Raw genomic sequence first — 144179 nt, 5'->3', positions numbered from 1 at the left:
TATTTCATTCAAAATGATCTGCTACCAGAAATTTTAGCCAAATATCCCCAGTTTGCTAACTGTAGATAACAACTAAGTGATTGTAACCTATCCACCGCTGCCCACTGGATGGGGGACGGTGTGCAGGACAAACATATAAATTTTGATACTAGCTCTCCACATATGTCAGTTGCTTAATTTAGAACCTGTACTTGAGGTCGATCTCGAACCCATTGTTGATGTGATGACTTATATTGAATTTTGTAACTAGCTCATCAAGATTGTAACTTGCTTAGCTAAATGAATTGTGGGGTTCAGTCCCTGAGCCCATTATGTGCCTCTGTAACCCTTTCCACAACCGCCCACAAGATGGGTATGGGGTGCATAATGGGGTGGGGTGTCTTGGCCAAACGTGCCACATCAAAACCACAAGTTGACATTGAATGTGAATTAACAATGAGACAAGTAAGATTTATACTAATACATTTATACTAACTCTGTTGAGCGTTGACCATTTATACATCAAATCTGTTGATGTGAGCACTTTAGTTTAGTCTGCCGTTTAAAGAAAAAAAGAGCATATCAATGGTATATCACAGAAAACGAATTTATCATAAACTCATGTATTTGTCTTATCATATTGAACTGCATTCATATTTTTAATATATAACAATATGAATATACAAATTTCTGTAAATCCCCTACCTTGTTGGAATCTGTGGAAATAAATGAGCAAATGTGCTGGCTGAAGGCGCTGAAGGAAACCACATTGGTTTCATTTTGGATACAAATGTCCATGGAAATTCAAAATGGAAACTAATTATATAGTTGAACCTGCAGAGACGAGTTTAAGAATCTGTGTTGAGAGTGATGGACACAGCCTTCACAATTATACTTCAGAGAATGTAAACATCTAAGAGTCATTAGAAATATGTGTAGAATAATAAACCCTACATTGTTTGAGTTAGGGAAAACACCATTTGTGATATATAGATACTATAGCTGTTCCTAAAGATTCACCCTTTTTTGCACCAGCAAGATAACATATAAGATTTTAAGAGTTGACGAATGTTAATATTCTTGTTTGATAAACTGTGAACTTGAGACATAGTTAATAAGAACATATTAACACAACAAAATGTTTTCAAAATCCTTAACACCACTTTCCAGCAACTTATATAATTTATATAAATTATTTTAGAGAATAATACATAAATTATATATTTAAACATGATATAGTGTTTAGTGGAATGTATAAGGAGTCAAATTGTGTTAAAAAGAGCAATTTTTAGAAAATTTGGAAAAATACTTTTTTCTGTTCAAATTATAACTAAATGGATTATAAAGGTTTCACTCAGCCAATATATATCATTCACAATTTATTAATGAATTTTACAAAAAAACACCATAAATTTTATATTTAAACATGTAAAAACTATTTGTTTTACATTTGGAAGAAAATAATTGTAGAAAAACAATTTATAATTAAACCTTTGTGTTTGGATTTTTTGAGTAAAAGTTTCTCAAAGGCTCTCCTGCACCATTCTCAATGCAAATCATTCCCACACCTATGGCAAGAGATAGGCGAACGTTGTGTAGATGATTTGTGTTTGCTGGGATGGTTGGTTCTGAGTGTGATGACTGGGTTCTGAATATGATGGCTGGGTTTTGAGTGTGATGGCTGGGTTTTGAGTGTGATTGCTGGGTTCTGAGTGTGGTGGTTGGGTTCTGAATGTGATTGCTTGGTTCTGAGTGTGATGGCTGGGTTCTGAATGTGAGAGCTGGGTTCTGAGTGTGATGGTTGCGTTCTGAGTGTGATAGCTGGGTTCTGAGTGCGATGGCTGGGTTCTGAATGTGATGGTTGGGTTCTGAGTGTGATGGCTGGGTTCTGAGTGTGATGGTTGGTTCTGAGTGTGATGGCTGGATCTGAGTGTGATGGCTGGGTTCTGAATGTGAGAGCTGGGTTCTGAGTGTGATGGCTGGGTTCTGAGTGTGATGGTTGGGTTCTGAGTGTGATGGCTGGGTTCTGAGTGTGATTGCTGGGTTCTGAGTGTGATAGCCGGATTCTGAGTGTAATGACTGGGTTCTGAATGTGATGGTTGGGTTCTGAGTGTGATGGCTGGGTTCTGAGTGTGATGGCTGGGTTCTGAGTGTGATGGCTGGGTTCTGAATGTGAAGGCTGGGTTCAGAGTTTGATGGCTGGGTTCTGAATGTGATAACTGGGTTCTGAGTATGATAGTTAGGTTCTGAGTGTGATGGTTGGGTTCTGAATGTGATGGCTGGGTTCTGAGTGTGATGGCTGGGTTCTGAATGTGAAGGCTGGGTTCAGAGTTTGATGACTGGGTTCTGAATGTGATAACTGGGTTCTGAGTATGATAGTTGGATTCTGAGTGTGATGACTGGGTTCTGAATGTGATGGCTGGGTTTTGAGAGTGATGGCTGGGTTTTGAGTGTGATTGAAGGGTTCTGAGTGTGATGGTTGGGTTCTGAATGTGATGGCTTGGTTCTGAAGTGATGGCTGGGTTCTGAGTGTGATTGCTAGGTTCTGAATGTAATGGCGGGTTCTGAGTGTGATGGTGGGGTCTGAGTGTGATGGCTGGGTTCTGAGTGTGATTGCTGGGTTCTGAGTGTGATAGCTGGGTTCTGAGTGCGATGGCTGGGTTCTGAATGTGATGGTTGGGTTCTGAGTGTGATGGCTGGGTTCTGAGTGTGATGGTTGGTTCTGAGTGTGATGGCTGGATCTGAGTGTGATGACTGGGTTCTGAATATGATGGCTGGGTTTTGAGTGTGATGGCTGGGTTTTGAGTGTGATTGCTGGGTTCTGAGTGTGGTGGTTGGGTTCTGAATGTGATGGCTTGGTTCTGAGTGTGATGGCTGGGTTCTGAATGTGAGAGCTGGGTTTTGAGTGTGTTGGCTGGGTTCTGAGTGTGATGGTTGGGTTCTGAGTGTGATGGCTGGGTTCTGAGTGTGATTGCTGGGTTCTGAGTGTGATAGCTGGATTCTGAGTGTAATGACTGGGTTCTGAATGTGATGGTTGGGTTCTGAGTGTGATGGCTGGTTTCTGAGTGTGATGGCTGGGTTCTGAGTGTGATGGCTGGGTTCTGAATGTGAAGGCTGGGTTCAGAGTTTGATGGCTGGGTTCTGAATGTGATAACTGGGTTCTGAGTATGATAGTTGGGTTCTGAGTGTGATGGTTGGGTTCTGAATGTGATGGCTGGGTTCTGAGTGTGATGGCTGGGTTCTGAATGTGAAGGCTGGGTTCAGAGTTTGATGGCTGGGTTCTGAATGTGATAACTGGGTTCTGAGTATGATAGTTGGGTTCTGAGTGTGATGACTGGGTTCTGAATGTGATGGCTGGGTTTTGAGAGTGATGGCTGGGTTTTGAGTGTGATTGCTGGGTTCTGAGTGTGATGGTTGGGTTCTGAATGTGATGGCTTGGTTCTGAAGTGATGGCTGGGTTCTGAGTGTGATGGCTGGGTTCCAAGTGTGATGGCTGGGTTCCGAGTGTGATGGCTGGGTTCTGAGTGTGATGGCTGGGTTCCGAGTGTGATGGCTGGGTTCTGAGTGTGATTGCTGGGTTCTGAGTGTGATGGCTGGGTTCCGAGTGTGATGTCCGGGTTCCGAATGTGATGGCTGGGTTCCGAGTGTGATGGCTGGGTTCTGAGTGTGATGGCTGGGTTCCGAGTGTGATGGCTGGGTTCTGAGTGTGATGGCTGGGTTCCGAGTGTGATGGCTGGGTTCTGAGTGTGATTGCTGGGTTCTGAGTGTGATGGCTGGGTTCCGAGTGTGATGGCTGGGTTCTGAGTGTGATGGCTGGGTTCTGAATGTAATGGCGGGTTCTGAGTGTGATGGTGGGGTCTGAGTGTGATGGCTGGGTTCTGAGTGTGATTGCTGGGTTCTGAGTGTGATAGCTGGGTTCTGAGTGCGATGGCTGGGTTCTGAATGTGATGGTTGGGTTCTGAGTGTGATGGCTGGGTTCTGAGTGTGATGGTTGGTTCTGAGTGTGATGGCTGAATCTGAGTGTGATGACTGGGTTCTGAATATGATGGCTGGGTTTTGAGTGTGATGGCTGGGTTTTGAGTGTGATTGCTGGGTTCTGAGTGTGGTGGTTGGGTTCTGAATGTGATGGCTTGGTTCTGAGTGTGATAGCTGGGTTCTGAATGTGAGAGCTGGGTTCTGAGTGTGATGGTTGCGTTCTGAGTGTGATAGCCGGGTTCTGAGTGCGATGGCTGGGTTCTGAATGTGATGGTTGGGTTCTGAGTGTGATGGCTGGGTTCTGAGTGTGATGGTTGGTTCTGAGTGTGATGGCTGGATCTGAGTGTGATGGCTGGGTTCTGAATGTGAGAGCTGGGTTCTGAGTGTGATGGCTGGGTTCTGAGTGTGATGGTTGGGTTCTGAGTGTGATGGCTGGGTTCTGAGTGTGATTGCTGGGTTCTGAGTGTGATAGCTGGATTCTGAGTGTAATGACTGGGTTCTGAATGTAATGGTTGGGTTCTGAGTGTGATGGCTGGGTTCTGAGTGTGATGGCTGGGTTCTGAGTGTGATAACTGGGTTCTGAGTATGATAGTTAGGTTCTGAGTGTGATGGTTGGGTTCTGAATGTGATGGCTGGGTTCTGAGTGTGATGGCTGGGTTCTGAATGTGAAGGCTGGGTTCAGAGTTTGATGGCTGGGTTCTGAATGTGATAACTGGGTTCTGAGTATGATAGTTGGGTTCTGAGTGTGATGACTGGGTTCTGAATGTGATGGCTGGGTTTTGAGAGTGATGGCTGGGTTTTGAGTGTGATTGCTGGGTTCTGAGTGTGATGGCTGGGTTCTGAATGTGATGGCTTGGTTCTGAAGAGATGGCTGGGTTCTGAGTGTGATGGCTGGGTTCCGAGTGTGATGGCTGGGTTCTGAGTGTGATAGCTGGGTTCCGAGTGTGATGGCTGGGTTCCGAGTGTGATGGCTGGGTTCTGAGTGTGATGGCTGGGTTCCGAGTGTGATGTCTGGGTTCCGAATGTGATGGCTGGGTTCCGAGTGTGATGGCTGGGTTCTGAGTGTGATGGCTGGGTTCCGAGTGTGATGGCTGGGTTCTGAGTGTGATGGCTGGGTTCCGAGTGTGATTGCTGGGTTCTGAGTGTGATTGCTGGGTTCTGAGTGTGATGGCTGGGTTCCGAGTGTGATGTCCGGGTTCCGAATGTGATGGCTGGGTTCCGAGTGTGATGGCTGGGTTCTGAGTGTGATGGCTGGGTTCCGAGTGTGATGGCTGGGTTCTGAGTGTGATGGCTGGGTTCCGAGTGTGATGGCTGGGTTCTGAGTGTGATTGCTGGGTTCTGAGTGTGATGGCTGGGTTCCGAGTGTGATGGCTGGGTTCTGAGTGTGATGGCTGGGTTCCGAGTGTGATGGCTGGGTTCTGAGTGTGATGGCTGGGTTCCGAGTGTGATGGCTGGGTTCCGAGTGTGATGGCTGGGTTCCGAGTGTGATGGCTGGGTTCTGAGTGTGATGGCTGGGTTCCGAGTGTGATGGCTGGGTTCTGAGTGTGATGGCTGGGTTCCGAGTGTGATGGCTGGGTTCTGAGTGTGATGGCTGGGTTCCGAGTGTGATGACTGGGTTCTGAGTGTGATAACTGGGTTTTGAGTGTGATAGCGGGGTTCCGAATGTGATGGCTGGGATCTGAAAGCGATGGAGTGAAGGCTGGGTTCCCTGTGTGACTGGGTTCTTAAAGTGATGGCTGGGTTCTGAAAGTGATGGCTGGGTTCTGAGTGTGATGGCTGGGTTCTGAATTGATGGTTGGGTTCTGAAAGTGATGGCTGGATTCTGAGTGTAATGGCTGGGTTCTGAGTGTGATGGTTAGGTTCTGTATGTGATGGTTGGGTTCTGAGTGTGATGGCTGGGTTCTAAGTTTGATGGCTGGGTTCTGGGTGTGATGGCTGGGTTCTGAGTGTGATGGCTGGGTTTAGAGTGCGATGCCTGAATTCTGAATGTGATTCTGGGTTCTGAGTGTGATTTCTAGTTTCTGAGTGTCATTGCTGGGTTTTGAGTGTGAAAGCGGGGTTCCAAGTGTGATGGCTGGGTTCTGAGTGGGTTTTGATTGTGTTGACTGGGTTCTCAGTGTGATGGCTTGGTTCTGAGTGTGATGGCTGGATTCTGAGTGTGATGGCTGGGTTCTGAGTGTGATGCCTGGATTCTGAGTGTGATGGCTGGGTTCTGAGTGTGATGGTTGGGTTCTGAATATGATGGCTGGGTTCTGAGTTTGATGGCTTGGTACTGAGTGTGATGGCTGAGTTCTGAATGTGATGGCTGGGTTCTGAATGTGATAACTTGGTTCTGAGTATAATGGCTGGGTTCTGAGTGTGATGGGTGGGGTTTGAGTGCGATGACTGAGTTCTGAATGTGATGGTTGGGTTCTGAAAGTGATGGCTGGGTTCTGAGTGTCATGGCTGATTTCTGAGTGTCATTGCTGGGTTTTGAGATTGATGGCTGGGTTCTGAGTGTGATGGCTGGGTTCTGAGTGTGATGGCTGGGTTCTGAGTGTGATGGCTGGGTTCTGAGTGTGATGACTGGGTTCTGAGTGTGATGGCTGGGTTCTGAGTGTGATGGCTGGGTTCTGAGTGTGATGGCTGGGTTCTGAGTGTGATGGCTGGGTTCTGAGTGTGATGGCTGGGTTCTGAGTGTGATGGCTGGCTTCTGAGGGTGATGGCTGGGTTCTGAGTGGCCAGCTGGGGTCTCCCCGTGGTCACCCTGGGAGGAGATACGAGGAGGAGGAGCCGTGTTTCCTGGTTTATGTCTTCCATGACGCCATTAATCTCAGAAGCCGCAGGATAGAGGTTAAAATATGTGTACTCACCTAGTTGTGCTTGTGGAAGTTGAGATCTGGCTCGTTGGTCGCGCCTCTCAACTGTCAATGTACTGATATACAGATGCCTGAGCCTACTGGGCTCTATCATCTCTACATTTGAAACTGTGTATGGAGTCAGCCTCCACCACATCACTTTCTAGTGCATACCATTTATTAACTACTCTGACACTGAAAAAATTCTTTCTATCGTCTCTGTGGCTCATCTGGGTACTAAGTTTCCACCTGTTTCCCCTTGTTCGTGTCCCAGCCGTGCTGAAGAGTTTGTCTTTGTCCACCCTGTCATTTCCCCTGAGAATTTTGTAGGTGGTTATCATGTCTCCCCTTACTCTTCTGTTTTCCAGGAACGTGAGGTTCAGCTCCTTTATCTCATACCTCTCAGGTCCGGGACGAGCCTGGTGGCATACCGCTGAATCTTCTCTAACTTTGTCTTGTGTTTAACTAGATGTGGACTCCAGGACTCTGAATCCTGAAATAAAGGTTGGAACTGCGTATTCCAGGATTGGTGGTGACATAAGTGGTGTACAGGGTCCTGAACGATTCCTTGCACAAGTTTCAAGAGTTATAGGGGACATGATCACCACATTCAAGATTCTCAGAGGCATTGATATGGTAAATAAAGACAGCCTATTTAACACAAGGGGCACACGCACCTGAGAACACAGGTGGAAATTGAGTGCCCAAATAAGCCATACAGACTTTAGAATGATTTCACCGGCAAGTTTTGGTGTTGCACATAAATCACATACACATTTGTGTATGTGATTGTGAGTGTACTCACCTATTTGTGCTTGCGGGGGTTGAGCTTTGGCTCTTTGGTCCCGCCTCTCAACTGCCAATCAACTGGTGTACAGATTCCTGAGCCTACTGGGCTCTATCATATCTACATTTGAAACTGTGTATGGAGTCAGCCTCCACCACATCACTGCCATCCGTTAACTACTCTGACACTGAAAAAGTTCCTTTTAACGTCCCTGTGACTCATGTGGGTGCTCAGTTTCCACCGTGTCCCCTTGTTCGAGTCCCGCCAGTGTTGAATAGTTTATCCCTGTGTGTGTGTGTGTGTACTCACCTATTTGTACTCACCTATTTGTGCTTGCGGGGGTTGAGCTTTGGCTCTTTGGTCCCGCCTCTCAACTGTCAATCAACTGGTGTACAGATTCCTGAGCCTACTGGGCTCTATCATATCTACATTTAAAACTGTGTATGGAGTCAGCCTCCACCACATCACTGCCTAATGCATTCCATCCGTTAACTACTCTGACACTAAAAAAGTTCCTTCTAACGTCTCTGTGGCTCATGTGAGTACTCAGTTTCCACCTGTGTCCCCTTGTTCGCTTCCCACCAGTGTTGAATAGTTTATCCTTGTTTACCCGGTCGATTCCTCTGAGGATTTTGTAGGTTGTGATCATGTCTCCCCTTACTCTTCTGTCTTCCAGTGTCGTAAGGTGCATTTCCCGCAGCCTTTCCTCGTAACTCATGCCTCTTAGTTCTGGGACTAGTCTAGTGGCATACCTTTGGACTTTTTCCAGCTTCGTCTTGTGCTTGACAAGGTACGGGCTCCATGCTGGGGCCGCATACTCCAGGATTGGTCTTACATATGTGGTGTACAAGATTCTGAATGATTCCTTACACAGGTTCCTGAACGCTGTTCTGATGTTTGCCAGCCTCGCATATGCCGCAGACGTTATTCTTTTTATGTGGGCTTCAGGAGACAGGTTTGGTGTGATATCAACTCCTAGATCTTTCTCTCTGTTCGTTTCATTAAGTACTTCATCTCCTATTCTGTATCCTGTGTTTGGCCTCCTATTTCCACCACCTAGTTTCATTACTTTGCATTTACTCGGGTTGAACTTCAACAGCCATTTGTTGGACCATTCACTCAGTCTGTCTAGGTCATCTTGTAGCCTCCTACTATCGTCCTCAGTTTCAATTCTCCTCATAATTTTTGCATCATCGGCAAACATTGAGAGAAACGAGTGTGTGTGTGTGTGTGTGTGTGTGTGTGTGTGTGTGTGTGTGTGTGTGTGTGTGTGTGTGTGTGTGTGTGTGTGTGTGTGTGTACTCACCTTTTTGTGCTTGCAGGGGTTGAGCTTTGGCTCTTTGGTTCCGCCTCTCAACTGTCAATCAACTGGTGTACAGATTCCTGAGCCTACTGGGCTCTATCATATCTACATTTAAAACTGTGTATGGAGTCAGCCTCCACTACATCACTGCCTAATGCATTCCATCCGTTAACTACTCTGACACTGAAAAAGTTCCTTCTAACGTCTCTGTGGCTCATGTGGGTACTCAGTTTCCACCTGTGTCCCATTGTTCGAGTCCCGCCAGTGTTGAATAGTTCATCCTTGTTTACCCGTTAGATTCCTCTGAGAATTTTGTAGCTTGTGATCATGTCTCCCCTTACTCCTCTGTCTTCCAGTGTCGTAAGGTGCATTTCCCGCAGCCTTTCCTCGTAACTCATGCCTCTTAGTTCTGGGACTAGTGTAGTGGCATACCTTTGGACTTTTTCCAGCATCGTCTTGTGCTTCACAAGGTATGGGCTCCATGCTGGGGCCGCATACTCCAGGATTGGTCTTACATATGTGGTGTACAAGATTCTGAATGATTCCTTACACAGGTTCCTGAAGGCTGTTCTGATGTTAGCCAGCCTCGCATATGCCGCAGACGTTATTCTTTTTATGTGGGCTTCAGGAGACAGGTTTGGTGTGATATCAACTCCTAGATCTTTCTCTCTGTTCGTTTCATTAAGTACTTCATCTCCTATTCTGTATTCTGTGTCTGGCCTCGTATTTCCACTGCCTTGTTTCATTACTTTGCATTTACTCGGGTTGAACTTCAACAGCCATTTGTTGGACCATTCACTCAGTCTGCCTAGGTCATCTTGTAGCCTCCTACTATCGTCCTCAGTTTCAATCCTCCTCATAATTTTTGTATCATCGGCAAACATTGAGAGAAACGATTCTATACCCTCTGGGAGATCATTTACTTATATCAGAAACAGTATAGGTCCAAGGACTGACCCCTGTGGGACTCCACTCGTAACGTCTCTCCAATCTGAGACCTCACCCCTCACACTGACTCGTTGTCTCCTGTTGCTTAGGTACTCCTGTATCCAACGGAGTACCTTCCCTTTAACTCCAGCCTGCATCTCCAGCTTTTTCACTAGCCTCTTGTGTGGCAATGTATCAAAGGCTTTCTGACAATCCAAAAATATGCAGTCTGCCCACCCTTCTCTTTCTTGCGTTATTTTTGTTGCCTGGTCGTAGAATTCAAGTAACCCTGTGAGGCAGAACCTGCCATCCCTGAATCCATGTTGATGCTGTGTTACAAAGTCCTTTCGCTCCAGGTGCTCCACTAGCTTTCTTCGCACAATCTTCTCCATCAGCTTGCATGGTATGCAGGTTAGGGACACTGGCCTGTAATTCAGTGCCTCCTGTCTATCCCCTTTCTTGTATATCGGGACAACGTTAGCTGCTTTCCAAATTTCTGGCAGTTCCCCTGTTGCCAGTGATTTGTTATACACAATGGAGAGTGGGAGGCACAGTTCTTCTGCTCCTTCCTTTAGTATCCAAGGGGAGATTCCATCTGGGCCTATAGCCTTTGTCACATCCAACTGTAGTAAACACTTCCCTACTTCCCCGCTGGTAATCTCAAACTCTTCCAGTGGTTCCTGGTTAGCTATTCCCTCTCTTATCTCTGGGATTTCTCCTTGCTCTAAGGTGAAGACCTCTTGGAACTTCTTATTCAGTTCCTCACACACTTCCTTGTCGTTTGTAGTGAATCCTTCTGCCCCTATCCTTAATTTCATAACCTGTTCCTTTACTGTTGTTTTTCTCCTGATGTGGCTATGTAGCAATTTAGGCTGAGTCTTTGCCTTGCTTGCGATGTCATTTTCGCATTGTCTTTCTGACTCTCTTCTCATCCTGACATATTCATTCCTGGCATTCTGGTATCTTTCTCTGCTCTCCAGTGTCCTGTTATTCCTATAGTTTCTTCATGCCCTTTTACTTTGCTGCTTAGCTAGCCTACATCTCTGATTAAACCATGGGTTTCTCATCTTCATTTCACTCTTTTCCTTTTGGGCTGGGACAAACTTGTTTGCTATGTCCTTGCATTTTTGCGTGATGTAGTCCATCATATCTTGGGCCGTCTTTTCCCTGAGCTCTGTTTCCCATGCTATATCTGTTAGGAATGTTCTTATCTCCTCATAGTTTCCCTTTCGGTATGCTAACCTTTTGGTTTCGGTATCCCTCCTCGAGTTCAATAACCCTTCTTCAATCAGGTACTCAAACACCAATATACTGTGGTCGCTCATTCCTACTGGGGCCTGAAAACCGATTTCTCTTATGTCAGAGTCTTTCAGGGTGAAGACCAGGTCGAGTCTCGCTGGTTCGTCATTTCCTCTCATCCTTGCGGGTTCTCTGACATGCTGGGTTAAGAAGTTTATAATCACCACCTCCAGTAGTTTGGCTCTCCACGTATCCTGGCCTCCATGCGGTTCCTTGTTCTCCTAATCAATCCTTCCGTGATTGAAGTCCCTCATGATGAGCAGGTGGGATCTATTTCTACAGGCAGCAGAGGCTGCCCTCTCAATTATAATGTTAACTGCCATGTTGTTGTTTTCATACTCTTGACTGGGTCTTCTGTCATTTGGTGGAGGGTTATATATTACTGCTACTACTATCCTTGGTCCTCCCATTGTCATGGTGCCTGCTATGTAGTCTCTAAACTCCTCACAGCCCGGGATGGCCATCTCCTTAAAATTCCATTCCTTTCTCATGAGTAGGGCCACTCCGCCTCCTCCCCTACCTTCCCTCTCTTTCCTTATTACTGTGTACTCCTGGGGAAACACGGCATTCGTTATGATTCCAGAAAGTTTTGTTTCAGTGAGTCCGATTACATCTGGGTTCACTTCTTGTGCTCTTTCCCTTAGTTCACTTGCCTTGCTTGTGATCCCATCTATGTTCGAGTACATTGCCCTGAAACTGACTCTCTTCTGCTTCTCCTCTGGGGGGGACCTGTGGGGTCTGGGGTGAGCGGGAGTTGGAAGGATCTGGTACGGGGAGACTGGTGGAAGAGGAAGGGCTTGGGGGGGGGGGGGTGGCGGAAGGGGAAGGGTAAGGGGAGTGGGTGAGAGGGGGAGGGTTGGGGAGGTGGGTGAGAGGGGGAGGCTTGGAGGGGGTGAAAGGTGGATTGTTGAGGGGGGTGAGAGGAGGAGGTTTGGGGGGATGGGGAGAAGAGGGGTTTGGGGGGGCAGTAGAGGGGGGTGGGCTTGGGGGGCATGGGGGGAACGGGAAGGCTGAGGTGGGTGAGGAAGAGGGGAGGGTTTTGGGGTGTGGTGGAGAGGGTAGTAGTAGGGATGACGTGCCACAGAAATTTTTTTTTTCAGGCCAGAGATTCCCTGTGAGTCGTACGACTCACAGACGAATTTTTGTTCGAGGTCCAATATCCCGCGTGAGAGTGAGGGTTTTCAGGTAAATTTTGTGTCGCAGATTTTAGAAGTTGTTAAAAGTTCTTTTGATGAAAATTATTTCCAAGACTTAGAAGTTTGTTAAAGTTCTTATGGGAGAAATTCAAATTCGTGTTTATGAGCCAGGGTTTTTTTGTCAGTCACAGATTTTAGAATTTTGTTAAAGTTCTTATAATGAAAAATAATGTCATACGAGTTTGTTAAAGTTCTTATGATAAAAATAATTTCCGAGACTTTAGAAGTTTGTTAAAGTTCTTATCATGAAATAAGGTCATACAAGTTTTGTTAAAAGTTCTTATTTGTTTCTTACTTAGAAACTAGTATATTGCTATATATCTGAATCATTTCACTACATCCCCGCTCGTACCTCACAATCTCTCGCGTCACCTGTGTTTACTTTTAGACCGTCAGCCAGACACCTCATGCAGGTCACCTCGGTAATCTTATCTTATCTTCTCCATAATAATATCTGGACCGTCCTTCTCCTTCATATTGTTCATTCATAGTTCCTTTTCATTAAACTATTCAGTTTTACATATATAAACAAAGTCAGGGACTAGCTCACGTTCCCACCTTAGTTTTACTAATACATCTTCTTTAGTATCCAATCATTTTCTTCGAGATTTAAAACACAGCTATTTCAAACGTATTAAAATACAATAATTTGGTATCGAGCTCCAGCTCCTATCCCCGCCTTAGTCCCCTGTCGTATAATGAATACTAACAGTCCAATCCCTCTAAAATTTTAAAATAATCATATTTCAAACGTAGTTCAATACAGTAATTTAGTTATCGAGCTCCAGCTCTTGTCCTCTACCTTAGTTCCCTCTTGGGTCTTCGGTATTATCCTATCAAATTCCCTGAAATTTCTACCCTCTGTATTTCAGACGTAGTTTAGTAAATCCAAACAATTATCAAACTCTAGCTCTTGTCCCCCAGCTTAGTTCATTTGTACAAGATCGTTAGTAACAGATCAATTTCCCCCGAAATTTAAAGCAGACATACTTCAAAGTTAGTAAATAAGATCAAGTCAGTTACTGAGCTCCAGCTCTCATCCCCCGCCTTACTTCCCTCTCTTGTCTTCGATATTATCCTATCAATTTCCCTGAAATTTCTACCCTCTGTATTTCAGACGTAGTTTAGTAAATCCACACAATTATAAAACTCTAGCTCTTGTCCTCTGTCCAAGTTCACTCCTGTAAATTCATTACTATCAGTCCAAATCCCCTGAGATTTAAACACCCAACTGCATTTTCAGACATAGTAAATAATAACCAGTTCAGTTATCAAGTTTCAACTCTTGTGCCCCCAGCTTAGTTCATTTTGTACAAGTTCTTTATTGTCCAACTAAATCACCCTGAGATTTAAGATCACCTTATTTCTAACGTAGTAAAATTAATCTGGACATTAGCCAAGCTCCATTTCCTCAGTCTTAGATCATCGAACATAATTATATCCGATCAAGTCCCTCTCCAGCCTATCTGTTTATCAGAGTAATTACCTTACCCTTCTCATCCCCAACGTATCCAAACCTTCAATAATCATACTGTATTTGCATATTTTCTCTATATTCAGCTGTATTCTTCACATTTTTTTCCATGTTTTCTGTGTTCATTCCATGTTCTACAAATGTTCACAGCATGCTCAGTTCAATTCTTTTCACCTGTTTTTCTCATTTTTTCTGTTTTCTACCATTTTCCCCGTATGTTCACTATGTTCTTTGTCATGTTTTCATGTACATCATATGTTCTCTGTATAACTTTTATACTCAATATTCATGTTCTCAATGTTCTTAGCTTGTTCTTCACATGTTCAGTGTTCATTCTTTGTATTCCCTATGTTCCTTATCATGTCTTCATATTCTCTATAAGTTCATATTCCCTGCATGTTCACTCAATTCATCAACTTTTTCTTACATGTTTTCTGTGTTCACCGTATGTTCACTGTGTTCATTCCCCTACTTAACCTCAATTTTTTTTTATGTTCTTTGTTTCTTTAAACCAATTTGTTTTCTTCCATTCACTAACTAGTTCTTTGCCAAATATTATACAGCAATACAGTTCCCTCAACAATTTTAGTCACCCAGTTTTATTTGCAAAACTATGTCAAAGTAATTCTCGTTGTCAACTTAATAGTTCTACCAACCCCGTTCTTAAACAAATCTACGCTTTATTCAGTTCCAAATTTACAAAGACAAACCTTTCTTGTAACTTCTTAACTAAAAATCTTTCGCCAATCAACTAAAACATAGTCACTTTCGTCATTTCTCAACTAAACTTATTATCCAATCAACCAAAAAATAGTCAGGAATAATCTCATTCAACACCGTTCTTAACTAAAACAGCCTTTCTCTTAGCTAAAAATTGTCAAAGGAATCTTTCCAGCACTGTTCATAACTAAACTTATTCCCTAGTCATCAGAAAATAACCGTGTTCTTCATGTTTCATTGTCATTTCATAACTAAAATTATCCATCAATCAACAGAAAAAGTCATATTCATCATTGTTCCTAACTAAAATTATGTTTTCGTCAAGTAAGAAAATATAGTCAAAGATATCTATCATCGTCGTTCTTAACTGACATTTATACTTTGTGGAGCACTAAAATAGTCACTGTCGTCATATTTTTTTCTTGTCTTTCCTCAACTAAAATAGTCAAATGTAACTTTTTCAACATTTTCTTAACTAAAATTATATGTCGCTAAGTAAGAAAAATAGTCAAATGTAACTTTTTCAGCACTTTCGTAAAAATTATATGTCGTTAAGTAAGAAAAATAGTCAAAGGTGCTCTCCGTAACACCAAAGTTACTCTTCGAGATAACAAAAGACACTCTCAAACACTCAAAAATTTACTCGCATCCTCAAAGTTATTCTCAGAGTCATGACAAAGTTAGTCTCAGTCATCAAAATGCTATTCTCTAAGTAGCCTTTCATTCATCAGAGAAACTTTCTAAGACATCTTCGTTCATTAAAGTTAATCTCAGAGGCATAAAAGTTATTCTCAGAGTCATCAAAAAGTTAATCTCAGTCATCAAAATGCTATTCTCTAAGTAACCTTTCGTTCATCAGAGAATCTTTCTAAGACATCTTCGTTCATTATAGTTAATCTCAGAGGCATAAAAGTTATTCTCAGAGCTATCAAAATTATTCTCGATGCCATCAAAAAGTATTTTCTCGTTCATCAAAGTTAATCTCAGAGTTAACAAAGGTAATCTCACTTTCGTACATCAAAGTTGTTTCAAAGACATCAAAGTTATTCTCAGAGTTATCCAAAGATATTCTCATGTCCACAAAAGTTATTCTGAGCTATGAAAGTTAATCTCAGACATCTTCGTTCATAAAAGTTATTCTCAGTCATGAAATGTTATTCTCTAAGTAACTTTCCGTTCATCAAAGATATTCTCTCTAAGCAATCAATGTTCTTCTCTAAGACATAAAAAGTTATTCTCTATGTCATCAAAAAGTTGATCTAACAAAATACTACTCATGTTCTCAAAAGACATTCTCAAAGTCATCGAAGTTATTCAAAGAGCTAACAAAGTTATTCTCAGAGTCACCTTCGTTCTTCAGAGAAACTTTCCAAAACATCTTTGTTCATCAAAGTTATTCTCGGAGTCATCAAAAGGTATTCTCTAACTCACTTTTGGTCATTAAAGTTAATTTCTATGTTATAAAAGTTTGTCTCAGAGACATCTAAAGTTAATCTTAGAGTTATCAAATGTAATCTCTAACTCACTTTTGTTCATCAAAGTTGATCTCAGACTTAACAAAGGTAATCTCTAACTCACTCTCGTTCATCAAAGTTGTTTCAAAGACATCAAAGTTAATCTCAGAGTTATCCAAAGATATTCTCATGTCCACAAAAGTTATTCTAAGAGCTATCAAACTTGTTCTCAAAGTCATCAAAGTTATTCACAGAGTCATCAAAGTTATTTTGTAACTCACTTTTGCTCATTAAAGTTAATTTCTATGTTATAAAAGTTATTCTCAGAGACATCTAAAGTTAATCTTGCTCTTCAAAGTTGTTCTCTAAGACATAAAAGTTATTCTCTAAGACATCAATGTTGTTCTCTAAAACATCAATGTTGTTCTCTAGGACATCAAAGATGTTCTCTAAATCATAAAAGTTAATCGTTAAGTCACCTTCGTTCATTAGAGAAACTTTCCAATCCATATTCGTTGACCAGAGTTATTCTCAGAGTCATCAAAGCGATCTCTAATTCACCTTCGTTCTCCAAAAGTTGTTCTTTAAGACACCTTCGTTCATCAAAGAAACTCTCCTTCTTCCATCATGTTATTCTTTAAGACATCTTCAGTCATAAAATTTCTCTCCAAATGTAACTAGTTCAGCTTTTCATACCAAACCTGCACTTCTGTTAAAACATATTTTCTTAGTTGCTTTACCCTAAAACTGTTCTCTGAACTACACTGTTCAAACCTATGTAACCTATCCTCTCCACCCAATGTTACTTAGTTAACGTAACGTTCCTAAACCTAACTTTACCTATCCTAACATAACTTACCTTACCTTACCTATCTTACCTAACTTTACCTATCTTACCTAACTTAACCTTCATAACCTAACTTTACCTATCCTAACATAACTTACCTTACCTTACCTATCTTACCTAACTTTACCTATCCTAACATAACTTACCTTACCAATCATACCTAACTTACCTAACCCAACTTACTTACATTTACCTAACTTAACCTGCTTAACCTAACTTTACCTATCCTAACTTAACTTACCTAACTTATCCTGCTTAACCTAAATTACCTACATTACCTAACTTAACCTGCTTAACCTAACTTTACCTATCCTAACTTAACTTACCTTACCTGTCTTACGTAACTTAACCTGCATAACCTAACCTGCTTAACTTAACTTACCTTACCTTTACCTATCTTACCTAACTTAACCTGCATAACCTAACTTTACCTATCCTAACTTAACTTACCTTACCTATCTTACCTAACTTACCTAACTTAACCTGCATAACCTAACCTGCTTAACCTAACTTACCTTACCTAACTTACATAACTTAACTTACCTTATCTTTACCTACCTTACCTAACTTAACATAACCTAACTTACCTACCCTACCTAACTTAACCTGCTTAACCTAACTTACCTTACCTTACCTATCTTACCTAACTTACCTAACTTATCCTGCTTAACCTACCTTACCTAACTTAACCTGCTTAACCTAACTTACATAACTTATCTTACCTATCCTAACCTAACCTAACTTGCTTTACCTAACTTAATCTTACATTCCCAAACTGATGTATCCTAACTTATCTAGTCCAACCAGACATGATCTAACTTACATAATTATTCCTGCTTGTCTTTTTGTGTTTCGTCAATCATTGTCTCATATTCATTTACTCATTTCAAGGGTTAATTTCTCAAATGGACATTTTTGCATTTCAAGTGTTATTTGTTTAAGATTGGGTGTTTAACCATTTCAAAGGATTTTTGTTATATATGGGACTTTACTCGTTTCAAGGGCTAATTTCTCAAATGGTCATTTTTGCAGATCAAGGGTTATTTGTTAAAGTTCATCAAGTTGCTCATAAGTTGTATTTATTATGTTTGTTATCATTTATTCTTATTCCCCAACCCCTTAACCTAACCTCTTGTAATCTTAGTGTATTTAGTAGGTTCTATCATATGTTCTTATTCCCCAACCCTTTAACCTAACCTTTCAGATGTAGTTTATTGTGTTTTTGACGTATTTGTTGAATATATTATCCTGTTCCTAACCTTTCAGATGTAGTTTTGTTTCTTCTTTTTGTATATTTTTACCCAAACCCATCATCCCACATAACCTTCTTTCCTTCTTTTACTTTGTTTCTCCTACTCCTTCTAACCCTCCTTTTCTATCTCTCTCCCTTATTCTCTCTCTTCCTCCCCCTCTCTCTAACTCATTTGCTCAAATGCTCTCTTCTTTCTCAAATTCAAGTCTTAATGCTCCCATTCTCTCACCCTCACTCTCATTCACTTAGTTTTTCTTTTTTCTCAAATTCAAGTCTTAGTGCTCCCATGCTCTTCCTCTCCCCTCTCTCTAACTCTTTTCATGCTCTCAGTCCCTTGCTCTCTTGTTTTTCTCAATTTCAAGTCTTAGTAGATCTGATTCTTTACTATTGTAATTTTATTATTACTAAGATAAAGAATGAACTTATATGTGAAAATAAAGTAAAAGAAGGAAAGAAGGTTAAGTGGGATGGTGGGTTTGGGTAAAAATATACAAAGGAGAAACAAAACTACATCTGAAAGGTTAGGAACAGGATAATATATTCAACAAATACGTCAAAAACACAATAAACTACATCTGAAAGGTTAGGTTAAAGGGTTGGGGAATAAGAACATATGATAGAACCTACTAAATACACTAAGATTACAAGAGGTTAGGTTAAGGGGTTGGGGAATAAGAATAAATGATAACAAACATAATAAATACAACTTATGAGCAACTTGATGAACTTTAACAAATAACCCTTGATCTGCAAAAATGACCATTTGAGAAATTAGCCCTTGAAACGAGTAAAATCCCATATACAACAAAAAATCCTTTGAAATGGTTAAACACCCAATCTTAAACAAATAACACTTGAAATGCAAAAATGTCCATTTGAGAAATTAACCCTTGAAATGAGTAAATGAATATGAGACAATGATTGACGAAACACAAAAAGACAAGCAGGAATAATTATGTAAGTTAGATCATGTCTGGTTGGACTAGATAAGTTAGGATACATCAGTTTGGGAATGTAAGATTAAGTTAGGTAAAGCAAGTTAGGTTAGGTTAGGATAGGTAAGATAAGTTATGTAAGTTAGGTTAAGCAGGTTAAGTTAGGTAAGGTAGGTTAAGCAGGATAAGTTAGGTAAGTTAGGTAAGATAGGTAAGGTAAGGTAAGTTAGGTTAAGCAGGTTAAGTTAGGTAGGGTAGGTAAGTTAGGTTATGTTAAGTTAGGTAAGGTAGGTAAAGATAAGGTAAGTTAAGTTATGTAAGTTAGGTAAGGTAAGGTAAGTTAGGTTAAGCAGGTTAGGTTATGCAGGTTAAGTTAGGTAAGTTAGGTAAGATAGGTAAGGTAAGTTAAGTTAGGATAGGTAAAGTTAGGTTATGCATTTTAAGTTAGGTAAGATAGGTAAAGGTAAGGTAAGTTAAGTTAAGCAGGTTAGGTTATGCAGGTTAAGTTAGGTAAGAAAGGTAAGGTAAGTTAAGTTAGGATAGGTAAAGTTAGGTTAAGCAGGTTAAGTTAGGTAATGTAGGTAAGTTAGGTTAAGCAGGATAAGTTAGGTAAGTTAAGTTAGGATAGGTAAAGTTAGGTTAAGCAGGTTAAGTTAGGTAAATGTAGGTAAGTTAGGTTACGTAAGTTAGGTATGATAGGTAAGGTAAGTTATGTTAGGATAGGTAAAGTTAGGTAAGATAGGTAAGGTAAGGTAAGTTATGTTAGGATAGGTAAAGTTAGGTTATGAAGGTTAAGTTAGGTAAGATAGGTAAAGTTAGGTAAGATAGGTAAGGTAAGGTAAGTTATGTTAGGATAGGTAAAGTTAGGTTTAGGAACGTTACGTTAACTAAGTAACATTGGGTGGAGAGGATAGGTTACATAGGTTTGAACAGTGTAGTTCAGAGAACAGTTTTAGGGTAAAGCAACTAAGAAAATATGTTTTAACAGAAGTGCAGGTTTGGTATGAAAAGCTGAACTAGTTACATTTGGAGAGAAATTTTATGACTGAAGATGTCTTAAAGAATAACATGATGGAAGAAGGAGAGTTTCTTTGATGAACGAAGGTGTCTTAAAGAACAACTTTTGGAGAACGAAGGTGAATTAGAGATCGCTATGATGACTCTGAGAATAACTCTGGTCAACGAATATGGATTGGAAAGTTTCTCTAATGAACGAAGGTGACTTAACGATTAACTTTTATGATTTAGAGAACATCTTTGATGTCTTAGAGAACAACATTGATGTTTTAGAAAACAACATTGATGTCTTAGAGAATAACTTTTATGTCTTAGAGAACAACTTTGAAGAGCAAGATTAACTTTAGATGTCTCTGAGAATAACTTTTATAACATAGAAATTAACTTTAATGAACAAAAGTGAGTTACAGAATAACTTTGATGATTCTGTGAATAACTTTGATGACTTTGAGAACAAGTTTGATAGCTCTTAGAATAACTTTGATGAGCAAGATTTACTTTAGATGTCTCTGAGAATAACTTTTATAACATAGAAATTAACTTTAATGAACAAAAGTGAGTTACAAAATAACTTTGATGACTCTGTGAATAACTTTGATGACTTTGAGAACAAGTTTGATAGCTCTTAGAATAACTTTTGTGGACATGAGAATATCTTTGGATAACTCTGAGATTAACTTTGATGTCTTTGAAACAACTTTGATGAACGAGAGTGAGTTAGAGATTACCTCTGTTAACTCTGAGATCAACTTTGATGAACAAAAGTGAGTTAGAGATTACATTTGATAACTCTAAGATTAACTTTAGATGTCTCTGAGACAAACTTTTATAACATAGAAATTAACTTTAATGACCAAAAGTGAGTTAGAGAATACCTTTTGATGACTCCGAGATTAACTTTGATGAACAAAGATGTTTTGGAAAGTTTCTCTGAAGAACGAAGGTGACTCTGAGAATAACTTTGTAAGCTCTTTGAATAACTTCGATGACTTTGAGAATGTCTTTTGAGAACATGAGTAGTATTTTGTTAGATCAGAGAATAACTTTTTGATGACATAGAGAATAACTTTTTATGTCTTAGAGAAGAACATTGATGGCTTAGAGAGAATATCTTTGATGAACGGAAAGTTACTTAGAGAATAACATTTCATGACTGAGAATAACTTTTATGAACGAAGATGTCTGAGATTATCTTTCATAGCTCAGAATAACTTTTGTGGACATGAGAATATCTTTGGATAACTCTGAGAATAACTTTGATGTCTTTGAAACAACTTTGATGTACGAAAGTGAGTTAGAGATTACCTTTGTTAACTCTGAGATTAACTTTGATGAACGAGAAAATACTTTTTGATGGCATCGAGAATAATTTTGATAGCTCTGAGAATAACTTTTATGCCTCTGAGATTAACTATAATGAACGAAGATGTCTTAGAAAGATTCTCTGATGAACGAAAGGTTACTTAGAGAATAGCATTTTGATGACTGAGATTAACTTTTTTATGACTCTGAGAATAACTTTTATGCCTCTGAGATTAACTTTAATGAACGAAGATGTCTTAGAAAGTTTCTCTGATGAATGAAAGGCTACTTAGAGAATAGCATTTTGATGACTGAGATTAACTTTTTGATGACTCTGAGAATAACTTTGAGGATGCGAGTAAATTTTTGAGTGTTTGAGAGTGTCTTTTGTTATCTCGAAGAGTAACTTTGGTGTTACGGAGAGCACCTTTGACTATTTTTCTTACTTAACGACATATAATTTTTACGAAAGTGCTGAAAAAGTTACATTTGACTATTTTTCTTACTTAGCGACATATAATTTTAGTTACGAAAATGTTGAAAAAGTTACATTTGACTATTTTAGTTGAGGAAAGACAAGAAAAAAATATGACGACAGTGACTATTTTAGTGCTCCACAAAGTATAAATGTCAGTTAAGAACGACGATGATAGATATCTTTGACTATATTTTCTTACTTGACGAAAACATAATTTTAGTTAGGAACAATGATGAATATGACTTTTTCTGTTGATTGATGGATAATTTTAGTTATGAAATGACAATGAAACATGAAGAACACGGTTATTTTCTGATGACTAGGGAATAAGTTTAGTTATGAACAGTGCTGGAAAGATTCCTTTGACAATTTTTAGCTAAGAGAAAGGCTGTTTTAGTTAAGAACGGTGTTGAATGAGATTATTCCTGACTATTTTTTGGTTGATTGGATAATAAGTTTAGTTGAGAAATGACGAAAGTGACTATGTTTTAGTTGATTGGCGAAAGATTTTTAGTTAAGAAGTTACAAGAAAGGTTTGTCTTTGTAAATTTGGAACTGAATAAAGCGTAGATTTGTTTAAGAACGGGGTTGGTAGAACTATTAAGTTGACAACGAGAATTACTTTGACATAGTTTTGCAAATAAAACTGGGTGACTAAAATTGTTGAGGGAACTGTATTGCTGTATAATATTTGGCAAAGAACTAGTTAGTGAATGGAAGAAAACAAATTGGTTTAAAGAAACAAAGAACATAAAAAAAATTGAGGTTAAGTAGGGGAATGAACACAGTGAACATACGGTGAACACAGAAAACATGTAAGAAAAAGTTGATGAATTGAGTGAACATGCAGGGAATATGAACTTATAGAGAATATGAAGACATGATAAGGAACATAGGGAATACAAAGAATGAACACTGAACATGTGAAGAACAAGCTAAGAACATTGAGAACATGAATATTGAGTATAAAAGTTATACAGAGAACATATGATGTACATGAAAACATGACAAAGAACATAGTGAACATACGGGGAAAATGGTAGAAAACAGAAAAAATGAGAAAAACAGGTGAAAAGAATTGAACTGAGCATGCTGTGAACATTTGTAGAACATGGAATGAACACAGAAAACATGGAAAAAAATGTGAAGAATACAGCTGAATATAGAGAAAATATGCAAATACAGTATGATTATTGAAGGTTTGGATACGTTGGGGATGAGAAGGGTAAGGTAATTACTCTGATAAACAGATAGGCTGGAGAGGGACTTGATCGGATATAATTATGTTCGATGATCTAAGACTGAGGAAATGGAGCTTGGCTAATGTCCAGATTAATTTTACTACGTTAGAAATAAGGTGATCTTAAATCTCAGGGTGATTTAGTTGGATAATAAAGAACTTGTACAAAATGAACTAAGCTGGGGGCACAAGAGTTGAAACTTGATAACTGAACTGGTTATTATTTACTATGTCTGAAAATGCAGTTGGGTGTTTAAATCTCAGGGGATTTGGACTGATAGTAATGAATTTACAGGAGTGAACTTGGACAGAGGACATGAGCTAGAGTTTTATAATTGTTTGGATTTACTAAACTATGTCTTAAATACAGAGGGTAGAAATTTCAGGGAAATTGATAGGATAATATCGAAGACACGAGAGGGAAGTAAGGCGGGGGATGAGAGCTGGAGCTCAGTAACTGACTTGATCTTATTTACTAACTTTGAAGTATGTCTGCTTTAAATTTCGGGGGAAATTGATCTGTTACTAACGATCTTGTACAAATGAACTAGGCTGGGGGACAAGAGCTAGAGTTTGATAATTGTTTGGATTTACTAAACTACGTCTGAAATACAGAGGGTAGAAATTTCAGGGAATTTGATAGGATAATACCGAAGACCCAAGAGGGAACTAAGGTAGAGGACAAGAGCTGGAGCTCGATAACTAAATTACTGTATTGAACTACGTTTGAAATATGATTATTTTAAAATTTTAGAGGGATTGGACTGTTAGTATTCATTATACGACAGGGGACTAAGGCGGGGATAGGAGCTGGAGCTCGATACCAAATTATTGTATTTTAATACGTTTGAAATAGCTGTGTTTTAAATCTCGAAGAAAATGATTGGATACTAAAGAAGATGTATTAGTAAAACTAAGGTGGGAACGTGAGCTAGTCCCTGACTTTGTTTATATATGTAAAACTGAATAGTTTAATGAAAAGGAACTATGAATGAACAATATGAAGGAGAAGGACGGTCCAGATATTATTATGGAGAAGATAAGATAAGATTACCGAGGTGACCTGCATGAGGTGTCTGGCTGACGGTCTAAAAGTAAACACAGGTGACGCGAGAGATTGTGAGGTACGAGCGGGGATGTAGTGAAATGATTCAGATATATAGCAATATACTAGTTTCTAAGTAAGAAACAAATAAGAACTTTTAACAAAACTTGTATGACCTTATTTCATGATAAGAACTTTAACAAACTTCTAAAGTCTCGGAAATTATTTTTATCATAAGAACTTTAACAAACTCGTATGACATTATTTTTCATTATAAGAACTTTAACAAAATTCTAAAATCTGTGACTGACAAAAAAAAACCCTGGCTCATAAACACGAATTTGAGTTTCTCCCATAAGAACTTTAACAAACTTCTAAGTCTCGGAAATTATTTTCATCATAAGAACTTTTAACAACTTCTAAAATCTGTGACACAAAATTTACCTGAAAACCCTCACTCTCACGCGGGATATTGGACCTCGAACAAAAATTCGTCTGTGAGTGTGTACGACTCACAGGGGATCTCTGGCCTGAAAAAAAAAAATCCTCTGTGGCACGTCATCCCTACTACTGAGGGTAAGGCTTAGGTGGGGTGGGGGAGAGTGGTGGGCTTAGGGGGGCGGGGAAGAACGGAGGGCTTGTGGGTGGGAGAGACGGGAAGGCATGTGGGAGAAGGGAGGGCTTGGGGGATGGGGGAGAAGGGAGGTCCTGGGGGGAGGGGGCAGTTGGAGGAGGGGGGTGAGTGGGAGGAGAGGGGTGGGTGGGGGGAGGGTGCCTTAGGTGGGTACTTAGTGGGGGGCTGACAGGGGTTGGGGCAGGTAGGTTGTCTGCTGGGTAGAATATTGGGGTGGTGCTGCACTCCCTGTGGCTAGTGCTCTGTTTGAGGAGGGTTCCCCATTCCCCTCTGAGATTGCAAGGATCAGGGTTGTGGCTCCCTGATTCCTTTCTCTCTCCCTGCACTCCTTCCTCGCGCCTGCTGCCTGCTTTCTCTCTTCCCTTGTCATATCCCTCTGCAGGAATATTCTTTTGAACTTCTCTATATTTGCTAGACAGCACTTCCTTTCTAACAGTTCCTCTTTCGCGATTTCGCTCATGAATACCATTTTTATCATTCGGTCTCTGTCCTTGTTGTACTTTCCAAGCCTGAAAAACCTTCTCAACCTTTTGTTCAGTTCCCTCCATCCTGACCTCTTTAAGGATCTCTTTAACCATGTTTTTGTCCTTGTCTCTCCGCTCCCTTGGTGTGGTCCCTGTTTGCTCTTTAATGCCTGCTACTACTACTGCTCTTTTTCTCTCTATCAGCCGGCTAGTACATCTAGCTGCTTCCTGAGAGCAGGCCACTTCCATGGCAACTTCCTTAACTGCAGACCTAGCTTTAGGGCTCGTTTTAAGTATTTCAGCAAATGAGAGCTGAGGTGTGGAGGTCCCCTCCACAGTAACAATCCTGTCTCCCTGAGACATGGTTTGTGTCTGGTATTGTGAAGAAGTCTCCTTCAGGCATCTTATCTCCTCCTTTGCTCCCCTTAGTTCTTCCTGCAGGTTGGCAACTGTCTCCCTCATTACCCTTTGTCCTTCACTGAATTCATCCCACATTTGCTGGAATACTCCCTTCATCCAAGCTTCCTGTTCCACCCCATCCTCTGAGTTTGTTTCAGCCGCGATTGTCATTCTGCGTTTGTCCCCCCGAGTTCGAGCTTCCATGTCTTCCCTATGATTATATATATATATATATATATATATATATATATATATATATATATATATATATATATATATGAAAATGAAAACTCACACCCCAGAAGTGACTCGAACCCATACTCCCAGAAGCAACGCAACTGGTAACTACAGGGCGCCTTAATCCGCTTGACCATCACGGCCGTCAAAAGGAAGTGATAGCCGAGGCTATTTGAGCCACTTCCCCGACGGCAACTCGGATGGTAATCTTGGGCATAGCATTTCACCAAATCACCTCATTCTTTGGGGCACACGTGAGGAACACAAATGCGAACAAGCCTGAATGGTCCCCAGGACTATATGCGAATGAAAACTCACACCCCAGAAGTGACTCGAACCCATACTCCCAGAAGCAACGCAACTGGTAACTACAGGGCGCCTTAATCCGCTTGACCATCACGGCCGTCAAAAGGAAGTGATAGCCGAGGCTATTTGAGCCACTTCCCCGACGGCAACTCGGATGGTAATCTTGGGCATAGCATTTCACCAAATCACCTCATTCTTTGGGGCACACGTGAGGAACACAAATGCGAACAAGCCTGAATGGTCCCCAGGACTATATGCGAATGAAAACTCACACCCCAGAAGTGACTCGAACCCATACTCCCAGAAGCAACGCAACTGGTAACTACAGGGCGCCTTAATCCGCTTGACCATCACGGCCGTCAAATATATTGACGGCCGATATTGAAATATATATATTGACCATATATATATTTATTTATTTATATTATCCTGGAGTTTTGGTTGTCAACCCAAACGACCAAAATTAATGTGGTATTTACCCTCGATATAAAAAAAATAAAAAAATACAAAAATTACAAAATAACAATTAATGTTTCCTTCCTTCCCTCAGTCTTTATGTCATCCTGCCCGGTATGCTTTTGTTATTTTTATGTTCATAAATATATTTTCCAGTTTTTATCTGTCTTTTCTTTACAATAGATGTCGTATATATTACGATATCTATTTTGTTAGTGCCATTTAGCTATTTAGTTTCATCAATGTATTTTTTATAATGAATACCATTGTTTAATATTGGTTTTACAATAAAGGTCCACTAATCTTTGTTTTATTATCACGACGTAAAGTTTTCATCCACGATGAAAAGTTTTTCATTCACGTTATACAGGTTTTCATTCACGTTGTAAAGCTTTTCATTCACCGTGTTTTCTTTATTTCGTGAAACATAAATCTTTTCTGCTTATCAAATCTTATGATTCTTTACGACCATCTCGTTCTTTGACGACAGATAGCCTTTCCTTAACGACATATAGCCTATCCTTGACGACCGACAACTCCCTCCTACACGGTATACGATCCTGTTCAGTAGATAACTCATCAATCACTTCGTCGCCAGAAACATCTTGGCAACTGAGGTGGCGAAAACTTTAAGGTTTCTCGGAGGAAAACATCTTGGCATTAGGGAAGATGACAACATTAAGGGTTAAGGGGCAGAGAGGAAAATATTAAGTTTGATTATAGAAGTCATAAGACTTTAATGGAGTAAGATGAAACAAAACATAAATAATTTGCAACGCAGGGTTCTGAAAGCTTGCTGTCTTGCAGCTGAACATGTTGCTGAGGTACTAGTCTTAGGTATAAGACGAAAGTGATTCACCACGATCCAAGGCACGGCACTGCACAGAGAAGATCATTCTGCTATGTCGATGTATATATTTGTGTTAAATATAACAAAAAAAACTTTAGAGGGCGGCGGAGGCAGGAGCCTCTAACCCTGAACCATAAGAGTGTTAATAAGGACAGAAGTACAGAATAGGAACAAATATAACCCGTCCACACCCTAAAAAAAAGAAAACAGAGACCAGACTTTCCTCTAGTCCTCATATATAAGAAGGAATCTAATTACAAGGATCTAATCTTGAGATCAAAGAGCTCACAATACAGGAATATTTGTGTGAGAAAACCTTAGGGACAGAGTGTGGATTTGAACCCGAGTCGACTCCACGCACAACTCCAAAGATATAATCTTACGTATTGACAGTTGTGGCACCCGAGAGACCGTGAGAGGGGAGCCACCATCCTGTGGTGGCAAGCTATACACACCAATAATACTCTGTATATCAGTATTAATGCGTAGAAAACACGGCAAAAGAACAGTTACTCCGACTCATCCTTAATACGGAACGTACATTCTCAAATCTGCAAAGAGAAACAGTGTGGTCAAGAGTTATGAAGACAGCCCAGGAGATGGGAGAGTAACAGATGAAGCTGCCTTGCTGGATGCTGATGACGGAAATGAGGTCAAGCTAGGGAGTCAGGTTAGGTCAGGTCATGGGCACACTATGGGTTGTTATGCCAGGTGTGAACGTGTTATGGGTGCAGGCTGGACGGTGAGGTTAGGTCAGGTTGTGTTGTCGGGCAAAACAACGAGAACTTGAACGACATTCTTCTTACGAATAAAATAAGATATATATTGAAAACCATATAATGATTTAATGACGGGACTTACATAGACTAAACAAAACATAAATTTATTATAATTTACAAAACCTTTGAGTTACAGGGAACAATTGACCTAAAAAAATTACAAATGCTAAGAAATTATTAAAAACAACAAATATTTCAACTTACGTAGATAATATCCTTGCATCAGATTTTATGAACACATTTCAAAACAATCACAATCGTAGAGAAAAAGACTGTTTTTTAAGAAAATTATTCACAATGTCAACAGCTCTAGAGATTAATTTTCACCTGTATCTCCTGACTTAGACATAACTACATGTATCCTTGGTTATAAGGCATAACAGTGGTGGTGAAGAGCGGACACGTGTGTCAAGGATTGTTTAGCATATTGACTATCTTTCTCGTAACAATCTAGAAAGGTCGCAAGGAAAGGTAAAATCATTACCAGGAGAAAGGCAGGGGTGTACATATGGTCACCATGACAGAGGTGTCGAGGATTGAACGCCGACCTGCATGATGCGAGACCGTCGCTCTAGAGAGAGAGAGAGAGAGAGAGAGAGAGAGAGAGAGAGAGAGAGAGAGAGAGAGAGAGAGAGAGAGAGAGAGAGAGAGAGAGAGAGAGAGAGAGCGGGAGAGAGAGAGACAGAGAGACAGAGAGAGAGAGAGAGAGAGAGAGAGAGAGAGAGAGAGAGAGAGAGAGAGAGAGAGAGAGAGAGAGAGAGAGAGAGAGAGAGAGAGAGAGAGAGCGAGAGAGAGAGAGAGCGGGAGAGAGAGAGAGCGGGAGAGAGAGAGAGCGGGAGAGAGAGAGAGACAGAGAGAGAGACAGAGAGAGAGAGAGAGAGAGAGAGAGAGAGAGAGAGAGAGAGAGAGAGAGAGAGAGAGAGAGAGAGAGAGAGAGAGAGAGAGAGAGAGAGAGAGAGAGAGAGAGAGACAGAGAGTGAGAGAGAGAGAGAGAGAGAGAGAAGAGAGAGAGAGAGAGAGAGCGGGAGAGAGAGAGAGCGGGAGAGAGACAGAGAGACAGAGAGAGAGAGAGAGAGAGAGAGAGAGAGAGAGAGAGAGAGAGAGAGAGAGAGAGAGAGAGAGAGAGAGAGTGTTACGGACCCGAGCCCAACGTCCGAGCACGGAGCAGTGACGACCGCGCCATCTGTGGGTCAGCATCCCGAAACCCCCTCCAAATGGACGACGGACACCTGGTGAGGACGAGGTGTACTGGCCACAAGGGCTAGTTTCCACTCCTGATTAGCTCATAACACAGCCGCTGCTGACCTCTGGTGAGGTGGAGCTTAGACAGCAACGCCATCTATGGAGTAGATACGTCGGGCGTTTGTGTCTAAGCCGGTAAGTGACATGCCCTAGTGTGTCTCTATTATTGATGACGTGTCTGCTTACAGAGTCGACCTGGGACTGCTGTAATGAAAGTTGAGTCAGTCTACCCAAGGCAGCCGTCTCGTCACCAAGTGTTTGCTGCAGCAGCTGTGAGTTGCCCCCCGGATGAACACTGTGGTGTTACCCTGCCTGTGAAGCGGCAGTTGAAGGATTGTCATACCCGGGACTGACTGGTGGAGACGCTTGACCACTGGGGTGTTGTGGAAAGGAGAGTGATCTGTGGTATCACACGAGGCTCCTAACTAGGGTTCGCTACCTTAGTATCGATCGTGGACTGGCCTAACCAGCGTCGCTGATTTGGAACCTGCCAGCTATCTGCTGGACTTGTGGTTGACGGCCTCCACGACGGTGCCCCCAGTGGAACTGTGTTTTGGCTGGCCTGTGGCCGGGGTAGACTCAAGATTCTCGAAGGATTCGTCGTGAGGCCACAAGGGCTTGGCATCGTGAGCACCGTGAAGATCCAGAGTCTTCAGAAGAAGACAACAGTGTATATAATAGTGTTTATACCCCCCCCCCCCCTGTGTAATCTTTTATAGAGTATTTATGGTGATGGTAATAATTATATTATTAAGTTTTTGACTTTATTTCCCTTCCCCTTTAATTTACCTGCGTTACGGATCTCATCCCTTGAAAGCCACTACTGGCTTGGGGCCGGATACCCTTCCTCTAATAACATCAGAGTAAGAACCCAGGTTGCGACCCGAGAGGGCCGTAACAGAGAGAGAGAGAGAGAGAGAGAGAGAGAGAGAGCAGTTTGAGAAAGAGAGTGCAAGTTAAAGTGATGTTGACCAGACCACACACTAGAAGTTGAAGGGACGACGACGTTTCGGTCCGTCCTGGACCATTCTCAAGTCGATTGTGATGAGGAGGTAGGGACAGGCAATAAATAGGCAAGAGAGAGCTGAGGAGAAAAGTAAGGTGTAGGGGATAGTAGTAATAATGAGAACTGCAGAAGGCCTATTAGCCCATACGAGGCAGCTCCTATTATAACCATCTAAGGAGATAGTAATAGGAATAAGAGGATAGCAAGGGAGCGTAGAAGACAATGAACAGAAAAAGGGAGAAGAGAGAAAGAAAATTAAAGGGAAAGAAAGATAAATGGAAGGGGTAAGCTTATGTTAAGTCACGTTTGTTAGAAAGATTAGAGCATTTGAGTATATACTGTGAAAGGGAAGAGTCCACAGCAACAAAGCCAGGACTCAAGTTCATGTTGGGTACATTGTGTATAAGAGCCGATTCTACAAGACGGCGTCTGTGTAGAGTAGAGGCAGGAAAGATTATTTTGGAGGAAGACCAATCAATGACATGATTTGAATCCCTCACATGGCAGAAGAGAGCATTGTTAGTGTCTGCAGACTTAACACTTCTCTTGTGTTCTTTAAGTCTGTCATTCAGTGTACGGCCAGTTTCGCCAAAGTATTGGAGAGGACAAGATGAACAGGAAATAGAGTAGACACCAGCAGCATTAGAAGCAGGAGGAGCAGTGTGAACTAGATTGCTACGAAGTGTGTTAGTTTGTCGAAAGGCGAGTTTAATGTCAAGAGGACGAAAGGTATTGGTAAAAGTTTTGAGTTCAGATATGAAGGGAAGGCATAGTACAGTGCTACTAGTGATGGAAGCAGGTTTAGGATGAAAGAAATTTCGTTTAGCTTGAGAGTAGGCACAGTTGATGAAATGCAAAGGATAACCAAGGCGAGAGAATGATTTGTAGATAAAGGCAATTTCAGAATCAAGAAACTGAGGGTCGCTGATGCGTAGAGCGCGGAGGATGAGAGAGACGAGGACACTGTTCTTAACAGAAGGAGGACGGTAGGAAAAGAAGTGAATGTACATGCCACTATGCATGGGTTTACGGTAGACAGAGAAAGAGAACCCAGACACAGAGTTCTTTCCCTGAACATGCCATGCCTTCTTCTTCAAGAACTTATTCATGCCACCTCCTTGCAAGTTGACGAGGCTTTTCTTGCTGTTCGTCAACAGCAACGCTTTCTGTCCTCTACTCTTCCCAGTGATCTATGCAATATCATTTTTCCAATTGCATTTGACACTGCTCACGTCTCCTCTTCCCACCACTCCTCCACACTACACAACAAACTTCAACGCCTGATCTCCAACAGTCCTTGGGCCAAATACTCTCTCTCTGACTGTGTTACCAACCTTTCGTCCTACTCTCTTTCTAAGCACCAGCAAGAACTTCTGGGTCTTGGTCTGTCTTTTGCTACTTCCCCTGTCCCACGCTGTGGCATTGATCTCATTAGTTCCTTTGACAGGTTTGTCAATTCTAACTCTAGTACTCTTTCGGACCTGTCTGCCTTTAGAGGGGTCCTTATCCCCGTTCTTGACAGCTTGTTTTCTAAAAATAACCACCTTCCTCGTCGCTTCCAGCTTGCCCTTGCCTCCCTGAAATCTAACAACTCTATTCTTATCCTTCCTTCCGACAAAGGCAATTCGGTGGTTGTCCTTGACCGTGAGGACTACCTCCGAAAAGCAGATGTCTTGCTCTCTGACTCTCGCACTTATGATGCTCTGACTTCTAACCCTTTGGATCGCCTCAAAACTTCCTTTAACCGCAAACTAAGACAGCTCTCTAGTCTTTGCCCTCCTGACTTTGATCTCATTAAACGTTTCCGTATCATCTGCCCTTCTCTTCCTTATTTCTATGGTCTTCCTAAGACTCATAAACCTGGTGTTCCTCTTCGTCCTATCATTTCTTCACTGGGCTCTGTCAGCTCTCCTCTTGCCTCCTGGCTCGCTAAAACCCTAACACCTTACCTTGGCACTTTTTCCCCTGCCCACCTTCGTCACTCTCAGGACTTCATAGAAAGACTGCGCCTGCAACCCTCTTGTAAGATGCTTAGTCTTGATGTCGACTCTCTGTTCACTAATGTTCCGCTCGATGACGTTCTCTCTTTCCTCAGACAGAAGGCGTCAGAGGGCCTCCTTCCTCTCCCACTTCCCACTGACGTTTTCCTCGATCTCATTAGACTCTGTGTTGAATCTAACTCTTTTTCTTTCAACGGTAAATATTACACTCAAACTTTCGGTGTCGCTATGGGTTCCCCTCTCTCCCCTGTTCTTGCTAATTTCTACATGGAATACTTCGAAGCTGTTCTTCTTCCTTCTATTGATACTCGTCCCTCTCTCTGGCTTCGCTATGTTGACATTTTTGCTTTATGGCCTCATGACCTCAATCTTTTCCAGCCTTTCCTCGCCTCTCTTAACAATCTGGCTCCTTCTATCCATTTCAAAGTTGAGTGTGAATCTAATTCCCTCCTTCCTTTTCTTGATGTTCATGTTCACAGCTCTGTGTCTGGGTTCTCTTTCTCTGTCTACCGTAAACCCATGCATAGTGGCATGTACATTCACTTCTTTTCCTACCATCCTCCTTCTGTTAAGAAAAGTGTCCTCGTCTCTCTCTTCCTCCGCGCTCTACGCATCAGCGACCCTCAGTTTCTTGATTCTGAAATTGCCTTTATCTACAAATCATTCTCTCGCCTTGGTTATCCTTTGCATTTCATCAACTGTGCCCACTCTCAAGCTAAACGAAATTTCTTTCATCCTAAACCTGCTTCCAACACTAGTAGCACTGTACTATGCCTTCCCTTCATATCTGAACTCAAAACTTTTACCAATACCTTTCGTCCTCTTGACATTAAACTCGCCTTTCGACAAACTAACACACTTCGTAGCAATCTAGTTCACACTGCTCCTCCTGCTTCTAATGCTGCTGGTGTCTACTCTATTTCCTGTTCATCTTGTCCTCTCCAATACTTTGGCGAAACTGGCCGTACACTGAATGACAGACTTAAAGAACACAAGAGAAGTGTTAAGTCTGCAGACACTAACAATGCTCTCTTCTGCCATGTGAGGGATTCTAATCATCCCATTGATTGGTCTTCCTCCAAAATAATCTTTCCTGCCTCTACTCTACACAGACGCCGTCTTGAACAATCGGCTCTTATACACAATGTACCCAACATGAACTTGAGTCCTGGCTTTGTTGCTGTGGACTCTTCCCTTTCACAGTATATACTCAAATGCTCTAATCTTTCTAACAAACGTGACTTAACATAAGCTTACCCCTTCCATTTATCTTTCTTTCCCTTTCCTTTTCTTTCTCTCTTCTCCCTTTTTCTGTTCATTGTCTTCTCCTACGCTCCCTTGCTATCCTCTTCTTATTCCTATTACTATCTCCTTAGATGGTTATAATAGGAGCTGCCTCGTATGGGCTAATAGGCCTTCTGCAGTTCTCATTACTACTACTATCCCCTACACCTTACTTTCCTCCTCAGCTCTCTCTTGCCTATTTATTGCCTGTCCCTACCTCCTCATCACAATCGACTTGAGAATGGTCCAGGACGGACCGAAACGTCGTCGTCCCTTCAACTTCTAGTGTGTGGTGTGGTCAACATACTTCAGCCACGTTATTGTGACTCATCGCCTGCAAGTTAAAGTGAGATTGAAAGGAACAGTGAAAGAAGAAAGAGATGGAGGGTGCAGAGAGAGAGAGAGAGAGAGAGAGAGGGAAGGATCAGTGAGAGAGGAGAGTTCTGTGTGAGAGAGAAGAGTTCTGTGTGAGAGAGAAGAGTTCTGTGTGAGATAGGAGAGTTCAGAGTTAGAGAGGAGAGTTCTATGTGAGAGAGAAGAGTTCTGTGTGAGAGAGGAGAGTTCAGAGTGAGAGAGGAGGGTTCTGTGTGAGAGAGGAGAGTTCTGTGTGAGAGAGGAGAGTTCAGATGTGAGAGAGGAGAGTTCAGAGTGAGAGAGGAGAGTTCTGTGTGAGAGAGGAGAGTTCAGAGTGAGAGAGGAGAGTTCTATGTGAGAGAGGAGAGTTCTGTGTGAGAGAGGAGAGTTCTGTGTGAGAGAGGAGAGTTCTGTGTGAGAGAGGAGAGTTCTGTGTGAGAGAGGAGAGTTCTGTGTGAGAGAGGAAGAGTTCTGTGTGAGAGAGGAGAGTTCTGTGTGAGAGAGGAGAGTTCTGTAGTGAGAGAGAGAGTTCTGTGTGAGAGAGGAGAGTTCTGTGTGAGAGAGGAGAGTTCAGAGTGAGAGAGGAGAGTTCTGTGTGAGAGAGGAGAGTTCTGTGTGAGAGAGGAGAGTTCTGTGTGAGAGAGAAGAGTTCTGTGTGAGAGAGGAGAGTTCTGTGTGAGAGAGGAGAGTTCTGTGTGAGAGAGGAGAGTTCAGAGTGAGAGAGGAGAGTTCTAGTGTGAGAGAGGAGAGTTCTGTGTGAGAGAGAAGAGTTCTGTGTGAGAGAGGAGAGTTCAGAGTGAGAGAGGAGAGTTCTGTGTGAGAGAGGAGAGTTCTGTGTGAGAGAGGAGAGTTCAGAGTGAGAGAGGAGAGTTCTGTGTGAGAGAGGAGAGTTCTGTGTGAGTGAGGAAAGTTCTGTGTGAGAGAGGAGAGTTCAGAGTGAGAGAGAAGAAACAACTCAGATGTATAAAAGACGCTGAGTAAATTTTTCTTCCCCCAAACACGGTAGATATTTTGTCATTAAAAACTTTAATTAATAGTCCAAAATTTTAAAAGTAAATTGTGAATAAGACTCAGACATTATGACTGTCTTCGATTTAGTTGCCTCAATCTGACAGTCTTTCTCCTATACTTTTTCTACCACTGTCTACCCGTCTCCTCACCTGGATGTGTACATCATACCGTTGTTCAAAATCCGGTGAGCAATGTCGAGGTATTGTGTCATTCACTTGAAATCAGCATTGCTGTTCCAGAGCAAATCTGAGAACCCCTCACCGCCCTCTCTCAATATTTTCATTCCAGCAGCGTCGTCTTGTCTCCTCCTGAGTGCAGGTCCTTCCCTGTCCCAATATTACCATCCCAGCGGTTGCGTCATGTCCCTGGCTGAGTACAGGTCCTTCCCTGACTTAACATTACCCAGCCAATACATCAGCCTCACCCATTTTGTTTTCCTCCCAGTGTTGCATTACGGTTCTATTGAATATTCTTAACTATCTACACCTGACACACAGGAACAAAATCTATCCGGCCGCATCCGATATTGTGTTCTCCCTCACTGCTCTGCCACATTTGTCTCGGCTATGACCGTATCGAACTATATATTGTGTTATTAATTTACTTGCGGGGGTTTTCAAACTTTTTAAGCCATTGATTTATTTTTAGCTGTAGCTTGGGCCCGCGTTCGAGTCTCGGGAATCAATACTTTCACTTTAAGTTTTGGAGAATGTGGAGGGAGTAGGTATTTAAGTAAGGTGTCGGTTCATTGTGTTTTATTTCGAGGCGTTCTCGAAAAATTTGGTCAAGGTTTTGAATTGAATTGAAATAAGTTTATTGAGGTAAAAATTGTTTTCTCGCAATCTGCCAAATTTGTTTGAAAGTTTTTCAATTGGTCATTCGTGTTTCATAACATATCTGCCTGCTCCTGGTTGGTCAGAGAGTTTTAGAGGGAGTCTTGTGAGTTCTAGAGGATGAGAGCATGGAGAGGTTTGGAGAGGTGATGGCTGTAGAATTTAGAGGAGGAGTTTACATAATCTTTTAAAGGCGGGTTAAGTCTGGATAAATCTAGAAGGCTGAATGCTGTAGAGTGTAATAGATTCTATGGTATTACTTAAACATTTGTCTCTGGAATTACATAAACATTGTTCCATGGAATTACATAAACATTGGTCTATTGTATTACATGAACATTAGCCGTTCTTATTACACAAACATTAATCCATTGTATTACATAAACATTCGTCCATGGTGTTACATAAACTTTTGTCCATGGTGTTATATAAACATTTGCCCATGGTGTTACATATACATTTATCCATAGTGTTACATATACATTTTGAAACGATGCAGAAACGAAAATTTTCTGGTAAACTGACTGACATGACTGACAGTCTGTTAGACTGACTGATAAGCTGGTAGTTTGATTGACAAGGTTGGTGCATTAACTGATTAACTTAGTAATAATTTTGTTGGCATTCGATATGGCTATTTTCATAATGCTGAATCACAACAACTCGATGAAACATTATTTAATGATTTATATTAAAATAATTTTAAAATCATTTGCCTATTTAACTCTAAATCATCGATCTATGCAAATGTCTGATATAATTAAGTTTGATAAATGTTGAGTAAAATTTAGCAAAATTTTATGATATCGAAAACGTTGTGAAATAACCTAAATTATAAAAGAAAATGGCTGCAATAAATCTTTCTGGATCTGCAATTTGAAGTGAGAAATTTTAGTTGAAGTTTTATTTTCTTTGCTCTCACGACATAATACCAAGACACAGACACCTTGAAGAGAGAGAGATGCAGATGTTGGGAGGGGAAGGGAGAAGAGAGAGAACCGAAGGTCCCATGATAAGAAAAAGATGCAGACAAACTAGAGAAAAAGGAATAGTCTCCCTGAAGAGTAAAAGAGACGGAGACCTTCCGAAGGGAAAAGGAAACGGAGAAAGAGGTGTAACTCTCCCTGAAGCAGAAGGGATCAGCTCTCACCCTCCTTTATCTATCCACTTCACAGGGACAAAGCGTTGCCAGGTACCGATAAGAAGCTTAGTTTGAGGACAAAACATAAACGATTAAGGTTCTCAGTAAATACACAGTAGCATTCTGAAACCTTCGTTCTGGACAAGAAAAAAAAGCAGGGAGCGGAAGCAGGTAATAACCACAGAAATATTGTAATATCTCAAATCCTTCTCTATATCACAATTACCACATAACAATAATAATCAAAATCATTTTAATTTCAGAGACAGAAAATATCATTGAATTGTTGTAAAATGATTTTCCGTGAGTCCCGGGGACCTGGAAATGTTCTATAAGGCACTATGGGAGAGAAATGGTTAATAGGATGTCGTTACATCAGGACGCTTTTAAGGTAAATGACGCAAGGAATAATGGTCATGGGTGCGGAGGAACCATTAGAGCTCGTGATCGCTGAAAGTTTTTACATATTCGTAATGAAGATGTTTTGAGTCTTATGTTGAAGTGTGATTGGTTGGGGGAAAAGATACCCGAGATAAAGAGAGGATTTGGATTGGCTGAATAGAGCTTTCTGTGGAAAGCTGATCATGGGTTGTGACTGGCAGATTGGAGGTGTCTATAGATGATTCTGAGTCAGGATTATGATTGGCTGAAGGAGATTAATATATACAAAGGTAGTGTATATATTAATTATATACAGCTCCTTACTAAACGGAGTTACTGCCAGTTATCTGAATCGATTCATTAATGTTTAAAACATTTAAAACATGAGATTTACAAATAACTGACTGATAAATCTAATGAGGTTTGTGAGATTTTTTTTCTTTGACGTAATAAAAATAATTGATTCCTATTGATGTTAAGTTAATCGTAACATTAATCGTAATTACCTCGCAAGAGAGGCAGACCTCAAACAGCAAGAGCTGCCAGTGGCAGATGTTTTACTTAAAGCCTAAGATCATAGAAAAGCTGGAGCAAACTACCAGGCGCCACCAAACGGGTGGAACCTGTCACTTAGGTAGTTGGCTCCTCCTAGTAAAACTAATTAAGAGTAGCCGACGGATTCTCACACCAAAAATTTAATTTGATGTGTGGTGGTGTTCAATGGACTCTAGCTTTAGATACAGACTTAATATACACATATGAAGGTAAACCGTTGCAGAACATGAAATGTGGGACAATAATTTTGGAAGGTTTTACTTAATAGACCATTTTCTAGAAACAACAATTTATTCAACAAAACTAGAAGTACTACAACATCGACTTTATGTTACTTTACTGTCACTCCAGTGGCACATTCAAGAACAGCTATTCAACAGCCTGATGGACGCACGGGATCCTTCCCGTCGTCGCTGACTGAATAATGACACTAACTGAACAGAGTGAGAAGAGAGGATTTGCCTCGTTGGCCGCCAGGGGGCTAGGACGTGCTCGCCTGACCTGCCAGTTGCTGCCTGGTGTTGCAGGGGGGGGGGGCAGGTGCAGTTTGAGGTGCGGTGCGCCCGCTGGCCGGGGCTCCGGCTGGCGGTATGGCTGTTACTGGTGATACCCGTGTTCGGCGGGTAGATACTGTGAGACTAGATTTTTCTGGTGCTGTGGACTGGCCCATTGTGGAGGTTGCGCTCTGGGACATGCTTCATGTCGACGTCTCTGGTCTGCTGGGGCAGGGAAAGCTCTCGCCTACCCGTGTGGCGGTGTCGTTTGCCACGTCGCTGCTTTACCAGGAGTTTGTGGCACGCTCGCTTCCTATTCCAGCTATGGCTGTGACTGTGAAGATCTCGGATCCCTGGGAGCCTTTGACATTTGTGAGTGTTCACGGTGTGCCAGTGACCTTCCCCGAGGCAGAGCTTATGTCGGTGTTTACGTGGTATGGTGTGGTGGTGAAGGTTCACCACTTTGAGTGCGGGCCAGTTGAAAGAGGTCTGGCTGGGCGCTCGTATGCTCGCCATGCGGGTCACGCGCCCCATTCCTTCCAGGGTTTCGTTTCGTGGGCTCTCTCTGCGGATATTTTATCAGGGTCAGACACGAACCTGCTTCCGGTGTGGCGGGCAGCTGCGACGCTCCTCGTGCTGAGGCCCCTTCAGTTTTCCTGGAGGATGACTTTCCCCTGCTTGTCTGTGAGTGGAGGGTCCCCGGCGGATCCTCGCCCTGTCCTGGTGCCAGGTGTGGTTCCTGCCACGGTTCCGGCAGGCGTTCCGTCTGGCCCTGATCTGTCTGGCCCAGGTGTGTATGCCCCACCAGTGAACTCTGAGGACCTGGGGGCACCTGCTTCGGATCTTCGACGTTCAGTGGTTGCGGAGGTGCATCCGCAGCCTGTTGCTTCCGTGGAGGCATTGGATGGTACTGTTGGGGTGGTGCCTGCTTCTCCTGCAGACGGACATGTGCTTCCCGGGGCTGTCGGGGTGGTGGTGTGTGACTTCCCCCCCGCGCTCTGCATCGTCACCTCTGGTAGTTTCTTCGTTCCCACGTGCCTCATCTCCTGCGCCGGTTCCGTCGTCCCCGCTGGTTACCTCACGTGTGCTGGAGTCTACCCTCCTGCCTGCTGTGTCTCTTCCTTCTCCGATTCCGGTCTCCTTGGATGGTAGTGGCTTTTTGTTCCCTGTTGTTGAGGCTGCTGTTCTGCGTGATCGTGTTGCCCTGGCTTTGGGGCCGCCTGCAGTTGGTTCTTCTGGGGCACCACTTGCTGGGGGTAACAGCTCCGACGATCAGCGGCCTCTTTTTAAGCGCCGTCGTTCGGCTCGGGTTGTGTCACCTCGCCGGACGTGAGCAGAGGAGCGTGATGCGATGGATGATGCTGCTGTGGACGACGCTGTGTCGCCTCCTGTGGTTCCTTCTGTGTTGGACACTGTGCCCCCTGCTGGTGGCTCTCCTCAGTGAGCGATTGCCCCTTGGCCGCGACCTCGTTGTGGTATTGTCGAAAGATGTGCGACGGGGGGCCCCTGCTCCTATTTCGGTTAGTGGGGACTCTGGGGTGCCTGCGGTGCCGCCCTCCGCGGGACTCGGTGTAGACCGTAGTGCGCACCCTAGTGGACGGCCAGATGTGCGGCGGCCCGCTGTGCAGCCTGGTGTGCTTCCTGGGGTGCGGCCCTGTGACCGGCTTCCTCGGAAGAAACCCTTTCCTATCAGTCCCGTCCGGTGAGATGGTCGACGATTCTAGTTCCAATATGTGTGTTGAATCGGATGACCGTGTGCGTCCTGAACCCTGGTGCCATTCTACCATCTGGGTTCCACGGGTGCGGTGTTTTATCAGTGTCGTGCCGGATTTGATGCCTCGGCCTACTGCGACTCCTGGACGTGCGATTCCTGAGACGGACCAATTTGTTTGGGATGCTTACTGCCTACGATTTCCGGCTCGGGAGTACCCGAAGAAGTATGAGTGATCCGGGTGGTTGGTTTCTGTCTGTGTTGTGCGTGTTGTTTCCCCAGTGCCTGCGTGCACTGTTGGGCATATATGTTTGTGCGTGTGTGTGGTGTGGGTGTTTGTTTTTGGCTTCTGCGTGGCCTGTTTTATTGTATTTGCTGTTTGTTTTATGCTTTCCCTTGTTCTGTATAGGTGTTTGTGCTGTGGTGGTGTGCTGTTGGGGGTGTTTGGTGTTCTTTCTTACCTGTCTTTGCGCACGCCCCGTGTGCTGGGGTGGCGGGCGTATGATGTGAGGTGGTGTATGTGTATTTCTATGTACTTCTCATTGTTTTCTTCTTTGTATATGTTTTATGTTATTTTTGTTCTTATGTGTACTTTTTGGTTTTACTGATTATTTGTTGGTGTTGTTGCCACCATTCAGGCTCTGATACTGGTCGGATGGCTTAGGGTACACTTTTATATAAGTCTGTGCTGCTTTACCACTCTCCAGGCGATAATAACTTCTATAGAGAATGTGACGTTCCCTAGGTGGTACTATGATAACCCTTGTGTATGCTCATAGAGAAATATAATAATGGAGGCACACTTAAACGCAATGATAAATTGTGTGAATTTACTGACACAAATTACATGATCACACATACACTTATAAGCAATACAGGAAAATGAACATAAGGATAATAAATCTGGAGATTGTCAGCAACTCTTCTTTCACGACCTCCAACCACTCCTTTAACTGGGCACATTAGACAGGAGTCACACACTCTCTCATAGAAGGGCCTCTTCACCACGTCGGCACCTCTTCTTCCACTGTCCTGCCGTCCACGCACACTGTCCTCTCCAACAGTCCTGGACACAAGCTGCCCTGCAGCCTATCCTACTACTAAAGTATTAATGATATCCTGCAACATACTAATGCAAATATCGTGGCCTAACTAGCCTACTCAAACAAGGGGTAATGGGAGGGAAATTTGATCTACCTTACATTCCTATCTCACGACGCCTGTCCCTGATGGTGTGAGGTTCCCACGCTTCCTGAGTCGATCCTTGACGATCCAAGAACGTTCCACAAGTCCTCAGGTGTCGTGCAGCCTTCGCGTCATCGCCGATCCATTCCCAGAGATTCAGCTATCCCAATCCTGGTTCACCAGTGGGCACTGAGCTAATCACTATATGCACACACTCGTCCCTTCCTCAAGGCATTGCTCCTTGTCCTAGGAACGGTGTCGTCCCTCCAAAACCCTCAGTGAATGTGACCCGGTCACAGCTAAGCCTGCCCGCCATACCTTTCTAGACCCTCAGCGTCTAGCGGCGCCGCCCAGCGTCGTCGCTGACCAATTTTCCAAGTTTGGCATGCCTCCGCTCAATGAACTTGGCTTCTTTCTTGCTTCCCAGAAGCGCAGGGTCTCCAATAACGATGGTGGGCTGCGGTGGCTAGTTTAATCCATTCAATAAGGCTTGTAGAGCCTCAAATCCTCGAGAGCTGACCGAGGTGCGTCCTCTCACCTCCACAGTCAGGTCAACTCTGACGTTGGCGACGTCCGGGGCACTCGGTGACGTCACGACGGGCTCTGATTGGTCGCCTGTGACCCACGCCACCCAACCCGCACACGGCTAGCGTTTTCTACAAAAGGCGGATCTGCAGGTAGGGGGTACTATTTAATTTATATCTGGGAGCCACTTTCCCCTTTACCTATAAACTTATTATGTAAATTTCTCCCTTATCTGGTGGCCGGTCTGGTCGCCACATATACCAACTGACTCCCTGTATCTCAGAGAATCAGTAGGGAGAACTGATATGACTCTTAAAGCAGGAAAACGAAAGAAATAGGAGAGGGCACCGTAACAGTGTCCTCATTTGTGTCCGGTTCTGCTCCTTGTGTGCGGAGTTGGTCTGCCCGTGATTGTGTTTTCATTTCATTCCCTGTCTGTTCTATTGGTGGTTAGTTTCTGTATGTGTGTTGTAATTTTTGTACTTTTTGTGTAATTTTTTTGTATTTTTTCTTGTACGTTTTTGTTATTTTTTTCTTGTGCATTTTTGTTATTGTCCTTATGTCCCTTATTTGTTGTATTGTGTGCATTCTCTGTCTCAAGCTGTTTGTGGACTCTTTGTTTGTGTCCTGTGTGTTTTCCTGTGACATCCTGTGTGTTTATTATGTGTACATATTAGTGGTTGCTTTGTTTCCTGTGTAAGCCGGATGGTTTTGTTTTTATATGTTCCTTTGTTTTTTGTTCCCTGTGTTTTGTACTTTGTTTTGTTTTATATCAATAAAAAAAACTGAACAGACTGGTGCCCACTGGTGACGCAAACTTGCAATCAATATTGTCACAGTTTCACAGTGAGGTACCAAGTAACAAGGCGGGTGATCCAAGAATGATTACCCCTATAACAATTCTTATGTTAACACTTAGTCTCTCAAGACAATAACAACAAAAGTTACACTAATTAAATTTAACAATTAAGTTAATCGGTCGTCTGCAGCGGTCACTAACAATTCAATTTACATTCACAAACTCGTGTCAAAACGACACTTAAATGGCATTAATAACTAATAAATCAAATAATTTTATCACACTTGAAACGTCAAGCATTCGGTGAGTAATCCTCAATTAAATACTGAATACAACAGCCTATTAATTCGGACGAGTATTGACAAAGCCTACTGTCATCCAACTGACAGGTCTCTTCCGGTCTTACGACAAGATCACCTTAACGAGGGTTCTACTACTTTACCACACAAGGCTACAAGACATCCTGTGTAAACAACATCAACACCGTGTGAATTCACTAAGTGGCGGTTGCTAATTCTCCTTAATTAGCTACGAGTGCTTAATACCCCTGCCCGCAGACAGGTCCTATTAGTCCAACGAATTACGACAACTTAATGACAGCGCAATTGACTTCGACCATAACAGGACGTCAACCCCTTACGTTAATCAACCACTTAATTAACGACAGCTCGTTAATTCGGTAACACTATGTTAGTCTCCTATTGACACTTCCTCCACTGCGTGAACTCACTGTGACTGTTGCAATTGCACGACTCTACTTTAATTTGTTTTTACTTTGTTTTTAATTTGTTTTTACTTTACTCTACTTTGTTTTTAATTTTTTAATTTAATTGTAATTTGATTTATACATCATTTATTGTAATTAATTACTGAGCTGATTTTTTTCTTAAGTTCATACTAATTATAGGTTTACAACTAAGCTATATTAAATATTTGATTTTTAAGATTATCTTTACTTTACGATTATTATTTGTCTCTTTATTTTTTGCTATATATTATTCTTGTCAGTCTACTGAGTTTTTCTTCTCTCTTAACCTAACTACTGTATCCTTCCTGGCTATCTACGGGGATCTTTACTCTACTTCTAATTATTTCTATTTTTTGTGTACCTACGTTTATTGTTGTGTTTTGCTTCAATTACCTTCTATTTACAGCAGTTTTAGTATTTAACTGTTCCTGAAATTGCTTATCTTATTGTATCGTGACATTATTGTATCTATATGCTTACTGATATTGATCCTGATCGAAATCTTCTGTCCCATATCCACACAAATCAGCACATTGATCATCATTATTGCAGGTATTACACAGCAAATCTTGCAAAAAACAAACTCCTAAATAGCACCTGCTTATCAGTTTACAACCAAAATATTAGGTCACTTGGTGAACATTTTGATGATATAAATGCACTACTTACAGCACTAGGTACTAAATTATCCTTCATCATTTTAACAGAAACTTGGCTAAATAAAGACTATACTCAACTCTACAATTTAGCTCGTTATAAAGCCATTCATAACTGCAGGCCTAATAAAAAAGGTGGCGGCACAGCATTATATTACAAAGATACCTTCATCTGCAATAGTGTCATTCAGTGATAGAGACGACCATTGTGAATATACCTTTGCCAAGTTCTCCAGTAAATCCCTTAAATCCTCTCTGACTATCGGTGCCATCTATAGATTTCCTAATACCAACATAGCTTTATTCTCTGACAATGTAAGGAATCTTATCATAAATAACAATTTCAAAAAAAATCACATCATTCTGGGAGGTGATTTCAATATTGACCTGGGTCTTCAAAACAACCCTCAAGTTGACTATTTCCGTAACAGCATGCACTCCTGTATGCTAATCCCCACAATCACCAAGCCCATCCCGAGTCACTCAAACATCTGCTACTACCTGGATCACTTATGGACTAATATAACAGCTCCCCGTACATCTGGGGTTATCTATGACAGAACAACTGACCACTATCCTACCTTCCTCATAGCAAACATGGACACAGCACCACCGGAAAGCAAGAAACTCTCATTCAGGCTACACAGTGAATCAGCTTTAGGCAATCTCTCTAATGCACTACACAATATTAACTGGGAATCTGAATTTAATAATACACCGGATATAAACTCATTAACAAACCTCTTTCTCTCCAAAACTCTAATCCTCTACAACACTCACTGTCTCCTCCTTACCAAACAAGTAACTGATAAAAGAAAAAATAACCCGTGGCTCACAAGTGGCATAATTAAATCAATCAACAAAAAACATGAAAATGAAAAGAAATTTAGGATTGGCCTAGTTACAAAGGAAGTAGTTAAGAGGTACTCATCAGTGATTAAAAGTATCATAAGAAAAGCTAAACTTTCATATTATGAGACTAGATTCAAAGAAGCAAAACGGCAACATGAAAAACCATCTCTAATATCCTAGGAACTTAACAATACTCCCACAACCAGATAAGACTCTCTAAGTGTTAAGCCTCTCTAAGCCTTACACCGTCATCTGATTTAGAAATGGCGAATGAATTTAATAGCTTCTTTTCATCGGTTGGTGCTAACCTTGCCAGTAAAATCCCACAGACTCAGACACATATCAACACATATCTCTCAGGCAGCTATCCAAACTCATCTTCTCCTCTCACCAGTCAGCCCGACAGATGTTGTGTCCATCATACACTCACTAAAAACCAAAGCTGGGAACATCAGTGAAATCCCATCCAATGTATACAAGAGCGCCTCCCATGCCCTTACGCCACCTGTAGCTCTGCTGATCAACAAATCCTTTGAGTGTCATACCTTCCCTGATATCCTTAAAAAAAGCAAGAGTAATGCCAGTTCATAAAGGAGGTAATCCGTCAGACATAAACAATTATAGACCAATATCGAACCTAACCCATTACTATCAAAAATATTTGAAAAAATTATTCACAAACAGCTCTACTCCTACCTCGTAAAATTCGATATTCTTAGCCCCTGTCAGTGTGGTCCCACCTGACCCTACGGCCAGGTGGGACGACCCGCCGTGGAACTGCCTGATTGTGTTTGTTGGGTGGTGACTGTGATCAGTGGTACAGTAAATTAGTGAAGTGTAACACAACGATACAGTGACTCACTCCATAGCTTTGTGTAGATAGAGAAGAACTGCCATCATCAATCTACTAGCACTTAGTGAATCACCAAGTGGAAGGTGACGATGGAGCACCATCAACCATATATCATCATTACTCATCTAGTTGTGTGAGCGGAAAGGAAGACTGTTATGTACCCCTCTCAGGTTAATTAATCAGGTGTACAGTGCGAGGTAAAATATTATCAAATTCTTGTTCAGTATATCAGATACATTTAAAATATCAAAGTGGCTCAATTTGGGTAGCGGTGGACATTTTACGGGACCCCCGTAACACACGCACGCGTATGCACTCACACATACGTCCAGTCAGGCTACAAGGGATTAACACCTTTCGTGGAAAGGGGATAAAATCCTCACTCATAATCCACCCCATCTCATACCCCTTCTCTTACCCCCTCTCTTACCTGCCGTAATCTGCAGACAACACCACACCTCCTCTTAACCCACATCCCATGTGCACACGTTCTCTCTCTCTCTCTCTCTCTCTCTCTCTCTCTCTCTCTCTCTCTCTCTCTCTCTCTCTCTCTCTCTCTCTCTCTCTCTCTCTCTCTCTCTCTCTCTCTCTCTCTCTCTCTCTCTCTCTCTCTCTCTCTCTCTCTCTCTCTCTCTCTCTCTCTCTCTCTCTCTCTCTCTCTCTCTCTCTCTCTCTCTCTCTCTCTCTCTCTCTCTCTCTCTCTCTCTCTCTCTCTCTCTCTCTCTCTCTCTCTCTCTCTCTCCTCTCTCTCTCTCTCTCTCTCTCTCTCTCTCTCTCTCTCTCTCTCTCTCTCTCTCTCTCTCTCTCTCTCTCTCTCTCTCTCTCTCTCTCTCTCTCTCTCTCTCTCTCTCTCTCTCTCTCTCTCTCTCTCTCTCTCTCTCTCTCTCTCTCTCTCTCTCTCTCTCTCTCTCTCTCTCTCTCTCTCTCTCTCTCTCTCTCTCTCTCTCTCTCTCTCTCTCTCTCTCTCTCTCTCTCTCTCTCTCTCTCTCTCTCTCTCTCTCTCTCTCTCTCTCTCTCTCTCTCTCTCTCTCTCTCTCTCTCTCTCTCTCTCTCTCTCTCTCTCTCTCTCTCTCTCTCTCTCTCTCTCTCTCTCTCTCTCTCTCTCTCTCTCTCTCTCTCTCTCTCTCTCTCTCTCTCTCTCTCTCTCTCTCTCTCTCTCTCTCTCTCTCTCTCTCTCTCTCTCTCTCTCTCTCTCTCTCTCTCTCTCTCTCTCTCTCTCTCTCTCTCTCTCTCTCTCTCTCTCTCTCTCTCTCTCTCTCTCTCTCTCTCTCTCTCTCTCTCTCTCTCTCTCTCTCTCTCTCTCTCTCTCTCTCTCTCTCTCTCTCTCTCTCTCTCTCTCTCTCTCTCTCTCTCTCTCTCTCTCTCTCTCTCTCTCTCTCTCTCTCTCTCTCTCTCTCTCCTCTCTCTCTCTCTCTCTCTCTCTCTCTCTCTCTCTCTCTCTCTCTCTCTCTCTCTCTCTCTCTCTCTCTCTCTCTCTCTCTCTCTCTCTCTCTCTCTCTCTCTCTCTCTCTCTCTCTCTCTCTCTCTCTCTCTCTCTCTCTCTCTCTCTCTCTCTCTCTCTCTCTCTCTCTCTCTCTCTCTCTCTCTCTCTCTCTCTCTCTCTCTCTCTCTCTCTCTCTCTCTCTCTCTCTCTCTCTCTCTCTCTCTCTCTCTCTCTCTCTCTCTCTCTCTCTCTCTCTCTCTCTCTCTCTCTCTCTCTCTCTCTCTCTCTCTCTCTCTCTCTCTCTCTCTCTCTCTCTCTCTCTCTCTCTCTCTCTCTCTCTCTCTCTCTCTCTCTCTCTCTCTCTCTCTCTCTCTCCTCTCTCTCTCTCTCTCTCTCTCTCTCTCTCTCTCTCTCTCTCTCTCTCTCTCTCTCTCTCTCTCTCTCTCTCTCTCTCTCTCTCTCTCTCTCTCTCTCTCTCTCTCTCTCTCTCTCTCTCTCTCTCTCTCTCTCTCTCTCTCTCTCTCTCTCTCTCTCTCTCTCTCTCTCTCTCTCTCTCTCTCTCTCTCTCTCTCTCTCTCTCTCTCTCTCTCTCTCTCTCTCTCTCTCTCTCTCTCTCTCTCTCTCTCTCTCTCTCTCTCTCTCTCTCTCTCTCTCTCTCTCTCTCTCTCTCTCTCTCTCTCTCTCTCTCTCTCTCTCTCTCTCTCTCTCTCTCTCTCTCTCTCTCTCTCTCTCTCTCTCTCTCTCTCTCTCTCTCTCTCTCTCTCTCTCTCTCTCCTCTCTCTCTCTCTCTCTCTCTCTCTCTCTCTCTCTCTCTCTCTCTCTCTCTCTCTCTCTCTCTCTCTCTCTCTCTCTCTCTCTCTCTCTCTCTCTCTCTCTCTCTCTCTCTCTCTCTCCTCTCTCTCTCTCTCTCTCTCTCTCTCTCTCTCTCTCTCTCTCTCTCTCTCTCTCTCTCTCTCTCTCTCTCTCTCTCTCTCTCTCTCTCTCTCTCTCTCTCTCTCTCTCTCTCTCTCTCTCTCTCTCTCTCTCTCTCTCTCTCTCTCTCTCTCTCTCTCTCTCTCTCTCTCTCTCTCTCTCTCTCTCTCTCTCTCTCTCTCTCTCTCTCTCTCTCTCTCTCCTCTCTCTCTCTCTCTCTCTCTCTCTCTCTCTCTCTCTCTCTCTCTCTCTCTCTCTCTCTCTCTCTCTCTCTCCTCTCTCTCTCTCTCTCTCTCTCTCTCTCTCTCTCTCTCTCTCTCTCTCTCTCTCTCTCTCTCTCTCTCTCTCTCTCTCTCTCTCTCTCTCTCTCTCTCTCTCTCTCTCTCTCTCCTCTCTCTCTCTCTCTCTCTCTCTCTCTCTCTCTCTCTCTCTCTCTCTCTCTCCTCTCTCTCTCTCCTCTCTCTCTCTCTCTCTCTCTCTCTCTCTCTCTCTCTCTCTCTCTCTCTCTCTCTCTCTCTCTCTCTCTCTCTCTCTCTCTCTCTCTCTCTCTCTCTCTCTCTCTCTCTCTCCTCTCTCTCTCTCTCTCTCTCTCTCTCTCTCTCTCTCTCTCTCTCTCTCTCTCTCTCTCTCTCTCTCTCTCTCTCTCCTCTCTCTCTCTCTCTCTCTCTCTCTCTCTCTCTCTCTCTCTCTCTCTCTCTCTCTCTCTCTCTCTCTCTCTCCTCTCTCTCTCTCTCTCTCTCTCTCTCTCTCTCTCCTCTCTCTCTCTCTCTCTCTCTCTCTCTCTCTCTCTCTCTCTCTCTCTCTCCTCTCTCTCTCTCTCTCTCTCTCTCTCTCTCTCTCTCTCTCTCTCTCTCCTCTCTCTCTCTCTCTCTCTCTCTCTCTCTCTCTCTCTCTCTCTCTCTCTCTCTCTCTCTCTCTCTCTCTCTCTCTCTCTCTCTCTCTCTCTCTCTCTCTCTCTCTCTCTCTCTCTCTCTCTCTCTCCTCTCTCTCTCTCTCTCTCTCTCTCTCTCTCTCTCTCTCTCTCTCTCTCTCTCTCCTCTCTCTCTCTCTCTCTCTCTCTCTCTCTCTCTCTCTCTCTCTCTCTCTCTCTCTCTCTCTCTCTCTCTCTCTCTCTCTCTCTCTCTCTCTCTCTCTCTCTCTCTCTCTCTCTCTCTCTCTCTCTCTCTCTCTCTCTCTCTCTCTCTCTCTCTCTCTCTCTCTCTCTCTCTCTCTCTCTCTCTCTCTCTCTCTCTCTCTCTCTCTCTCTCTCTCTCTCTCTCTCTCTCTCTCTCTCTCTCTCTCTCTCTCTCTCTCTCTCTCTCTCTCTCTCTCTCTCTCTCTCTCTCTCTCTCTCTCTCTCTCTCTCTCTCTCTCTCTCTCTCTCTCTCTCTCTCTCTCTCTCTCTCTCTCTCTCTCTCTCTCTCTCTCTCTCTCTCTCTCTCTCTCTCTCTCTCTCTCTCTCTCTCTCTCTCTCTCTCTCTCTCTCTCTCTCTCTCTCTCTCTCTCTCTCTCTCTCTCTCTCTCTCTCTCTCTCTCTCTCTCTCTCTCTCTCTCTCTCTCTCTCTCTCTCCTCTCTCTCTCTCTCTCTCTCTCTCTCTCTCTCTCTCTCTCTCTCTCTCTCTCTCTCTCTCTCTCTCTCTCTCTCTCTCTCTCTCTCTCTCTCTCTCTCTCTCTCTCTCTCTCTCTCTCTCTCTCTCTCTCTCTCTCTCTCTCTCTCTCTCTCTCTCTCTCTCTCTCTCTCTCTCTCTCTCTCTCTCTCTCTCTCTCTCTCTCTCTCTCTCTCTCTCTCTCTCTCTCTCTCTCTCTCTCTCTCTCTCTCTCTCTCTCTCTCTCTCTCTCTCTCTCTCTCTCCTCTCTCTCTCTCTCTCTCTCTCTCTCTCTCTCTCTCTCTCTCTCTCTCTCTCTCTCTCTCTCTCTCTCTCTCTCTCTCTCTCTCTCTCTCTCTCGCTCTCTCTCTCTTGCTCTCTCTCTTGACAAGGGGCAAAATGGCAGGAGGCCGCAACAGGGACACAGGAAACAGCCAGAGTGACCAAACGAAGGAAATGTTAACCCAAGTTCTGGAGGAATTCAGGAGGGAGATGCATGAAATGAGGATTACAATTACCAACCTGCAAAGTGAGTTGACATCAGCAAGGGAGGAGATCAAATCCCCCACAGAGAAAAATAAAGAGACTGAGCATCAGATTATCATCCAAAGGGAAGATGGGAACGTTACATTGGAAGGAAATGCCTCTGTACCTGAAACATTTGCGGACATACTGAAAAAGAGCTCAGAAGCAATGGCCGCAGTGAGGGATGTAGCCATGCAAGCTGCTACGTCACAGGAAGCAGCAAGATGCACCACTCAGCTGCTGGAGAGAAAAAGATCAGTGGTAATTATAGGCATCAAAGAACAGGAAGGATCCAACAGGAAAGAATGAAATAGCAGGGATAGAGAGGCAGTACATGGGCTACTGAAGGGGTTACAGATGAAGGGGGCTGAACAAAACATTGAGAAGGTTTTCAGGTTGGGCTGGTACAACAGAAACCGACTTGTAAAGGTGGTGCTTACAAACGAAACCACGAAGGAGGATATTCTCGAATGGAAGAGTCGACTGCAGCATGTGGAGGGATACAAAAAAGTATTCCTGCAGCGGGACAGGACGAAGGAGGAGAGAGCCAGGTCAGCAGAGGCAAGGAGGAAGCGCAGGGAGAGAGGAGCAAACCAGGAAATCACAGCCCTCAACACAACAGTCCCAGAGACAAGAGGGGAACCCAAGACCAGCATCCCAGCAACACCAGAGGGGGGGGGGGCAACACCACCACCCCCCTCTACATAGAAACCCTCCCTTCCCCTCACCCTACCTGCCCCCACCCAACCCTCCCTCCCCCCACCCCATTCTGACCCTGTCACCCCTTCCCCATTCCCGTCATGTCCCCCCTCCCACCTTTCCCCCCCCCTGTCCCCCCTCCCTCTTCATCCCATACCCTCCCTATCCCTCCTCCCCCTCACCCCGTATCCTCCATATCCCCCTATCTCCTTAACCCACACCCTACCTGTCCCCCCTTCCCTTAAACCCCCGCCCCCCGCCCCAAAATCCTCTGAGACCCTGCAAACCACCTCACAGATCCTCTCACCCACGGAACAGCTTCCCACACCAGCAGAATGCTCGCCAAGAAAGGGACAAGAAAATGAACAGATGAAAGTGAGCTACAAGGCAATGTACACTAACATAGATGGGATTACAAATAAAACAAGTGAACTTGGAGAATGGGCACTAGAAGAAAACCCAGACATAATAGCACTCACAGAAACAAAGCTAACGTAAACTATAACAAATGCAGTGTTTCCACAGGGCTACTATGTAGTGAGGAAAGAGAGAGAAGGGAGAGGAGGAGGTGGTGTAGCTTTGCTACTAAGAGAAGGTTGGAGTTTCGAAGAGATGGTAATTCAGAACTGTCAAGGTTTCAGTGACTACATTTCAGGTACCATAGCAACTAGAGGACAGAAAATTATAATAGTAGTCATATATAACCCCCCACCAAATGACAGAAGACCCAGACAGAAATATGATAGAAACAACTTGGCCACCATCAATATAATAGAGAGAGCAGCTTCTGTGGCTAGCAGGAACGGATCCAGGCAACTAATCATGGGAGACTTCAACCATGGAAAGATAGATTGGGGGAACAGAGACCCACATGGAGGCCCAGACACATGGAGAGCTAAGCTGCTGGACGTGGCAACAAGAAACTTCCTAAGTCAACACGTCAAGGGACCGACAAGAACGAGAGGAGGGGATGAACCAGCCTTGCTTGATCTGATATTTACCCTAAATGAGTCGGATATAAGGGAAGTTAAGTTGGAAGCCCCCTTGGGAATGAGTGATCATAGTGTATTGAGCTTTGAGTACCTGGTTGAGCTAGGAATTATCACCCCCAAAAAAGAACTGGGAAACAAAGAGCTGGCGTACCGAAAAGGAAACTATGAGGAGATGAATAAATTCTTATGGGATATACATTGGGACACAGAACTCAGAACCAAGTCTGTACAAGACATGATGGACTATGTCACCCAAAAGCGTCAGGAGGCTGTAAGCAGGTTTGTCCCAGCCCGACAGGAAAAAACAGAGAAACAAAGGAAGAATCCGTGGTTTAATAGGGAATGTATGAAAGCAAAGGAGCTGAACAAAAGGGCATGGAGGAACTTCCGTAATAACAGAACACCAGAAAGTAGAGAGAGATACCAGAGAACCAGGAACGAGTATGTCAGTGTGAGAAGAGCAGCTGAGAAAAGGTATGAAAATGATATAGCTAATAAAGCCAAGACCGAACCAAAGCTACTACGCAGTCACATCAGGAGGAAGACAACAGTGAAGGAACAGGTGATGAAACTTAGGGTGGGCGAGGACAGGTACACAGAGAATGACAAAGATGTTTGTGAAGAACTCAACAGAAGGTTCCAGGAGGTCTTTACAATAGAACACGGAGAAGTCACGGCGCTAGGAGAGATGGCAGCAAACCAGGTGTCCTTGGAAAGGTTTGAAATTACAAGAGATGAGGTCAAGAAGCACCTATTGGAGCTGGATGTGAGAAAAGCTGTTGGGCCGAACGGAATCTCACCATGGGTATTGAATGAGTGTGAAGGAGCACTTTGCTTGCCACTCTCCATAGTGTTTAATAGGGCACTGGAAACGGGAGACCTACCAGAAATATGGAAGACTGCTAATGTAGTACCAATATACAAAAAGGGTGACAGACAAGAGGCACTGAACTACAGGCAAGTGTCCTTAACTTGTATACCATGCAAGGTGATGGAGAAGATTGTGAGAAAAAACCTAGTAACACATCTAGAGAGAAGAGACTTCGTGACAACCCATCAACATGGGTTCAGGGAGGGTAAATCTTGTCATACAGGCTTGATAGAATTCTACGATCAGGTGACAAAGATTAAGCAAGAAAGAGAAGGATGGGCGGACTGCATTTTTTTGGACTGTCGGAAAACCTTTGACACAGTACCCAATAAAAGGTTGATGCATAAGCTGGAGAAACAGGCAGGAGTAACTGGTAGGGCGCTCCATTGGATAAGGGAGTACCTAAGCAATAGGAAGCAGAGAGTTACAGTGAGGGGAGAGACCTCAGAATGGCGTGAAGTCACCAGTGGAGTCCCACAGGGCTCTGTGCTTTGACTTATCCTGTTTCTGATATACGTAAATGATCTCCCAGAGGGTATAGACTCATTCCTCTCAATGTTTGCTGACGACGCCAAAATTATGAGAAGGATTAAGACAGAGGAGGACAGCTTGAGGCTTCAAGAAGACCTGGACAAGCTGCAGGAATGGTCGAACAAATGGCTGTTAGAGTTTAACCCAAGCAAACGTAATGTAATGAAGATAGGGGTAGGAAGCAGGAGACCAGATACAAGGTATCATATGGAAGATGAGATACTTCAAGAGTCCGAGAGAGAGAAAGACCTGGGGTTTGATATCACGCCAGACCTGTACCCTAAAGCCCATATCAAGAGGATAACATCAGCAGCATATGCCAGGTTGGCTAACATAAGAACGGCCTTTAGAAACTTGTGTAAGGAATCTTTCAGAACATTATATACCACATATGTCAGATCAATCCTAGAGTATGCGGCTCCAGCATGGAGTCCATATCAAGCATAAGACTAAACTGGAAAAGGTTCAAAGATTTGCCACCAGACTAGTACCCGAGCTGAGAGGCATGAGCTACGAGGAGAGACTACGGTAATTAAACCCTCACTTCATTGGAAGACAGAAGAGTTAGGGGGTACATGATCACCACATTCAAGATTTTCAAGGGAATCGTCAGGGTTGATAAAGGCAGGCTATTTAACACAAGGGGAACACGCACTATGGGACACAGGTGGAAACTGAGTGCCCAAATGAGCCACAGAGATATTAGAAAGAACTTTTTTAGTGTCAGAGGTGTTGACAAATGGAATGCATTAGGAAGCAATGTGGTGGAGGCTGACTCCATACACAGTTTCAAGTGTAGATATGATAGAGCCCAATAGGCTCAGGAACCTGTACACCTGTTGATTGACGGTTGAGAGGCGGGACCAAAGAGCCAGAGCTCAACCCCCGCAAGCACAACTAGGTGAGTACAACTAGGTGAGTACACACACACACACACGTTGTGGAAGCATACTCTAGTCATAATTTTAGTACTAGGGATGATAGGGAAATGGGACAGGAGTCATTGCTTTAAAAAAAAACGATGGCTCGAAAGGCGGGATACAAGAGTCAATGCTCGATCCTGCAGGAACAAATAGGTGAGTACAAATGGGTGAGTACACACACACACACACACACACACAAACACACACACACACACACACACACACACACACACACACACACACACACACACACACACACACACACACACACACACACACACACACACACACACACACACACACACACACACACACACACACACACAAACACACACACACACACACACACACACACTGAGAAGATTGTGCTAAGAAATCTAGTGGAACATCTGTAGCGGAAGATCTTTGTAACACAGCATCAACATGGGTTCAGGGATGGCAAGTCCTGCCTCACAGGGTTACTTGAATTCTACGACTAGGCAACAAAAATCAGGCAAGAAAGAAAGGGGTGGGCAGACGGCATATTTTTGGATTGCTAGAAAGCCATTCATACAGTTCCACACAAGAGTCTAGTGAAAAACATGGAGATGCTGGCTGGAGTGAAAGGGAAGGTACCCCATTGAATAAAGGAGTACCTAAGAAACAGAAGACAGCGAGTCACTGTAAGGGGGTGAGGTTTCAGATTGGCGAGATGTTACAAGTGGAGTCCCGCAGGGGTCAGTCCTTGGACCTATTCTGTTTCTGATATATGTAAATGATCTCCCAGAGGGTATAGACTCGATTTTCTCAATGTTTGCTGATGATGCAAAAATTATGAGGAGGATTGAAACAGAGGATGATAGTAGGAGGCTCCTAGATGACCTAGACAGACTGAATGAATGGTCCAACAAATGACTGCTAAAGTTCAACCCGAGTAAATGCGAAGTAATGAAACTAGGCAGTGGAAACAGGAGGCCAGACACAGGATACAGAATAGGAGATGAAGTACTTAATGAAACGGACAGAGAGAAAGATCTAGGAGTTGATATCACACCAAACCTGTCTCCTGAAGCCCACATAAAAAGAATAACGTCTGCGGCATATGCGAGGCTGGCTAACATCAGAACAGCGTTCAGGAACCTGTGTAAGGAATCATTCAGAATCTTGTACACCACATATGTAAGACCAATCCTGGAGTATGCGGCCCCAGCATGGAGCCCGTACCTTGTCAAACACAAGACGAAGCTGGAAAAAGTTCAGAGGTATGCCACTAGACTAGTCCCAGAACTAAGAGTCAGGAGTTACGGGGAAAGGCTGCGGGAAATGCACCTTACGGCACGGGAAAATAAAAGAGTAAAGGGAGACATGATCACAACCTACAAAATCCTCAGGGGAATCGACAGGGTAGACAAGGATAAACTATTCAACATTAGTGGGACGCGAAAAAGGGGACACGGGTGGAAAGTGAGTACCCACATGAGTCACAGAGACGTTAGAAAGAACTTTGTCAGTGTCAGAGTAGTTAACAGGTGGAATGCATTAGGCATTGATGTGGTGGAGGCTGACTCCATACACAGTTTCAAATGTAGATATGATAGAGCCCAGTAGGCTCAGGAATCTGTTCACCAGTTGATTGACAGTTGAGAGGCGGGACGAAAGCTTAACCCCCGCAAGCACAAATAGGTGAGTACGTATCGTGTTGTCAGTGGCATGTATCCTGTTGTCAGTGGCACGTATCGTGTTGTCAGTGGCACGTATCCTGTTGTCAGTGGCACGTATCTTGTTGTCAGCGGCACGTATCTTGTTGTCAGTGGCACGTTTCGTGTTTTCAGAGGCATGTATCTTGTTGTCAGTGGCACGTATCTTGTTGTCAGTGGCACGTATCTTGTTGTCAGAGGCACGTATCTTGTTGTCAGTGGCACGTATCTTGTTGTCAGTGGCACGTATCTTGTTGTCAGTGGCACGTATCGTGTTGTCAGTGGCACGTATCTTGTTGTCAGTGGCACGTATCGTGTTGTCAGAGGCACGTATCTTGTTGTCAGTGGCACGTTTCGTGTTGTCAGTGGCACGTTTCGTGTTTTCAGAGGCATGTATCTTGTTGTCAGTGGCACGCATCTTGTTGTCAGTGGCACGTATCTTGTTGTCAGTGGCACGTATCTTGTTGTCAGTGGCACGTATCTTGTTGTCAGTGGCACGTATCGTGTTGTCAGTGGCACGTATCTTGTTGTCAGAGGCACGTATCTTGTTGTCAGTGGCACGTATCGTGTTGTCAGTGGCACGTATCATGTTGTCAGTGGCATGTATCTTGTTGTCAGAGGCACGTATCTTGTTGTCAGTGGCACGTATCTTGTTGTCAGTGGCACGTATCTTGTTGTCAGTGGCACGTATCTTGTTGTCAGTGGCACGTATCCTGTTGTCAGAGGCACGTATCGTGTTGTCAGTGGCACGTATCGTGTTGTCAGTGGCATGTATCTTGTTGTCAGAGGCACGTATCGTTTTGTCAGTGGTACGTATCATGTTGTCAGTGGCATGTATCTTGTTGTCAGAGGCACGTATCTTGTTGACAGTGGCACGTATCTTGTTGTCAGTGGCACGTATCCTGTTGTCAGTGGCACGTATCTTGTTGACAGTGGCACGTATCTTGTTGTCAGTGGCACGTATCCTGTTGTCAGAGGCACGTATCGTGTTGTCATTGGCACGTTTCGTGTTGTCAGTGGCACGTTTCGTGTTGTCAGTGGCACGTATCATGTTGTCAGTGGCACGTATCTTGTTGTCAGTGGCACGTATCTTGTTGTCAGTGGCACGTATCTTGTTGTCATTGGCACGTTTCGTGTTGTCAGTGGCACGTTTCGTGTTGTCAGTGGCACGTATCATGTTGTCAGTGACACGTATCATGTTGTCAGTGGCACGTATCATGTTGTCAGTGGCACGTATCATGTTGTCATTGGCACGTATCGTGTTGTCAGTGGCACGTATCATGTTGTCAGTGGCACGTATCATGTTGTCAGTGGTACGTATCATGTTGTCAGTGGCACGTATCATGTTGTCAGTGGCACGTATCTTGTTGTCAGAGGCACGTATCATGTTGTCAGAGGCACGTATCATGTTGTCAGTGGCACGTATCCAGTTGTCAGTGGCACGTATCTTGTTGTCAGTGGCACGTATCTTGTTGTCAGAGGCACGTATCATGTTGTCAGTGGCACGTATCATGTTGTCAGAGGCACGTATCATGTTGTCAGTGGCACGTATCATGTTGTCAGTGGCACGTATCCAGTTGTCAGAGGCACGTATCATGTTGTCAGTGGCACGTATCTTGTTGTCAGAGGCACGTATCATGTTGTCAGTGGCACGTATCCATTTGTCAGAGGCACGTATCTTGTTGGCAGTGGCACGTATCTTGTTGTCAGAGGCACGTATCATGTTGTCAGTGGCACGTATCCAGTTGTCAGTGGCATGTATCATGTTGTCAGAGGCACGTATCATGTTGTCAGTGGCACGTATCGTGTTATCAGTGACACGTATCCAGTTGTCAGTGGCACGTATCGTGTTATCAGTGGCACGTATCCAGTTGTCAGTGGCACGTATCGTGTTATCAGTGACACGTATCCAGTTGTCAGTGGCACGTATCGTGTTATCAGTGGCACGTATCCAGTTGTCAGTGGCACGTATCGTGTTATCAGTGACACGTATCCAGTTGTCAGTGGCACGTATCGTGTTATCAGTGACACGTATCCAGTTGTCAGTGGCACGTATCGTGTTATCAGTGGCACGTATCCAGTTGTCAGTGGCACGTATCGTGTTATCAGTGACACGTATCCAGTTGTCAGTGGCACGTATCGTGTTATCAGTGACACGTATCCAGTTGTCAGTGGCACGTATCGTGTTATCAGTGACACGTATCCAGTTGTCAGTGGCACGTATCGTGTTATCAGTGGCACGTATCGTGTTATCAGTGGCACGTATCGTGTTATCAGTGACACGTATCCAGTTGTCAGTGGCACGTATCGTGTTATCAGTGACACGTATCCAGTTGTCAGTGGCACGTATCGTGTTATCAGTGACACGTATCCAGTTGTCAGTGGCACGTATCGTGTTATCAGTGGCACGTATCGTGTTATCAGTGGCACGTATCGTGTTATCAGTGACACGTATCCAGTTGTCAGTGGCACGTATCGTGTTATCAGTGATAGGTGCCACTCGCTAAGTACAAGGTGGGAGCCAATCAGCACACGGTACATGTACGTTAATTGTTCTTAATTACGCCCTTGACTTTCTTATTCCCATTTCCGGGTCTCACTGCTTACTCATCCTCTCCCTCACTCTTCCTCTCACTCCCTCCTGTTCTCCGACACTCTTCCTCTAACTCATTCTCTCTCCTCACTCACCATCTCCCTCCTCCTCCTAAAACATGTAAAGCTGGCTAATACAATTTGATGCAGGTAACATAGAATATTGCGTGAGAAGTTGCGGTCGCCAACAGCGGCTGACAGTCGCCTAGTTATCATGACCAGACTCGTCTGGTGTAGAACTGTCAGCTGTACAGTTTGGAAACTGTACAACTGTTTCTGTCAAATGCAGTATTTGGAGCTTTCACAGAAACCCATGCAGGGGAATTGTTGGACAGTGAGATCTGGATTCCAGGATATAACCTATACAGGTGTGATAGGAAAATTAGGTCACATGGAGGAGTGGGTCTGTATATTAGGGAAGACCTTGTATGCTCGGAGCTCCTAAACGTTACAAATGAGGTGGTAGAGGTACTGGGATTAAAAATAGAGAAAAGTAAATTTAGTGATTATACTAATATACAAACCGCCAGATGCAACGGCTGAGGAACTCACAGAACAGATAAACAAAATAGAGAATAGCCTTGATAATTTGGAGAACCCGATTCCTGATATTATCTTCCTAGGTGACTTCAACTTGCCTAGTCTCAGGTGGAAAATAGCAAACAATAATATTATACCAGGAAATCTATCAGGACCTAACCAACCACAGATTAGAGAACTACTTAGATTCTGTGACAAATTTTCACTCAATCAGCAGATATCGGAGCCAACGAGAAATGAAAATATTCTAGATCTGGTCTTTACGAACAATGAAGACATTATCAGAGACATTACGATATCAGATACCACATACTCAGATCACAAACTCATTGAAGTGCAAACGACCATCAATACTCAGAATAGACCTAAAACGTTGATAAAGCGAGAGGGGCTATTCAGTAAATTCAATTTTAATAATAAAAGGATAGACTGGGAGATAATAAACAGGGAACTTACAAACATTCCATGGGGAACTGTTCTAAATAATACAAGTCCTACAGAAGGAATAGAAAAACTGACTTCAGAAGCGTATCAAGTCTGTCTGAAACATGTTCCTTTGAGGAAAGCCAGAAAGAGATCTAACGTAGAAAGAGAACGCAGACGACACTATAAACGCAGGAAAAAAATAACGGAACTGCTTATGCAGACACGAATTTCCCGTCAAAGAAGGAATAATTTAAATAGGGAGATTGAAGAAATCGAGCGGAAATTGAAACACTCATATAAAACTGAAGAAAGGCAGTTAGAACAGAAAGCAATTCAGGAAATAAAGAATAATCCAAAATATTTCTTCTCATATGCGAAATCAAAAGCAAAAACCACTGCCAGTATTGGACCTATTCGTACAAGTGAAGGTTCCTACACGGAGGATGACAAAGAAATTAGTGAAATCCTAAAAAAGCAGTATGAGGACATGTTTAGCACTCCAATAAACAACATGAAGATGGAAGATCCAGACAATTTCTTTATGCGGGATATTCAAACCCCTGTAAATATAACTGATATCAACACGAGAGCACTAAATTTTGAAAAAGAAATTGAGAACATGCCCATGCACTCGGCCCCAGGTCCAGACTCATGGAATTCAATATTTATAATGAAATGCAAAGTGCCGGTAGCACAGGCACTCAGTATAGTGTGGAGGAAGAGCTTGGACACGGGGTAGATACCAGATGCACTTAAAGTAGCAGACATAGCCCCTCTACACAAGGGAGGGAGCAAAGCATTGGCAAAAAATTATAGACCAGTTGCACTAACATCGCACATCATAAAAGTATTTGAGAGAGTTATTAGGAGTCAGGTCACCATTTCATGGAGACCAATGACCTTCACAACCCAGGCCAACATGGATTTCGAGCGGGAAGGTCGTGCCTCTCACAGCTACTTGAGCACTACGACAAAGTCACTGAGGCATTAGAAGAGAAACAGAATGCTGATGTGATATACACGGACTTCGCAAAGGCTTTCGATAAATGTGACCATGGCGTGATAGCACACAAAATGAAGTCAATGGGAATAACCGGTAAAGAAGGACGCTGGATACTCAGTTTTCTGTCAAACAGGACTCAGCGAGTAACTGTCAACCATATAAAAGCTAGTCCAAGTGCAGTGAAAAGCTCTGTACCTCAGGGTACAGTCCTTGCACCGCTGCTTTTCCCTTTTCTCATATCAGATATAGACAAAAATACAAGTCACAGCTTCGTATCATCCTTTGCAGATGACACAAAAATCAGTATGAAAATTACCTCGGCTGAGGACATTGAAAAACTTCAAGCTGATATTAATAAAGTTTTCGACTGGGCATCAGAAAATAACATGATGTTTAACAGTGATAAATTCCAGGTACTCAGGTAAGGTAAAAATGAGGACCTTAAACATAATACAGAGTAAAAAACACAATCAAATGTACCCATAGTAGGAAAACAGCATGTAAAGGATTTGGGAATAATAATGTCTGACGACCTAACGTTTAAGGAGCATAACCAAGCAAATATTGCGACAGCCAGAAAAATGATAGGATGGATTACGAGAACTTTCAAATCCAGGGATCCCATCACAATGGTTGTACTCTTCAAGTCACTTGTGTTGTCCCGTCTTGAGTACTGCTCAGTACTCACTTCCCCCTTCAGAGCAGGAGAGATTGCTGAAATAGAGGGAATACAGAGAACATATACGGCACGCATAGACGCAATAAAGCACCTAAATTATTGGGATCGTCTCAAAGCCCTCCAAATGTACTCACTAGAAAGAAGACGAGAGAGATATCAAATAATATACACCTGGAAGATACTGGAGGGCCAAGTACCAAATCTACACAGTAAAATAACAACGTACTGGAGTGAACGACATGGAAGAAAATGTAGAATAGAACCAGTGAAGAGCAGAGGTGCCATAGGCACAATCAGAGAACATAGTATAAACATCAGAGGTCCGCGGTTGTTCAACGTCCTCCCAGCAAGCATAAGAAATATTGCCGGAACAACCGTGGACATCTTCAAGAGGAAACTAGATTTATTCCTCCAAGGAGTGCCGGACCAACCGGGCTGTGGTGGGTATGTGGGCCTGCGGGCCGCTCCAAGCAACAGCCTGGTGGACCAAGCTCTCACAAGTCGAGCCTGGCCTCGGGCCGGGCTTGGGGAGTAGAAGAACTCCCAGAACCCCATCAACCAGGTATCAACCAGGTAACTGAATTATTAATGGAAACCAACGCGAAAGCAACCGAAATCGGTTATGGTGAGGCGCTCAGACGCCCACAACACCTGTTATAAAAAGATTTGTACATTTCCCCTCATCAAGTGATGAAGGTAAAGAGTGAGAAGTTGACCCGAGTGCCAGGCACCAATCAGTGATGCTTCTGGCACTATGGAACGAGGAACAATGAACACAGAGCTATATAGAGCGTCATTAGGTGGTTATCAATCGGCGATGCCCCGGGAACGAGGGACATTGAACACACTGCATTGTGAATGATGTCTTACGGCTTATCTAGGGATCCTCGGAGATCTTAAGGGGGCCCAATTACCAGTATTCTGTGAATTCAGGTACGATCTCTCTCTCTCTCTCTCTGTCTGTCTCTCTCTCTGTCTCTCTCTCTCTCTCTGTCCCTCTCTTTCTGTCTGTCTGTCTGTCTCTCTCTCTCTTTCTGTCTGTCTGTCTGTCTCTCTCTCTCTCTCTCTCTCTCTCATCCATCTATCTCTCTCTCTCTCTGCATTAGCTCTGGCTTCACTGGGAACGTTAGGAGACACAAATCAATTAGGTGTTTGAGTACGACCTTTAACCTGAACTGACATGGGCGAAAACAGTTGCTTATTGGCTGGATATCCATATTGGATGACATAGAATATCGCTTCTGTCAGTACTCCATCAGAAGTGCTGCACAAAACCTATGAATAGCAGTAGAAACGTTCAGATAAATGAAAATGGGGCTACATCATGAATCATTTGAAAATCTACATCTGACAATACTCATGTAAAAAAAAATCTATCAACCCTCTGAACTGCCTTAAAAAACACACCTATCAGCACTCAGAACTGCCTTAGAAACCAACACCTGCCAGCACTCAGACCTGCAATAAACCCCAGGCACATACCTGCCAGCACTCGTAAAACCCTTGTGGCAGACAGTGAATGAATGCATGAGATGATGAGGTCATGTCCGCAGGAACTTTACACATAAAGAGACAAATATTACAGAGGACCCACAGTTATCATACTACCATGCATCTGTCTGCCTGTTTATCGAATTTCGTTTTAAAAGCGTGATGGTATAAGAGTCATAATTTTTTTCAACACCGCTCCTGCTCATATTTGGCAATACCGTCAGCTGAAGTTTGTAATTTACAAACTGTCACATATTTTCTGGTCCGGTTAAACAAAAATATATAATCTCATCTTTATGTGTAAGAAAAATAGGTAATTAGTTTCATGTTTTTTTTCATTTAACTACCGGAAGTAATTCTAAAGACAACATAATTTTTAAGGTGGCTTCTTATCTAGGGCTGTAATGTGGTTATTATCCTGGAGCAGTGAATTAATAGATGTTAATATGTAGTTAATATGTGGTTTAAGTGGTTAATAACTTAACTCAGCTAATGATTTTTTAATTTTTATGCGAATAAATTGAACAGCAGCTCCAGTAGAGTCAATTGTTCCAAAACCGTTCGCTCAGATCATATGCATGCCCGTCATATATATTTACTTGTATACAAAAAAATAGAGTATTCATCAGAAAAAAACTCTTCTGAACTAGTTAAAAATCTTCACCAATCATATATCTTTGTTATTATAAGACGTTTAACTATGAACTTTACAAGTTTCTTCACTGAATTAAACTTAATGTTTGTGTTCATTATCATAAATGGCCAGGAGTATTCAGATTTGTAAAGGAACTAGTTGAAGTATCTTTAATTGGCACTACATATGCCTCCACCACATCACTTTTTAATGCGTTCCATCTGTCAACTACTCTGACACTGACTAAATGGGTGATTCTTTCCACTCTAAAGTCTTGTGATTCCTTGTACATCTATGACTGCATATATGTGACTCCACATTTATGTCTGCACATATGTATGGTTTCTCCCTCGATGACAGATTAGGAGGATATTTGAGGTTATGTATTTGGTTTACAATTTTTTTTCTTCTCTAAGTAATTAGTCAGGCGTTTCAGTCCTGTGTGAGGGTTTTCATGGAGAATTCAGTAAGATACGGGAGGCAGGTGTGTGTGTGTCAGGTCTTGGGCGACCACACTGACTCATAATCACACTGTACTGATTCCTGGCAGACTTAGGGCATGAAATACGCTCATTGCAAGGTAATAGTCAAAGCCGTAAGGGCTCAACCTAGTAACCTATTTCCTTGTAAACTACAACCTTGTAACCCTTGTAGTAAATATACGAGGTCTCTACCTCCTAACTCGACCCAAGCTTCTTAGTCTGTATTTATTAAACAAATTACGAGCGCCAAAGTTCAACAAGTTTGTACGTAAAAGTATTAACATTCAAGGCTCGTACAGAGTTTAGTATACGTCGACTAAGCTGCCACGAACGAGTCAAGGGTTAAAGAAGTTCGTATGTGCTATTGTTGAGGTCTTATTAACCTGCTCTCCGCGGGTGGTAGGCTCCCCATCGCCTTCCTGTGAGCGGGGGAGACGGGGTGCACCCCCCACCGCTCACCATTCCTTTCCCATCGTCCCATCCCACATCCTAATTCTGACTCCTTCACAGTGCTATATGGTCGTAATGGCTTGGCGCTTTCCCCTGATAATTCCCTTCCCGTCTCCCCTCATCCTGTGACAATTCACAAATCCTGTGTGCGCGGGTGGGAACTCAGTCCCCACCCCCATCCTGTGAAGGGCAGTGCACCCAGTCACCCCATCCTGTGAAGGGCAGGGCACCAATTCTCCCCCCCCCCATCCTGTGAAGGGCAGTGCACCCAGTCACCCCATCCTGTGAAGGGCAGTGCACCCAGTCACCCCATCCTGTGAGTAGTGGAAAGTACGCCTACGCGTGTCCGTTTTGCTTTTTTCGAGGGACACGACTTGGCGTACCTGTTTTTCGTTGCAGTTTTGATGGGACACGACTTGGCGTACCTGTTTTTCGTTGCAGTTTTGATGGGACACGACTTGGCGTACCTGTTTTTCGTTGCAGTTTTGATGGGACACGACTTGGCGTACCTGTTTTTCGTTGCAGTTTTGATGGGACACGACTTGGCGTACCTGTTTTTCGTTGCAGTTTTGATGGGACACGACTTGGCGTACCTGTTTTTCGTTGCAGTTTTGATGGGACACGACTTGGCGTACCTGTTTTTCGTTGCAGTTTAGATGGGACACGACTTGGCGTACCTGTTTTTCGTTGCAGTTTTGATGGGACACGACTTGGCGTACCTGTTTTTCGTTGCAGTTTTGATGGGACACGACTTGGCGTACCTGTTTTTCGTTGCAGTTTTGATGGGACACGACTTGGCGTACCTGTTTTTCGTTGCAGTTTTGATGGGACACGACTTGGTGTACCTGTTTTTCGTTGCAGTTTTGATGGGACACGACTTGGCGTACCTGTTTTTCGTTGCAGGTTGGATGGGACATGACTTGGAGTACCTGTTTTTCGTTGCAGGTTTGATGGGACACGACTTGGCGTACCTGTTTTTCGTTGCAGTTTTGATGGGACACGACTTGGCGTACCTGTTTTTCGTTGCAGTTTTGATGGGACACGACTTGGCGTACCTGTTTTTCGTTGCAGTTTTGATGGGACACGACTTGGCGTACTTGTTTTTCGTTGCAGTTTTGATGGGACACGACTTGGCGTACCTGTTTTTCGTTGCAGTTTTGATGGGACACGACCTGGCGTACCTGTTTTTCGTTGCAGTTTTGATGGGACACGACTTGGCGTACCTGTTTTTCGTTGCAGTTTTGATGGGACACGACTTGGCGTACCTGTTTTTCGTTGCAGTTTTGATGGGACACGACTTGGTGTACCTGTTTTTCGTTGCAGTTTTGATGGGACACGACTTGGCGTACCTGTTTTTCGTTGCAGGTTTGATGGGACACGACTTGGCGTACCTGTTTTTCGTTGCAGGTTTGATGGGACACGACTTGGCGTACCTGTTTTTCGTTGCAGTTTTGATGGGACACGACTTGGCGTACCTGTTTTTCGTTGCAGTTTTGATGGGACACGACTTGGCGTACCTGTTTTTCGTTGCAGTTTTGATGGGACACGACTTGGCGTACCTGTTTTTCGTTGCAGTTTTGATGGGACACGACTTGGCGTACCTGTTTTTCGTTGCAGTTTTGATGGGACACGACTTGGCGTACCTGTTTTTCGTTGCAGTTTTGATGGGACACGACTTGGCGTACCTGTTTTTCGTTGCAGTTTTGATGGGACACGACTTGGCGTACCTGTTTTTCGTTGCAGTTTTGATGGGACACGACTTGGCGTACCTGTTTTTCGTTGCAGTTTTGATGGGACACGACTTGGCGTACCTGTTTTTCGTTGCAGTTTTGATGGGACACGACTTGGCGTACCTGTTTTTCGTTGCAGTTTTGATGGGACACGACTTGGCGTACCTGTTTTTCGTTGCAGTTTTGATGGGACACGACTTGGCGTACCTGTTTTTCGTTGCAGTTTTGATGGGACACGACTTGGCGTACCTGTTTTTCGTTGCAGTTTTGATGGGACACGACTTGGCCCCATGTTTTATCGTTGCCCCAGTGAGACTAAAGGGACACGACTTGGCCCCATGTTTTTTCGTTGCCCCAGTGAGATTAAAGGGACACGACTTGGCCCCATGTTTTTTCGTTGCCCCAGTGAGATTAAAGGGACACGACTTGGCCCCATGTTTTTTCGTTACCCCAGTGAGATTAAAGGGACACGACTTGGCCCCATGTTTTTTCGTTGCCCCAGTGAGCCATGCACAGGCATTGCTAATGGTCAATGACGTCATCAATTTACCTGGGGATTAAAAGGCCGGCTCCTGGCCCCATCATATTTCGCACAGGCATTGCTAATAGTCACCCCGTATTCTTCTTCCCTCAATAAGTCTGTTTTCTGTTATAGTATGTTTATTCCCATTTTTAATGTTTATAGCAAAGGGGGATTCAAATGCTGCCTTCTGTAAAGCCTAATGTGCAATGGCGTTAATCATTATAAGCTTGTTTTTCTCAATAAGGTATTGCCGTACTGTTTCCCATTGTCTAAGATCATTTTATAGCTAAGATTACATAATAATAACATAAGAAATGACTTCAAACCCTGTTTACAGAACCGGTATTTACCCAGGTCTTTTTCCTAAATCTAAATCTAAAACTTATTCCAATTTATGTCCATTGTTTCATGTTCTGTCTAGTGTTGATAATTTTAATAGTCTATTAATATTCCCCCTTTATCATGTCCATTCATTCACAGCTCTATCATGTCACCCCTATTTCTTCTTCGTCATCGTTCTAGAGAATGTAATTTGAGCTTTGACAATCTTTCTTGAAGGATCGTTTATTATACATAGGGCAAAAAATAATATGAAAAATCTGCTATCAGTCGTTTATATGAAAAAACAGAGCCCTGGGCATTGGTGATTTCAATGCGTGTTCAGTAGTAAACCAATATTGTCCTTAACCACATACACGTCTCACATACGCTCAAAACATACCTCCCACACCTTACTGTGTCAAATAACAAATATAAAAATCTCATTCAGTAAAAGCAAGCCTCTCATGTTTTAAAATAAGGCCTTCTGCGGCGCGAGGCGCGCTAAATGTGGATCCCAGGAGGTTCACACATAAGTGTGAACTCTTAATCTGGCTTAATACCTCACCTATACTCTGTGCTTCATCAGAGTTGATATTCAGCTACAATAGCTCGTATTTTCGCTCATTGCTTATATTTTCTGTTATTCATAAACCCGATCAAACCATCCGAACCCAACCTATCCTAACTTATTATATATAACAAACAAATACATTCTACAGAACAGTTATTGTTGTTGTTTAGTGACATCGTGAAAAACGACCTCAGGTATAGGGATAAGGTATTGATGGCCATTAGCATATAGGTGTGAAGGTATTACAGTACCTTACTGGTCAACTATGTATGACGTCACCAGACAACCAATGCGACCTTTGGCGTCCTACTGGCATGAGTATTTGATGTTATTATTCAAAAATGGCTAGACTATCTATCCCCACCTAACCTAATCAGAGGTATAAGAATATACATTTTAGTCATCCACAACTGTAATCATTATTCAGTGATAAGTTCAAAAGTATAACAGAATGCCAAATGTCATACTGCAATTTAAGCAGAATCGTACATCTGGCAGCATAGCAGGTGAGCTGAACATAAGAATAAAGGTAACTGCAGAGGTCCTATTGGCCCATACGAGGCAGCTCCTATATATTTCCACCCAATCTCATTCATGTCCACCCTATGCTTAAAACAACCAAGGGATCCCACTTAAAGTATTAGTTTACAATAATAGTTTTAATAAATAGCTCTTATTCTAGTTTTATACACAACAGCAATTATGAAAACCCTATATCTAGATATTCTACTATAATCCACAAGTAGTTACCACACATCTGGCAGTACAGTGGATTAGTGGCTGTGTTCATAGGCTAGTCAACTGTCCTCACATCCATCAAATAGATATCCAAATGTCGCACCTCAATTCATCCATCTAGCAACTCAGCTGGATGTTAGCCACTATATTCATAGGCTAATCATTTCTACACCTCAAAAAATTCTAGTCTTGCTGCGCAAATCAGCTAACTTGTTTCTAAACCAACACTCGCAAATACAATCATGCATACCTACACATACTTCAAAACCTATGCATTCATAGAGAATAGCCTAGTTTTTGCCACCATTTCCCCATTAATCAGATGTAATTTATGCCATACACACAGAAAATACAGCATTTACACACCAAATATGCCATTTATGCACAAAATATATTATTTACACTCAAAATATATCATCACATAAAAAAATATGAGATTTTCATACAAAATATGTCAGTTGCAAACAAAAATATACCATTTACACAATATTGCATGTACACTCAGAGTATGACATTTACACAAAGTACGGTATTTTGCACAAATATATCAAAATGCTTATGCATTTAGACAATAAAAAATGCACTTTAACTAAAATTACACAATTTCACAAACGTAATTTTCACAAAATACCCACACATTGTCTCATAAACCAAAATACACTTACACCATAAAGATCTATTTTATCAAATTACAGAGCTTACACAAAATACACAAGTTTCACACACAAATACAGTTTCACCAGTTACACTTCAACATATTAAAAACACAACTTGCATAAATGCACTATTATCACAAAAATTATTACACAGTTTGTGTAATTATTTTACATCTTTGCACAATTAATACAAGAGAACTTGCTATATAATTACTCAGCTTGCACAATGACAATCAATACCCAAAGGTATAAATAAACAATTCGTCCATATGCAATTACACAACATGCGCAATTAATACACAACTTATACAATATTACACATCTTTCATATTTATTACACACAACTTGCACAAATGCATATCTAGCACAAATACGTGCAATACATAACTACCCCAAATATGAAAATACACAACTAGCATAAATACACGATTTACACAAATACAATTGCGACATTTACACAACTAGCTCAAAAATATAATCAATACACAACTTACCAAAATATGAACAATACATAACTAGCACATATTCATTAAATCCACAACTATGCAATTTCCGCAAATACACATACAAAAACATATACAATTAATACATACAACTTGCACAAAACAATACACAATTTATAGAAATATAATCAATACATAATTTCAATAATCATACAACATATGCAAAATACATAATCTGCACAATTAATACACAAGTATATTAATTGTGCTATATATGTACAAACACAACCAACTGGGTCAAACAATACACAATTTGCATGATATTTTTCTGGGTATATTTAGGACATTAATTATAATATGCTGAGTTTAACCAACTCCCCAAAAGTCAGAATTTCACATATAAAAATGTTTCTTATAACTTCCAATGAGCTCAATATATAACACATTCTTTTCCATTAAGATATCAACATTATTAGTACTAAACTATTCATCTAACATATGTCCACTGTTTTTATGTCTTATTAATACCTTCCTTGTTACATTCTCTCCAATCAGACCACCATATTTATGTATTTATTCAAACCATCTAACAGACTTATTTGTTCTAGCCTTAGTTATGTTAGGGCAGGTGGGGTTAGGTAGAGTCAGTATTTTCTATGATAATTTTAGACAAATTTGCTATATCTTATCAAAATGCATCCTGTTAAAACTTAAATTCATCTAAATCTATCAAAAATATACTTATACTACGCAAATTTGACTAAATTTTACCTAGCTAAACTTACTAAATATGAGCATCCCATATCCTCACATACAAGCCTATGTCGCCTCTGTCCATACATTATATGAGTCTGCCATATAGCACGAACCCCAAATAGGAAAATTTACACTATTTCATAAACATACTAGTTCATTACCCTAAGATATTATATATGTCCTTCCCTACACGACCTCACCAAACCTGACCTAGCATATCCAACCCTGGATTTGGTTAAAGTTGGCGAAATGTATGCTATGCCACCTAAATTTCACCAAATTTAAGGCAATTTCCACCAAATATACCCAAATGTTGTGTATCATAGCATCGCCAAAGCCCATTTTCTCCTATTCCATACTACCCTACACAACCTCACCCAACCTGACCTAGCATATCCAAACCTGGATGTGGTTAAAGTCGGCGAAATTCATGCTATGCCACCTAAATTTGACCAAATATACCCAATGTTTCATATCACAGCACTGCCAAAGCCCATTTTTACCTACATTTTCTCCTATTCCATCCTACCCTATGCAACCTTACCTAACCTATCCTACCATATCAAAACAAAGATTTGGTTAAAGTCTGCGAAATTTAAGCTATCCCACCTAAATTCTATCTAATTTAAGGCAATTCCCACCAAATATATCCAAAATGTTCTGTATCACAGCACTGCCAAAGCCCATTTTTACCTACATTTTCTCCTATTCCATCCTACCCTACGCAACCTTACCTAACCTATCCTAGCATATCCAAACCTAGATTTGGTTAAAGTCGGCGAAATTTAAGCTATCCCACCTAAATTCTATCTAATTTAAGGCAATTCCCTCCAAATATATCCAAAATGTTCTGTATCACAGCACTGCCAAAGCCCATTTTTACCTACATTTTCTCCTATTCCATCCTACCCTACGCAACCTTACCTAACCTATCCTAGCATATCCAAACCTAGATTTGGTTAAAGTAGGCGAAATTTAAGTTATCCCATATAAATTTGACCTAATTTAAGACAATTCCCACCAAATATACCCAAAAATGTTTTGGAACGTAGCACGGCCAAAGCTCATTTTAGCTGAGTTTTTACCTATTCCAACCTGCCCTAGACAACCCTACCCAGCCTCTCCTGGCATATCCAAAGTCAGATTTGATTATAGTTGGCGAAATTTATACCTTTCCAACCTAAATTTTACCTAATTTAAGACAATTTCTACCCAATATACCCAAAATGTTTTGTTACATAGCTCAGCAAAAGACCATTTTAGCCGAGTTTTCACATATTCCAACCTACCCTACATATCCTTACCTATCCCTGACCTAGCAGATTTGATTAAAGTTGGGGAAATTTAAGCTATCGCCATCAAATTGGAGACAATTTCCACCAAATATGCCTAAATGTTGTGTATCATAGCACAGCCAAAACCCATTTTACCCACATTTTCACCCATTCCATCTAAACCTGGACCTAGCCTCTGATACTCAGAGAAGTGATGTTTTTTGATATGAACCTAAATGCCCGTGCCTAACCTGCAAGAGTCTTGGAGCTTTGTTGAATATTTCTTCGAAAACTGAAGTTTTGGATATGAACCTATCCGCACTGTGCCTAACCTGCTAGGATCTTTGTTGAACATTGTAACCATATTCATAGAAAAGTGATGTTTTGGATATGGACCTAACAGCCCCTCTCCTTTAAAACTTGGAACTGTGTTCAATATTGTAGATATAGTGTTGGGTGTGTGTTTTGTTTTTACACATCAACCCAACCGACCTGGACCTAACCTCCCTTCATCTAACTTCAAATTTATCGTAAATATGGAAGGACGTGTTGTTTGTGCATCAACCCAATCGTCCTTGACCTAACCTCCATTTATCAAACTTCAAATTTATCATAAATATTTGAGGACCGTGTTATTTGTGCATCAACCCATCCTGGGCCTAACCTCCCTTTATCTAACTTCAAATTTATTGTATTTATGGGAAGAAGGTGTTGTTTATGCATCAACCCAACCTCCCTGGACCTAACCTCTGATACACGAATCTTGGTTCAACATTGCATCATACTCGTAGCATATTTTTTTTTCACATAATTCAACCATCCTCAACCTAACCTCTATTACCTGGGGGAGGGAGGTTAATGGAAAATATGATAATAATGGGAATTTTCTCTACATCAGTTCAACCTAACCATCCTTAACCAAACCTTAGTTAGAAAGGGATATAACTCACCAAAAACTATTTAATTACCATTTACCATATTTTCCTTATCCTAACCCATAACCAGAGGGTTTAGACCCCCCTTTACCTCGAAATTAGAGTACAGGGTTAAATTAGGGAATGTTAGGTTTATGTGTGAAAATATATTCCTACCTTAAATATATAGTATAATTTCGAGGTAAAGGGGGGTCTAAACCCTCTGGTTATGGGTTAGGATAAGGAAAATAAGGTAAATGGTAATTAAATAGTTTTTGGTGAGTTATATCCCTTTCTAACTAAGGTTTGGTTAAGGATGGTTAGGTTGAACTGATGTAGAGAAAATTCCCATTATTATCATATTTTCCATTAACCTCCCTCCCTCAGGTAATAGAGGTTAGGTTGAGGATGGTTGAATTATGTGAAAAAAAAATATGCTACGAGTATGATGCAATGTTGAACCAAGGTTCGTGTATCAGAGGTTAGGTCCAGGGAGGTTGGGTTGATGCATAAACAACACCTTCTTCCCATAAATACAATAAATTTGAAGTTAGATAAAGGGAGGTTAGGCCCAGGATGGGTTGATGCACAAATAACACGGTCCTCAAATATTTATGATAAATTTGAAGTTTGATAAATGGAGGTTAGGTCAAGGACGATTGGGTTGATGCACAAACAACACGTCCTTCCATATTTACGATAAATTTGAAGTTAGATGAAGGGAGGTTAGGTCCAGGTCGGTTGGGTTGATGTGTAAAAACAAAACACACACCCAACACTATATCTACAATATTGAACACAGTTCCAAGTTTTAAAGGAGAGGGGCTGTTAGGTCCATATCCAAAACATCACTTTTCTATGAATATGGTTACAATGTTCAACGAAGATCCTAGCAGGTTAGGCACAGTGCGGATAGGTTCATATCCAAAACTTCAGTTTTCGAAGAAATATTCAACAAAGCTCCAAGACTCTTGCAGGTTAGGCACGGGCATTTAGGTTCATATCCAAAAACATCACTTCTCTGAGTATCAGAGGCTAGGTCCAGGTTTAGATGGAATGGGTGAAAATGTGGGTAAAATGGGTTTTGGCTGTGCTATGATACACAACATTTAGGCATATTTGGTGGAAATTGTCTCCAATTTGATGGCGATAGCTTAAATTTCCCCAACTTAAATCAAATCTGCTAGGTCAGGGATAGGTAAGGCTATGTAGGGTAGGTTGGAATATGTGAAAACTCGGCTAAAATGGTCTTTTGCTGAGCTATGTAACAAAACATTTTGGGTATATTGGGTAGAAATTGTCTTAAATTAGGTAAAATTTAGGTTGGAAAGGTATAAATTTCGCCAACTATAATCAAATCTGACTTTGGATATGCCAGGAGAGGCTGGGTAGGATTGTCTAGGGCAGGTTGGAATAGGTAAAAACTCAGCTAAAATGAGCTTTGGCCGTGCTACGTTCCAAAACATTTTTGGGTATATTTGGTGGGAATTGTCTTAAATTAGGTCAAATTTATATGGGATAACTTAAATTTCGCCTACTTTCACCAAATCTAGGTTTGGATATGCTAGGATAGGTTAGGTAAGGTTGCGTAGGGTAGGATGGAATAGGAGAAAATGTAGGTAAAAATGGGCTTTGGCAGTGCTGTGATACAGAACATTTTGGATATATTTGGTGGGAATTGCCTTAAATTAGATAGAATTTAGGTGGGATAGCTTAAATTTCGCCGACTTTAACCAAATCTAGGTTTGGATATGCTAGGATAGGTTAGGTAAGGTTGCGTAGGGTAGGATGGAATAGGAGAAAATGTAGGTAAAAATGGGCTTTGGCAGTGCTGTGATACAGAACATTTTGGATATATTTGGTGGGAATTGCCTTAAATTAGATAGAATTTAGGTGGGATAGCTTAAATTTCGCAGACTTTAACCAAATCTTTGTTTTGATATGGTAGGATAGGTTAGGTAAGGTTGCATAGGGTAGGATGGAATAGGAGAAAATGTAGGTAAAAATGGGCTTTGGCAGTGCTGTGATATGAAACATTGGGTATATTTGGTCAAATTTAGGTGGCATAGCATGAATTTCGCCGACTTTAACCACATCCAGGTTTGGATATGCTAGGTCAGGTTGGGTGAGGTTGTGTAGGGTAGTATGGAATAGGAGAAAATGGGCTTTGGCGATGCTATGATACACAACATTTGGGTATATTTGGTGGAAATTGCCTTAAATTTGGTGAAATTTAGGTGGCATAGCATACATTTCGCCAACTTTAACCAAATCCAGGGTTGGATATGCTAGGTCAGGTTTGGTGAGGTCGTGTAGGGAAGGACATATATAATATCTTAGGGTAATGAACTAGTATGTTTATGAAATAGTGTAAATTTTCCTATTTGGGGTTCGTGCTATATGGCAGACTCATATAATGTATGGACAAAGGCGACATAGGCTTGTATGTGAGGATATGGGATGCTCATATTTAGTAAGTTTAGCTAGGTAGAATTTAGTCAAATTTGCGTAGTATAAGTATATTTTTGATAGATTTAGATGAATTTAAGTTTTAACAGGATGCATTTTGATAAGATATAGCAAATTTGTCTAAAATTATCATAGAAAATACTGACTCTACCTAACCCCACCTGCCCTAACATAACTAAGGCTAGAACAAATAAGTCTGTTAGATGGTTTGAATAAATACATAAATATGGTGGTCTGATTGGAGAGAATGTAACAAGGAAGGTATTAATAAGACATAAAAACAGTGGACATATGTTAGATGAATAGTTTAGTACTAATAATGTTGATATCTTAATGGAAAAGAATGTGTTATATATTGAGCTCATTGGAAGTTATAAGAAACATTTTTATATGTGAAATTCTGACTTTTGGGGAGTTGGTTAAACTCAGCATATTATAATTAATGTCCTAAATATACCCAGAAAAATATCATTCAAATTGTGTATTGTTTGACCCAGTTGGTTGTGTTTGTACATATATAGCACAATTAATATACTTGTGTATTAATTGTGCAGATTATGTATTTTGCATATGTTGTATGATTATTGAAATTATGTATTGATTATATTTCTATAAATTGTGTATTGTTTTGTGCAAGTTGTATGTATTAATTGTATATGTTTTTGTATGTGTATTTGCGGAAATTGCATAGTTGTGGATTTAATGAATATGTGCTAGTTATGTATTGTTCATATTTTGGTAAGTTGTGTATTGATTATATTTTTGAGCTAGTTGTGTAAATGTCGCAATTGTATTTGTGTAAATCGTGTATTTATGCTAGTTGTGTATTTTCATATTTGGGGTAGTTATGTATTGCACGTATTTGTGCTAGATATGCATTTGTGCAAGTTGTGTGTAATAAATATGAAAGATGTGTAATATTGTATAAGTTGTGTATTAATTGCGCATGTTGTGTAATTGCATATGGACGAATTGTTTATTTATACCTTTGGGTATTGATTGTCATTGTGCAAGCTGAGTAATTATATAGCAAGTTCTCTTGTATTAATTGTGCAAAGATGTAAAATAATTACACAAACTGTGTAATAATTTTTGTGATAATAGTGCATTTATGCAAGTTGTGTTTTTAATATGTTGAAGTGTAACTGGTGAAACTGTATTTGTGTGTGAAACTTGTGTATTTTGTGTAAGCTCTGTAATTTGATAAAATAGATCTTTATGGTGTAAGTGTATTTTGGTTTATGAGACAATGTGTGGGTATTTTGTGAAAATTACGTTTGTGAAATTGTGTAATTTTAGTTAAAGTGCATTTTTTATTGTCTAAATGCATAAGCATTTTGATATATTTGTGTAAAATACCGTACTTGGTGTAAATGTCATACTCTGAGTGTACATGCAATATTGTGTAAATGGTATATTTTTGTTTGCAACTGACATATTTTGTATGAAAATCTCATATTTTTTTATGTGATGATATATTTTGAGTGTAAATAATATATTTTGTGCATAAATGGCATATTTGGTGTGTAAATGCTGTATTTTCTGTGTGTATGGCATAAATTACATCTGATTAATGTGGAAATGGTGGCAAAAACTAGGCTATTCTCTATGAATGCATAGGTTTTGAAGTATGTGTAGGTATGCATGATTGTATTTGCGAGTGTTGGTTTAGAAACAAGTTAGCTGATTTGCGCAGCAAGACTAGGATTTTTTGAGGTGTAGAAATGATTAGCCTATGAATATAGTGGCTAACATCCAGCTGAGTTGCTAGATGGATGAATTGAGGTGCGACATTTGGATATCTATTTGATGGATGTGAGGACAGTTGACTAGCCTATGAACACAGCCACTAATCCACTGTACTGCCAGATGTGTGGTAACTACTTGTGGATTATAGTAGAATATCTAGATATAGGGTTTTCATAATTGCTGTTGTGTATAAAACTAGAATAAGAGCTATTTATTAAAACTATTATTGTAAACTAATACTTTAAGTGGGATCCCTTGGTTGTTTTAAGCATAGGGTGGACATGAATGAGATTGGGTGGAAATATATAGGAGCTGCCTCGTATGGGCCAATAGGACCTCTGCAGTTACCTTTATTCTTATGTTCAGCTCACCTGCTATGCTGCCAGATGTACGATTCTGCTTAAATTGCAGTATGACATTTGGCATTCTGTTATACTTTTGAACTTATCACTGAATAATGATTACAGTTGTGGATGACTAAAATGTATATTCTTATACCTCTGATTAGGTTAGGTGGGGATAGATAGTCTAGCCATTTTTGAATAATAACATCAAATACTCATGCCAGTAGGACGCCAAAGGTCGCATTGGTTGTCTGGTGACGTCATACATAGTTGACCAGTAAGGTACTGTAATACCTTCACACCTATATGCTAATGGCCATCAATACCTTATCCCTATACCTGAGGTCGCTTTTCACGATGTCACTAAACAACAACAATAACTGTTCTGTAGAATGTATTTGTTTGTTATATATAATAAGTTAGGATAGGTTGGGTTCGGATGGTTTGATCGGGTTTATGAATAACAGAAAATATAAGCAATGAGCGAAAATACGAGCTATTGTAGCTGAATATCAACTCTGATGAAGCACAGAGTATAGGTGAGGTATTAAGCCAGATTAAGAGTTCACACTTATGTGTGAACCTCCTGGGATCCACATTTAGCGCGCCTCGCGCCGCAGAAGGCCTTATTTTAAAACATGAGAGGCTTGCTTTTACTGAATGAGATTTTTATATTTGTTATTTGACACAGTAAGGTGTGGGAGGTATGTTTTGAGCGTATGTGAGACGTGTATGTGGTTAAGGACAATATTGGTTTACTACTGAACACGCATTGAAATCACCAATGCCCAGGGCTCTGTTTTTTCATATAAACGACTGATAGCAGATTTTTCATATTATTTTTTGCCCTATGTATAATAAACGATCCTTCAAGAAAGATTGTCAAAGCTCAAATTACATTCTCTAGAACGAAGACGAAGAAGAAATAGGGGTGACATGATAGAGCTGTGAATGAATGGACATGATAAAGGGGGAATATTAATAGACTATTAAAATTATCAACACTAGACAGAACATGAAACAATGGACATAAATTGGAATAAGTTTTAGATTTAGATTTAGGAAAAAGACCTGGGTAAATACCGGTTCTGTAAACAGGGTTTGAAGTCATTTCTTATGTTATTATTATGTAATCTTAGCTATAAAATGATCTTAGACAATGGGAAACAGTACGGCAATACCTTATTGAGAAAAACAAGCTTATAATGATTAACGCCATTGCACATTAGGCTTTACAGAAGGCAGCATTTGAATCCCCCTTTGCTATAAACATTAAAAATGGGAATAAACATACTATAACAGAAAACAGACTTATTGAGGGAAGAAGAATACGGGGTGACTATTAGCAATGCCTGTGCGAAATATGATGGGGCCAGGAGCCGGCCTTTTAATCCCCAGGTAAATTGATGACGTCATTGACCATTAGCAATGCCTGTGCATGGCTCACTGGGGCAACGAAAAAACATGGGGCCAAGTCGTGTCCCTTTAATCTCACTGGGGAACGAAAAAACATGGGGCCAAGTCGTGTCCCTTTAATCTCACTGGGGCAACGAAAAAACATGGGGCCAAGTCGTGTCCCTTTAATCTCACTGGGGCAACGAAAAAACATGGGGCCAAGTCGTGTCCCTTTAATCTCACTGGGGCAACGAAAAAACATGGGGCCAAGTCGTGTCCCATCAAAACTGCAACGAAAAACAGGTACGCCAAGTCGTGTCCCATCAAAACTGCAACGAAAAACAGGTACGCCAAGTCGTGTCCCATCAAAACTGCAACGAAAAACAGGTACGCCAAGTCGTGTCCCATCAAAACTGCAACGAAAAACAGGTACGCCAAGTCGTGTCCCATCAAAACTGCAACGAAAAACAGGTACGCCAAGTCGTGTCCCATCAAAATTGCAACGAAAAACAGGTACGCCAAGTCGTGTCCCATCAAAACTGCAACGAAAAACAGGTACGCCAAGTCGTGTCCCATCAAAACTGCAACGAAAAACAGGTACGCCAAGTCGTGTCCCATCAAAACTGCAACGAAAAACAGGTACGCCAAGTCGTGTCCCATCAAAACTGCAACGAAAAACAGGTACGCCAAGTCGTGTCCCATCAAAACTGCAACGAAAAACAGGTACGCCAAGTCGTGTCCCATCAAAACTGCAACGAAAAACAGGTACGCCAAGTCGTGTCCCATCAAAACTGCAACGAAAAACAGGTACGCCAAGTCGTGTCCCATCAAAACTGCAACGAAAAACAGGTACGCCAAGTCGTGTCCCATCAAAACTGCAACGAAAAACAGGTACGCCAAGTCGTGTCCCATCAAAACTGCAACGAAAAACAGGTACGCCAAGTCGTGTCCCATCAAAACTGCAACGAAAAACAGGTACGCCAAGTCGTGTCCCATCAAAACTGCAACGAAAAACAGGTACGCCAAGTCGTGTCCCATCAAAACTGCAACGAAAAACAGGTACGCCAAGTCGTGTCCCATCAAAACTGCAACGAAAAACAGGTACGCCAAGTCGTGTCCCATCAAACCTGCAACGAAAAACAGGTACGCCAAGTCGTGTCCCATCAAACCTGCAACGAAAAACAGGTACGCCAAGTCGTGTCCCATCAAAACTGCAACGAAAAACAGGTACGCCAAGTCGTGTCCCATCAAAACTGCAACGAAAAACAGGTACGCCAAGTCGTGTCCCATCAAAACTGCAACGAAAAACAGGTACGCCAAGTCGTGTCCCATCAAAACTGCAACGAAAAACAGGTACGCCAAGTCGTGTCCCATCAAAACTGCAACGAAAAACAGGTACGCCAAGTCGTGTCCCATCAAAACTGCAACGAAAAACAGGTACGCCAAGTCGTGTCCCATCAAAACTGCAACGAAAAACAGGTACGCCAAGTCGTGTCCCATCAAAACTGCAACGAAAAACAGGTACGCCAAGTCGTGTCCCATCAAAACTGCAACGAAAAACAGGTACGCCAAGTCGTGTCCCATCAAACCTGCAACGAAAAACAGGTACGCCAAGTCGTGTCCCATCAAACCTGCAACGAAAAACAGGTACGCCAAGTCGTGTCCCATCAAAACTGCAACGAAAAACAGGTACGCGAAGTCGTGTCCCATCAAAACTGCAACGAAAAACAGGTACGCCAAGTCGTGTCCCATCAAAACTGCAACGAAAAACAGGTACGCCAAGTCGTGTCCCATCAAAACTGCAACGAAAAACAGGTACGCCAAGTCGTGTCCCATCAAAACTGCAACGAAAAACAGGTACGCCAAGTCGTGTCCCATCAAAACTGCAACGAAAAACAGGTACGCCAAGTCGTGTCCCATCAAAACTGCAACGAAAAACAGGTACGCCAAGTCGTGTCCCATCAAAACTGCAACGAAAAACAGGTACGCCAAGTCGTGTCCCATCAAAACTGCAACGAAAAACAGGTACGCCAAGTCGTGTCCCATCAAACCTGCAACGAAAAACAGGTACGCCAAGTCGTGTCCCATCAAACCTGCAACGAAAAACAGGTACGCCAAGTCGTGTCCCATCAAAACTGCAACGAAAAACAGGTACGCCAAGTCGTGTCCCATCAAAACTGCAACGAAAAACAGGTACGCCAAGTCGTGTCCCATCAAAACTGCAACGAAAAACAGGTACGCCAAGTCGTGTCCCTCGAAAAAAGCAAAACGGACACGCGTAGGTGTACTTTCCACTACTTTCAAAACTGCAACGAAAAACAGGTACGCCAAGTCGTGTCCCATCAAAACTGCAACGAAAAACAGGTACGCCAAGTCGTGTCCCATCAAAACTGCAACGAAAAACAGGTACGCCAAGTCGTGTCCCTCGAAAAAAGCAAAACGGACACGCGTAGGCGTACTTTCCACTACTACAACGTGGTAAAGTCGTGTCCCATCAAAACTGCAACGAAAAACAGGTACGCCAAGTCGTGTCCCATCAAAACTGCAACGAAAAACAGGTACGCCAAGTCGTGTCCCATCAAAACTGCAACGAAAAACAGGTACGGACAAAACGGACACGCGTAGGCGTACTTTCCACTACTCCTGTGAAGGGCAGGGCACCCATTCTCCCCCCCCCCCATCCTGTGAAGGGCAGTGCACCCAGTCACCCCATCCTGTGAAGGGCAGTGCACCCATTCACCCCAGCCTGTGATGGGCAGTGCACCCAGTCACCCCAGCCTGTGAAGGTCAGTGCACCCAGTCACCCCAGCCTGTGAACGGCAGTGCACCCAGTCACCCCAGCCTGTGAAGGGCAGTGCACCCAGTCACCCCAGCCTGTGAAGGTCAGTGCACCCAGTCACCCCATCCTGTGAAGGGCAGGGCACCCATTCTCCCCCCCCCCATCCTGTGAAGGGCAGTGCACCCAGTCACCCCATCCTGTGAAGGGCAGTGCACCCAGTCACCCCATCCTGTGAAGGGCAGGGCACCCGTTCTCCCCCCCCCCCATCCTGTGAAGGGCAGTGCACCCAGTCACCCCATCCTGTGAAGGGCAGGGCACCTATTCTCCCCCCCCCCATCCTGTGAAGGGCAGTGCACCCAGTCATCCCAGCCTGTGAAGGGCAGTGCACCCAGTCACCCCATCCTGTGAAGGGCAGTGCACCCAGTCACCCCATCCTGTGAAGGGCAGGGCACCTATTCTCCCCCCCCCCCATCCTGTGAAGGGCAGTGCACCCAGTCACCCCATCCTGTGAAGGGCAGGGCACCTATTCTCCCCCCCCATCCTGTGAAGGGCAGGGCACCTATTCTCCCCCCCCCCATCCTGTGAAGGGCAGTGCACCCAGTCATCCTAGCCTGTGAAGGGCAGTGCACCCAGTCACCCCAGCCTGTGAAGGGCAGTGCACCCAGTCACCTCAACCTGTGAAGGGCAGTGCACCCAGTCACCCCAGCCTGTGAAGGGCAGTGCACCCATCCCCCCAGCCTGTGAAGGGCAGATCAAAATGTCACAGAAGAACATATTGGGCCCTGGAGCTGAACCACATAATTGGCTAATCCAGCATTCATGCGCTTTTAAAAAGTTTGTTACCATATACAACAAGAGTTATTAACATTTTATCACACTAACATCTCCTTGTTCCCAAGAGGCTCTAACGCAAAGAGTGAGTGTTTTTGCTAGTTAAATTTGTCCAACGAGGACCCCATTCCCATCCCGAGGATGAGTGAGAGAAAGGCTTCACTCTCACAAAATGGGACCACATACCGGATCAAAGTAATATTTAAACTAAAAGGTTTAATATTTTACAGCAAATTTTACATTTGGGAAACATATAACTTTAATTTTCCTGACATGCCTTACACTCTCCCCAGTGTAGTAGAAAGGATACAATCACGTACCCACACACACCCACACTATCACAGTGTACGTAGGTAGAAAAGTTACAGTCACGTACCCACACACACCCACACTATCACAGTGTACGTAGGTAGAAAAGTTACAGTCACGTACCCACACACACCCACACTATCACAGTGTACGTAGGTAGAAAAGTTACAGTCACGTACCCACACACACCCACACTATCACAGTGTACGTAGGTAGAAAAGTTACAGTCACGTACCCACACACACTCACACTATCCCAGTGGACGTAGGTAGAAAAGTTACAATCACGTACCCACACACACCCACACTATCACAGTGGACGTGCAGAGTATTGCACAGGAGACATTCCCTGGGATGATGCCAGGTCACCGAAATGGTAACCAACTCCGCCACTAAACAAAAGACGTCGCTTGAGTTAGCTCATGCATCATATTTCACTGTCAGTAATCTGTATGTAACTGTACTCACACTGTATCATATCTATATGTAGATATGTAGAGTTGCAATAACTTTTTCTTTCATGTGATTATTCTTTTTTAACCTAACCAATGACTAACCTAACCTAAACTAAGTCAACCTATGCCTAGATTGTTAATAAATTATAAAATTTTACGTTTCTTCCAAGTGATGTTCAGAATCTTATCACTAATATACTTAACAGTCTTCGATATATATTATGAACAAGTCTTCCCGCTTTGTTAACTACAACAAACTACTGCAGGAACTACTGTACAAACTACTGTAGGAAATCAACAGCCTCTAGGAAGCGAACTTTTTCTTGTGTTCTCTTAATGTTTATTTTTTGTATAAAATCAGATATGTAACTGTATAACCTTGCATAATAAAGTGTACATCATAATAAAAAAAAGGAGGTGGGTGGTAGCAGAAGCAAACACTCTTTCGTATTCAGAGTTAAATGGCAAGTTTTTCCCTGAATGCTCTGTGTTCCCTTCTCTGAGGTTGTGGGTCCCTATAATTGTACCAGAGGTGGTACCCCCCTATATATATATACACACATATATATACACATATGCGATCAAGCCTGAATGGTCCCCAGGCTTATGCAACTGAAAACTCACACCCCAGAAGTGACTCGAACCCATACTGCCAGGAGCACTCTGTTGGCGTACAGGATCCCTTAACCGCTCGACCAACACGACCGGACAAAAGAGGATGGTAGCCGAGGCTATTTCCATCTATTTCCATTCCATTTCTATTTCCTGACAGAATGGAAATACGCCGAAAAGTGCGTCCTGGGTACTAGGTACGACATAATGTGTGTGTGAGTGTGTGTGTGTGTATATATATATATATATATATATATATATATATATATATATATATATATATATATATATATATATATATATATATATATATATATATATATATATATATATATATATATACATATATATATATACATATATATATATATATATATATATATATATATATATATATATATATATGTATATATTTTTAAATATGACCGAAAAAGTAAGATTAATAATTCTAACACGAATTTTCTCGATCTTTCTTATGTTTCTTTTCACTGTTGATGGTAAATGAAATATCAATTCGCCAAAATTCATTTTTATTTCTAGTCTGGCGCAACACTTGAGCGCATTTCGTAAAACTTATTACATTTTCAAAGACTTTAGTTTACACACACACACATCTTATAACTGAACAGAGCCTAAACATCTTCGATTTTTTATACCTGCATTTGGGTGAGGAGATTGTGAGGGAATGTAGATTTCCTCAGCTAGTTTTCCTAGTTTTCTAGATTAGGCTAGTCGCTCTAGGGACTCTAGTCAAGAAGTTTTCAAACTAACCTACACTTGTGGGGTGTTGGATGAAAGCTCTTGCTATGGACTATCATTTGTGACTAGTCAGAAGTCTGTGATTGCTCTGTAGAGAGAATTACAGAAATTTTCCTGTTTCTGTGAAATAGGATGGGAGTTGAAAGTGAGCGGTGTGAGGGAGGTGCTTGTCTAAGACCGTTAGAGGGGGGGGGGAAGGACAGTGGGGTGAACGTTGCCCCCCCCCCCCATCACTATGTGAGACATTGCGCCACTGTCTTTAGGCCTCCCCCTCCTTGTGACGTCACGGGATGCCTGAGGGTGGGGGAGGCCTGTGATTGGGTTAGGCATCTCTGCTCCTAGCTGAGTTTTGGCGCGAACAGCTGTTATTGGAAGCGGCACCATGGTGGTGTGCCGGTTTCGTGCTGATTGGTCAAGATAAAGTAGGGGGGGGGGAGATTTGGGCATTTTGAGTTCACCTAGCCCGTGAAATAGTCAGTTGGAGCAGGGCAGCAAGTGGGGGAAGACGTAGCTGGGGGAGGTGGCAGCCGCCACCTCCACCCCCGTTAATTGCTGTCATTCACTTGTTACTCAGCGTGGATGGCACTCCTGCCATCCTGGGTTGTGCCAAGGCCCAATTTGCGTGAATTTGGGGCCGATGAGGTACGGAAGGACCAGTAAAAAAGCCTCAGAGACAGTGGGCACCCATGAGGCTACTGGCAGAGCCTCATGGTGTAACAGGTGGTTGGAATATCCTGTCTAGTGTTGTATGGACACTGGACAATTGATGGAATAAGGGCAGTGTAAGTGAGGTGTCATTACAGGCCCCTGTTGGACTTGGTATTCCAACCTCAAAAATCTCGGTATATAGGCAAGACAACATCTCTTTCCAGGCGTTTAACGATGCATAAGCAACAGGGCTCCATTAAGGAACATATAATCTTTTCCCACAACCAAACCATCGCCAGAGAAATTTTAGCAAACAACACAGAAATCATCAATAGATACAGCGATAGCAGGCGGCTTGACGTCTGCGAGGCACTACACATCAAGAAGTCAACACCAGCAATCAACTGCCAATTAATGCACAACTATATTCTACCCACTTCAAGACTCCGCTCCAATATAGAAGAATCAAGAAATATGGGCCAATAGGCCCTCTGCAATTACTTCCATTCTTACCTTCAATACCCATTGTTTCGTGTTCTGTCTTGTGTTGAAAGTTTGTTTTCACCTCATCCAAAACTGTTGTAACATATCACCTCACCCAAATGCAGGTATACAAAGTCGAAGATGTTTAAGCTCTATTCAGTTATAGTTGTGTGTGTGTAAACTAAAGTCTTTGAAAATTAATAAGTTTTACGAAACGCGCTCAAGTGTCGCGTCAGACTAGAAATAAAAATGAATTTTGGAAAATTGATATTTTATTTACCATCAACAGTGAAAAGAAACATAAGAAAGGTCGAGAAAATTCGTGTTAGAATTATTAATCTTACTTTTTCGGTCATATTTAACAATATATGTCTACAGGAAAGACTGCTACCAAAATATACTAATATATATATATATATATATATATATATATATATATATATATATATATATATATATATATATATATATATGTCGTACCTAGTAGCCAGAACGCACTTCTCAGCCTACTATGCAAGGTCCGATTTGCCTAATAAGCCAAGTTTTCATGAATTAATGTTTTTTTCGACTACCTAACCTACCTAACCTAACCTAACCTAACTTTTTCGGCTACCTAATCCAACCTAACCTATAAAGATAGGTTAGGTTAGGTTAGGTAGGGTTGGTTAGGTTCGGTCATATATCTACGTTAATTTTAACTCCAATAACAAAAAATTGACCTCATACATAATGAAATGGGTAGCTTTATCATTTCATAAAATAAAAATTAGAGAAATTATATTAATTCAGGAAAACTTGGCTTATTAGGCAAATCGGGCCTTGCCTAATAGGCTGAGAAGTGCGTTCTGGCTACTAGGTACGACAAATATATATATATAAGGAGATGAATGTGTGACACACAGAAGCCAGTAGCGTCAAGGTAACACCGTCTCTCACTTTAATTAAAGCTGACTCTGTGAATCATTCGTGAGTTAATGACTGCTGTAGTGAGAGCACGCGACTGGCTAATGGAGTAGGTCGTTCAGTGGCTTAGAGGTAGAGTTGGAGGTCGTCATCCTGTGCATCATTGAGACTGTAAAGACTGTTCGGAAGGACGTGATTTAACATCGTAACAATGCCGAAGACAAGCTGCAGGTATCCCTAGTGTTAATTATTACTACTTAAGTATCTTCAATTAAGCGAAGGTTCTAATGAGAGCAAATGACATGCCTCATCCAGTCATGGGCAGCCTCGCTGACACCTGACGTCACAGGTGTCCTGTCATGTGAACAAGTGTAGCATCGATGTTGACTGATGTAATATCTGACTATCCCAGACTTCATCTTTTTAGTCCAAAAAATACACATTAACATACACAAGCAATCTTATTACATAAGTTTATAAGCCCCAATATACATACAGTATTTCCTGGCAGCCCTTCGTGCTGGTTATGTAGGACTCACAAACCAAACTGGGTTATGTTGTGAATCGTACCAGAAACCACAGGAATAATGTACTCCGGGTCCTTCTCCTTCCTTCACAAAGGCGACCAAACAAAGGAAGCTCCCGACGGTAGACAAACAATAGCAACACCGGTCTCAATAATCACTTTAATGAGAAATGAGTAATTTCATGTTATTTAATTCTCATTTTCGCCAGATATGTAAGACAATATAATTACCTTAACAACTGAGCCTGTTTGCAAACGGAAATATTCTCAGGTATATTATCAACCTGCGCCTCATGTAAATAAAATTATAATAATATTTTCGTTCATAAAAAACGAATTATGAAACCAAAAAATGTAATTTGCTTTGAGGGCAATGACTGCGTGGAACAAGGGTAGAGGCTCTCATCTCCCTGAACGATAACAGAAACGAGGAACCAACTTTAATTACGACAACAGAAGGGAGAAACCAGTTATGATAACAGCAACGCGCAATTCCCGTTACGACAACAGAAACGCGAGGCCAACGCCCTATATTATAACACTGCAACAACAGACTATATCACCGTCAGAAATAGAGAAATATAAGTAAACAGGAAAGATGTGAAACACAGAGGAGCCGAAAAAATAGAGAGATATAAACAGACAAGGATAAAGAATGAGAAAGACATACTTATTAACAGGCATAATGCAGGCAGATCAACTGGAATAGAGAAAAATTGAATGAGGAAATTTACACAAACCGCATAAAGAAGAAGAAGCATATCAACGCGTTAATGCTCGCTTATAGAGACAAGCACAGGCGAGCGAACAGGCTGAAGCTGGAACATGAAATAATTACTCAGTATTGAACATAGTTCAACTTCACTTAACATCGCAGACAAGAATAAGCTTTGTGAATGGTGTCCTGACAGTCCTTGTTCTGTCCTTGGGTGGATAGGTGAAGCACTGCTCGTGGGATACTGATTTACCTGTCTATCCTAGAGGGATTGGTCTCGGGATGCTCTGGACGGACGGCCATCCACTTCGGGATACGACAGATGTTATGAGAATCACCTGGGATAACGAAGAGATGTAATGTGGTTCACGAAAAGACTACGAATCAGTCGACAAACGTGTTACGTTTGACCCTTGTCGAGTCCCCGCAGCCTCTGGCGCTGGAAGAACACTAGATCTCTCTCTCTCTCTCTCCAGGGATATGGTCCCGTGGTCTTTTATGGCAATGATGAAGTAAGAGAGTTGTCAAGAGTTTTCCGCTCTTGTGCTCCTTCACCGCAGAATGTCGCCATGAAGGCTTTAATGGGAGGGTTAATCCTCTAGCCTGAATGAAATCTCTGGTGCCTTGGGAAGCAGACGATGACCCGACACTCATCCTGGGGAGTGTTTACCGCAGGGGTCAGGGAGGGATGCTCCTCAACTTGTCAAGATTACTTATTTTATGTGCGCTCTCATCTCACATATTTCCGATTTGGGTGGAGTGTGCTTCAGCTCTTGGACCCTGTCTCTAAACATTCATTCGAATGCTTAGAGACAGGGGCTTTAGAACCTGTTTTTTAAATACCATTAAATTTGTCGTAATTTTTTTTTGAATTGTGCGTTTGAATTTGAATGACCTTTTCCGTCCATTGTTGTTTCAGCATTTTTTTAGTGGTTTTATGTAATTTATATTAACTGTGTACCTAAGTATATTTTGAATAATGTTTTAATTATACTTTAGATGAAGACATCATTATAATTGTTTTTAGCAAAGCATTGAATACGTTCTCTTTATCATTCCTGGGGTCCTGAGTGGCGGTATTCTTCTCAACTTCCTTCATAATTGAAAAGTGTTCTAAAATATGTCGTATCTGCATTTTGGATGAATTCTTGTTCTGATTACTGGAAGCAGTCCTTATGCTCCCTGATCTTGCTTATGCCTCTGGCGATATTGATAATGAGTCTCACTAGAAATAGGTTTAATATAATGTTTACTTCTGGTGTAGTTTCTCTGATTCCTCGAGATGTCAGATCACTGCACCTGCCAGCTGTCACCGTTGTGCCCAGGCGCTGCACCTACTAGTACTACGTCCAGGCACTGCACCTCACAGTGCTAGAACACGGCACTGCACCTGCGTGCGCTACGACCTGACGCATCTCACACCTCCATGTTGCGCATTTCACTGTTCCATTTGACACTGAGACAATATTCGTAGCTTCGTTAGAACTAGACACTGAATATTTGATACCTAGAAAATATCAGAACGGATTCTGATGTATATTATGTGCCAATTATCTTTATAAGTAGTATAGTAGGCAGTAGGCATCCTTCAGTCTAAAGACTATGGAGTTGCGCCCTGGGTCCAGGGCGCAAAGCTTGGGTAGGTAGATATGGAGGAGAAGCTGTTACCCATGCAGCAGGTCCCCCCTCTCCACGTTGCTGAAATTATCCAATAGAAAGGCAAATGCCAATACACATGGTTCCAGCAACGTCGCAGGAGCTGGATTTTTCCTCCAGGTTGACTCCTGAAGCTTTTCCCCCTAAAAAAGTTGTATGGCCGCAAGGCAGCGGAGGTTTAAAATCAGGTTTAAAAATACAGGTTTAAAATCTCCTTCCCCTAGATGGGCTGCCTTCCCAGGCTATCGAGTCCCATCTACCCGGAGCAGCTGGTTTTAAGGCGCCAGAGGCACGCCCTCGCCCCTACTCCTATCGGTAAAAGCTGTTCCGCCGGACTTAAAGACTAAGCCACCCGTGCAGGCCAGGAGTTGGACTTGGTTGTCAGAGGCTATTTGAGACGCATGCCGTATAGGAGCATTTTATAGGTCAATGGAGCTCGTCCCCCATTACCACCCCCTGGCTATGACAACCCCTTGGAACCTATAAGTAGTATACTTATATAAGTAGTATACTTTGATGGTATTTATGAATCGAGATTGTTGGTATATAGACGCAGACATACTTTCCTTACCCATTTACGTAGCTAAAACGTGTTAAGCCTAACTGCTTTGCAAGATATTTTTTGGAAATTAATGGTTAGAGTTAAGGCGTGCCTCGTCTGGCCTATCTTTTTGTTGACTAAAATTCATAGTGTTCATTGTTAACATATTTTAGGGTATTCCAGTGTATTGTTCTGACACATGTCTCTTACTGCTGCCGTAGGGCAATGTTTACCTCCACCAGGTTAAGCAATGTTTTATTTTTTCTCTCGTGTGGGTTCATTAAGATTCTGAGATTATGCATAAGGTTTTGCCAGAACGTTTAGGGGACAATTATTTGTAAAGGAATGTGTTGCTAGTTGTAGATGTACTTAATACTAGCAGTTCCCGGCCACGCGTTGCTGTGGCTCAACAACGCATGTGCGTTTCTGAGCCACAGCAACCTTCCCTGTCCCCCAGTCCTCCCCACCATTCCCCCCTCACCCGTCTCCTCGGCCTCCCCACCATTCCCCACTCCACCATCTCATCTTTCTTCCATGCCCAACTCCTTTATCCCTTTGTCCTCCCAACTATTCTCCATTCCCCCATTCCCTCGTCCCCACCATCCCAAACTCCCCCGTCCCCTCGTCCGTCCCCACCATTACCCCCCCTTCTTTGTCCCCTCGTCCTCCCCACCATCTCTCACTTCCGTCCCCTCGTCATCCCCAACATTCCCCACTCCCTCGTCCGATGCCTTCCCAAATGGTCTGATAGTCCCATCAGAAAATTGGGAATATCAAGTGATCTGATGTTCCCAACACTGAAATAAAAAAAAACTGTTAAAAAATGAAATGAAAAGATGAAAAAATAAAAAAATAAACTATACTCACGAAATGAACGGTATAATAAACAACAAAGTTCAATTCCATCGCAATTCACACAAAATAATTATATCAAAATTAAAATAAATCAAAATCTATGATTATTCAATTTATCAATGCAGTAAGGAACATTGAAATGGAATTGTAACATATATCGTATTGCATGTGTGTTGCTCTTACATGCAACAGATGGCGCTGTTTTTCATGAAAAGCAAAGTTTTAACTGTCACAGGTGTGGCATCTATATTTATACTTACGAAATGAATAGTATGGTAAATAACACAGCTCAATTTCAACACAATGTCACACAGAATTATTCAATTTTAAAATAAAGTAAATCAAAATCTATGATAATAATATTTATCAATGCAATCGGAAACATTGAAATGGAATTCGTGATGTATTTAGTATAGCGTGCATGTTGCTATTATGTGTAACAGATGGCGCTGTTTTAAAAAAACGCATGTTTTTACCTGTCAGAGGGGAGGCATCAATATAGTAGGTATATAAAAAGATACGCCTATTCGAATGCAACGTTGAATCAAAATTTCAAAGCAATCGGTGAAAAACTTTCGGAGATAACAGTGTGTGTTGCTCTTACGTCCAACAGACGACGCTGGGTTTCAAATAAAGCATGGTTTTTCCTATCACAGGTGAGGCATGTATCTAGTAGATAAATAAAACAACGCGTCTATTCCAATGCAGCGCTGTGTCAAAATTTCAAAGCAATAGGTAAAGAGGTTTCGGAAGGAATACAGCGGAAGGAATCGCCTGCTATCGCTGTATACAGCGATAGCAGGCGGCTTGACATCTGCGAGGCACTACACATCAAGAAGTTAAGACCAACAATCAACAGCCAATTAATGCACAATTATATTCTACCCACTTCAAGACTCCGTTTCAATATAGAAGCATCAAGAGGAAATATGGGCCAATAGGACGTTTGCAGTTACTTCCATTCTTCCCTTTCATCTGTACCCATTGAACCGCGTTCTGTCTTGTGTTGAAAGTTTGTTCACCTCATCCAAAACTGTTGCAACATATCACCTCACCCAAATGCGAGTAAATAAGACAAAAGCTGTTTAAATGTTAGCATAGTAAAACTCTGTTTAATGTTTGCAGGTTATAGTTGTGTGTGTTTAAACTGAAGTATTTGAAAATGTAATATGTTATTACGAAACGCGTTCATATGTCGAGTCAGACAAGAAATTAAAATGACTTTTGGAGAATTGATTTTTCAATTACCATCAACAGTAAAAAGAAACAAGAAATATTGAGAAAATTCGTGTTGGAATTATTAATCTTACTTTTTCACTTTTTCGGTCATAGTTAACACCATATGTTTACAAGAAAGACTGCTACCAATATATATATATATATATATATATATATATATATTAGTATATTTTGGTAGCAGTCTTTCCTGTAGACATATATTATTAAATATGACCGAAAAAGTAAGATTAATAATTCTAACACGAATTTTCTCAATCTTTCGTACATAACGCTTCACTGTTGGAGGTAAATCAAAAATCAATTCTCCAAAATTCATTTTTATTTCTAGTCTGACGCGACACGGGCGCGTTTCGTAAAACTTATTACATTTTCAAAGACTTTAGTTCACAAATACACAACTGAATAGAACTTACGTATCTCCGATTCTATATCTACATTTGAGTGAGGTGGAAGGGGTGATGTGGCATTAACACAAGACAGAACAAAATGTGGTATTAATAGGGTATTAATTTCATCAACACAAGACAGAACAAGGGTATTAATTTCATCAACACAAGACAGAACACGAAACAATGGATATTGAATAGAAGTGTTTGTAGAAAGCCTATTGGTCCATATTTCTTGATGCTTCTATACTGGAGCAGAGTCTTGAGGTGGGTAGAATATAGTTGTGCAATAATTGGCTGTTGATTGCTGGAGTTGACTTCTTGATGTGTAGTGCCTCGCAAACGTCAAGCCGCCTGCTATCGCTGTATCTATCGATGATTTCTGTGTTGTTTACTAGGATTTCTCTGGCGATGGTTTGGTTGTGGGAAGAGATTATATGTTCCTTAATGGAGCCCTGTTGCTTATGCATCGTTAAACGCCTAGAAAGAGATGTTGTTGTCTTGCCTATATACTGGGTTTTTTGGAGCTTACAGTCCCCAAGTGGGCATTTGAAGGCATAGACGACGTTAGTCTCTTTTAAAGCGTTCTGTTTTGTGTCTGGAGAGTTTCTCATGAGTAGGCTGGCCGTTTTTCTGGTTTTATAGTAAATCGTCAGTTGTATCCTCTGATTTTTGTCTGTAGGGATAAAGTTTCTATTAACAATATCTTTCAGGACCCTTTCCTCCGTTTTATGAGCTGTGGAAAAGAAGTTCCTGTAAAATAGTCTAATAGGGGGTATAGGTGTTGTGTTAGTTGTCTCTTCAGAGGTTGCATGGCTTTTCACTTTCCTTCTTATGATGTCTTCGACGAAACCATTGGAGAAGCCGTTATTGACTAGGACCTGCCTTACCCTGCAGAGTTCTTCGTCGACTTGCTTCCATTCTGAGCTGTGGCTGAGAGAACGGTCGACATATGCGTTAACAACACTCCTCTTGTACCTGTCTGGGCAGTCGCTGTTGGCATTTAGGCACATTCCTATGTTTGTTTCCTTAGTGTAGACTGCAGTGTGGAAACCTCCACCCTTTTCCATGACTGTTACATCTAGAAAGGGCAGCTTCCCATCCTTTCCCATCTCGTAAGTGAAACGCAGCACGGAACTCTGCTCAAATGCCTCCTTCAGCTCCTGCAGATGTCTGACATCAGGTACCTGTGTAAAAATGTCGTCAACATACCTGCAGTATATGGCCGGTTTCAAGTTCATGTCGACTAAGACTTTTTGCTCGATGGTACCCATGTAGAAGTTTGCAAACAGGACACCTAGGGGAGAACCCATGGCGACCCCATCTACTTGCTTATACATGTGCCCATCCGGGCTCAAGAAGGGTGCCTCTTTAGTACAAGCTTGGAGTAGTTTCCTCAGAATATTTTCTGGTATGTCAAGAGGAGTACAGGCTGGGTCACGATACACTCTGTCGGCTATCATTACGATTGTCTCATCCACAGGTACGTTGGTAAACAGCGATTCTACGTCCAGCGAGGCTCTTATCCCTGTGGCCCGTGTGCCCCGCAGTAAGTCAACAAATTCCTTTGGAGACTTCAGGCTGAAGGCGCAAGGAACATAAGGAGTCAGCAGGCCGTTGAGTCGCTTCGCCAGTCTGTACGTGGGTGTGGGTATCTGGCTAATGATTGGCCGAAGTGGGTTTCCAGGCTTGTGCGTCATGACATTTCCATACGCATATCCAGGTTTATATTCCCCAATGATCTTTGGCAGGTGGAGTCCGGATTTCTTGGCGTTCACAGTTTCGATCAGTTTGTTGACCTTTGCTTTTAATTCGGCTGTAGTGTCCTTCGTTACCCTTTGGAATTTAGTTTGGTCAGAGAGTATGATGTTCATTTTCGCCAGATATTCGTCTTTTTTAAGAATGACATATATTGGCGACTTGTCACCTCTCCTGACAACTATCTCCTTGTTCTCACGAAGGCTTTTAGCTGCCGCTTTAAGCTCGGGGGACAGTATGGTGCTTCTGTAGTTGCCTCGATTCTTTCCTCCTTCTGCAATAAGTTCTGCTTGTAAGGTATCTTTGGTAGTGACCTTCTTTTGTGTCTCGAGGTCGAATATGTCGTCCAACAGAATTTCCAACTCTACTTTCCGGGCCATCTCACTCGGTCTGGACATAACATGACAGTTTATGCCCAGATTTAGGAGAGTGACTTGGTCCTCAGTGAGGTTAATTCCTGCAAGGTTCAGGAAGCCATCTCTTGGTCGTGGAATTGCCATAGGTCCTCCATATAATGTTGTTAGTTTCTTGATAATCCTTGTTTCAGTGCTGAGGTGATGTTGGTCTGTGAGGATGTCGAGGTGTTGTTCAATGCGGGTACGGATACTATCGTCGATGTTGCTATTTCTCCACTCGTTTGTAGCATGAAGTAGTTGCGTTTTGTTGTCTTTGATTTCATTCTCTGCCTTGTATATCTGATCACGAATCAGATCCTGGCGATATTTTATCGTGAAGGCTTGATTCCTTGCTGCTGGGTCGTGCGCTTTAATATTAGTATATTTTGGTAGCAGTCTTTCCTGTAGACATATATTATTAAATATGACCGAAAAAGTAAGATTAATAATTCTAACACGAATTTTCTCAATCTTTCGTACATTACGCTTCACTGTTGGAGGTAAATCAAAAATCAATTCTCCAAAATTCATTTTTATTTCTAGTCTGACGCGACACGGGCGCGTTTCGTAAAACTTATTACATTTTCAAAGACTTTAGTTCACAAATACACAACTGAATAGAACTTACGTATCTCCGATTTTATATCTACATTTGAGTGAGGTGGAAGGGGTGATATGGCATTAACACAAGACAGAACAAAATATGGTATTAATAGGGTATTAATTTCATCAACACAAGACAGAACAAGGGTATTAATAGGGTATTAATTTCATCAACACAATAGGCTTTCTACAAACACTTCTATTCAATATCCATTGTTTCGTGTTCTGTCTTGTGTTGATGAAATTAATACCCTATTAATAACCTTGTTCTGTCTTGTGTTGATGAAATTAATACCCTATTAATACCACATTTTGTTCTGTCTTGTGTTAATGCCACATCACCCCTTCCACCTCACTCAAATGTAGATATAAAATCGGAGATACGTAAGTTCTATTCAGTTGTGTATTTGTGAACTAAAGTCTTTGAAAATGTAATAAGTTTTACGAAACGCGCCCGTGTCGCGTCAGACTAGAAATAAAAATGAATTTTGGAGAATTGATTTTTGATTTACCTCCAACAGTGAAGCGTAATGTACGAAAGATTGAGAAAATTCGTGTTAGAATTATTAATCTTACTTTTTCGGTCATATGTAATAATATATGTCTACAGGAAAGACTGCTACCAAAATATACTAATATTAAAGCGCACGACCCAGCAGCAAGGAATCAAGCCTTCACGATAAAATATCGCCAGGATCTGATTCGTGATCAGATATACAAGGCAGAGAATGAAATCAAAGACAACAAAACGCAACTACTTCATGCTACAAACGAGTGGAGAAATAGCAACATCGACGATAGTATCCGTACCCGCATTGAACAACACCTCGACATCCTCACAGACCAACATCACCTCAACACTGAAACAAGGATTATCAAGAAACTAACAACATTATATGGAGGACCTATGGCAATTCCACGACCAAGAGATGGCTTCCTGAACCTTGCAGGAATTAACCTCACTGAGGACCAAGTCACTCTCCTAAATCTGGGCATAAACTGTCATGTTATGTCCAGACCGAGTGAGATGGCCCGGAGAGTAGAGTTGGAAATTCTGTTGGACGACATATTCGACCTCGAGACACAAAAGAAGGTCACTACCAAAGATACCTTACAAGCCGAACTTATTGCAGAAGGAGGAAAGAATCGAGGCAATTACAGAAGCACCATACTGTCCCCCGAGCTTAAAGCGGCAGCTAAAAGCCTTCGTGAGAACAAGGAGATAGTTCTCAGGAGAGGTGACAAGTCGCCAATATATGTCATTCTTAAAAAAGACGAATATCTGGCGAAAATGAACATCATACTCTCTGACCAAACTAAATTCCAAAGGGTAACGAAGGACACTACAGCCGAATTAAAAGCAAAGGTCAACAAACTGATCGAAACTGTGAACGCCAAGAAATCCGGACTCCACCTGCCAAAGATCATTGGGGAATATAAACCTGGATATGCGTATGGAAATGCAAGACGCACAAGCCTGGAAACCCACTTCGGCCAATCATTAGCCAGATACCCACACCCACGTACAGACTGGCGAAGCGACTCAACGGCCTGCTGACTCCTTATGTTCCTTGCGCCTTCAGCCTGAAGTCTCCAAAGGAATTTGTTGACTTACTGCGGGGCACACGGGCCACAGGGATAAGAGCTTCCTTGGACGTAGAATCGCTGTTTACCAACGTACCTGTGGACGAGACAATCGGAATGATAGCCGACAGAGTGTATCGTGATCCAGCCTGTACTCCTCTTGACATACCAGAAAATATTCTGAGGAAACTACTCCAAGCTTGTACTAAAGAGTCACCCTTCTTGAGCCCGGATGGGCACATGTATAAGCAAGTAGATGGGGTCGCCATGGGTTCTCCCCTAGGTGTCCTGTTTGCAAACTTCTACATGGGTACCATCGAGCAAAAAGTCTTAGTCGACATGAACTTGAAACCGGCCATATACTGCAGGTATGTTGACGACATTTTTACACAGGTACCTGATGTCAGACATCTGCAGGAGCTGAAGGAGGCATTTGAGCAGAGTTCCGTGCTGCGTTTCACTTACGAGATGGGAAAGGATGGGAAGCTGCCCTTTCTAGATGTAACAGTCATGGAAAAGGGCGGAGGTTTCCACACTGCAGTCTACACTAAGGAAACAAACATAGGAATGTGCCTAAATGCCAACAGCGACTGCCCAGACAGGTACAAGAGGAGTGTTGTTAACGCATATGTCGACCGTGCTCTCAGCCACAGCTCAGAATGGAAGCAAGTCGACGAAGAACTCTGCAGGGTAAGGCAGGTCCTAGTCAATAACGGCTTCTCCAATGGTTTCGTCGAAGACATCATAAGAAGGAAAGTGAAAAGCCATGCAACCTCTGAAGAGACAACTAACACAACACCTATACCCCCTATTAGACTATTTTACAGGAACTTCTTTTCCACAGCTCATAAAACGGAGGAAAGGGTCCTGAAAGATATTGTTAATAGAAACGTTATCCCTACAGACAAAAATCAGAGGATACAACTGACGATTTACTATAAAACCAGAAAAACGGCCAGCCTACTCATGAGAAACTCTCCAGACACAAAACAGAACGCTTTAAAAGAGACTAACGTCGTCTATGCCTTCAAATGCCCACTTGGGGACTGTAAGCTCCAAAAAACCCAGTATATAGGCAAGACAACAACATCTCTTTCTAGGCGTTTAACGATGCATAAGCAACAGGGCTCCATTAAGGAACATATAATCTCTTCCCACAACCAAACCATCGCCGAGAAATCCTAGTAAACAACACAGAAATCATCGATAGATACAGCGATAGCAGGCGGCTTGACGTTTGCGAGGCACTACACATCAAGAAGTCAACACCAGCAATCAACAGCCAATTATTGCACAACTATATTCTACCCACCTCAAGACTCCGCTCCAATATAGAAGCATCAAGAAATATAGACCAATAGGCTTTCTACAAACACTTCTATTCAATATCCATTGTTTCGTGTTCTGTCTTGTGTTGGTGAAATTAATACCCTATTAATACCCTTGTTCTGTCTTGTGTTGATGAAATTAATACCCTATTAATACCACATTTTGTTCTGTCTTGTGTTAATGCCACATCACCCCTTCCACCTCACACAAATGTAGATATAAAATCGGAGATACGTAAGTTCTATTCAGTTGTGTATTTGTGAACTAAAGTCTTTGAAAATGTAATAAGTTTTACGAAACGCGCCCGTGTCGCGTCAGACTAGAAATAAAAATGAATTTTGGAGAATTGATTTTTGATTTACCTCCAACAGTGAAGCGTAATGTACGAAAGATTGAGAAAATTCGTGTTAGAATTATTAATCTTACTTTTTCGGTCATATGTAATAATATATATATATATATATATATATATATATATATATATATATATATATATATATATATATATATATATATATATATATATATATATATATATATATATTGTGACGGTAACGCGTTGGTGTTCGGCTGTTTAAGGCTAGGGGTATGGCCTCGTCACATAGTTATAAAAAAAAATAGAAAAACTGGAACTTCGTCTGTGGTAAGGTAAGGAGAAGACACACAAAACACAAGTAAACTTTAACAATGAAATTTTAATTACGTTAAATAAATCAAAACATGAAAAAATGGACAAACAAATTTGTATAATAAAATCAATCAATCAAAATAATAAGAATAATTAAATGACACAATGAAAAGTTACGTTAAGACAAAATAACAAGAAGTGCAATACAAAAATAAAGGGAAGGTGCTGGAATATTGACTTTAAGCTACCACCTCTCTCAGTACACGCTAACGTCTAGCCGGGAGTAGTGGTAACCACGAAAGCACTGAATATTCTGAGGTCTGAGGTCGTGGCGACCCCAGACATCAAGTAGTATGGGGGGGCGAGTGCAGGTGCAGCCAGACCGGCGACCAATCAGCGGAGCCGGTAGCGATCAACAGGTAGTTTGGCGGTTTGAGTCTGAACAGGTGTCTCTGGCTGCAACGTTTTGCGCTCTGGCAAACCTGGCTGGTGTTGTTGTCGTTGTTGGACATTTCTTCCATAGTAGTTTTATATAATTTCAACGACGTAATTGTGGAGGAAGAGCAGGCTCAATCTCTTGAAGGAGATTATCGTCACAATATATATATATATATATATATATATATATATATATATATATATATATATATATATATATATATATATATATATCTATATCTATATATATATATATATATATATATATATATATATATATATATATATATATATATATATATATGTATATATATATTAATATATTTTGGTAGCAGTCATTCATGTAAACATATATTATTAAATATGACCGAAAAAGTAAGATTAATAATTCTAACACGAATTTTCTCAATATTTCTTACATTTTTCTTCACTGTTGATGGTAACTGAAAAATCAATTCTTCAAAATACATTTTATTTCTAGTCTGACGCGACACTTGAGCGCGTTTCGTAAAACTTATTACATTTTCAAAGACTTTAGTTTACACACACACAACTATATCTGAACAGAGCTTAAACATCTTCGATTTTTTATACCTGCATTTGGGTGAGGTGATATGTTACAACAGTTTTGGATGAGGTGAAAACAAACTTTCAACACAAGACAGAACACGAAACAACGGGTATAATATTTTGTAAGTTAAAGGGAAGAATGGAAGTAACTGCAGAGGGCCTATTGGCCCATGTTTCTTGATGCTTCTATATTGGTGCGGAGTCTTGAAGTGGGTAGAATATAGTTGTGCATTAATTGGCTGTTGATTGCTGGTGTCGACTTCTTAATGTGTAGTGCCTCGCAGATATCTAGCCGCCTGCTGTCGCTGTATCTATCGATGATTTCCGTGTTTTTTGTTAAAACTACTCTGGTGATGGTCTGGTTATGGGAAGAGATTATATGTTCCTTAATGGAGCCCTGTTGCTTATGCATCGTTAATCGCCTGGAAAGAGATGTTGTTGTCTTGCCTATATACTGAATTCTTTGAGGCTTACTGTCCCCAAGTGGGCATTTGAAGGCATAGACGACATTGGTCTCTTTTAAAGCGTTCTGCTTTGTGTCTGGAGAGTTTCTCATGAGTAGGTTGGCCGTTTTCTTGATTTTGTAGTAGATCGTCAAATGTATCTTCTGATTTTTGTCTGTAGGGATAACGTTTCTATTAATAATATCTTTCAGGACCTTTTCCTCCGTTTTATGAGCTGTGGAAAAGAAGTTCCTGTAAAATAGTCTAATAGGGGGTATAGGTGTTGTGTTAGTTGTCTCTTCAGAGGTTGCATGGCTTTTCACTTTCCTTCTTATGATGTCTTCGACGAAACCATTGGAGAAGCTGTTGTTGACTAGGACCCATTACCCAACAGAGTTCTTCATGGACTTGTTACCATCCTGAGCTGTGGCTGAGAGCACGGTCGACATAAGCGTTAACAACACTCCTCTTGTACCTGTCTGGGCAGTCACTGTTGGCATTGAGGCACATTCCTATGTTCGTTTCCTTATTCTAGACTGCAGTGTGGAAACCTCCGCTCCTTTCCATGACTGTTACATCTAGAAAGGGCAGCTTCCCATCCTTCTCCACGTATGCACACGTGAGGAACACACTGTACATACCAGTTGCGTTGCTCCTGGCAGTATGGGTTCGAGTCACTTCTGGGGTGTGAGTTTTCAGTTGCATATAGTCCTGGGGACCATTCAGGCTTGTTCGCATTTGTGTTCTTCACGTGTGCCCCAAAGAATGAGGTGATTTGATAAAATACTATAACATCACATTGCCGGGTTCTTGTTCTGGTAGTCCCATATGTGAATGTCTCCTCACGAAATCCATCATAATATTTAATGCTACAACTTTCAGGTCTTTGTGAATTTGTTAAATCGGTGAGATCTTCATTAGATATTTGTTTCGGTATTCTCTTTGTCACTACTAATGAAACACCCATATCAATTTCTACCACTAGTTTTCTACAGGCTGTCCTTGCAAGCATATCAACAGTGTCATGCCTTGAGATGCCAACATGTGATGGTATCCATAGGAATTTAATTTCAAATCTGTTTTCTTTAGCAGCTAAAAGATTAATTCGAACATGAGTAAAATGATCTCTTTTTCAGGCCACTTCTGTTTTAGACAGTTTTGAATATCATAGTGTTCTGACTCAATCTTTATTTTGATTTTGTTTTCTGTCCCTGTCTGTCTGTCTGTCTGTCTGTCTGTCTGTCTGTCTGTCTGTCTGTCTGTCTGTCTGTCTGTCTCTCTCTCTCTCTCTCTCTCTCTCTCTCTCTCTCTCTCTCTCTCTCTCTCTCTCTCTCTCTCTCTCTCTCTCTCTCTCTCTCTCTCTCTCTCTCTCTCTCTCTCTCTCTCTCTCTCTCTCTCTCTCTCTCTCTCTCTCTCTCTCTCTCTCTCTCTCTCTCTCTCTCTCTCTCTCTCTCTCTCTCTCTCTCTCTCTCTCTCTCTCTCTCTCTCTCTCTCTCTCTCTCTCTCTCTCTCTCTCTCTCTCTCTCTCTCTCTCTCTCTCTCTCTCTCTCTCTCTCTCTCTCTCTCTCTCTCTCTCTCTCTCTCTCTCTCTCTCTCTCTCTCTCTCTCTCTCTCTCTCTCTCTCTCTCTCTCTCTCTCTCTCTCTCTCTCTCTCTCTCTCTCTCTCTCTCTCTCTCTCTCTCTCTCTCTCTCTCTCTCTCTCTCTCTCTCTCTCTCTCTCTCTCTCTCTCTCTCTCTCTCTCTCTCTCTCTCTCTCTCTCTCTCTCTCTCTCTCTCTCTCTCTCTCTCTCTCTCTCTCTCTCTCTCTCTCTCTCTCTCTCTCTCTCTCTCTCTCTCTCTCTCTCTCTCTCTCTCTCTCTCTCTCTCTCTCTCTCTCTCTCTCTCTCTCTCTCTCTCTCTCTCTCTCTCTCTCTCTCTCTCTCTCTCTCTCTCTCTCTCTCTCTCTCTCTCTCTCTCTCTCTCTCTCTCTCTCTCTCTCTCTCTCTCTCTCTCTCTCTCTCTCTCTCTCTCTCTCTCTCTCTCTCTCTCTCTCTCTCTCTCTCTCTCTCTCTCTCTCTCTCTCTCTCTCTCTCTCTCTCTCTCTCTCTCTCTCTCTCTCTCTCTCTCTCTCTCTCTCTCTCTCTCTCTCTCTCTCTCTCTCTCTCTCTCTCTCTCTCTCTCTCTCTCTCTCTCTCTCTCTCTCTCTCTCTCTCTCTCTCTCTCTCTCTCTCTCTCTCTCTCTCTCTCTCTCTCTCTCTCTCTCTCTCTCTCTCTCTCTCTCTCTCTCTCTCTCTATGTCTCTCTCTATGTCTCTCTCTCTGTCTCTCTCTCTCTCTCTCTCTCTCTCTCTCTCTCTCTCTCTCTCTCTCTCTCTCTCTCTCTCTCTCTCTCTCTCTCTCTCTCTCTCTCTCTCTCTCTCTCTCTCTCTCTCTCTCTCTCTCTCTCTCTCTCTCTCACGTACGTGCACTTAATCCTTGTTTAGACTACCAACACCTTTCCTACTGAAATATTGCGTCTCAAAGTACCAATTAGCCAATCAACCGGATGGGTCGTAATTAACAGCTATAATTGGACATAAATACAGAGCGGAGGAAGGTGGTCGGGCTGCGGGAAGGGGCGAACCTCTTTTGTTATTCATAATACGAAAGGAATTCTTGGAGTTAATTTAGTAGTTTGGTTTAAAAAGTAGCAAAACTAACAAAACTATTATTTGATGCAGAATTTAGTTCTGAGATTCCTTTCTCAAATTATATTATTTTTACATCAGATGGTGAGAGATAATCGGCAGGTTAATGATGATAGTTCCTTCTGAAAATTAAACAAAATTCCGTAAACACCTTTTTCGTAAAGGAATGAAACGAAACAAGACGCAATCTTTGTTAAAAGCCAAATTACAAACATATAACAAGCTTATAAAACTTTCCTTATTAAGACCACTCAATAGCTCGGTCTATAGAGCTTCGGCCTCACACGCCTGGGGTCCAGGGTTCGAGTCCAGGTGAATGGAATATAACCAGCTTAGCAGGGAGTATATAGAAAAGCTAACTCTCGGGGAGGAGCAGGATCATGCAGACAGCAAGTCACAATAACCTGGCTGATAACTAAACACCCAAGACACACATCTGAAAATAAAGGGAAAGACGACGTTTTGGACCATCCTGGACCATAATCAAGTATCTCATTACTCATTTTACTTAAAGGTAAATATCTTACCTTTAACAGAGCATGACCCTCGCCTCTACACTCGCTTCTAAACGCTTCTCTCAAGCTTCTATTAAAATATGATACACATTTAGTTCTTCTAATATTATTAATTAATTTTGATACTTGAAATTCGATAAAATCTATATGCATAAAAAAGTTTTGAATAAATAAAATATTTGTGATATAAATACATGTATTTGTTATATTGATTAAAATATTTGTAAAGAAAATAATAATAATACAAACATTTATTGTATTGATCAAAATATTTGTTATATTTATTAAAATATTTGTTAGATTTACAATAATTGTTGTTATATTTATTAAAATATTTGTTAGATATATTAAAATATTTGTTATATTTATTAAATTATTTAAAAAATTAATTCAAATGTTTTAATATTTATTAAAATACCTATAATTACTTCCCACCATTCCCCCTGCCCCGTCCACTCTTCCTCCCAACAATTCCTCACTCACCCGTCCACTCTTCTTCCCAAGCATTCCTCCCCTTCCCCGTCCCCTCATCCTTTCCACTAACACCCACTCCTCTGTCCCCTTGTCCTCCCCACCATTCTCCATTCCTCTATTCCCTAGTCCCCCTTCATCCCCAACTGCTCCATCCCCTCGTCCACCCCACTATTACCCACTCCCGTCCCCTCGTCCTCCCCACCATTCCCCACTCCCTCTTTCGATGCATTCCCAAACGATCTGATGTTCCTATCAGAAAATTGGGAACATCAAATGATCTGATGTTCCCATCACTGAAATATAAGAAAAACAGTTAAAAAACGAAATGAAAAACAATGAAAAAATACAAAAACAAACTATACTCAGGAAATGCCCGGTATGGTAAACAACACAGCTCAATTTCAACGTAATGTCACACAAAATAATTAAAACAAAATGAAAATAAATCGAAATTTAAGAAAATTCAATTTAATAATGCTGTCGGAATCATTGAAATGGAAACGTAACATATTTAGTATACCGTGAGTTGCTATTATGTGCAACAGATGGCACTGTTTTTCAAAAAAGCATGTTTTTACCTGTCACACGTGTGGCATCTCTATAGTCTGTACATAAAAACACGCGTGTATTCGAATGGAACGTTATGTTAAAATTTCAGAGTAATCGACGAAGAACTTTCGGAGATTACAATGTGTGTTGCTCTTACGTCCAACAGATGGCGCTGTTAAAAAAAAAAACGATTTTTCCTGTCACAGGTGTGGCATGGATATAGTAGATATATAAAAACATGCGCCTATTCGAATGCAACGTTGTGTCAAAATTTCAAAGCAATCGGTAAAGAGGTTTTGAAGATTTCCCTCCCATGAAAAACTAATGAAAAACACATGAAAAAGACAGTTAAAAAAAAAACATGTTTTTTTCTCGTTACAGACGTTACATCTGTATAATAAGTATATATAAACCCGCTCGGATGCGAATGGAACGTTGTGTAAAAGTTTCAAAGTAATCGGTGAAGAACGTTCGGAGATTAGCGATTTTGAACAAACGAACATTAACATTTTTATTTATATATATTGTTTGCATGAAACTTTGATTACTTCTTAATTTTCTTATCTAAATCCAAGATCAGTAATACAATACTGTGACGTATTTCACAGTATTAAATAAAAAATAATCGCGTAAAAAATTTAACTTTCTGGTGTTATGAGACCTAAAACTCAGACCACATGTCACTATGAGTGAATTTTGTCATCCTGACACCTGGATGAAAGTCAAGTTATTTAACAAGCTTGTATTAGCTTGTGAACTATAGGACCGAAGAAATGCTGACCATGATAAGTGAAATTGTTGATGAGGAAATATTTAAGACGTATATGGGGTGTCCATCCTCATAGTTGTCCACACCTGCACTTGAAGAAATAGTTCAGAAATGAATGTACTCTGAGGAGAAAACAGTAAATCATATCAACTATATAACTCATGTAAAGGATGTGAAAATAAGGAACTTATATATCCGAGAACTGAGAAGCAGTGATCAACAAATTTTGAGGTCACAGTAACCTGATATCATTGAAAATATCTTTGGGGTACGACTAGGAGCGTTCTGGGCACTCGTCTGGGTTACACATACCGCTGGTTCGATCCCCATCCTGGGGTAGCCAAGGACGCTGGTACGATTCCTGTCCTTCTCCAAAGTTCTTCTAAAACACGTACAAATGTTAAAATATTGTCTGAAACAAAAAAGAAAAGGCATTTCTTGCTCATTTGTTTTAACAGCCAAATTTTGGTTGTATTTCCTGTTATGCTGCTCCGAAAATAGCATATAGTTCAAATATTTTTTGTCTTTGTCAATATATTCATGTGGTTGCCAGACAGGAGTAGCACAAGGCAATATCCGTCAACTGTTCCTGAGTTCATCAGCGGAATATTGCGAACGGGGGAACAATATCCGGCCAGAGATTAATTTTTCAGGTTGCTTGCAAAGCGCCGTAACAAAATCCTTGTCTCGTTCCCCTGTAAGTGTGGAGGGAGATGGTGGCAGGAGTAGCGGGAGTGTCTTCAACAAATCTGTCAAATTTTATGTATTCTTCATCCTACAGAAAGTGTCTATGTCTTTACTGCGTTGACTTGTGCCTATGTAACGTTTATCTGTGTCTGTGTGGCAGTTTGTGTCTGTCTGCTTCTCTGTACAGCTTTTTTCTGTGTCAGTCTTCTTCTTTGTCTAGTGTTGGTCTGTGTCTTTCTGCTTATTTGTGTAGCATTGTGTGAGTTTGTGATCTGTGTGTCAATCTCAGCATCTTTCTGTTCCTCCATTTATGTTATTGTCTAGATATTTACCCTTGAATATTTTCAAATTTTCTCCATTCTGTTCTCTCTAATTCTATATTATAAATTTGCTTATGTCTATGTACTTCTAGTGTACCTGTACGACAGAACGTCTGTTTGTTCATCTGTCCAAAGTGGGAGGCCAGACAGATACCTTCCTTGTGTAGCTTCCGGGGATCAACAGCCCCGGTCTCCGACCAGGCCTTCCTTCAGGCCAGCCTCACCCAAATTTTAAGAGGAAGTCATCTTGGATACGGCACGGATATAGGTTGATCGATATAGGCCTAAGTAAACAAATAGAAATTAAGAAATATTACTAATTTAAGTCATATTACTAGTTATACAAACCCTTAGGCCGGTTTCAAAGAGTATATCAATGTCAGTTGTAAAATGTGGCGTGTGATTAACGTAGAGTTGTTACTGGAAGGGAAAATAATGTAAAAAGGATATTGGTATCAATATTAAATATGCTAGACTATTCTATATGATGTTTGTTAGATCTCTCGTTGATTATAATGCTCTGCACTTAATTAATTTCCCCTCCTCTGTGTTGGACAAACTTGAAGTAATACAGAACGAGGCCATGAGGATAATTCTTGGTGCCCCAAGATGCACAAGAATCATCAACATGAGGGAAGAACTGAAGTTTCCAACTATACTAGAGAGAATAATGCAAGTTAACACTACCTTCTGTCTTAAAGTCATGAGAGATCCTACATCTCCTGCATTGCCCAGAGACAAATTATTTAGTGTTGTTAACACCCTTTTGACTGGTGCCGACATACCAACTCACTCCTTTTATGATAATTGGCTGAGAAACAATGCTTACAATCTCATTAAACTTAACATTCCTTTTAAGTGCAATCTACCAGTCTCTGATATTCCTCTTTATCTGTACCCCACCATTCAAGTATCATACACACCTGTCACCAAGAAAGATAATGAGAATCTTGCTCTACTCAAAGCTGTCACTCTTGAAACAATTGCCTCCTCCATCGAGAGTCTAAGATCTCACGAGCACTGTGTCTACACCGACGGCTCAGTCCAGTCTTCTACTGGACGGACTGCAGCGGCATGTAGGTTTTATAGAAATAATATCTGCACAAAGTCTGTCAGTGTCAGGTTAAACAACTGGCTGACCTCCACACAAGCAGAACTAGCAGCATTACATTTAGCAACCAGCACATTAAAAAATATTGGAGGAGGAATAATATTCTGCGATTCAAAGTCTGCTCTTCAAGCAATCGAAAACTTCTCTTGGAAGATCGACAGCAAGAACCTAATACTCCCAATTATAAATGACCTAATTGATGCACAGAGTAAAGGGTCTCGAATCTCCTTTGTATGGATACCTTCACACATAAATATAACCCATCATAATGAGACAGACATTGCAGCCAAATTAGCGTGTAACAAGTTTGAAGTTGAATTAGATCTAGGTATCCCCATCTCTGCTGTCAAAACTGTATTGGTCCAAACATTCAGATCTGATAGGAAAGAACTTACTGACTCCCAACGACCTGAAAGTACTAGTATAAAAAGCTATGATTTGTTCAGATCTGAAACCTACATCTATGGACAGCACAAAACGTCCACTAGACTGTGCGACACAGTGGTTGCAAGGATCAGGATGGGTTACCGTTACCTGTGGCAGGTGGCTGCAGGTGACGGGTCTCCCAATCCTGAGCACTCCAGTTGCAAACTCTGTGAGCAGGAACTACGGCATGATCTCCCGCACTACATCACTGAATGCCCAGTTATTAGACCTTTCAGACCAGTTGGCATGAGGTACCTGGAGCTTTGCAATTACTTTATTCACTCTCGTATTCTTGAAGATATCCTCACAGTATACCCAAAATTTGCCAGTGCAGGCTATTAAACACATGGCCCTGTATGACTAACCATCCTGCGAGATGGGGACTTGTATTACCACTGCTACCTTATTCAATCTTGTGTTGTTGATATCCTCAAAATGCATCCGGAGTCTGCCAGTGCAGACCGCCTATCACATGTCTCTGTATGACTAACCATCCTGTGTGATGGGGATTTTATAGCATCACCTAGTTAGCTTTTTTGACACACTGTACTCCACTTCATATAGTCTAGGGTAGCTGCACTAATGCAGATGTACCTCATAACTTAATACAAAAAAAAAAAAATAATGTAAAAAGGAAGAGAAAAGAAGGAAAAGCAAGACATCTGAGACATGTTTTTTGGGGGACATTGAGATATTGGGACATGAAAGACATTTGTTTCAATGGCTCTTGAGAGGGGAGCAGGGCGAAGGGGGAGAAGACGAGGGGGAAGAGAGAGCTATGTCAATCTCCTCGTCCTCCTAGATATAGCTATATAGAAATGTAGCTAGTGAGATATATAGCTAAAGAGATAACTAGAGAGTGCTAGATAGAGACATGCATTTATCCATCCATCTATCCATATATCTATCAATCTATCCCTCCATCTATCTTAATGTCTATCAACCTAACCTTCTCTCTATCGCTCTATTTATCATTCATCTATATTTCTATCTACCCATCTATACATGATTTCATCCATTTTAGTGAATTTTGGATGTTTTGGATTGTTTTTAATGTATTTTAAGAGCTTTATAATGCATTTTTGTAGAGTATTTTGATCTAATATATTATTTATTTAGATTAGGTTAAATTAGATTTTTTATTCAGATAAAGGTACATATTTGAAGATGAGTTACAAATATAATGATGGATTAAAAGATAGAGCTAGTACATACAATACCTGAAGCCACTAGTACGCAAAGCGTTTCGGACAATTTTCAATTATTAGATCAAATAATTTAGTCTTTGATAGGTAGGCATTAATTGGCGACCTCATGAGCCATGAAAATTTAAACAACGCTAAAAAGTTAAAAACAATTCCCTTCTGTGTGCTGACATCTGTAATGTTGCTCTCCTCATTTTTATGCAATGAATTCAAGCAATGCTTGTATATTTTGGGCCTAAATTATCATATCCGCAGCAGAGTGACAACGGCATCGTTTAGGTTCGTGTATTTCAAAAGAAAATCATTATTGAGGAATTGTGTTTTCACCTAGATGTATTTGCAAGAGTCGAGCTTTAGCTCCGAAGACCAGACTTTCCAGGAACTCGATTTGTTAATCAATGTTTTGCTTGAGGCTTTGATGATGTTTTTTAACATTATCTTTAACTCAATGTCAGTGACTCGTCTGCATTTTCAATTTCCAATGAGTTCTTCTCATTTCCATTATTACCCCATTTTGAACATTGCTGCTTCCTCCAGTATAATCTTGTACGATGCTCTCATGTCATCCAAGGTCATTCCTACAATCATACCTATATTCGATACCTATATTCTCGATTGTAGGTCTCATATATGCTGTATACAATACTCTGAAGGCTTCCTTGTGCAGGTTTCCGTAGGTTAAGCGTACATTTGCACATCTTTCTAATGCTGCAGACATTGTCCTGTTGCTGTACGCTTCGGGATTTTTAAATCCAGAAGCGCACAGTTATGTAGTTATGTAGACACATAACTTGTCTACAGTTATGTAGACACTCAAGGAGTCTCCTTCTCTGAGACTAGAAGGTGTTTCACCATCAAGTTATGTTATTCCTGAGATATTCTTGTTATCCTTCTATTTTCATAACATTGCACTTTTCAGGGTTAAATTTCAGACGCCGTTTATGAGATTCTCTTACTTGCTCGCACAATCTTTCCTCTCTCTTATATATCCTGAATAAATTTGCATTAGTTATTTACAAACATGGATATGAACGAGTCTATGTTCTATGTAAGATCATTGAAATAAAAACAATATATATTGTGATATAGTATCTTGTAGCATTCAGCTCTTGACTTCTTCCTATTCTCACTTCAATCACCCCCTCCTCACTCTCATGTAAGAAGTAGGAAGACATGTATGGCGGGGGAAATGATGGTACAGTCCCAGATTTCTTATACTTTACACATTTCGGTTAACTATTTAGCCTTTCATTTGCCCGTTCATTAAAATAGGGGAGAGATGCACGAATTCCCAACTCATGGTGACCGGCTCATCCAGTCTGGTAATAATAGGCACAGAGTCTGGTTCCTCAAGAAATAGGAGTGAAGGTGTATCGTTAACACTAGGGATACGTGGGAGGAAGGGAGGTGGGTCATGATGATTCTGAGGATAGGATAAAGGAGAGATGATTTACCCATTTTAAGGGTGAAGGCACTGGGGATACACCTGAGGATATGAGGTGGGTAGGAACAGGGGAAAGTTGTCCCCCCCCCCCCACCAATTATTGTATATAATTAATAGGTTGTCCTTAAATGATTGTAACTCGTTATAATCTACAATACTGATAGCACCTAAATCAATATTTTCTGTGAGTCGATCATTTTCATCCTTTAAAATACATTGTAATAAGGGCAATGTATATAACACATAAAGAGCAGACATTTATTTTCCTATGATTTACTGTATACTCTTACCTCAATGTTTCAGCGTGCAGGCGATGAGTCACAATAACGTGGCTAAAGTAAGTTGACCACACCACACACTAGAAGGTGAAGGGACCACGACGTTTCGGTCCGTCCTGGTCGATTGTGTTTCAGACAATCGTTTGTTTCAGTGATGTTACTGGCTGTCATCAAGACTACTTCCCTGCCTATATACAACTTTAGTTACTGACTATTTGTCTCTCAAAATTTATACACATAAGTTGAGTCACTGATAGAAATCTGAGATACTACACAACGAACTGTATCCCTGACATTACTACACTGCTCAACTACGGCGCTTTACACTCATAACTCACCAAAGGTCTTCTGACAGAAGGGGGTGCTAAATGAGTCCTCCCTACCCATAGAGATGGAGGACTCATTTAGGTCCTATAGATAGTCCTCATTTGAGGACTATCCCCAGTCCTCATTTGAGGACTATCTATTGACTGTCTAATCTGAGTGTCAAAATCCACTGTGTGTTCACTCATCAATATGAATCTACGTCTCGCAACTGCTTTAATATCTTTAATATCTGTAATAATATGTTGTGGAATGACAACAGTCTAAATCCAAACGATTTGTCCTAAACGTCCAATGTTCAGTCCAAAGTCCAAGTCCAAACTGTCTAAATGTTCTTTCTTATTTTTCCTTCCGATTAATCTTTCAAGCGCCTTACCCTGAATGCTTTTCAGTGACACTAGTACGTTCAGTTGATAATCCACGTTATTGTCTTTAGAAAACAGCATTACATAACAGCATCACGAAAGCCAAACACACATTTTGCACTTCATAGCACACACAAAGCTTCCTCCTCAATCAAAGAGAATAGAAGACTAAATTTTAAAAAATGAACCTAAAAAGCGTCTCATTAGACAAGAATAAATGTAATTTTTTTATAAATTAAGAAACACTGAGGACTCATTAGAAGAATACTTGGAAAGTCTTTGAGTAGAGTTCTTTGATTTTGAAACAATTGTCGGTAAAAGTATATTTTCTTGTATGACTTCTTAGCTGACAGGGATCAAACAACTTAAGGCAATTATATACATCCATCCTCGATGGGATGTTCGTCTTAAGTGGTCGAGCGGGACGAGGCGGGGCCCAGGAGCTCAGCCTGGTGCTGGCGTCCACCCAGCGTCCTACCACGAAAACCTAACCTAAGACAAACTAAGAAATTAATGATAATAAATGGGAACTCCGCGACGCATGTCAGTGTAGTCTTTATCTGTCTCTCTGTGTCTCTCTGTGTCTCTCTTTGTCTCTCTGTGTCTCTCTGTGTCTCTCTTTGTCTCTCTGTGTCTCTCTGTGTCTCTCTGTATCTCTCTGTGTCTCTCTGTGTCTCTCTGTGTCTCTCTTTGTCTCTCTGTGTCTCTCTGTGTCTCTCTGTGTCTCTCTGTGTCTCTCTTTGTCTCTCCGTTTTTCTCTTTCTGTCAGTATCTCTATGAGTTTCTTTATGTATCTAAGCGTGTCTCTCAGTCTCTGTATCTAAGCGTGTCTCTCAGTCTCTGTATCTATGCGCGTCTCTCAGTCTCTGTATCTATGCGCGTCTCTCAGTCTGTGTTCCTCTGCTATCCCTTCGTCTCTATTTTTCTCTGTTGTCCTCTGTACTCACCTATATGTGCTTGCGGGGGTTGAGCTCTGGCTCTTTGGTTCCGCCTCTCAACTGTCAATCAACAGGTGTACAGGTTCCTGAGCCTATTGGGCTCTATCATATCTACACTTGAAACTGTGTATGGAGTCAGCCTCCACCACATCACTGCCTAATGCATTTTATTTGTCAACTACTCTGACACTAAAAAAATTCTATCTAATATCTCTGTGGCTCATTTGGGCACTCAGTTTCCACCTGTGTCCCCTAGTGCGTGTGCCCCTTGTGTTAAATAGTCTGTCTTTATCTACCCTGTCGATTCCTCTGAGAATCTTGTACTGTGGTGATTATATCCCCCTTAACTCCTCTGTCTTCTAGCGACGTGAGGTTTAATTCCCGTAGTCTCTCCTCGTAGCTCATACCTTTCAGCCCGGGTACTAGTCTGGTGGCAAACCTTTGAACTTTTTCCAGTTTGGTCTTATGCTTGACTAGATATGGATTCCATGCTGGGGCTGCATACTCCAGGATTGGTCTGACATAGGTGGTATACAAAATTCTGAATGATTCCTTGCACAAGTGTCTAAAGGTCGTTCTTATGTTAGCCAACCTGGCATATGGTGCTGACGTTATCCTCTTGATATGGGCCTCAGGGGACAGGTCTGGTGTGATAACAACCCCCAGGTCTTTCTCTCTCTCTCTGACTCGTGTAGAATTTCATCTCCTAAATGATACCTTGTAACTGGCCTCCTGCTCCCTGCACCTATCTTCATTACATTACCTTTGCTTGGTTAAACTCTAACAACCATTTGTTTGACCATTCCTTTAGTTTGTTAGATCTTCTTGAAGCCTCAAACAGTCCTCCTCTGGCTTAATCCTTCTCATAATTTTGGCATCGTCAGCAAACATTGAGAGGAATGAGTCTATACCCTCTGGGAGATCGTTCACGTATATCAGAAACAGGATAGGACAGAGTACAGAGCCCACTGATGACTTCACGCCAATCTGAGGTCTCACCCCTCGCTATAAGTCTTTGCTTCCTATTTCTTAGGTATTCCCTTATCCACTGGAGCACTTTACCAGTTACTTCTGCCTGTCTCTCCAGCTTATGTACCAGCCTTTTATGAGGGACTGTATCAAAGGATTTCCGACAGTCCAAAAAAAATGGAGTCTGCCCAGCCTTCTCTTTCTTGCTTAATCTTTGTCACCTGATCGTAGATTTCTATTAAGCCCGTAAGGCAAGATTTACCCTCCCTGAACCCATGTTGGCGATTTGTCACGAAGTCCCTTCTCTCCAGATGTGTTACTTGATATTTTCTCTCGATCTTCTCCATCACTTTGCATGGTATACAAGTCAAGGACACTGGCCTGTAGTTCAGTGCCTCTTGTCTGTCACCCCTTTTGTATATTGGGACCACATTATCCGCCTTCCATATATCTGGTAGGTCTCCCGTCTCCAGTGACCTACTATACACTATGGAGAGTGGCAAGCACAGTACCTCTGTACACTCTTTCAATACCCATGGTGAGATCCCGTCTGGACCAACAGCCTTTCTAACATCCAGATCAAACAGGTGTCTCTTGACCTCATCTTTCGTAATTTCGAACCCTTCCAAGGCCGGCTGGTTTACTTCCCTTTCTCCTATCACAGTGACCTCACCTTGTTGCATATAGTCCTGGGGACCATTCTGGCTTGTTCACATTTGTGTTCTTCACCTGTGCCCCCACAGAATGAGGTGATTTGATAAAATACCATGCCCAAGATTACCAACCGAGTGCCGGCGGGGGAATGGAAATAGCCTCGGCTACCATCCTCTTTTGTCCGGTCGTCTTGGTCGAGCGGTTAAGGGATCCTGTACGTCAGCAGAGTTCTCCTGGCAGTACGGGTTCGAGTCACTTCTGGGATGTGAGTTTTCAGATATAATATATATATATATATATATATATATATATATATATATATATATATATATATATATATATATATATATATATATATATATATATATATATATATATATATATATATATATGGCACAACTCTCCTAAACACGAGAGTCAAGTATACAACTTTAGAACACTTTCCCACCAGGAGACTCGAACCCTAGCCAGCACAGAAGCCTTCCAGCAACTGGCATAACAGGTACGCCTTAACCCTCTCCACCACCTGCTCAGACCCTTAAAAGAGATGGTAATTTCGGAGTATTTAAATACCACAAAGATCACCACCTCCCAAGAGCACTAGAGCAAGTGAGGGGTCATTTAGACGTTAATTTCATCAAGTCCCTGTTAATATGGGAAGACACAGTGTCTATGCTTAAGGCACAACTCTCCTAAACACGAGAGTCAAGTATACAACTTTAGAACACTTTCCCACCAGGAGACTCGAACCCTAGCCAGCACAGAAGCCTTCCAACAACTGGCATAACAGGTACGCCTTAACCCTCTCCACCACCTGCTCAGACCCTTAAAAGAGATGGTAATTTCGGAGTATTTAAATACCACAAAGATCACCACCTCCCAAGAGCACTAGAGCAAGTGAGGGGTCATTTAGACGTTAATTTCATCAAGTCCCTGTTAATATGGGAAGAACACAGTGTCTATGAACTTAAGGCACAACTCTCCTAAACACGAGAGTCAAGTATACAACTTTAGAACACTTTCCTGTAGTTCAGGGTTCGAGTCTCCTGGTGGGAAAGTGTTCTAAAGTTGTATACTTCACTCTCGTGTTTAGGAGAGTTGTGCCTTAAGCATAGACACTGTGTCTTCCCATATTAACAGGGACTTGATGAAATTAACGTCTAAATGACCCCTCACTTGCTCTAGTGCTCTTGGGAGGTGGTGATCTTTGTGGTATTTAAATACTCCGAAATTACCATCTCTTTAAGGGTCTGAGCAGGTGGTGGAGAGGGTTAAGGCGTACCTGTTATGCCAGTTGCTGGAAGGCTTCTGTGCTGGCTAGGGTTCGAGTCTCCTGGTGGGAAAGTGTTCTAAAGTTATATATATATATATATATATATATATATATATATATATATATATATATATATATATATATATATATATATATATATATATATATATATAAGTATAAGTATTCCACAGGACAAGCGTGTATATAGTTTTCACATATAAATACATCCGAGCATTAAAAGTAATTTAGCCTTTTGATCTAGTTTTTTTATATATATATTATGCCTCATTAGCAGCCAACGACCGGTCACGCCAGTGAGTTACACGCACACGGAGGTTGGCACGCTCGAGACAAAGCACATAACTTATACGGGACGCTCAAGACATGAGTGAATAACGTACATGGGACGCTGAGCCGCCCTAGGAATAAGCGTCTCTTCGAGTACGCTTACCTATCAGAGACCTTTTTAATTCTAAACAAAGAGCTGGAAAATAATAAGACAATCTTGTGTGTTTACTAGATACCACTAAGAGTGCTGCTAGTAGAATCATCAGAGAAGTAATCCTTCCCTGAAGAGTTTATTATCAGAGATGTAATCCTTCTCTCAAAGGGTTCATGTTAGTAGAAACAGCATACTAATCCCATTATACTCATTGCCTCACGATCAAGCATACTTGATCGTGAAGCAATTCCTTGGTTATTTCCAAGGAAGTAGAAGAGCATCATGGAGTCATGTTTGAGTGGGGACCAGTTGGGAGTTGAGGGCCTCAGGCATCCGCTCTCAAACCTCAGATGATGATAGAACATACGAACAACTGAGATATTGGGATAAACATCATTACCGATTTCACATAAGTTGAGCTGGAAATAAATTGAGAGGAAAGTTAAAATTGGTAAAGAATGAGTAACGGTTAATAAATAGACTAAAGATTGGCAGATGCAATTTGAAAGTTGACATATTTAGGGTTTTTGTACCTTAGAAATAATTTGAGAGTCACATAATTTTAGCTCTAAAACACGAGATGAGAGACAGCCTCGTCACATGATGGGAAAGTCTGGTCACGTGCATGGAGAACAACGTCCCGTGCATGGAGAACAACGTCCCGTGCATGGAGAACCACGTCCCGTGCATGGAGAACCACGTCCCGTGCATGGAGAACCACGTCCCGTGCATGGAGAACCACGTCCCGTGCATGGAGAACCACGTCCCGTGCATGGAGAACCACGTCACGTGCATGGAGAACCACGTCCCGTGCATGGAGAACCACGTCACGTGCATGGAGAACCACGTCCCGTGCATGGAGAACCACGTCCCGTGCAAGGAGAACCACGTCCCGTGCATGGAGAACCACGTCCCGTGCATGGAGAACCACGTCCCGTGCATGGAGAACCACGTCCCGTGCATGGAGAACCACGTCCCGTGCATGGAGAACCACGTCCCGTGCATGGAGAACCACGTCCCGTGCATGGAGAACCACGTCCCGTGCATGGAGAACCACGTCCCGTGCATGGAGAACCACGTCACGTGCATGGAGAACCACGTCCCGTGCATGGAGAACCACGTCCCGTGCACGGAGAACCACGTCCCGTGCATGGAGAACCACGTCACGTGCATGGAGAACCACGTCCCGTGCATGGAGAACCACGTCCCGTGCATGGAGAACCACGTCCCGTGCATGGAGAACCACGTCCCGTGCATGGAGAACCACGTCCCGTGCATGGAGAACCACGTCCCGTGCATGGAGAACCACGTCCCGTGCATGGAGAACCACGTCACGTGCATGGAGAACCACGTCCCGTGCATGGAGAACCACGTCCCGTGCATGGAGAACCACGTCACGTGCATGGAGAACCACGTCCCGTGCATGGAGAACCACGTCCCGTGCATGGAGAACCACGTCCCGTGCATGGAGAACCACGTCCCGTGCATGGAGAACCACGTACCGTGCATGGAGAACCACGTCCCGTGCATGGAGAACCACGTCACGTGCATGGAGAACCACGTCCCGTGCATGGAGAACCACGTCCCGTGCAAGGAGAACCACGTCCCGTGCATGGAGAACCACGTCCCGTGCATGGAGAACCACGTCACGTGCATGGAGAACCACGTCCCGTGCATGGAGAACCACGTCCCGTGCATGGAGAACCACGTCCCGTGCATGGAGAACCACGTCCCGTGCAAGGAGAACCACGTCCCGTGCATGGAGAACCACGTCCCGTGCATGGAGAACCACGTCACGTGCATGGAGAACCACGTCCCGTGCATGGAGAACCACGTCCCGTGCATGGAGAACCACGTCCCGTGCATGGAGAACCACGTCACGTGCATGGAGAACCACGTCACGTGCATGGAGAACCACGTCCCGTGCAAGGAAAACCACGTCCCGTGCATGGAGAACCACGTCACGTGCATGGAGAACCACGTCCCGTGCATGGAGAACCACGTCCCGTGCATGGAGAACCACGTCCCGTGCATGGAGAACCACGTCCCGTGCATGGAGAACCACGTCACGTGCATGGAGAACCACGTCCCGTGCATGGAGAACCACGTCCCGTGCATGGAGAACCACGTCCCGTGCATGGAGAACCACGTCACGTGCATGGAGAACCACGTCACGTGCATGGAGAACCACGTCCCGTGCAAGGAAAACCACGTCCCGTGCATGGAGAACCACGTCACGTGCATGGAGAACCACGTCCCGTGCATGGAGAACCTGGTCACGTGCAGAGAGAGTCTGGTCTCGTGCATGGAGAACCAGGTCACGTGCATAGAGAACCTATTCACGTGCAGAGAGAGTCTGGTCACGTGCATGGAGACCCTGGTCACGTGCATGGAGACCCTGGTCACGTGCATGGAGAACCACGTCCCGTGTATGGAGAACCTGGTCACGTGCATGGAGAACCTGGTCACGTGCATGGAGAACCAGGTCACGTGCATGGAGAACCTGGTCACGTGCATGGAGACCCTGGTCACGTGCATGGAGACCCTGGTCACGTGCATGGAGAACCACGTCCCGTGCATGGAGAACCTGGTCACGTGCAGAGAGAGTCTGGTCTCGTGCATGGAGAACCAGGTCACGTGCATAGAGAACCTGGTCACGTGCAGAGAGAGTCTGGTCACGTGCATGGAGACCCTGGTCACGTGCATGGAGACCCTGGTCACGTGCATGGAGAACCACGTCCCGTGTATGGAGAACCTGGTCACGTGCATGGAGAACCTGGTCACGTGCATGGAGAACCAGGTCACGTGCATGGAGAACCTGGTCACGTGCATGGAGACCCTGGTCACGTGCATGGAGAACCACGTCCCGTGTATGGAGAAACTGGTCACGTGCATGGAGAACCAGGTCACGTGCATGGAGAACCTGGTCACGTACAGAGAAAGAGAGTCTGGTCACGTGCATGGAGAACCAGGTCACGTGCATGGAGAACCTGGTCACGTGCATGGAGAACCAGGTCACGTGCATGGAGAACCTGGTCACGTGCATGGAGACCCTGGTCACGTGCATGGAGAACCACGTCCCGTGTATGGAGAACCTGGTCACGTGCATGGAGAACCTGGTCACGTGCATGGAGAACCAGGTCACGTGCATGGAGAACCTGGTCACGTGCAGAGAAAGAGAGTCTGGTCACGTGCATGGAGAACCAGGTCACGTGCATGGAGAACCTGGTCACGTGCAGAGAAAGAGAGTCTGGTCACGTGCATGGAGAACCAGGTCACGTGCATGGAGAACCTGGTCACGTGCAGAGAAAGAGAGTCTGGTCACGTGCATGGAGAACCTGGTCACGTGCAGAGAAAGATAGTCAGGTCACGTGCATGGAGAACCTGGTCACGTGCAGAGAAAGATAGTCAGGTCACGTGCATGGAGAACCTGGTCACGTACAGAGAAAGAGAGTCAGGTCACGTGCATGGAGAACCTGGTCACGTGCAGAGAAAGAGAGTCTGGTCACGTGCATGGAGAACCAGGTCACGTGCATGGAGAACCTGGTCACGTGCATGGAGGACCTGGTCACGTGCAGAGAAAGAGAACCTGGTCCCGTGCATGGAGAACCAGGTCACGTGCATGGAGAACCAGGTCACGTGCATGGAGAACCTGGTCACGTGCAGAGAAAGAGAGTCTGGTCACGTGCATGTAGAACCAGGTCACGTGCATGGAGAACCAGGTCACGTGCATGGAGAACCTGGTCACGTGCATGGAGAACCTGGTCACGTGCATGGAGAACCAGGTCACGTGCATGGAGAACCAGGTCACGTGCATGGAGAACCTGGTCACGTGCATGGAGAACCAGGTCACGTGCATGGAGAACCAGGTCACGTGCATGGAGAACCTGGTCACGTGCATGGAGGACCTGGTCACGTGCATGGAGAACCAGGTCACGTGCATGGAGAACCTGGTCACGTGCATGGAGGACCTGGTCACGTGCAGAGAAAGAGAACCTGGTCCCGTGCATGGAGAACCAGGTCACGTGCATGGAGAACCAGGTCACGTGCATGGAGAACCTGGTCACGTGCAGAGAAAGAGAGTCTGGTCACGTGCATGGAGAACCAGGTCACGTGCATGGAGAACCAGGTCACGTGCATGGAGAACCTGGTCACGTGCATGGAGAACCAGGTCACGTGCATGGAGAACCTGGTCACGTGCATGGAGGACCTGGTCACGTGCAGAGAAAGAGAACCTGGTCCCGTGCATGGAGAACCAGGTCACGTGCATATAGAACCAGGTCACGTGCATGGAGAACCTGGTCACGTGCATGGAGGACCTGGTCACGTGCATTGAGAACCAGGTCACGTGCATGGAGAACCTGGTCACGTGCAGAGAAAGAGAGTCTGGTCACGTGCATGGAGAACCAGGTCACGTGCATGGAGAACCAGGTCACGTGCATGGAGAACCTGGTCACGTGCATGGAGGACCTGGTCACGTGCAGAGAAAGAGAACCTGGCCCCGTGCATGGAGAACCAGGTCACGTGCATGGAGAACCAGGTCACGTGCATGGAGAACCTGGTCACGTGCAGAGAAAGAGAGTCTGGTCACGTGCATGGAGAACCAGGTCACGTGCATGGAGAACCAGGTCACGTGCATGGAGAACCTGGTCACGTGCATGGAGAACCAGGTCACGTGCATGGAGAACCTAGTCACGTGCATGGAGGACCTGGTCACGTGCATGGAGAACCTGGTCACGTGCAGAGAAAGAGAACCAGGTCACGTGCAGAGAAAGAGAACCAGGTCACGTGCATGGAGAACCAGGTCACGTACAGAGAAAGAGAACCAGGTCACGTGCAGAGAAAGAGAACCTGGTCACGTGCAGAGAAAGAGAGTCAGGTCACGTGCATGGAGAACCTGGTCACGTGCAGAGAAAGAGAGTCAGGTCACGTGCATGGAGTACCTGGTCACGTGCAGAGAAAGAGAGTCTGGTCCCGTGCATGGAGTACCTGGTCACGTGCAGAGAAAGAGAGTCTGGTCCCGTGCACGGAGAACCTGGTCACGTGCAGAGAAAGAGAGTCTGGTCCCGTGCAAGAGAGCCAATACAGAGTCTCCCGTTCCTGCATCCGTCAAGCTGGTTATATGACGTAACAAAATCAAGGAGTCAGCGGCCAGTCACTTATACCCCTAAAAGTGTTTATTTTCGAATCAACTTAATCCGGATCACGTCAGCCTGGAGGAAGTTAATCCTGTCTACAAGTCAATGCAGCAAAACTTGCAAAATTGCCTTTACGGAAAGCTTCGCTGGAACTCCAGTGAGGCGAAAGGATGTCTGGAAATCGAATGAGACATAAGGCGCCTGGAACACTAAGAAGCCCCATAGAACACCTCGAACACCGATGAGTAGAGGGCCTCGAACTACAAGGAGGGAAGCAACGCAATTCACACACAATAATTAAATCAAAATGAAAATAAATAAAAATCTATGAAAATTCAATTTATCAATGCAATCAGAAACATTGAAATGGAATTGTAACATATCTAGTATAGCATGTGTGTTGCTCTTACATGCAACAGATGGCGCTGTTTTTCAAGAAAAACATAGTTTTACCTGTCACAGGTGTGGCATCTATACTTATATTTACGAAATGAAAGGTATGGTAAACAACACAGCTCAATTCTAACACAATGTCACACAAAATAATTCAATAAAAAATAAAATAAATCGAGATCTATGAAAACGAAATTTATCAATGCAATCGGAAACATTGAATTCGTGACATATTTAGTATAGCGAGCATGTTGCAATTATGTGCAACAGATGGCGCTGTTTTTCAAAAACGCATGTTTTTACCTGTCACAGGGGTGGCATCTATATAGTAGTATATAAAAAGAGGCGCCTATTCGAATGCAACGTCGTGTCAAAATTTGAAAGCAATCAGTGAAGAACTTCCGGAGATTAACGGTTATGCACAAACTAACATTTACTTTTTTATTTATATACATTGCCTGTGTTGCTCTTACGTGCAACAGATTCTTAAAAAAATAAGGTTTTTATATGTCATAGGGGAGGCATCTATACTTATACTAACGAATGAACGGTATGGTAAACAACACAACTCAACTCCAACGCAATGTCACACAAATAATTAAATCAAAATGAAAATTAATTGAAATCTATAGAAATACAATTCATCAATGCAATCGAAAACATCTAAATGGAATCATAACATATTTTGGGAATTGCGTGTGTTGCAATTACGTGCAACAGATGGCGCTGTTTTAAAAAAAACATGTTTTTACTTGCCACAGGTGTGGCATCTATATATAATAGGTATATAAAAACACGCACATATTCCAATGGAACGTGGTGTAAAAATTTAAAAGCAATTGGTGAAGAACTTTGGGAGATTACAGAGTGTGTTGCTCTTACATCCAACAAATGGCGCTGTTTATAACAAAAAACATGTTTTTCCTGTCACAGGTGAAGCATGTATATAGTAGATATATAAAAACACGCGCCTATTCGAATGCAACGTTGTGTCAAAATTTAAAAACAATCGGTAAAGAGGTTTCAAAGATTTCCCTTACATGAAAAACACATGAAAGCATATTTTCAAAAAAGCTTGTTTTTCCCATCACATACGTGACATCTATATAGTATGCATATAAAAACCCGCTCGGATGCAAGAGGAACGTTGAGTGAAAATTTCAAAGCAATCGGTGAAGAACTTTCGGAGATTAGCGATTTTGAACAAACGAACATTATATATATATATCTATATATATATATATATATATATATATATATATATATATATATATATATATATATATATATATATATATATATATATATATATATATATATATATATATATATATATATATATATATATATATATTGTTATGATCTCAGCCTGCAGGAGAAACGAGTCTCCCTCCTTGAGAGTTATTCATCAAGCCTGACCTGATTAGAAGGTCTAGCAAATATTGAGGTGATAACGCATATGTAAAATAGTTGCTTGGATATGTATAACAGTTTGAGATTATGGGCAATGAAGAAGAAAACAGATAAATGACTGGCTAGGAGATGTGGACATTTTGCTGGAGGCGTGAGGCTCGCTTCCGGAGGACCTTGACCTCACTTGAGTGCCAGACATCGCAGGGGGAAGCCGCGCTCCGTTGAGCTCCCGTCAGAAGGGAACCCCTAGTGATATATCTCGAAGAGAAGAGAAGTGTGTAGACGTGCCAGCTGTGGAACCGAGCTGGGAACGTTGTGGTCTCAAGTCCTGGTCGAAGAAGAGAGTATCAAGCCGGCCAGAGACATTATTGTGGGCGGTGTAAGCGCCGTGACCAGACGCCGTCAGAGGGAAAGCGCCCTCGACCTTATAATCTGTGGTAAGCACGATATACGCCAGTTCATAGTGATTGCTTGTAGTTGGTCGTGTGCCCAGCGACAGTAGCGATGTTTATTTATAAGTTAGACATGTTTTAATAAGGCAGAAAGCCTGAAATAGGAGAGTGAAGAGGGAGGAGCACGGAGCGACGTCCGTCCCCTCTGAGCTCTGACCGACGACTGAGGGAGCCCGGCTCCTGACGAGGAAGACCCTCCCAGCGAGTGAGGACCGCCGCCAGGCGAGGTGGAGTATGGACCCGCCCAAAACGGGGGAGTCCACTCTCACTGTATGTAGAGAACAGATAGAGGTTTGAGGCAAACATATTGTGTGAATATTTTTTGTTTATGTGTTAAAGGGGAACATTTTATTGGAGTGTCGATGGGTTGCAGGTTTGTTCTTTGGGGAAGAAGTTGCTGAGAACTTCGAAGCCAGCACAGATGAAGTAGCTGATGAGACTCCAAAGTAGTGGAGTAGAGGACCTCGAGCTGTGAGGAGAAGCAGCAGTGAAGAGGAGTGTCACGTGCTTCTGTAGAGGTGGAGAAGCACCATAGTTGCTCGAGGAAACTTCATGGTGTAGCAGCCAAGAGAGCTCTGGAGGAACCTAGCAGAAGGGTGAAGTACCGTAGTTGCTCAAGGAAACTTCATGATAGCAGCCTGGAGGAGCTGCAGAGGATCCTGGTAGTAAACCCGGAAGAACCTGAAGATATCAGGGTAGTGAACTTCCAGAGGTGGAAGGGGAAGTTCTGGTGGATTACTTATAGGGAGTTGATAGTGTTTGGTTGTCATTAGCGTGCAAGACGCAGTGAGAGGTGAGTGACTGTTTGCATTCTTATGTCAAGGAGTGTTTTACACTGAAGTTTAGAGTTACAGTCGTAGGCTGGATTACCTACAGATGTATGCGTTCCAGGACTGACAGTGATCGATTGATCATTGTTGTGTATCAATGAACATTTATACTGATATATGTTATTGCATTCAAATGCTGATTTTCTATGTATATATATTATCTTGCTGATGGTGCAACAGTGTATGTAGACTTGATCAACTTGAGGAGGTTAATAGTATCAGGTGGTGAACCAGGAGATAGGATACCACTTGATAAGCTGATGATAGAGTTCTGATGGCGTTGGAGTGCAACCTGATTGTGATATTATAGAGTATAGGATTCATTATTATTATATGTGTGTATGTATTGTGTATGTGCTTTGTCCAGTAAATGTATCCCAATTTGCTGGTGTTTGCCCTTGTCCTAGTGAGGCTTCCCAGGAGGAAGTAAAGAAGGAGAGAGAGAGAGAAAGAACCAAGAACCACTGCTGTGGACAGGGTAAAAGGTAATACTAATAAGTCAAAAGGGGATTGAGGAGATCATATCACCTAAGGAGAGAGTGGGGAGTCACAGCGGCTCGAGTGGGTGTGTACACGTGACAACGAGGCTAAGTGTTGGAGCCGCATCCCCTAAACGTGTGACGCTGAGCCCCTCTCCAAGAGCCAGAAGTGCCAAGGGTGATCTCCTAGTATAAACACTCTACCGAGTTGTGGGTTGGGTTGTCCGTAGAGAAGGATCAACGACGACAACACCAACCAACCCACAGTCTATAATAATATACATATATATATATATATATATATATATATATATATATATATATATATATATATATATATATATATATATATATATATATACATATATATATATATCTATACATATGTATATATATATATATTTATATATATATATATATATATATATATATATATATATTATTAAATATGACCGAAAAAGTAAGATTAATAATTTTAACGCGAATTTTCTCAATCTTCCGTACATTATGCTTCACTGTTGGAGGTAAATCAAAAATCACTTCTCCAAAATTCATTTTTATTTCTAGTCTGACGCGACACGGGCGCGTTTCGTAAAACTTATTACATTTTCAAAGACTTCACAAATACACAACTGATTAGAACTTGCGTTTCCCTGATTTTATATCTACATTTGAGTGAGGTGGGAAGGGTGATGTGGCATTACATTTGAGTGAGGTGGGAAGGATGATGTGGCATTAACACAAGACAGAACACTAGAGGATATTAATAGGGTATTAAAAGTATCAACACAAGACAGAACAGAAACAATGGGTATTGAATAGAAGTGTTTGTAGAAAGCCTATTGGTCCATATTTCTTGATGCTTCTATATTGGAGCGGAGTCTTGAGGTGGGTAGAATATAGTTGTGCAATAATTGGCTGTTGATTGCTGGTGTTGACTTCTTGATGTGTAGTGCCTCGCAAACGTCAAGCCGCCTGCTATCGCTATATCTATCGATGATTTCTGTGTTGTTTACTAGGATTTCTCTGGCGATGGTTTGGTTATGGGAAGAGATTATATGTTCCTTAATGGAGCCCTGTTGTTTATGCATCGTTAAACGCCTAGAAAGAGATGTTGTTGTCTTGCCTATATACTGGGTTTTTTGGAGCTTACAGTCCCCAAGTGGGCATTTGAAGGCATAGACGACGTTAGTCTCTTTTAAAGCGTTCTGTTTCGTGTCTGGAGAGTTTCTCATGAGTAGGCTGGCCGTTTTTCTGGTTTTAAAACCATGTAATGCCACATCACCCTTCCCACCTCACTCAAATGTAGATATAAAATCAGGGAAACGCAAGTTCTAATCAGTTGTGTATTTGTGAAGTCTTTGAAAATGTAATAAGTTTTACGAAACGCGCCCGTGTCGCGTCAGACTAGAAATAAAAATGAATTTTGGAGAAGTGATTTTTGATTTACCTCCAACAGTGAAGCATAATGTACGAAAGATTGAGAAAATTCGCGTTAAAATTATTAATCTTACTTTTTCGGTCATATTTAATAATATATGTCTACAGGAAAGACTGCTACCAAAATATACTAATATATATATATATATATATATATATATATATATATATATATATATATATATATATATATATATATATATATATGTCGTACCTATTAGCCAGAACGCACTACTTAGCCTACTATGCATGGCACGATTTGCCTAATAAGCCAATTTTTCATGATTTAATTGTTTTTCGACTACCTATCCTACCTAACCTAACCTAACCTAACTTCTTTGGCAACCTAACCTAACCTAACCTATAAAGATAGGTTAGGTTAGGTTAGGTAGGGTTGGTTAGGTTAGGTCATATATCTACGTAAATTTTAACTAAAATAAAAAAAATTGACCTCATACATAATGAAATGGATAGCTTTATCATTTCATAAGAAAAAAATTAGAGAAAATATATTAATTCAGGAAAACTTGGCTTATTAGGCAAATCGGGCCCTGCATAGTAGGCCAAGAACTGCGATCTGGCTACTAGGTACGACACACACACACACACACACACACACAAATCGATAGAGCCCAATAGGCTCAGGAATCTGTACACCTGTTGATTGATGGTTGAGAGGCGGGACCAAAGAGCCACAGCTCAACCCCCGCAAACACAACTAGGTGAGTACAACTAGGTGAGTACACACACACACACACACACACACACACACACACACACACACACACACACACACACACACACACACACACATATATATATATATATATATATATATATATATATATATATATATATATATATATATATATATATATATATATATACATAAATATATATAGAGAGAGTATGAATGTTTATTTGTATATCATATTATACAAGCAAGTGACAAATGGATGCCAGTAAAACCACAGCGATTGCGAGGGTCGTAGAGCGGGGCAGGAATACTCGTGTGGGCGCCTGAATAAATATAAAAATATACCAATTTTCGTATAGAATTGGTAATGCATGAGCTCCTGCATTGGCAGCACTGGAGCCGACAGTCTATCATAAATTTCCCCTTCAACCAACCATTGATCACCGCTGCCAATGCTGGAGTGTGGGAGTAGTGACAGCCCAATCTCATAATGCCCTGGGACCAGGGGGGGGGGGGGGAGGAGGGGACGTACCCTGGTACCAGAGGGGGGGGGGAGGAGGGGACGTACCCTGGTACCAGAGGGGGGGGGGAGGAGGAAGGACTCGTGCCCTGGGAAAAGGGGGGATCAAACAGGTTTTTTCCTTTAATTGTTCGCGCCTGTTCACCCAGCAGTAATTAGCGGCCGGGTTGGTAACCGATTTGTAGGACTCTTTTCTGTGGAAAGTTATCGGATAAGGGTTAAGATCAGCTGTGTGAACACCCCATACCCATCTTGTGGGCGGTAGTGGAAAGGGTCCTTTATGTGCCTCTGTAACCCTTTCCACTACCGCCCACAAGATGGGTATGGGGTGCATAATAAATGAAGTAAACTAAACTACATTCTGACAAGTGTAAGAAAGACGGAGAGAGAGAGAGAGAGAGAGAGAGAGAGAGAGAGAGAGAGAGAGAGAGAGAGAGAGAGAGAGAGAGAGAGAGAGAGAGAGAGAGAGAGAGAGAGAGAGAGAGAGAGAGAGAGAGAGAGAGAGAGAGAGAGAGAGAGAGAGAGAGAGAGAGAGAGAGAGAGAGAGAGAGAGAGAGAGAGAGAGAGAGAGAGAGAGAGAGAAACACTTAAGTATGATTATATATTGATATATTATATACATATCAGTGCAGATTGACTCACAAGACTGTGCCTTGTATACGTACTCAAACAGTTGTCCCCTCTCACTCGGACATTTGATTCTTCTGTTTAACATTTCATATATACCGAGAGGTATACCCCATTTATCTGTGAATATACAAAGAGCTTACTTTAGCCCTCGGAAATGTACAGAGAAAAAGTATACTTTGCCGATTGATCAATAAACTACTGCAGTTTATATAATCCACAAGCTCAACATTAAATCATACATGTCCACATTTAAAATTACGTTTTGAATTACTTTCTACCATTCCTTTGTCTAACCAGATATTCGTATTGACAATTCAAACACTCAAAAAGCTCTTTTTGACATTAGTGTGGGTTACGTGTGCCTGATGTGACCATCTGTAACGCCGTCATCTGCTGTTCCCAGCTAGCAGTAATTATTGTTTTTTTTGTGAACGTGTTTGTTTGTTTGTGTATATCTAAGTGGTGCGGATATTCCCAGTAGCACGGGCTACGGTGAGCCCGTGGTGGACTTACCTGGCACAGGAGCGGGGCTGTAACTGGCCCGTAACGCGATCGTATCGGATTTATACCATTGGGAGGTCAGGTATATACAATTAGGTAACATACAAATGCTAATATTATACTAATAACGACTCGTTACATAATGATACATACACATAAAAACTTAAATAAATAATTTTTTTTATATACAAACCAAGCAAAATGCAGTTTGCATTGGTTTAAATTTTATATAAATCATAATACTTTGATGGCTGTCTTATAAATGCATTGCATACAGATTTTAATTGGATTTTTTTAACGCAGCTTGCAACATGCGGTGCACATCTGATATTAACGTTCTTTATATTAACCAATAATTATTGATATTGCAGGCGTGCCATCCTTACATCGCCGACTGTGTTGCTAAAGGTCGTGTTGAGGATGGCGATGAACGTGTTGGTACCCCTGCTAATCCCACTGGGAGAACAGCTCACAAATGGTAAGTCTCTTATCAATGATCCGTTCCTTAAGCCTTGGATTATTTATGGCTTAATATTTTTCACAGGTATTTACTCTTGTTAGCTGGATATAGTATGCGTGGTTGTCCTTCAAGGTAGGGTAATGGTCGCGATAAATAAGTTGTACTTAAACTTGCTTATCTTGCTTGATATTTCTTACTTTGTTCAGCTTTGGGTCAAATATCGCAAAGGTTCTAATAACTGGTGCTCTTTGAAGTGCTATGAATATTTGGAACATGGATAATAATGGAATCCGCAAGCCTATTCCCCTATGCAATGCTGGGATACAGCTTTGTTCTGTGTGTGTGTTTTCAGGTGGCAAAGTTTGTTTAAATCCGCTCTGTCAAGGTCCCAGAAGGCTACACGAATGTTTGGGGTCTTGGCATATGCTGCTGGTATTGTCCTAATTATGATCACCTAAAATGTCAAGCATTGTGATAAGTCAACTTTCTGCCCTTCTTCAGTGACTGTCCGAAGTCGGTGTGATTAAATCATTTAGTTAACTGACGAATATTAAAAACTGTATTTGTGCTAGTAATGATCCCTGTGGTACTCTGATTCTTATTCACTTCAATTACGATTGCAACTATTTGACTATAACTTTGCTTCCTATTAAGTACAGATTCGTATTCCGTGTGAGAACGATTATTGTTATTCCGGCTTGCTTCTAGTGTTTATATACATGACTTGTGAAGTACTTTGTCCCGAGCTTTCTGGCACTTCAACAGTTACGATAAAGTCCTTCTCTTTCCTGCTTGATCACCTACATGATATTTTGCTGTAGAACTCAAGTGGGGTTGCTAGACCACAGGTCCCTTCATGGATATGTAATACCTTATTTTTGTTATATTATGAAATTTGTCTTTTTTTACTGCTCCAATAGATTCTAAATAAAATTTCTAATAATGATTGGGTATATATGTCAGTGATACAGGACTATAGTATGATCCACCACTCTATCCCTTATCATAAATACAGGTATATCCTAAGCTGTTTAAGTAGTTCTTTTTCCCCCAGTAAGGTATTGTTCATTATCGCAAGGGGGTTGCTCAGAGCCTCAGCTAGTCGTCTTCACCATATACGGGAAGATCTAGTATCATTTAACAAATTTCGAAGCATCTTCATTCTTAAAATGGCTTCTTTACCCTCGGTGTTGTAACTTATATTTCGTTCTGTCATAGTTGGTGTAGTTCTGCGCCCTGCTACAGGGAGGTACTTTGATTTTATTTTGCATACTTCTTTACAGACTTCTTTTTGCTCATTATATGTGTCCTTGTCATATATCTTTTACCATTCCTCTCTCGTGCTGAGTCTGACGACATGATAATATAAACATCTATTTCTACTTCTGAAGTAGTTTTAATTTTTCATTAGCTATTGATGCTGTATAAGTAACATAACTTATGATCTTTTACAGGTATTCCAATTTTCCTTTGATCTATTTTCTCTATTATTTCTCAAGGTTTTCTCTCTGAGCTACATTTAATGTAATGTTAACTAAATTGAATGGGAAAATTTTGTCAAATCACAATAACCGACACGATTGGATTTACACAGCATGACTTAAGAATAAAGCACCAAGTAGAGTAGAGAGTAGAGTAAGTACCAAGTATGTACACCAAGTATGTACACCAAGTAGACAGTAGAGAGCACAAGCCACTAGCGAACACTCGAAAATCCAGATAGTGCTTTGAAGAGCAGATCTTGCAAAACATCATACAGTGAGTAACAACATTTATTCACAGAATGAGTCCAAAACGTTTAATCACTGGAGATTTCAAGCATCAAAAGATAAACTGGGAGGCGCTAGACCCACGCCAGAAAACAGCGGATTGACAAATTTATAAGCAGCTCATATTGTGTCATAACAACAGTCATTAATGCCATATTAACTCAATAATCATCTAACCGTTATCTTGGTATAGTGTCTCGGCTCTACTCCAGCAAGACGAGGAACATGGTAAGGGAGTTTTATGGTCAATCAGAACTCTAGAGCTTATTTACACAAGCTGCTACACACCAGCTTATTTTCTTTCCTTTAACCAAAAGAATGGCCTCGTAAATCACACTCAACTACCTTCTTGGTCATCAAAGCGTATGATCACTCCCCGCCGGGGAAAGGTTATTTCAAAGAGGCTCAAATTCCTTAGAAACAACTTTGTAAGGCAATATATATAGAGGAGAAAATGCGAGCAGGGAGAGAGGGGATCAATTAACTTGGATAGACTTTGTTTTCAGATGAGGCAGAGGCAGATATTCCACTGGGAGCCAGCGGCCACCGGAGACTGGTCGTTCTCTATATAACCGGAATGAAAACCAAATCAAGAGGGCAAAGCGGTGAAGGTTGATGACCTTATACTAGAACTCCCTGCCTTGTGAGCACCTAGTAAGGCTAACCCACACACACACACACACACACACACACACACACACACACACACACACACACACACACACACACACACACACACACACACACACACACACACACACACACACACACACACACACACACACTCACACACACACACACACACACACACACACACACACACACACACACACACACACACACACACACACACACACACACACACACACACACACACACACACACACACACACACACACACACACACACACACACACACACACACACACACTCACACACACACACACACACACACACACACACACACACACACACACACACACACACACACACACTCACACACACACACACACACACACACACACACACACACACACACACACACACACACACACACACACACACACACACACACACACACACACACACACACACACACACACACACACACACACACACACACACACACACACACACACACACACACACACACACACACACACACACACACACACACACACACACACACACACACACACACACACACACACACACACACACACACACACACACACACACACACACACACACACACACACACACACACACACACACACACACACACACACACACACACACACACACACACACACACACACACAATGTCAATGTTTGCGGATGACGCAAAATTAATGAGAAGAGTTGTGACAGACGAGGATTGTAGGATCCTCCAAGAGGACTTAAACAGGTTGCAGAGATGGTCAGGGAAATGGCTACTGGAGTTTAACATCAGTAAATGTAAAGTTATGGAAATGGGATCAGGTAATAGGAGACCAAAGGGACAGTACACAATGAAGGGGAACAGCCTACCTGTAACGATTCGAGAAAGAGACCTGGGAGTGGATGTGACACCTAATCTAACTCCTGAGGCACATATAAATTGGATAACGACAGCAGCGTACTCTACACTGGCGAAAATTAGAACTTCATTCAGAAACCTAAATGAGGAGGCTTTTAGGGCGCTTTACACTGCCTACGTGAGACCCGTCTTAGAGTATGCCGCGCCATCATGGAGCCCCCACCTGAAAAAACACATAAAGAAACTGGAGAAGGTTCAGAGGTTTGCGACGAGGCTTGTCCCAGAGTTACGAGGGATGGGATATGAAGAGCGTCTGCAGGAACTGAACCTTACGATACTAGAGAAAAGAAGGGAGAGAGGTGATATGATAGGGACATATAAAATACTCAGAGGAATTGACAAAGTGGAATAGATGAAATGTTCACACGTAATAATAACAGAACGAGGGGACATGGGTGGAAACTGGAAACTCAGATGAGTCACAGAGATGTTAGGAAGTTTTCTTTTAGCGTGGATGTAGTAGAAAAATTGAATGCACTTGGGGAACAGGTTGTGGAAGCAAATGCTATTCATACTTTTAAAACTAGGTATGATAGGGAAATGGGACAGGAGTCACAGCTGTAAACAACCGATTGCTGGAAAGGCGGGATCCAAGAGTCAATGCTCGATCCTGCAAGCACAAATAGGTGAGTACAAATAGGTGAGTACACACACACACACACACACACACACACACACACACACACACACACACACACACACACACACACGCACACACACACACACACACGCACACACACACACACACACACACACACACACACACACACACACACACACACACACACACACACACACACACACACACACACACACACACACACACACACACACACACACACACACACACACACACACACACACACACACACTCACACACACACACTCACACACTGCCTGAGAAGAGAGGCAGAAAGACAATACGAAAATTACATCGCAAGCAAGGCAAAGACTCAACCAAAATTGTTGCACAGCCAGTTCATGAGAAAAACAACAGTAAAGGAACAGATAATGAATATAAGGATAGAGGCAGACGGATTCACTTCAAACGACAAGGAAGTGTATGAGGAACTGAATAAGAAATTCCAGGAGGTCTTCACCTTCGAGCAAGGAGAGATTTCAGAGATATGAGAGGGAATAGTTAACCAGGAACCACTCGAAGAGTTTGAGATTACCAGTGGGGAAGTAAAGAAGTGTTTACTAGAGTTGGATGTATCAAAAGCTTTAGGCCCAGATGGAATCTCCCCTTGGATACTAAAGGAAGGAGCAGAAGCACTATGCCTGCCACTCTCCATAGAGTATAACAAATCACTGGCAACGGGGAAACTGATAGAAATTTGGAAGGCAGGTAATGTAGTTCCAATATAGAAGAAAGGGGATAGACAGGAGGCACTGAACTACAGGCCAGTGTCAATAACCTGCATACAATGCAAGTTGATGGAGAAGATTGTGCGAAGAAAGCTAGTGGAACATCTGGAGCGAAAGCACTTTGTAACACAGCATCAACATGGGTTCAGGGATGGTAAGTCCTGCCTCACAGGGCTAACTGAATTCTACGACCAACAAAATTCAGGCAAGAAAGAGAAGGGTGGGCACACTGCATATTTTTGGATTGTCAAAAAGTCTTTGATACAATAGTACACAAGAGGCTAGTGAAAAAGCTGGAGATGCAGGCTGGAATGAAAGGGAAGGTACTCCGTTGTATAAGTGAGTACCTAAGCAACAGGAGACAACTAGTCACTGTGAGGGGTGAGGTCTCGGATTGGCGTGACGTCACAAGTGGAGTCCCCCAGGGGTCAGTCCTTGGAAAAAATACTGATTCTGATATATGTAAATGATCTCCCAGAGGGTATAGAATCGTTTCTCTCAATGTTTGCTGATGATGCAAAAGTTATGAGGAGGATTGAAACAGAGGGTGATAGTAGGAGGCTACAGGACGACTTTGGCTGAATGAATGGTCCAACAAATGGCTGCTAAAGTTTAACCCGAGTAAATGCAAAATAAGGAAACTAGGCGGTTGAAACAGGAGGCCAGACACAAGATACAGAATAGGAGATGAAGTACTTAATGAAACGGAAAGAGAGAAAGATCTAGGAATTGATATCACACCAAACATGTGTCCTGAAGCCAACATAAAAAGAAATACATCTGTGGCATATGCGAAGCTGGCTAACATCAGAACAGCGTTCAGGAACCTGTGTAAAGAATCGTTCAGAATCTTGTACACTGCATACGTAAGACCAATCCTGGAGTATGCGGCCCCAGCATGGAGCCCGTACCTTGTCAAGCACAAGACGAAGCAGGAAAAAGTTGATAGGTATGCCACTAGACTAGTCCCAGAACTAAGAGGCATGAGTTACGAGGAAAGGCTTCGGGAAATGCACCTTACGACACTATAAGACAGAAGAGTGTGGGGAGGCATGATTACTAAATTTAAAATCCTCAGTGGAATTGACAGGGTAGACAAGGATAAACTATTCAACACTGGCGGCTCACGAACAACGGGACACAGGTGGAAACTGAGTACCCAAATGAGCTACAAGGACGTTTGAAAGAATTTTTTCAGTGTCAGAGTAGTTAACAGGTGGAATGCATTAAGCTGTCATGTGGTGGAGGCGGATTCCATACACAGCTCTAAATGTAGATATGATAGTGCCCAGTAGGCTCAGGAATCTGTACACCAGTTGATTGACGGTTGAGAGGCGGGAGCAAAAAGTCAAAGCTCAACCCCCGCATGCACAATTAGGTGAGTACAATTAGATGAGTACAAACACAAAAACAAAACAAAACTCTCTGGAATCATAACGAATGCCGTGTTTCCCCAGGAGTACACAGTAATAAGGAAAGAGAGGGAAGGTAGGGGAGGAGGCGGAGTGGCCCTACTCATGAGAAAGGAATGGAGTTTTAATGAGATGGCCATCCCGGGCTGTGAGGAGTTCAGAGACTACATAGCAGGCACCATAACAATGGGAGGACCGAGAATAGTAGTAGCAGTAATATACAACCCTCCACCAAATGACAGAAGACCCAGTCAAGAGTACGAAAACAACAACAAGGCAGTTAACACTATAATTAAGAGGGCAGCCTCTGCTGCCTGTAGAAATAGATCCCACCTGCTCATCATGGGGGACTTCAATCACGGAAGGATTGATTGGGAGAACAAGGAACCACATGGAGGCGAGGATACGTGGAGAGCCAAACTACTGGAGGTGGTGACTAGAAACTTCTTAACCCAGCATGTCAGTGAACCCACAAGGATGAGAGGAACTGACGAACCAGCGAGACTCGACCTGGTCTTCACTCTGAACGACTCTGACATAAGAGAAATCAGTTTTGAGCCCCCAGTAGGAATGAGCGACCACAGTGTACTGGTGTTTGAGTACCTGATTGAAGAAGGGTTATTGAACTCGCGGAGGGATACCGAAACCAAAAGGTTAGCATACCGAAAGGGAAACTATGAGGAGATAAGAAAAATCCTAAAAGATATAGCATGGGAAACAGAGCTCAGGGAAAAGACGGCCCAAGATATGATGGACTACATCACGCAAAAATGCAAGGACGCAGCAAACAAGTTTGTCCCAGCCCAAAAAGAAAACAGTGAAATGAAGATGAGAAACCCATGGTTTAATCAGAGATGTAGGCTAGCTAAGCAGCAAAGTAAAAGGGCATGGAGAAACTATTGAAATAACAGGACACTGGAGAGCAGAGAAAGATACCAGAATGACAGGAATGAATATGTCAGGATGAGAAGAGAGGCAGAAAGACAATACGAAAACGCAAGACAATACATCGCAAGCAAGGCAAAGACTCAGCCTAAATTGCTGCATAGCCACATCAAGAGAAAAACAACAGTAAAGGAACAGGTTATGAAATTAAGGATAGGGGCGGAAGGATTCACAACAAACGACAAGGAAGTGTGTGAGGAACTAAGTAAGAAATTCCAAGAGGTCTTCACCATAGAGCAAGGAGAAATCCCAGAGATAAGAGAGGGAATAGCTAACCAGGAACCACTGGAAGAGTTTGAGATTACCAGTGGGGAAGTAAGGAAGTGTTTACTAGAGGTGGACGTGACGAAGGCTATAGGCCCAGATGGAATCTCCCCTTGGATACTAAAGGAAGGAGCAGAAGAAATGTACCTACCACTCTCCGTAGTGTATAACAAATCTCTGGCAACAGGGGAACTGCCAGAAATTTGGAAAGCAGCTAAAGTAGTACCGATATACAAGAAAGGGGATAGACAGGAGGCACTGAATTACAGACCAGTGTCCCTAACCTGCATACCATGCAAGATGATGGAGAAGATTGTGCGAAAAAATCTAGTGGAGCATCTGGAGCGAAAGAACTTTGTAACACAGCGTCAACATGGATTCAGGGATGGCAGGTCCTGCCTCACAGCGTTACTTGAATTCTACGACCAGGCAACAAAAATAAGGCAAGAAAGAGAAGGGTGGGAAGACTGCATTCTTTTGGATTGTCAGAAAGCCTTTGACACAGTGCCACACAAGAGGCTAGTGAAAAAGCTGGAGATGCAGGCTGGAGTGAAAGGGAAGGTACTCCGTTGGATACAGGAGTACCTAAGCAACAGGAGACAACGAGTCAGTGTAAGGGGTAAGATCTCAGATTAGCGAGACGTTACGAGTGGAGTCTCGCAGGGGTCAGTCCTTGGACCGATACTGTTTCTGATATATGTAAATGATCTCCCAGAGGGTATAGACTCGTTTCTCTCAATGTTTGCCGATGATGCAAAAATTATGAGGAGGATTGAAACTGAGGACGATAGTAGGAGGCTACAAGATGACCTAGACAGACTGAGTGAATGGTCCAACAAATGGCTGTTGAAGTTCAACCCGAGTAAATGGTAAATAATGAAACTAGGCAGTGGAAACAGGAGGCCAGACACAGGATACAGAATAGGAGATGAAGTACTAAATGAAACGGACAGAGAGAAAGATCTAGGAGTTGATATCACACCAAACCTGTCACCTGAAGCCCACATAAAAAGAATAACGTCTGCGGCATATGCAAGGCTGGCTAACATCAGAACAGCGTTCAGGAACCTGTGTAAGGAATCATTCATGTAAGACCAATCCTGGAGTATGCGGCCCCAGCATGGAGCCCGTACCTTGTCAAGCACAAGACGAAGCTGGAAAAAGTACAAAGGTATGCCACTAGACTAGTCCCAGAACTAAGGCATGAGTTACGAGGAAAGGCTGCGGGAAATGCACCTTACGATACTGGAAGACAGAAGTGTAAGGGGAGACATGATCACAGCCTACAAAATCCTCAGAGGAATCGACTGGGTAAACAAGGATAAACTATTCAACACTGGTGGGACGCGAACAAGGGGACACAGGTGGAAGCTGAGTACCCAAATGAGCCACAGAAACGTTAGAAAGAACTTTTTCAGTGTCAGAGTAGTTAACGGATGGAATGCATTAGGCAGTGATGTGGTGGAGGCTGACTCCATACACAGTTTCATATGTAGATATGATAGAGCCCAGTAGGCTCAGGAATCTGTACACCAGTTGATTGACAGTTGAGAGGCGGGACCAAAGAGCCAAAGCTCAACCCCCCCGCAAGCACAAATAGGTGAGTACACACACACACACACACAAACACACACACGCTGGTGTTACCAGCTACCCAGTAACTCCAGCGGGGAGGGCAACCCCACCATCCTCCTCTGCATAGAAAACCCCCTTACCCCAAACCCTCCCTGCCCCCACTCAAATACTCAGCCAAATCTCAGTCCCCTAAACCAATTCCCCACCCTTCTACCCCTCCCCTCCTCCCTTTCCTTCCTGCCCTCCCTCCCCTTTAACTCAATACCCTCCCTGTCCCTCCCCCTTCACTTGACCCCCCACCCCTCATCCCAGTATCCAATGCAACCCTGTTATCCACCTCACAAATCCTCACACCCATGGAACAGCTTTCCCCAACAGCAAAATACTCACCAAGGAGGAGATTTGAGAAGGGACAGAAGAAAGTGAGCCTCAAGGCAATGTACACCAACATAGATGGAATTACAAATAACGCAAAAGAACTTGGAGAACTGGTACTAGAGGAAAACCCAGACATAATAGCTCTCACAGAAACAAAGCTAACGAAAACCATAACAAATGCAGTGTTCCCACAGGACTATTATGTTATGAGGAAAGAGAGAGAGAGAAGGAAGAGGTGGTGGTGGGATAGCCCAGCAGGTAAGCAAAGACTGGGATTTTGAGGAGATGGTTGTTCAGGGATGTGAAGGTTTCAGTGACTTCATAACAGGTACAATAAGAACTGGAGGGCAAAAAATTATAGTCGTAGTCATATATAATCCACCACCAAATGACAGAAGACCCAGGCAGGAATATGATAGAAACAATATGGCCACCATTAACATAATAGAGAGAGCAGCTTCTGTTGCTAGCAGGAATGGATCTGGACTACTAATCATGAAAGACTTCAACCATGGGAAGATAGATTGGGAGAACAGAGACCCTCATGGAGGACCAGAAACATGGAGAGCTAAGCTGCTGGACGTGGCAACAAGAAACTTTCTAAGCCAGCACATCAAGGAACCAACAAGAATGAGAAGAGAAGATGAACTAGCAATGCTTGGTTTGATATTTACCCTAAATGAGTCGGATATAAGGGAAGTCAAGATGGAAGCACCCTTGGGAATGAGTGATCACAGTGTATTGAACTTTGAGTACCTGGTAGAGCTAGGAATTATCTCCACCAAAAAAGAACTAGGAAACAAAAGACTGGCATACCGAAAGGGGAATTATGAGGAGATGAGAAGCTTCCTGAGGGAAATACCTTGGGACACAGAAATACCTCAGAGCTAAGTCTGTACAAGATATGATTGACTATGTCACCCAAAAGTGTCAGGAGGCAGTAAGCAGATACATCCCGGCCCAAAAGGAAAAAACCGAGAAACATAAGAAGAATCCATGGTATAATAGGGCATGTATGGAAGCAAAGAAACTGAACAAAAGAGCGTGGAGGAACTTCCAGAATAACAGAACACCAGAAAGCTGAGAGACATTCCAGAGAACCAGGAATGAGTAAGTCAGGGTGAGAAGAGAAGCAGAGAAAAGTTATGAAAATGATATAGCAAACAAAGCCAAGACCGAACCAAAGCTACTCCACAGCCACATCAGAAGGAAAACAACAGTGAAAGAACAGGTAGTGAAACTTAGAACAGGCGAGGACAGGTATACAGAGAAGGACAAAGAGGTGTGTGAAGAACTCAACAAGAGGTTCCAGGAGGTCTTCACAACAGAACAAGCTGAGGTCACTGTGCTAGGAGAAAGGGAAGTAAACCAGGCGGCATTGGAAGGGTTCGAAATTACGAGAGAGGAGGTCATGAGACACCTGCTGGATCTGGATGTTAAAAAGTCTGTTGGTACAGACGGGAACTCGCCATGGGTATTGAAAGAGTGTGCAGAGGCACTTTGCTTGCCACTCTCCATAGTGTATAGTAGGTCACGGGAGACGGGAGACCTACCAGAAATATGGAAGACGGTGAATGTTGTCCCAATATACAAAAAGGGCGACAGGTAAGAGGCACTGAACTACAGGTCAGTGTCCTTGACTTGTATACCATGCAAGGTGATGGAGAAGATCGTGAGAAAAGACCTGGTATCACATCTGGAGAGAAAGGACTTCGTGACAAATCTCCAACATGGGTCCAGGGAGGGTAAATCTTGCTGTTACGGCCCTAATGGAATGCAACCGGGTTCTTTCCTGGTGGTACGAAAGTTCTGGTGTCCCGCCCCAAGTTAGTAGTGGCTTTCAAGGGATTAGCTCAGTAATGCAAGTAAAACAAAAGGGGGAGGTACATTAAATACAACAGTTCATCACTTTATCCACATATAATTATTTTCCCATCACCATATATATATATTTAACTCTTAAAAGGAAGTATTACTACAAAATATGTACACCAACGTCTCTCTCAGAAGACACTAAACACTCGGTGAAGCTCAATCGATGCAGTCTTCTACCGTGTTTCCTCATCCGTGGCACTACTCCCAGCAGGTACCGGAAACAACAATGAGTCTAACCCAGCCACGGGCCAGCAATCCCACTAAGTGCTTCCACGTGAAGGCCCTCAACCACTGTCCAGCCTAGTGCTGGCAAGTACCAATCAGCCTCGCGCTGCTGGGCCACTTCACTTGCAAATACTAGGGTAGCGAGCCCTAGGCAGGAGCTTCATGCAACTCGCTGGTTACTCTCCTCTTCGGCACTTTAGTCAGTCGTCTCTTCTACTAGCCAGCCCCGGGTACGGCGAATCCTTTCACTGCCACTCCACTGGCAGACAGTAGAATGCTACACAGTTCTCCTCCGGCGGCGGCTCACTGCTTCCGTAAAGCAGACCGGTGTAGAGACCTTTGCTGCCCTGGGTAGACTGCCTGTCCTCGTATCACAGCAGCCCTACGTCGACTCTCTGAATACAGACACGTCATCAGTACACTGGGACACTACATGGGGACCACTAGGAAACATCACTTACTGGCTTAGACACATACAACAAGCAACACAGAAATTATCGACAGTTACAACGATAACAGGAGGCTCGACATTAGCGAGGTCGTACACATCAAAGAGTCAACACCAGCAATCAACAGCCAATTATCACAGAATTACATTCTACCCACCTCAAAACCCCGAACCAGCACAGAAGCAAGAAGATAGAATGTATGCCCATGGTTATATGCCCATTGTATATATCGAATGTATATCCATTGTTTCGTCTTTTGTTTCCTGTCACCTCACACAAAAACATTTTTATGCCAGCACCTCACCCAAATATATATATATATATGTATATATATATATATATATATATATATATATATATATATATATATATATATATATATATATATATATATATATATATATATATATATATATATATATATATATTGGTAGCAGTCTTTCCTGTAGACATATATTATTAAATATGACCGAAAAAGTAAGATTAATAATTCTAACACGAATTTTCTCTATCTTTCGTACATTTCTTTTCACTGTTGGTGGTAATTCAAAAATCAATTCTCCAAAATTCATTTTTATTTCTAGTCTGACGCGACACTTGAGCGCGTTTCGTAAAACTTATTACATTTTCAAAGACTTAGTTTACACATACACAACTGAATAGAACTTACACATCTCCGATTTGTTTATATCTACATTTGAGTGAGGTGGATGGGGTGAGGTGGCATTAATAGGGTATTAATTTCATCAACACAAGACAGAACACGAAACAATGGGTATTGAATGGAAGTGATTGTAGAAAGCCTATTGGTCCATATTTCTTGATGCTTCTATATTGGAGCGGAGGCTTGAGGTGGGTAGAATATAGTTGTGCATTATTTGGCTGTTGATTGCTGGTGTTGACTTTTTAATGTGTAGTGCCTCGCAAACGTCAAGCCGCCTGCTATCGCTGTATCTATCGATGATTTCTGTGTTGTTTACTAGGATTTCTCTGGCGATGGTTTGGTTGTGGGAAGAGATTATATGTTCCTTAATGGAGCCCTGTTGCTTATGCATCGTTAAACGCCTAGAAAGAGATGTTGTTGTCTTGCCTATTTACTGTTTTTTTTCGAGCTTACAGTCCCCAAGAGGGCATTTGAAGGCATAGACGACGTTGGTCTCTTTTAAAGCGTTCTGCTTTGTGTCTGGAGAGTTTCTCATGAGTAGGCTGCCCGTTTTTCTGGTTTTATAGTAAATCGTCAGTTGTGTCCTCTGATTTTTGTCTGTAGGGATAACGTTTCTATTAACAATATCTTTCAGGACCCTTCCTCCGTTTTATGAGCTGTGGAAAAGAAGTTCCTGTAAAGTAGTCTAATAGGGGGTATAGGTGTTGTGTTAGTTGTCTCTTCAGAGGTTGCATGGCGTTTCACTTTCCTTCTTATGATGTCTTCGACGAAACCATTGGAGAAGCCGTTGTTGAATAGGACCTGCCTTACCCTACAGAGTTCTTCGTCGACTTGCTTCCATTCTGAGCTGTGGCTGAAAGCACGGTCGACATATGCGTTAACAACACTCCTTTTGTACCTGTCTGGGCAGTCACTGTTGGCATTTAGGCACATTCCTATGTGCGTTTCCTTAGTGTAGACTGCAGTGTGGAAACCTCCGCTCTTTTCCATGACTGTTACATCTAGAAAGGGCAGCTTCCCATCCTTTTTTATCTCGTAAGTGAAACGCAGCACGGAACTCTGCTCAAATGCCTCCTTCAGCTCCTGCAGATGTCTGACATCAGGTACCTGTGTAAAAATGTCGTCAACATACCTGCAGTATATGGCCGGTTTCAAGTTCATGTCGACTAAGACTTTTTGCTCCATGGTACCTATGTAGAAGTTTGCATTATTTACTATTACTATTTGTGCTTACTTATATTACTATATACATTATATTTGTATATATATATATATATATATATATATATATATATATATATATATATATATATATATATATATATATATATAAATATGTATATATATATATATATATATATATATATATATATATATATATATATATATATATATATATATGTATAAATATATATATGTATATATATATATAACTATATATATATATATTTGTGCTTACTTATATTACTATATACATTACTATTTGTGCTTGCGGGGGTTGAGCTTTGGCTCTTTGGTCCCGCCTCTCAACCGTCAATCAACTGGTGTACAGATTCCAGAGCCTACTGGGCTCTATCATATCTACATTTGAAACTGTGTATGGAGTCAGCCTCCACCACATCTACTATCTGTTAACTACTCTGACACTGAAAAGGTTCTTTGTGACGTCCCTGTGGCTCATTTGGGTACTCAGTCTCCACCTGTGTTCCCTGTGTGTGTGTGTACTCACCTATTTGTGCTTGCAGGATCGAGCATTGGCTCTTGCATCCCGCCTTTCCAGCCATCGGTTTTTTACAGGAATGACTCCTGTCCCAGTTCGCTATCATACCTAATTTTAAAAGTATGAAGAGAGCTTGCTTTCCCAACCTGTTCCCCAAGTGCATTCCATTTTCCCACTACTCTCACGCTAAAAGAAATCTTCCTAACATCTCTGTGACTCATCTGAATTTCCAATTTCGACCCATGTCCCCTCGTTCTGTTACTATTACGTGTGAACATTTTATCTATTTCCACTTTGTCAATTCCCCTGAGTATTTTATATGTCCCTATCATATCTCCTCTCTCCCTTCTTTTCTCTAGTGTCGTAAGGTTCAGTTCCCTCAGACGTTCTTCATATCCCATCCCTCGTAACTCTGGGACAATCCTCGTTGCAAACCTCTTAGCCTTCTCCAGTTTCCTTACGTGTTTCTTCAGGTGGGGGCTCCATGATGGCGCGGCATACTCTAAGACGGGTCTCACGTAGGCAGTGTAAAGCGCCCTAAAAGACTCCTCACTTAGGTTTCTGAATGAAGTTCTAATTTTTGCCAGTGTAGATCTCCATCAACACGTGTGTGTTGATGGAGATAGGGAGATTGTTTTGGGGGAGAAAGGGAGAGTTTGTGTGTGGGAGAGACGGGGAGAATAAAGATTTTTGCAGTGATGAAGAATGAGTGTAGTGAAAAATATTACAATATTGTAGAGGGAAGGGGGAAAGGCCTATTGTGGGGTTTACGGGGTAAAATGTGTGTGTTCGAGGCCAAAGTGTAGGGTGTGTGTGGGTTGGGGAAAGATAGAGTGGGTGTATAAGGGAAGCGGGTAGCCTACAAGGGTATGTGGGAGGCGCCTGGGCACTGGGGCGACCCGGACACCGCCGAGTACATCCATCATGTGCATTATAAAGGCTACATTCGTACTGAAATCACAACACTAGCACTAACCACTACGTCACTTTCCTTCTCAAAACGCTTCCCTGGCGTGGGGAACAGTACACTGGCGTGGAGAACAGTACACTGGCGTGGGGAACAGTACACTGGCGTGGGGAACAGTACACTGGTGTGGGGAACAGTACACTGGCGTGGGGAACAGTACACTGGTGTGGGGAACAGTACACTGGCGTGGGGAACAGTACACTGGTGTGGGGAACAGTACACTGGCGTGGGGAACAGTACACTGGTGTGGGGAACAGTACACTGGTGTGGGGAACAGTACACTGGCGTGGGGAACAGTACACTGGCGTGGGGAACAGTACACTGGCGTGGGGAACAGTACACTGGCGTGGGGAACAGTACACTGGCGTGGGGAACAGTACACTGGCGTGGGGAACAGTACACTGGCGTGGGGAACAGTACACTGGCGAGGGGAACAGTACACTGGCGTGGGGAACAGTACACTGGCGTGGGGAACAGTACACTGGCGTGGGGAACAGTACACTGGCGTGGGGAACAGTACACTGGCGTGGGGAACAGTACACTGGCGTGGGGAACAGTACACTGGCGTGGGGAACAGTACACTGGCGAGGGGAACAGTACACTGGCGTGGGGAACAGTACACTGGCGTGGGGAACAGTACACTGGCGTGGGGAACAGTACACTGGCGTGGGGAACAGTACACTGGAGTGGGGAACAGTACACTGGCGTGGGGAACAGTACACTGGCGTGGGGAACAGTACACTGGTGTGGGGAACAGTACACTGGCGTGGGGAACAGTACACTGGCGTGGGGAACAGTACACTGGCGTGGGGAACAGTACACTGGCGTGGGGAACAGTACACTGGCGTGGGGAACAGTACACTGGTGTGGGGAACAGTACACTGGCGTGGGGAACTGTTCAGGACGTTATACTGACTCCCATAGCGTTACAGTTACACTGATATTGCTACACTGACAATAAGGGCTATAATGGTACTGAACTATTGCCATAGCATGAACAACGCTTCAATGTTACTTGAAACGCTAAAGTGGCACTGAAAATGATAAACGCACACGCACACACAC

The sequence above is a fragment of the Procambarus clarkii genome, chromosome 42 (genome assembly GCF_040958095.1).
Source record: "Procambarus clarkii isolate CNS0578487 chromosome 42, FALCON_Pclarkii_2.0, whole genome shotgun sequence".
Classification (NCBI taxonomy): Eukaryota; Metazoa; Arthropoda; class Malacostraca; order Decapoda; family Cambaridae; genus Procambarus; species Procambarus clarkii.
This window is presented reverse-complemented; position numbering follows the sequence as displayed.